Source organism: Cuculus canorus, chromosome 2 (genome assembly GCF_017976375.1).
Source record: "Cuculus canorus isolate bCucCan1 chromosome 2, bCucCan1.pri, whole genome shotgun sequence".
NCBI lineage: Eukaryota > Metazoa > Chordata > Aves > Cuculiformes > Cuculidae > Cuculus > Cuculus canorus.
The window spans coordinates 95422605-95566783 of NC_071402.1; the positions used below are offsets into that span (position 1 = coordinate 95422605).

General features: G+C 40.0%; 3 protein-coding genes across 6 annotated transcripts; 2 read left to right on the forward strand and 1 right to left on the reverse strand.

Annotated features, from left to right (window-relative positions):
• Positions 1 to 9246: 9246 nt before the first annotated feature.
• Positions 9247 to 25145, reverse strand: CD83 (CD83 molecule). Its single transcript, XM_054059090.1, has 5 exons — positions 24904 to 25145; positions 24650 to 24780; positions 14419 to 14632; positions 14202 to 14305; positions 9247 to 12433 (listed from the first exon to the last, which is right to left on the reverse strand). The coding sequence occupies exons 1-5, from the start codon at positions 24944 to 24946 to the stop codon at positions 12275 to 12277; spliced, it is 651 nt and encodes a 216-aa protein (XP_053915065.1). The 5' UTR covers positions 24947 to 25145; the 3' UTR covers positions 9247 to 12274.
• A 24857-nt stretch (positions 25146 to 50002) lies between these two features.
• Positions 50003 to 87380, forward strand: RNF182 (ring finger protein 182). Of its 2 annotated transcripts, XM_054060724.1 has the most exons (5): positions 50003 to 50079; positions 56534 to 56661; positions 62623 to 62748; positions 72953 to 73034; positions 78781 to 87380. In XM_054060724.1, the coding sequence occupies exon 5, from the start codon at positions 78997 to 78999 to the stop codon at positions 79732 to 79734; it is 738 nt and encodes a 245-aa protein (XP_053916699.1). In that variant the 5' UTR covers positions 50003 to 50079; positions 56534 to 56661; positions 62623 to 62748; positions 72953 to 73034; positions 78781 to 78996; the 3' UTR covers positions 79735 to 87380. The 2 variants fall into 2 exon arrangements, with proteins under 2 accessions (XP_053916699.1, XP_053916700.1); XM_054060725.1 differs by lacking the exon at positions 62623 to 62748.
• Positions 87381 to 114176: 26796 nt separating this feature from the next.
• MCUR1 (mitochondrial calcium uniporter regulator 1) lies at positions 114177 to 141427 on the forward strand. Of its 3 annotated transcripts, XM_054059173.1 has the most exons (9): positions 114177 to 114473; positions 116326 to 116439; positions 117959 to 118062; positions 121576 to 121677; positions 122968 to 123009; positions 125731 to 125802; positions 129446 to 129499; positions 130595 to 130709; positions 131950 to 141424. In XM_054059173.1, exons 1-9 carry the CDS (start codon positions 114326 to 114328, stop codon positions 132003 to 132005), a joined length of 807 nt encoding a protein of 268 aa, XP_053915148.1. In that variant the 5' UTR covers positions 114177 to 114325; the 3' UTR covers positions 132006 to 141424. The 3 variants fall into 3 exon arrangements, with proteins under 3 accessions (XP_053915148.1, XP_053915150.1, XP_053915149.1); XM_054059175.1 differs by lacking the exon at positions 117959 to 118062 and having other exon boundaries at positions 116326 to 116417; positions 131950 to 141427; XM_054059174.1 differs by lacking the exon at positions 129446 to 129499 and having other exon boundaries at positions 131950 to 141426.
• The last annotated feature ends 2752 nt before the right edge of the window (positions 141428 to 144179 follow it).

Genomic DNA, 144179 nt, shown 5'->3' on the forward strand with positions numbered 1-144179 from the left:
CTCAGAATGAGCTTGTGTGCCAGCAATAGTAGGTTTTATTTTCAAAACCCAGCAATCAGTGAAATGATGGACTGCTGATGCTCTGCAGGGCACAAAAATGAGCTCCAAGTCATATGACCCACATAGCAAATTATTCTGACTTGACCGTTACCCACAGGTAATGAAGCTAATGAGCTAATGAGGAGCTGCCAACTCAGTGTTGTTCTCAAGTGGAGGATGTCAGGGAGGTTGGAATTAGATGATCTGTAAGGTCTCTTCCAACCCAAAGCATTCTATGATTCTATGTTGGCCTGAACCTGTTACCGTTGCAGCAAATGACGAGTTGCTTGGCTGTCAACACGGGAGCAGCTTCAAACCCTTCATTTGTCTAGTTTGGAAGTAAATTTTGTTGGGGATACGAATAATAGTCAAGAGGAATTATTAAATGCTTTCAAATCTAAGGCATGTTTGCAAGCTGAATTACTGCTGTAGGGACAGGAATCTCACAGGTGATTGTTGTTTCTTCTACATTGCCTTTGTGCTGAATTGCATTGTTAGTGCTACCAATTTAACCCTGACTCCAACCTCCATCCCATTGTTCCTGGCTCTCCTTGGTTTCTACCTAAAGAAAGCTAACTGAAGAAGAAAAGGAAAACCAGAAAAGCTACCACAGCATCAGGATGAGCACACAGCTCACCCAAGTGTGCAGTACTTAGTCACATTTTTCTATCTTTCGTCTTGCAACATCATGTTCACATCTAATTAGGATCTGACAGTGCAAATGCTTGGTGTCAGTTTAATATTTATTTCTGTGAACAACACATCTAGAATGAAATAATTAGTATTTGCATGATCAAAACCACTGTAGACTCTGTGTTCTCTGAGGTGGCAGGTGTGTTTTTGCTCCCTAAGCTGCTTTGAACACTGTGGCCACTGCAAAAATAATGCATAACGATGAGTTTTCAATAACAATACTTCCAGTTCTTCACTGATGAGAAGGGAAGATATCTGATTCAATTGTTATTTTTCATGTGTGGGTTTTTTTATAATGGGTTTTTTAAATAGCATGAATGAGGTACAAAAGTGTGGGCTTTATTGGAGGTATGTTACCATATGTAATCAAAAAAACAAAAGAAAATAATTTCTCTGGGAATTTAACATATATAATTTCTTTTAAATAGCTGAGCGAAGTAGGCAGCATTAATACTATGCATACTGTTTTTAACTTGCATTATTTTTTTATCTTTTCAATAACCACTTTTTTTTTTTTAATTAATTCTTAGAGTCCAGTGTCAGGTGACTTTCTTTACATGTTACTTGGGTACTTAACTTTATTGCTCATTGATTTATGTTATGGTGGGATCCAGCACTATCAATCATTGCACTACATACTCTACAGACTTCTGACAAAGGTGGTGGCCCAATCTACACAATCAGAAATAACAGTTGGACAACAGCACTAAGCAGCAGCTCCCAGGCAGAAGGGATGTAGGAGGGAATGCAAGGCCAAAAGGACAAGTTCAGATGATGTTGTGAAGTTTTGTAGAAACCACCACCCCATTCTCCCAGTGTACCTTCCCTTTGTCTGTCACACGCAACTTCTTAAAAATATAAATCCCTATAAAGTGATAGAGAAGTAGAAGTAATACAGGAAAATGGGTGGTGGACATAGCAGGATCTTGGTGGCAATCGTACGTTATTAAATGGCCTGTCGTAGGAAAACATTTGGAAATTACTCTCAAGGTTTGTCCTCCTTTTCAGTTCTTTTGTTCCTGGGAGAAGTTATCTTTCCTTGCCTTGCCTGATTTTAGTGACTCAAAGGACAACTATGTGTGGAGGTAGATCCTGGTCATGGAGCAATGGCTGGGCATGCAGAGGCTCCAGGAGTGTCATACAAATGTACTGAGAAGATCTTGCCCTTTCTGGTGTCCATAGGAGGTGCCAGTGGCACCTTTCATGACTTGGAGCCCTGAAAGGACAGGAATAGTTCTTTACCCCAGCCACAGAAACAAAGGAAGTTTCTCCTTGCCACCCTCTCGGCATCTGGGGACAGACCAGAGTAGGAGAAGGTGGGAGGAGAGGAAAGATGTTATTGAAGATCACAGGTCAGGTTCTGGGAAACTCTTTAAACTTACCCCAATTTTGTCTACTTAGCATTTCATAAAAATACAGCCATGTTTTAAACAAATATCTGAAGCCTGTCTCTCCAGTGAAGCCCATTACGTTTTGTGCTGCACAACTTTGATCTCACAGAACAGTCTCTTTATATTAAGTAATAAGGCATCATTTGGTTTGCATTTCATCCATTCTTTATCACATTTACATTCAGGTAATTGCTTCCACATGCTCCTTAGTAAAAGAAAAATCCAACTACAGTTCAGGCATGTTTACGTTTATTGATGGATCAAGTATGTCAAGTGTCAATGCTTTATTTTATTTTTTTTTCTCCAAAGTGACCAATCCTCAAAGACAGCTTTGGCGGGGGGAGACTCAGTAATTTGTGTTTCAAAATTTTCCAAAATTGCTCCCAAATGAGATGTTTTTCAAAGCCCCAATTTACCATACATAAAGCTTTAACGCTTACCATGCCATTGTGTTTATGTCAGGGTAGGCCTTCCATCCGTTCAGTCGTGTGTCACTATTTAATACGGCAAAAGCTTTAACTCTTTCTATACTACAAGCTGTAATAAACCAAGCCTGTGAGTATTTCTGAAAAGTAGGACAAAGCTGTTTTTTGTCCTTCCTAGGAATTTGGGGTAAATCCACCTGTCTTCTGTACCGCTAGAAGAAAGATAAGTAGTTTACCAAATAGAGATGAATTATGAAGCCTGTGAGAACAGCAGTGTTAACATATTAATGCTAAAATGTAGTGATTTTTATTGTATTTTTTCTTTTTTTGCATGAAAGTGATTGTTGAGAAAGAGTAGAAGCAAAGTACTATCTGTACTGGAAGCTGTAGAACAGAACCATGTTGTGTGTGCTATATAAAGATTAATCATACACCGACAGTTGTCAGCGGAGTTGACATTTTTTTTCCTTTTGCTAATGTTAATGGAAGTGCACAAGCACAATTTACCAGAGACATTTACAGCTGTTGATATGGAGTGAAGTGGAAAGAAGCTGTGAGAAGATAAACCCAGGAGATTTGACACCTGCTTAGGTGACAGGAAGCATGGACTGAGGAGAGATTCTCTTACTCTAAGGTCATGGCAAACTCTACCAAATTCTGTTGTTTAGGAACTGTAGTAAATGTAGCAGGGCTGCTTGTAATTTTTTGCTGATGCTGGGTGGGCTGGGAAGCGGTGGTAGTGGTGTTTTTATTTCTCCAAGGGGAGGAGCGCTTCAACCAGCCTCTCTTTTAAGCAGAGCGTTTAGAGTCAGTTACAATTGCCTGAATCTTAATCCACTTAACTATATTTGTATAGTAAGTAGGATAGAGGGCCTAGCAACCCGATTTTCATGTAGATACTTCTCTGCGCACTTAACAAAAGTACTACTAGAGTATGCAAATCTCTTATTTCTGCCTGAGCACCAGGCGGTCTCCAAAAATCTCACGCAGATCATCTGTTTATCCTGGGCACTTATCACAACATAGGAGCACTTCGTAGTCCTTGACATAGGCTTCTGGCTACTAGCCTTAGAAAGTAAGACAGCAATAAGAAGGAGTTCCTGAGTAATTCAGGTTCTGCAAAATGCAGGTCTAGAGGGGTTTAGCTGAAGGATATATCTTCCAGACCAGTGTCTCACAGCCTAGAAGAAAGGTCCCAGCATCTGATCTGGGATCGAAATTTATAGCCAGTTAAGGGCACAGCTGCAAGCCCAAGGATGAAGATGAAGAAGGGGGAGCTACCTCCCCCAGCCAGCGGAGTGTATGGCTTCAGCTTCATCAGCAGTGGCCCACTTGCTAAACTGCCCCACAAGTCCTGTTCCAGAGTCCTGTTGTCTGCAAGGACAAAGGCCATGTAGAACATCCCAGTGTGAGAAATGTACCTTTGCCACGTAAAGAGGACGCTGGTTCTTTTGCCACGTTGTGCCACAGGTTAGAGCCTTTTATTTATTTTTTTAACCACATATAAACCCAGCTTGGCCGAGTGCTGCACAGACCAGAAAAGGAAGAGACAGTGTGCTTAGCTGCATGAGCCAGAGCATGTGTGTGCAGTCACTTGCCCATTGCTTCCATATAGTTCTGAGATCCTGGGATGGGATGCAGACAAAAATTGTCTTTATTAAACGTGACTTCCGAAAATCAAATGCAAGGTGTGTTGCAGACTATGAATTTCTGGAAGGCAAACAAGCAGAAGAATTTCATATTGAGAAAAGCCAAAATACAGAGAAGGGTGTCTGATAATGCTCCATGTATCCTCATACGTGTATTCTTAAGTGAAGAGGTAAACTTAAAATGATCAAGTTTGTTGTAAAAAATACTGCATTTTTTACCTCCTTTTTAATTAGATTTTAACTAATGGAAAAGGACTAGTTGTTTATTTTTGAGGCACAAATTGTCCATTGTTTGGTTTTCTTCTATCCCACAGCTATTTTTACTACTGTAGTCTACTAATTTTTTGTGAGATAACTTTGGTCATTATTAGCAGAGGGCAGATATCTTGGAGTGGTCCATTGATACTGCAATGAACATCTTGAAGAATAGTGATAAATAATTGATCTCTGACCATGAAGAGTTTCAATTAATAGGATAATTGAGGTGGGAAGGAACCTCAGGAGTCTCCAGCTCAGACTTCTACTCAAAACAGGGTGGGCTATGGGGTCAGATCAGGTTGTTTAGGGCTTTGCTCAGTTAGATCTTGAAAACATTAAAGGATGGAGACATGATAGGCTCTGTGAACAACCTTTCCACTCATTGGCTGTCCTTGCAGGGAAAACTATATTCCTATCTGTACTACTCTTTTTTCAGCTTATGCTCATTGCCTCTCGTCTTCCCACCATACATTACTGTGAAGAGCCTGGCTCTGTCTTGATAACTTAGAATCATAGCATCATTCAGGTTGGAAAGGACCTTTAAGATCATTGAGTCTAACCATTAATCTAATACTGCCAAGTCCACTGCTAAACCATGTACCTAAGTGCCATATCTACACGTGTTTTAAGTACCTCCAGGGATGGTGACTCAACCGCTTCCCTGGGCAGACTGTTCCAATGCTTTTCAGTCTTTTTGGTCAAGAAAGTTTTCCAAATATCTAGTCTAAACCTCCCCTCATTCAACTTGAGGCCATTTCCCCTTGTCCTGTCACTTCTTACTTGGGAGAAGACAACAACAGCCACTTCACTGCAACCTCCTTTCAGGTAGTTGTAAGGAGTGATAGGAGCTCTCCCCTCAGTCTCCTTTTCTCCAGACTAAACAGCCCCAGTTCCCTCAGCTTCTCCTCATAAAACTTGTTCTCCAGAACCTTGTTCTCCTGAACCAGTTTCATTGCTTTTCTCTGGACACATTCCAGCCGCTTAATGTCTTTCTTGTAGTGAGGGACCCAAAACGGAACACTGTATTCGAGGTGTGGCCTCACCAGCACTGAGTACAGAGGGGTGATCATTCCCCTAGTCCTACTGGCCACACTGTTTCTGATACAAGCAAGGATGCTGTTGGCCTTCTTGGCCCAGTGGGCACACTGCTGGCTCATGTTCAGCTGGCTATCAACCAGCATCCCCCAGATCATTTTCCACCAGGCAGCTTTCCAGCCACGCTTCTCCAAGCCTGTAGCAGTGCACGGGGTTTTTACGACCCAAGTGCAGTACCTGGCACTTGGCTTTGTTGAACCCCATATGATTGGCCTTGGCTCATCAATCCAGCCTGCACAGACCCCTCAACAGAGCCTTCCTGCCCTCAAGTAGATTAACACTCACACACAATCTGGTGTCGTCTGCAAACTTACTGAGGGTGCACTCAATCCTCTCATCCAGATCATTGATAAGATATTAAGTAGAACTTGCCCAACATTGAGCCCTGGAGAACACCCCTTGTGACCAGCGGCCAGTTGAGTTTAAATCCATTCTCCACAACTCTTTGGGCCCACCCATCCAGCCAGGATTTTACCCAGTGAAGAGTACACCTGTGCCATGAGCAGCCAATTTCTGCAGGAGAATGATGCAGGAAATGATGTCAAAGGCTTTGCTAAAGTCTAGGTAGACAGCATCCGCAGCCTTTCCCTCATCCACTAAGCAGGTTACCTTGTCACAGAAGGAAATCATGTTAGTCAAGCAGGATTTGATTTTCATAAACCCATGCTGACTGAGCCTGATTATCTGGTCATCTTGTACGTTCCATGAAATAGTACTCAAGATGATCTGCTTCATAACCTTCCCTGGCACTGAGATCAGGCTGACACACATGTAGTTCCTCAGATCATCTTTCTGGCCTTTCTTGGAGATGGGCATCTCTTTTGCTAACCTCCAGTCAAGTGAGACCTCCCTAGTTAGACAGGACAGTTGACTAATGATGGAAAGAGGCTTGGTGAGTTCTTCCACCAGCTCCATCAGTGGCCAACCCTTGGATGAATCCCATTTGGCCCCACAGACTTGTGTGTGACCGAGCACTGTAGCAGGTCACTGATGATCTCCCCTTGGATTATGGTGGCTTCGTTCTGCTCCTCATCTCTGTCTTCCAGCTCAGGGGACTGGGTACCCAGAGAACAATTAGCTATTTTTATATTAAAGTCTAGCTTCCTCATAGGTACTGGGGGGGGATTTTTTTAAGATTTCTCAAAACCCTTCTCTTCAGGCTGAACAAGCCCCTGTGCATCAGCTTCCTCTCACAGGGCAAGCACCCTAGACCTGAATGCCTTGTGGGCAGTTTTGGGGGGCACAATTAAGTAGAGGGATCTAGCTGATCTGCTAGCTGTGTTCCTGTTCACATAGCCATAGACTCTGCTGGCCATCTACACTTCTTGCGCTCAGTACATACCTGCAAGGTTATTTCAACAGTAAGAATATCAGCACAATCTCCATCCAGGGACCTGATGCAGCCCCATCAGCTCTGCTGCCTACCTGAATGCCAGCAGCCACATCACAAGAGAGGCATGCTAGCTGGTGTTAATGAAGGGAAGGGGTTAATTTCTCCTGGCTTGTATATAACCCTACACTTCCAGCTCAGTAGATGGAAGGAATGTGATTAAATCAGTGTTGATACCAAGTCTGAGAACAGATGTGAGAGTGAATTGGCAGAGCTGGAATTCAGATGGGATGAAAATAGCAAAAGGGAGTGGGTGGAAACTGTCACACATTTGTGTTACAGGTGCTTGGTCTAGACCCTAGCATTTGCAGAGACTCCTTTACTTTTCTTATTACCAGTTCTTATTAGTCCAGTTTCTCTTGTGTGCAGGTCTTTTTTCCCCTAACATTAATGCACAGCAGTTCAAGCCTCCTGTTCTTTCCTTTGAAGGAAAACTAGGTTAAAAGGTTCCTTTCAGCTGCAAGCTGGCAACAAAATGTAAATATTGCCAGTTTCCCCACCTCTTACACAAGACAACACTTGGACTCATTCATTCCCATTTATAGATAGGGAAACTGAGGCACACAGTGCAAATACTTAAAAAAAAAAAACAACCACAAAAAACCCAAACCCAGCCACTATAGGCTGTTCTTACGCCCTACACACAAGCAACTGAAAGACTCTGCAGAGCACAAAGCCCATGTTTGCACTGGCTTGGTGCAATTCATGTTTCCTTTAAGACCTGTTTCTTCTTTCAGTTGTTGCCCCTTGCCTTTGATCCATCCATGGGTTATGTTTTTGGGGCTTGGGGGATTTTTTTGCACTGGCTGTGACATCTGTCTCGCAACAGAAAATACTCTTAAAGTCAGCCCAAGCTGTCCATTTGCAGCATGATGGATGCACTTGTAACTCAGGCACAGGGACACAGCAAGCTGTTCTGTCCAAGGGTGGGAAGACTCATATGGCTTGGATGTGAGATTAAGCCTTCAAAGAGCCTACCGCTCCTTGCAGCGAACCATGTTGATCTTGCCGCCACCCATTCCCTTGGTGGATTTTTCAGGATTTACATCACTGCTCCAGAGAGTTAATAACACTCTTCTTGCAGCTTTATGCAGAAGTAGTATCAGCTGTAGTCAGCAAAAAGCAAGGTACTGCAAACATAGGTCTTGGCAGCACAGTGAAGAGAGAACAGACCATCAACTGAAAAATTTGGTGTTGTGTTTATTTGTAACTCTTTAATCTCCTGAGCAGCTTGTTCTACAAATGACTAAGATTTAGGGTTTCACTGCTATTTACTTAAAAAGGGGGTGTTGGTAGATCACTTCCAATTTGCTTCTAACTATGCAGCTGTAACATAGTGTAGAAGTGTTATCTTTGAGTATAGAGACGAAGAAAATCAATTGCAGTTCCCAAGGGGCAGATGTATTGGTTGAGAAGGTCACTAAATACTTGCAGTTGCTCAATGGACTTGGAACCAGATTCCTGCTGTGCTGCATCACTGCTCAGCTCTGCTCTGAGAGGAGAGAGAAAGGAAGGGAATGCATGCACCAGGGAAATGCTCTTTATGCTCTCCAAAACAGTCTTATCAAGGGCAGAAGGAAGAAGGGAGACGTTTGGGCATTCAACGTGCCCAAAGAGCCAGATCCTGTTTGTATCATTCATAGGCGCATACTGAGGATTACTTTCATCCACATTGTTGAATACAAGCATGCTTGTAACTCCTGCTCAGGAGAAATAGATTGAAAAATGTTCAGCCTTTACAGGACATATTACTATTACAATGCTGTCAAGGTCACTGTCAGCCTGGGCTATCTGCTGTGTAAGTGCCAGCTGTACAAATCAGTCTCAGCTAAGGGCTATAATTCATACACTCAGCGTTTCATAGATTATGTCCTTTAGCTACCCCCTCGTTGCCATTTTGGATATTCATTTAACTCTTGTTTATGACTGTTGCAATTTCTCTTTGGGGTTATTTCCATGTGTGGTGCAGTGTTTGCTTTATATTCCTTAATCATATGTGTACAAACTCACTCTCTATGACTAATTTTATGTATAATGCTTATTGTTATTTCCTAATGCAGGTCATTCACCTGTGGACAAAACTACAGAAAAATGCAGGTTACAGTGAAAAAAAAATCAGTGAAGAAGTTACAAAACCCACAAGAAATATTAACAAGGAAGCTCCGGTGGTTAGAGCACCTAGAAGAGAGGAAACCTTGGATCTCTTCTCCGTTCTGCCCCAGACTTCTTCAGGAGCTTTCTGATTTCCAGGTATCTTAGCTTTTATTTATGAAAAAAAGGATTATGATATTTTCTACATCATGGATTTATTAAGATTAACTGAATTCCCGATTCTAAAGTGTATTGTAAGACAGTAATACAATGAACAGTTCTAGCATACAAATATGCTTTTACATTATCATGCAAAACTAAAGGCATCAATAATAAGAAGGGTGGGGAATAAAGCAGTTTTTCTGTCCAAAAAACCAATTAATCTGTATAATCAGAACAGACTCTTGATTGTGCAATCCACAATACATTCCCTTTAATAACAAAGTAATAAAGTCTAAAGAAGTGTGCGTGTGCTCATCTCCTCTATGCTGGGCTAGCTGAGCCAGTAACTGTGAAACTATGTTAATTGTACAGCTCGTTCTGTAAGGTTTTTGGCCAACACGTGACTGTTTTTTCCTTCCCTGTTAGTGTTGAAGTTGCTGTAATATGCCAGCTTTTATCTTTCAGTTGTCTGGTACTCATACATAATATCTCTAATATCTAATGTTAGTTTTTGTCCTACAATGCCACAATAGTTTTCTACATCCTTTATACCCCAGCCGTGCAGACGCCTTCACCGTTTTAGGACATTGCCTGTTTCTCTTCAGCTCTCTGATTCAGTCAAGCATCTCGGCATAAGACTTTCTCACTGCTTATGCTTTCTAAACTCTTTAACACATTTAAGCGGCCTTGAACATGATCACTTCTACTGCACAGCTGAGTCTACAACAAATCCCCAGAATCAACCAGCCTGAAACTTCTGAGCCTGAAATTCGACTCCCAGTGTTGTTGCCTCAGGCCGCATCTTCTACATTGCAGACAGTTTGGCTCGGGGAAAAAATAATGGGTATTGTTGCTTACACAAAGTCCCTTTTCTCATCCTGTATTATCTGATCTGATTCTATTTATACAGCGAGGAAATATTTTTTAAAGTGTTTCAGACTTTGGTGATGATTAATTATCAACCCCTTTCAAGTGAGTTTTCCCTTTCTTCTTCTTGTCTTCTCTCCTAATGAAAAACATAATAATAGTGAAAAAAATAAACAAAACATGGCTGTCAGATATTAAGCCATTCTGGCCAAATGGAGAAACTTGATGTACCTTATGTCAGTTATTACACAGGCACATTCAGTTCGCATTACGGTCGTCTAAACATACAGGTCACCCATGATTGTGCACCTTGTTTAAAAGTGACTACGGGTAGACTGAAACCCCCTCATGCTTTCCCTAATGACTTGCCTCTCAGTTGGGAACAGGTAGTTTAGAATGCACTTTGGACACAAAGGGAGATTTTGAGAACAATTTAGAATATCTTAGTTCCTTAGAAATGTTTAAAATGATCCATTGTTTAATCAATTAAACACACATACATGCTATCTCCCACAGAAGAGACAGGATCAGGCATCTACATTATTTGATGTAATTACGCTGCTTCTAAAATAAAATGCAATCTATGCAGAGTATTTCTGGGTTTATTTGCTGTATGTGGTACACAAAGACAAATGGTAGATTACCTCTGAATTTTTATTTCAAGTGTGTTACATGCATTTACATGTAAAAAATGATTATAAAAAAAGCAAATGTGGCATTAATTTACCATGCTTTAAGTAAATTGCATATCCCTTGTAATGATTCTTCTGATCAAGAATCCCTTGAACTCCACCAATGAAGACAGCTACACTGCTCACAGAGGCAATACTGAGTGGTGTACTGTGTTTTCCTCCCATCGGCGCTTCAAAAATCAGTCAAAAGATTATAGAAAGACCCTCCTTGTTATAGCCTGTAATTCCAAACTGCATCAAAAATCCTAATGTTGCACTATAACTCTTGAAGGATTTTTTTTTTTTAAGACTGTATTAAGTGCTTCCAAATTCACGTTTTGGCTCAAATTCTCATGTTGTGGCAAAAACACCCACAGTCACTTTATACTCCTCTTGCTTCACCTTCTGCACCAGCAGCCTGATAAGGAAGGTTGCTTGATTTCAGACTCCAGAACCTCTCTTGCTTTCTTTGCTCTGAGAGGACAAGTCTTCTTTCCTTTACATTGTATGCTTAAGTTCAGCTCTTCCCATTTAACTGTTTTGTATACGATACACAGTCAACACCAAAAGCATGTGCTCATATGTCTCATCTCCCATTCCTGTATCTCATAGCTGACTCAGTTCATCCCAAAGGTAAGGATGGATCTTCCAAGCCATGGATATCACTCATGTAACTTGATCGACATAGGTGTCACCTACATTTGTCTCCATGTTTCATAAACCACAAAATAAGTCATCTTTACATGTCCGTAATACCACTGGCTGCTTCATTCTTGGTTTTGCTGCTTTAAAGTTAAGAGTCTCATTGACACTTCCTATGGACTGCTGCATCAAGAGATGCCCCAGGGAAATATGTCCTTACTTCTCCTGCAGAGACAGAAAGATTCTCCTGGTACAGAAAGGCTGCCAGAATGTTTTCTCCCTTCTTACATTTCAGCCTGTCTGTCACTCTGAGATTTAAAAGTGAATGTTGATTTGATCCACCCAGGACAAGAGTATGAAGTCACCTCTTCAGCTTGCTTGAACATCACATGACAAGTTACATCCCTTTCGCAGTAAAGGAACTGCATCCAGAATCAGGCTCAGAACACAGACAGCCCCACACACTTAGCTTTTCAAACAGCAGCACCTGTTGTGCTTGCTTTTGAAAGATGAGAGCTATTAGTTCAGTGAAGAGCTTAATTAACCGGCTTTGCACTGGCACAGCTTCTCCATAACTTGGTCTTCTTATCATAGGAGTGTTCTTGCTCGGAACAAAAGGGCTGCATGGCAGAGTGAAATGAAGTTGCTATCAACTTCATAACAGCATCAAAACACCAGCTGCAATGGTATTTCTTAGCCACCTAATTCCCAAAAAGTTCCTGTAGCACACAGCAGTGCTTTTCAAAGGCTTGTCTAGCACAAGCAGAACACTGACAGGTTACCTACACTTTCAGGCTGTTCTGAAGAGGCCATATATTATCCTTTATTTCCTCTCTGTAGCACTTGGCCATCCAATTTATGTTGTGTTTACTGATCAACACGCAGTGCCGTCAACGTCACATTAGACAGAACTTGAGGTATGCCCAGTTTTGTAAGTGATGTCGCTGTTTAAATCCTGGAAAGTTGTCATTTCCTGTGTATTGATGAGGGTGAGCATGTGTTTCATATCTGGCCTGTTTTTTTGATAACTGGGAGACATACTCTCTTTCCTTAGACACGTCTGAAACAAAAAACAGAAAGGAATGCTTAAAACTGAGGTTTCCTATGAAAGGCAAATCTTTTAAAGTTTGAAAGTGTCACTTTTTCTCCTTGCTAACCATATATCACACCTTTTCCATTTGTTTGCCACCAGAATCACCCACTACAAAGGAAAGCTGCTGTTTCTTGCTCAGTCAGGGAGTTTTATAAGACAAAAGCTCTAGTCACAGAAAGAAATATACATTTAAGTCAAGTTTACATCTGAACAAGCCTTGCATCAAACTCTTGCAAGTGTGTTTCCACCTGTCTTTAGTGGAGGTCACTGCACAAAATATTTTCATCAAGTTGTCAAAGTAAAGCCCGAGTCCTGACACCAGTCTTAAACTTAACGTTGCTGCAGATTTGAGTGGAGATTGGACAGAGTCTCCACCAGAGGATAAGACAAGGCAACCTGTGAGAACTTAACAGGCATTTCAAATAATGAAGTTTGGATGTGAAATCACAGCATAATTAAACTGGTGAAAGCTAGGAAGATATCTAAGACTGGACCTCATCCCAGAACAAGATACACATAATACCACCAGAAAGGTTATGTTCACTACATAGCTCTGCTTGTTTTTAACTGCACCACTAAAACTGGGACTTTTTTTATGCATGGGAAGAAGTTTCTTTAGAAATACAAAGTTCTTTCAGGACACTGAGCAGAACAGGGGCATCTGTCTCTTCTGAGTGATATCCTTGCTTTCATACTTTCATCCTAACAAATTCCTGCAAGATTTATCTTGTCAAACTTTAGTCTGAACAGCACAAATTACTGGCAGGGTTGTCAATCTAAAAAACAGACAAGCATAAATTTAATTGCTTCCTGAAGATACATGAAAAGCTACATTTAGCTGCAGCTAATCAGATAGTCTCCAACCAACAGTTATGATTCATCTGCAGAGGAACAAAACAAGAAGGCAAATATGAAATAGGTAGCAAAAGTTAAATATGACCTCCCAGAATGGTAGGTTTTAATTAGAAATTCAGATGGGGATGCACTGTACAAAGACCCAAGGCTCATGTTGCCTTTATCCAGCAGGGACAAACTTCCTACTTTTTTTCTGCATGAGGCAGTGACTTCACTGTGCATGCAAAGCACAGTTTGTTTCTTTGAACTGAACTTCCCAAATACATCCTCTCACCATCTTTCCCAGAACTGCCTCTGCAATAAGGATAAAACCCTGAGGAGGTTCTTTTCCAAAGACCTTAAAATGCCTGCTTACTAAGAAAGACAGAGAGTGCCCATCTGAAATGGGTTTGTCACCAATTTGCAGGTGTGTGAACTGAGGCAAAAAATACACAGACTTGAACTCGTCCATCATGCCGCCTCACAAAGCAATGCCATAGGTGGGGAAGGGATCCCAGGACTCTATGCCTCCATCTTGAGCAAATGCTCTTCCTAAATACCAAACCATAAGAACTGTTGTTGTGCCCTTACACTGAAGAGTAGCGTGCACTCAGAGTAACTGGAAACAGAGATAGACAGCAGGGTGCAGGAAAATGACTGACTGGTTTGAGTTAGATCAGGGTGCAGTGAAACATTTTATCTCTTTGGGACTCCATCCTGTGTTCCTCATGCACCTGAATGTCGTTTGGCTTTGAAAATATTGTGCAAGTATTTAAAGGATTTGATCATAAATTAAGTATGAACACCAGCTTCTGACCAGCTGTGTTAAAGTGATTCTAGCAGAAGGGGATTTTTTTTGTTTGTATTTGTTGGTTTGTTTATGAGAAAGGAAATTACTTACACAGGTGAAAAAGATGAGCAGCAAGTAAAAAATCGCAAGGCAAGTCAGCATGAAAAGCTCAGTCTTGTATTTTTTCAATTTTTCATCTTCTATTCCAGGACAACCTAAAATGTAAAGTGAGGTGTTATATTGTTCTGGTAATTTTAAAATATTTTTGAACTGTTACCTTCATAAAATGCCACACAGAGCTCAGGACAGCCAAGCATCTTTATTGTACCTGTTACTTTTAGTGTGACTGTACTGCTCAAATTATGTTCTCCATGCTGTTCCATCAAAGCACACTTATACATCCCGCTGTTTTGGGTGGTTGCATTTTTGATCTTCAGTGAGAAGTAGGTGTCATTGGACAGCTCCAGGGACCCCCCAACTTTTGGATAATGAGATTCCACATCAAGGACTTTCCATGCTATTCCTTCGTCATCTCCAGCCATCTGGAAAACACAAATACATTTCTTATCTTGGGCAACAGTGTCATCCTGAGTTTCAGGGGAAAGAGAGTTCTTCTAAAGTCAGCTTATGGCTGAAAATGCAGAGGCTGAAAAGAGGCAGAAGAGAGAGGGAGGAACCTCAAATGCATCTAATGCATTCATGCTCACAACCGAAAGTATTTGCTTTTTGCTTAAATAGAAACTATATTTATAAATACATACTATAGATTTCTTCTGTAATAGCTTCTTAATCTGCCTCACCTGCATTCAGTCCTGGTAGAGATGTAATATGACAAAAGGCAGCAGTAGAGTTTGCTCTCAAAGTGTCTGTGGTGAGGCCCCAAAAGAGTTCAAACAGAGAAAGACAATCCTCTGGGACAGAGCTGAGGCAGCAAGAGGCAGCTCTACCCAGCTGCTTAGCAGTGGCTCTGGGGACAGAAGTACCCAGGAGAACATGACAGCGGGCAGATAGGCTCTACCACTGCCTGTGCTTCTCCTGCCAGCACACTTGCTGCCATGTGGTGATGCGAATTAAACCTACCCAACTGGCAAGCACATTGCAGCACACCAATTCTTCCAGCATGGGCTGGCATCCTCCCAGTCACCTTGCAGCCCAGAGATCCTTATGGGAATGCAGCCCTGGAAACTGTGCTTCCCTGTACTAGTTTATGTACAGATGACCCCTGAAACCACAGTGCCTTTCTAGAGGAATGCGGGTTCCCCCCTATGCCCTTCCCTCCCTTCCACTCTTTATTGGAACCAAAGAACAAAAAATTGCTTCAACTCTTTCAGATTCAATTGCGTGAAGGTCACAAGCAGGTTCTGGTGCACTTGGGGAGCATTTGTATGTTGAATTTCTTAATTGTAACCAGAAGAGCAACATTTCTTGGCATTGCTGAGAGGCTGCTGGAGGAATGAAGTGTATTCCCAGAACAGTTTATACTATAGGGCAATAGGATGCACTGAAAACAACAATTGGCTAAGAATGACAAAGAAGAGAGAAATCGCTAACTTGATTTGAAAGATGGGAGAAGGGTTTGAATTAGCCCATGCCCATTCTTATTCATTGACATTGCTGCCTGGAATTCAAGGTAGTGTGCCCTCCATGAAGGTTTCCTGACTAATGAATTCAGTCTTTCTGTAGACCAACAGAGCCAGAGCCAGCTCATACAGTCCAAACCTCTAACTAATGTAAGCCAAGGCTTTTTTATTGTTAGTATTTTATTTTAATAGACACATTTTAGGGTTGCGTGTTGGTGCCTACTTTCTATCAGTACAGCTACCACATCAGAGTATAACAGTCACACTGTAAGTTATTAAAATTAACACAATTTTCTCATACTAAGGCCATGAGTATCTGGTTTCCTTTTCATGTATTTACGTGAGGAAAGCATGCTCAGGAGCTTGGGGAGAATTATGGGCCTGATGCTGCATAATACTTTGCTACTTTGGAACTCTTAAAATGATGTAAAACAAGCTGCAAGTTGGGGAACTTTTCAAGAACTGGGGAATCAGACTGCAGTACAAGATTTTCATAATCGTGAAGATCCTTCCTCAGAAAGGTTTGGGGTTTTTTTAGTGCATCAACTGAAACACAGCGCAGTAATTCCCTGGGGCTTTCCATGCATTACCCAGCCAGAGGGAAGAAAGTACCTTCTTCCTCTTAATCCCAAAATACATTTACCCCAGCTTCTCTTTCTTATTCACTTAGTCCCAAGTACCTATGAGAAAAGCAGTATCTATCATGATCAGGCTGTAGGGACACTGTGCTACAGAGATTTAGATATTTTCAGGCCCAGTACATTGTCAAAGATGTGGCCAGAGGAATTACAATACCCAGGCTGGGCTCAGCTCTGGTTACAAAGGGGTCAATAGCAGTTAAGTGGATAGAGTTGACCTCCCCCAGATCTAATTTTTGCCACTCTCCCTTCCCTTACTACCTCCTTTCTCAGTGAAATATAAAACTACCTGCAGGGCAACAAAGAGAACCAGCTTGCCTGCCCTTCGCATTGCCCTAAAACGCAGATAGGAGCTCCGAGCTACACACTGAAAATTGGGGGGGGAAGAGTCTTTCACTTTTTCATTCACTGGTAACATAAATAATTGCTGTATTGGGTGGTACATTGTGTTGTGATTCTCGTGCCTGAGACCTGGGCACTGAAAACACTTCAATCTTTCTATATGCAATCGCAACCACCGCTGCTATTATAAGGGAGGAGTAAATTAAGTCCAGGTATCCAATGTCTGACCATGAGCTTATTCCCAGTGAGATTTTTTGTAAGTGATCTAACTTCCCTATTTTATGAGGACACTTAGTGATAGGATTGATTATTGCCCTGAAAGCTTTTCGAGGTGCTCAGCTGCTGTCACAAGTCCAGTGATGGTGACCTTGGGGCCAAGCAAGTAAAAACTTTGCCTTGCACGGACCTGTTCTGTGTAAGGCAAAGCACTGTCCATGAAACCCGTGGAAAAAAAAAAAGGAAGAAAAAGTTACTTTGTGGCTTAATGCTGCTTCCTTGCTTGGGGAGAAACTTGTCTCGATCTGGATGAGGCTCGCAAACCTTTGCATTTGCGAAGGAGGAGGAATGCTTTATGTGTTTGGGGGGGTAAATCGGGGTTTGCACGCCTCTCTTTCTCCATTAAATCTCCAGAGCAAGGGCAGGCAAAGCAGTCAGGCCTGGTGCTTGCGTGCCCAGCAGCTTTCCCTACATTTTTTAGGCTACAGAGACACCTGGTGGCATTTTTTCAGCCTTTTCATGCAGCTCATCCATCCCGTTGCAGAGGTCACAGCAACCCTTTCTCTGATGCCTGAACCAAGGCTTTTTCCACTGCAATCTTACCTCCTATTGTCTTATAAAGAAAACATCAATCCCTCCCTCATTAAAGTCTCTAAGCAGCGAGGAAACTTCTGAGCAAATTTGCAGAATGTGCCCCCACATCCCAGGCGCGTAAAAGGAAGTCCATGGGATGTTCAGTAAGGTCATCATTCTGCCTCTTGCTCTATTCAAGCTAACCTCTTTTCCCTCCAAACCTAATTAAAATTACAAAAATGCCACTTTGTTTGCCACCTCCTGCGAATTACTTGGCAGACTCTCACTAGACAGATCATTTCACAGCTCAAGCTCCTATGATAATCCAGCGCTAATTTATGCCAAGTCTCCTCCAGGTGATACCACAGCCCAAGGTAAATGCTAGGGGTTTTACCTAATTAATTCTACACAAGCTTAAAGGGATCGAAGCAAGCGCTGTCAGTGGCAGCAATCCTCTTGCATAGGGACCATCCTCTTCTTTAATCAGCAACAAAACATTCTCTGCCTGTGTTTCATTTGCATTTCATTTCACTTCCACCTCACTAGCACGCAAGCTGCAGCACGCCAGCTCCCCCTGCTCCCCACCTCCAAAGGGAGGAGAAAAAGAGGTAGCCTTTTTCTGCTCCCGTGTTTGTTGTTAATGGCTTTACCAAAATTCAAAAGGCAAATTAAGACTCACACCGGTAAAAATACTACTGAACCTATTTGCATAAAAAGGGCCTCATTAGTCTGCTGGCTGCTGGGGGTTACTGAAGCAAGAATTTTGCTGGGAAACGGGGACCTGTAGGCTGGCAGCATCATTCCACCTATATGTGTAAAACTACACATTAAGAAAATTGAACGACAAAAGAAATGTGAGTTTATGTTTATTGTCACATAGGCATTGGCCAGCGGTAATGTCTGTGAAAGGCTTTTTCATAAATCAGCTGGAGCACTAAGTCTGTTGTTTTCCATCACCTCCATAGCAATGAGAGAAAATGCCAACCGAAGGGGTTGGTACTGTCCAACACCTTCATTAACAACCTGGACAGTGGGACAGTGCACATGCTCAGCAAGTTTCTAGATGACACGGAACTGCGAGGAATGGCTGATATGACAGAAGGTTATGCTGCCATCCAGGGTTACCTCAATAGGGTGCATACATGGGCTGAGAGGAACTTCATGGAGTCCAGCAACTGGAAATGCCAAGTCCTGCCCCTGAGAAGGAATAACCCTGGGCACTAGAACAGGATGGGACTACCCTGCTGGAAAGGCCCTGATGTCCTAGTGGACACCAACTCGGCCATGAGCCAGCGATGAGGCCTTGTGGCAAAGAAGACCTGAGCTGCACTACGCAAAACATCTCCAGCAGATGGAGGGAGGTGATACTTCTCTGCTCAATGCTGGTGAGACACACCTGGAGTGCTAGGTTCAGTGCTGAGATTCCTAGTACAAGAGAGACATGGACTTATTGGAAAGACTGCAGAGAAGGGCCACAAAGACAACTAAAGATTGGGAGCATCTGACATATGAGGAGAGGCTCAGAGAGTTGCGACAGTTCAGTGTAGAGGAAAACAAGGCTCAGGGTCATCTTATCAATATGTACCTGATTGCCAGAGGGATAAAGAACCTGAAGCCAGATTCTTCTCAGTGGCCTCCAGAGACAAGACAAGAGGCAATGAGCACACACTGAAATTCAGGAGATTACATTTAAATACAAGAAAAACCTTTTTTATTGTGGGATTGGTTGAACACTGTAATGGGCTGTGCAGTACGAGCTGCCCAGAATGAGTGGAGAGTCTCCATCCTTGGAGATATTGAAAACCTAACTGGACACAGTCCTGAGCAATCAGCTCTATTTGCCTTATTTCAGGGCATTTAGTTGAAAGTTATTCTACTTCCCAAAAGCTTGGAAACACTTGATCTAAAGAGGCTGTGATTTTCCCACATGTGTTCTCCAGACAATTGACTAATTCCTGCTAAGTTTCTCTTTTTTGGTAAGAATGTAATGGTGGTGATGCAACAGATATTTAAATGGGGTAGGTTTGATTGAAAATACTGCTGAGCAGAGAACATTTCTGTTCTATGACTGATGAATTATGAGAAATAGGTAGAATAATTAGGCCTCCAAAATTTAAGTGCTCTTCAGCAAATGCTTCTTTTTCAGAGAACTAAAAACAAGGTGGAAGAAGGAGGGGGTACAGTTTTCTCAGTCCTAGCTGGTTGGGATTTAGCTGCAGTTTTGAAAACTGCTATAGCATTACATGACAGCGCCACTAAACAAAGGCAACTCATGCATGCTGTAGGACTTACAACCAACTAATAAATTAAACCCTAATTTTACCATGTACGTGTGAGAGCAAGAAGCTGTTAAGTCAACTCAAGTTCTCTGCTCTCTTTTAGTACTTTTTCTCATTGAACTTTTCCCAGACTAAGGTGGTACATTGGCTCCCAGGTAAATCGAAGTGCCCATATAATCCACTTTTCCCATAAAGGCAAATTTTATTTCAAACAAAATTATTCAAATCCAAAACTGATGTCAGTTGAAAGGTGGAATGTATTAACATTAATTCATTTTCTTCCGAGGGTGGGATGATTGTAGAAATGGTTTTGTTTAAAATTATACCAGAAATAGTGGCCAAGTTGAAATTTCCGACTGCTAAAGAGATCTAAAAGCTATGTACAGCCAGAAGGAATTTATTTTGTGAAGCAAAATATCTAGAAATCTGGCGGTGCCAAACAGCCAACATATAATGAATCACAACTGAGCTGAAACCGCTTAATAGGTGCATTTTTCAGCACAAAAGCACTTTCACATTTGATTAGTACTGAAGGTACATCCATATGGTTCCTATACAGTGTCATGTAGAGATATTGATGTTAAATTTGAAAAAAACAGACATAAATTGTGGGCACATGTGACTCTGACTGTGCTTTAGAGGGGAAACAAAGAAGAAGAAAAGAAAAACCAAAACCCAGACCCAAAATAATAGAAAAGGAACTGCATGTGAGAGACGAGCCAGCTGGAAAAGCCCTCTGACTCAGTCACACAGCCTTTTTTTCTTTTTTTTCAGCTAAGGGCATCCAGCGCTAGTTCATGTCAGCCGAAGGAATTGTTTTGGTCCTAAAGTCATTTCCACTGCTCCATTCCTGTCTGAATCATCAATGTGTTGGAGCTACTTGGAGCTGAATAGGTGTCTGAGGAGCATTTGACTGCATTTATTCAGGTATTTTAGAAATTAGACTGAAGTAATTTAGCGACTATTTACCTATGCTAATAGGTAATAGCTATGCACACTCAGCAAAAGTAATTTCCTTTGAAGGAAGGTGTAATTAATATTAAACATCTTGAAGGTTAATTCTGATTTTGTAATATGATTTCCCCATCTAATTCTGTCACAATTTTATATTTTTGAGGGAAGTGTTATAAAGTTAACAGACTTCTCTCCATTGAAGTACTGACTTCTTTCCTCTTCCTCAAGAATTGTTTTAGATTAAGGCCTTTCTGGCTATCACATGAACAAAATAGCAAAATATCCACTGGGACTTCATTTGCATGTGTTTAAACTTGGTTTTCAAACTGGATATAAAGTGATAATTATGAGGTTTTATGAAGTGGTTCTCATTTTCAATGTACTACACAAAAAGAAACCATTCACTTTTCAATAGTCCTATGAGGCAGAAAGGTAAGTAAAATTTCATTACCCAGGTTCTTGTTACACAGTTGGGCCATAGAGATTCAAACCAGTATTTCCATATACAATTCCCAGAGCCTGGGTGCAAAAAAGACTGAGTTTTAAGTTTCCAGGTGGTAAACTTCCACGCTGCTCATGTACGTTTTTATGGTGTGTAGGTTGCCCAGCAGTCCTAAAAATGAACCACACTTACAGGGTATCATCATTATGAACTCTGTAGCTTTTCAATGGCCGGAGTGAATGTGACAAGAGCTGCACCAGGCTAGAAGAGGACTTGGTGCTCTATCTTCTCCCTAGTGTGCTAGGCCTGCCCACTTCACCTATTTCTAAGTGAAAATAGCTTTGTCTCAGCTGACTATGATCCTGATTCTGTGCAGAACTACTTAAACATGTGGCTTCATGTATTCAAATAATCTAATTAGCTTCAAGAATACTGAGTGCACAACAGGTTAAACCCTAAACCCTTTTGCAGTATAAGACATTAGCAAAAGTGAAGGAACTGTTGAATGCAATCCTTCCCTTTTACACCCAGTTGGACTTTTGACACCAGGATATTAACTCCTTTAAACAATTCTTTATCCATATAAAACTGGAAAAGCAAGTACTTTGAAACAGTATTCTTTTTTTTAAGCAGATCATAACAAGCTATTTAAAAGTACCTCTCAACTGGTCAGAACATAGAGATTTGCCACCGGGAAGATGGGGTTTGTTCACTGAGCATTCACCCTGCAGGAGCAGCTGCATCTGCAGCACCATAACATTGTCACCATCATTTTTTTAAGGCAGCAGAAGCAAAGGTTAATTACTTGCATTTACTACACAGTTCGAAGTGATCTCATACAAAAGATTTAGCTCAACAGGTGCTTGAACTTTACAATCTGAAATTTCATACCATTTGTTGGAATTACCTTCTAATTAGCCCTTTGGGGGTATACGTGTTTATTGACTAATCCTTCAGTAGTTGTTTTTTTAAATAACAGATTAATTTTGTATGTTGGTTAGCCCAGCCATGGTCTGCCATTCCTCCGGCCTCCTTTTTGCAGTGTTGAGTGGAGTCGGCAGCATAGAGCCAAAGCAAGGAAAGGAGAGAGAAGCAATAGAGCAGAGCAGAGAGAAGCGGAGAGGAGAGGGTTTCAAGCTGCTGCCTATTTAGCTAGACCCTCGAGTAGAAGAAATACTGCTTCTTCAGCACTAAACACTGAGCCTAAATTCCTTTTTCCTGCTGATACTCGGACTTTTTTTGCTTTAGTGCTCTGTTCTTCCTAATATGGCTGCGAGCGTGCCTTGATCTAGCATCACCAAGCATTAACTGCCTGTCCTCACTTCCCACCTGTCTCCTGTGATAAGCAATCAGAAGACCACAGCGCCATGGTTGGTGCCATCAGTCCCTGAGGATGGTGGCAAGAGATGAAGATAGCTAGATTTTGACACTTCTGGTAGTTTTGGCAGTGCCAGCAGAGGAAAAAAACCCAAAACGTGAGGACTTGTCAAGCCAGGCAGTGGAAAAACAGTCTCTTCCTGAGCAAAACAGATGAAGTAGAAAGAGCAAGGAGACCATGGAGGGAGAGGAAGTTGGCGGGGCAGGGCATATGCAGTGGAAGTCTGGACTGTAACAACACAAGTGCTGCAAAGGGAAGCAGCACTAGTGAGAGCTACCAAGGAACGAGCACACACAAAAGGCATCATCAAATATCACGCTTCCCTACATGTGGAGTTGTTTTGTGCCCAGGTGCAACTGTAGAGAGCTACGAGACAGCACAAAATTGTGTTTATGGCGTTTTCTTATGCTCTTTCATAAGGCAATGTTTTTTGGCTCTTGTTTGCTCTTGGCCACTGAACCCAGGAGGTCATCAGTATGTTGAAACTGTTTTCATTTTTATTGACTTTCAACACTGCTTTGGTGGAGAATTTTCAGGGATTCAGCCAACCTCTCTGTTTAGTCCTCACTCACCTATTACTACTTCTGCTCAACTCCCCCAGGTCCACCAGACTGCATGGTTTGCAGTCTGCAATGAAGTCCCTGCCCTGCCTAGACTTTGCAGGAAACATGAAGCCTTAAATAATGTATCTGTATGGAAATTATACAGCTTTATCCAGCTTTTGAAGCAGAAAGCTGAAAAGAGTAAGTTGACACCTACCCCCGCTCCCATAATAATGTTCAACAAAATGCATTATTCTCTCCTCTCTGCCTTCCACCCATGCTTAGCTCAGCATTTTGGAGAAAGAAAGGGTCTATAGATGCTGCACTTGGGCTGGTAGCCAGATGTTCAAAACAGCTCTTTCAGAGTTAGGCAGTTTTGGGTTGCAGTTGTCATCTAATCGGTAGGCAGCATGGTTGTACAAGCACTGAAACTCAGACGCATTGCAAGGTTCAACCACAGAAGCCCTATCTAATAACACTGTTGGTTTACTGCAGGGAATAATTTTAAAACTGTATCTGACCAAACTGATGGGGAAGCCAAGGTTGTGGCTTTGTGTTCTGACAGAGATAAATTAACAGGTTTTGCCCACAAAAAGCTTCACCTTCCTTCCCACCACTCTCATATCACATAGGAATGTAATAAACTATGTAACTCACAAAATCTTTGTTCACATGTTAATTTTCCACTATTACAACAGGCAAAAGAGTTGACTTAACAGGCAACCAAAGGAGCACCAGGATTGGCCCACAGCAAAGCAGCAGGAATGCATGGCTGGGAGTGGGGAGAACAAAACCTTCCTTTATTTCCTGTTAATTTGTCTCACATCATAAGCTGAAACTATGCACTGAGATGCAAATACATGGTACCATACAGCAAATCAACAGCCATTTCTTCAACAACCGGGCAACTCTGTTTCTTTTCCTATGAGAAATTCTATCTTGAAGGTGTAGAGCAGGACTTTTCTGCTCATTAGTCAATTGATCCCAGTAGCCCCTCCTGCAAACAGGTGGTCAGCAGGGCTCTCCTGCTTTGGAGCTGGGAATTCTGAATCAGGGCAGTCAAGATGTGACTTTTACTTTGTGACTGCAAAGAGATAACTCAGAATTTCTAGCTCTCCATCTGCCTTCTGCATACCCTGCCCTTATGCCCACCCCACTAGCCAAACCTTCCTAAGGAATTGCAAATGCTTATTTAGTTCTTCTATTTCGAAGGTAAAAAAAAAAAAAGACTCAGTTCATGGTGGGGAGCTGAAATTGCAAAGTTTTAAGTACCATTTTTTGCTCTATAGAAAAATCCTTGAAAGACTCCTCTTTGGAGTAGTATTTGGCAGGCTGTATATAGGCCATCACCTGAATTCTGATCCCTGGAAGCCAGCAATAGTTAGATAGAAAAGCAGGCCAGGGATCACGCTCCAATAGCATCTACAGTCTGACTACAATGACAGGGAAAACGCCTTTTCTGCAGAATTAGCTCAAATGCTTTCACTGCTGCCTTATCTCTGCTGCACTGACAGGAGGAGCCTTCTTCACAAAATAACACATTTTGTACAATACAAGCCAGTATCAGGTAGGAAGGCAAAGCAGAATGCTCAAGTAACTTAGGCTTTTTTCTTACTTTATACCAAGATGCTCTCTGGTAGGTGATTGAGGTGTCCCGGAGAATTTTACAGGGCAGCAGAGCTTCTTCAGCACATCTCACAGCAATGTCTGGGACTGTCATAGAAACGCCATGGATCAAGCACCGAACTGCAAAGCACAGGTACACATCACCTTTAGAAGAAACTGGTAATCCTTCCTGTCTTCCCTAAACATATCCCCACAAAATAAATGTGAAAGACCAGAAAGAAAAATATAAGGATCCCCACTTACCACTACACAGGATGATGAGCAGAGCATAGAATACCAAAGACATGGTTCTTACTGCTTCAAATCACAGAGCAGCAGCAGCAGTGCACGTCTTTGCAGAATGGACTATGACAGCAGAATGAAACTGCTACTGCTTGTAGAGTGATATTTCTGGAGGCAGACTGGGGAATACCCAAAACATCTTATCTTGAAGTCTTGTGGTCACAGGGAAAATCCCCATGTGTAGGGTCCAGTGCTCCTCCCATTAAATCTGTTAGGTCACTCCCATTCCTGCAACCGCCTGCACTGGTAGCACCTTACCTCCCTTTTTAACCTCTCCCACCCCTGCCCACTCTGAGCTGACCTGAACAGAAATAAGGTCAATCGTGGAGCATGGTGGGTCAGCGTGAAGGGCACTAACAGCAGGGAAAAGGTCTGTCAGTCTCCCAAAATGCCTTCTAAACTTTCTCTGTGCAGCTCTAACAGAACAATGTCTGTGAAAAGGCTGGCCATGTGAAGCAACATTTCTGAAATCATATTTAAGCCCACAGATCATAACACCATGAGGACACTGTGACTTGGATCTAAGGGCTAAGTGGGAATTTACAGCATGGCTGAGCAATACCAATTCTATTTCTATAGTGTGACACATGTAAATCCCCATATGGACACTCATAACGTAGAATCAGCATTGTTCTTAATGTATTTTATTATTTTCAAGGCAAGCAGGAGCAGCTGGAGTGACATAATTCTACCAAATTTTATGCTGGAAATTTTTCTCATAAAAAAAAACGAATGCAGCTCCCAGAAGAGGAACCAGTTCGTCACTCCCTTTAGTTATCTGAAAATTAAAAAAAAAAATTTATTTTTTTTTTTTAAAAAAGTCCTTTCCTTGTGATCTGTTTCCTCCTGGAGAATTTTTGAGGAAGTCTGAGGTTGATCACAGAAGCATTTACAAATTATGAAACTCTGAAAGTTGCTGACGTTATTTTTGGAAAGCAGTTCTGACTTCTGTCTTCGGGCTACTGAGATCATCGTGGAGAACCCTCTCCTAATGAGAAGAGTTAAGTTTTGATGGGTGAAGACCATATGGCCAACCTCTTTTGAAAACTGCATTCCTGGAAGCCACATCAGGCTGCGCATACTAAAGCCAAATCACCTCAAGAAAGCTTCATGAGTCAATTTGACAAGTCCTTAACCTGCAAAAGTCCAACTTAGATGAGTAAATGCCGTGGGTGGGTAACACTTGCTGTTGAAATAGTTTACTTAGATTTAAAGATTTTTGTTTCTGTCTTCATTGACCAGAAAAGTAAATGTAACAGGCACTGAGCTTTATTTTTCTTTTTGTGTTTTTCAGTTTCAAGGACATCGTTCCATTATTTAGACAAAACATACAAGTAAAATGTATGTCCCAGTGTTTCTCTACAGGGAGAGAAAATCCTGAACTCTCACATCATTCTCCTGTGTGAAATAATAGGTTCCTTGAGAAGACTAAAGTGAGGGGGTGGAAGTGCTGAAGAAATTAAGGAAATCTTAGAGAGGACTCCAGTGAATAGATTTCACATCTGTTCTTCACTAAAATGATGGCTCTCCCACCCCCATGAGTCAGTCACACATCAAGCCCACCTCCAAGAAGGGCACTCAGCTTTCACCCAAGTGCCTCTTTCTGAGTCCGGCAGAGCTACATATTTACCTTTCATAAACCAATCCAGAGGTTAAAATCTTTTCTACCTCCTCTTTCATTGTGGGGAATCCCCCAGTGAGCAAACCACAGTAAGCTCCTGCCCCTGCTGTGGGTCAGCCCACAGCAGTCTTTCCCAAAACAGCCTGACCAGATGTAGTCTGGAGGGGCTGTGGTGTGCCCAAGGCTGAGGTCACCAGCTGGCCCACACAGAAACGCACTTAAGGTAAGCATAGAGGGTCAGGCTTCAGTTCGATCTGGAAAATGTACATGCCACATAAGCTTGCCAAGATGATGTTAAACAATGTTCTTCCTCGGTTAGTTAAAATACAGGAGGTAGGACTCCCAAAAACACGCATTTTTTTCCCTATAGGACAGGCATAGCTTCAAGCAAAACAGCCCTTTTCCTGCAGAAGTATTTGCAAGCTCAGCTGCTGTTCTGCTGTATGGTATATGAAGCAAGAGAGCAAGGCATGAAAAACAAAAACTGAAACTCCCTTTGCTGAGGGAGGAGAAATCATTTTACTTCTGAACTTTCCCTGGTTGGGATTTTTTCTTTAGGGAAACTTTAAACCGGGCTGTACTTTCCTTCAAAATTTTAATACTCTTAATATGCTTTCAAAGACCAAGCCTATTATCTCCAGAGCCCTGGAAGCTTGAGCAGTAGAAGCAAAGGGAGCTCAATAGGGCGGGTTAACACGTGAGACTGAGGAGGCATTGATTGCCTGTCAGCCTTCTTCATGAGAAACAGATCCACATCTTTGAAGGGCCCTCAGGATCTGCAGGAGCTGCACAGTTATGTGAATAAGTGGTAGTTTATTGTTAGACATACTGTTCTGCAGACCTAATGAGACCTGCTTCCTACAGGTGTCTCCTGTTGCCTCTTTCTCTTCTTCCCTCACCCGTACCAACTGGGTACTTGCTACACCAACCGTATAAGCTCACTGAGAAAGAAACACTAACTGCTCTAGTGAGTCCAGAGCTGCACGCATGATGACTGACATTAGCAAGCAGTGTGTAAAATGTAAATTCTGTCTACCTTTCCCTTAGCAAGGGCACTCATTTGGGTCTCTATCTTTGACCCAGATGCTGATTTTCATGAATTTTGCAGTCACTTAATTCCCTTTAAGCCCCAATCCCTCTATCAGTTTGATAGAAAACAGGTTCAGAACATACTGGCTGATGGACAGCCAGACAGCACAATTACAGAAATTTCTTTCTCTGTGGCAAATGAGGCTGGAAGCAGAAGGGCATTGGGATGGATTCATGGGATAAGGTGAAAATGTCAAGACTGTATATGTTTCAGTGTTGATAGAGCCTCAAGAATGCTGTTCATGGATTTGTATCCCTTCTCCTTGAAGCTGGTAGGTGCTGGCTCCCTGAGATACCTGGATAGGGGATCTTTCTTTTTTATTGCTGTGTGCGGATGCAAAATATATGCTAGATTTCTTTTTATTTCATGTATTTGCCCCTGAGTACCTGTGTTCATCAGGAACCACAGAGTTTAAAAAAAAACAACAAGAACAACTTATGTCTCTACAAGGATTCCAGAGCTCTCCACAACGAAGAATCAAAGTTTGAGACAAAGATGTCAAAACAGCATTTAGCATTTCTGGCAAGGCACACATTCTTCTATACTGAGATATGATTATCAAATATCCATTGTCCCACTGTGTTTTGGTTCCTGCTTTTAGTAAGGTTCATCCATGTTCTTCATATCTATTGTGAAACCATTGGCAAGGGGCAGTTGTCTATTTTTTTTTTTGTTATTATTAATCTGTTGTGCAGCAATAAAAACTTCAATTCAACTGACACAACCAAGAAGGATTTTGTTTCATGCATTAGTAGGCAACTGTTTTTAAATAATATACAGTGTGTAATGTGGACTGTCAGCCAAAGGAACAGTGACAGAAGAATCTAAAGCCACAAATACGGAGTAGAAATGTATTTTGAGGGGCCCAGCAGCGCTGTAGTCACAATATTTACTTCCCTGTCATGCTTGGATTTTGATATTCACCATGCCAACAATTAAAAGCAACTGAAAGTTTCCAGATTGCAGCTAATGAGAGGTACACAGATTACTCACAAACTGAAGTCAGGAAAATTTAAGGACAAGGTTCTCTCATGGGAGATGTTGGGTCAGGGTCTGCCTTCACTGTTTAAACAGTGGCAGTCCAGCAATACTGAGAAACCAAAACACTAGAACTATGACCTGCTAGGCAGCACAGAGATTTGTGCTACAGGCTGTCTCCTGCTGCCAGATCAATAAACTACGGCCAATTTAATATACACAAACGGCCACTCCTCTGAAGTGCCTGGACTTTGCAATGAGCCATTTGAGATGTGCCAAGCCTGTTTGTCGAAGTAGTGATTAAGCATACTCAGGTAGAAACTGATACGTGACCCAAAACAGACACAAAATGGAGGTACTCAAAATCAGAAGCCTCTGTAGAAACTGTTGGCCTAATAGTTCAGGAATCTTCTTGAAGCGAAGGGGAGCAAGAATTTATCCCATGCCTGTACATGCAACTGTAGGAATTGGAATAAGGCTGTACTGAAGCTCCATATAGTCCAGCATTTGTGTCCAACAGCAGGCAGTGAACTATTGAGTAGCCAAGCAGGCCAAGGTGCTACATTCGAACTGCAGTGTCTGCTAGAGGTGCATATTAAAATCTCGTTTTTAAGGGTCTCTGATTCCTCCTTTATCATCAGTGTGCTAGATGATGCGATGATGCTGCCATCACAAGGACCAGGGACATCTTGGACTATGTTTTGTACATTTCGGTAAACTCTCCATTGCTCACCATCCATGTAGGGTTGTCCATGCTGCCTTCTCCAGAAGGTAATGAGCAGCTTATTGCCTGCTGTCTCTACTGAATTCTGCACTAGCAGTCTCCAAGTAGTCCCAGCTCTGCAGAACTCCTTCTGGGACTTTGCATCTCCTTACTACACCTGGCTAGACACTGTTTCAGTAGATATCTAACGTCCAGCTGGTCTGCCCCAAATCATGCTGTGGAAATAGTTACTCCTCCTGGTGCACCTCTCTCTTTTCTCTTGCCTGTACATCCTCCCTAGATGCACATGCTATGGGACTTCTTGCACTGGAAGAGAATGAAAGATCCCAGTGGGTCACTTTATACTCCTAGCTAATCCTAGGGCCCACCAGGAGAAGCCTATGCTAACAGCAGGCGTCACAGGGTGCCCCAATTGTTGTGCACCATCTGGCGACCTGACCATGCACATCAATTAACTGTGCCAGGCTGCAGCCCCTCTCCTGGTGCCTCCAAGACCTTTCGTTGTGGGGTGAATTTTTCATACCTTCCCCATCTAAAGTCCCACTGAGTCATGGGACTTCCTCATCAATTTCCCCCACCATTCTCACTAGCAGAAAGAGGAAGCCTGGTGACAGAGTCCATTCCCTTTTCGCCTCAGGCCTCCCAGCACTGCACCGCTGGGCACTGTCCACTGTCTCCTCAGAGGCCATTAAGGTAGCTTGCCCTGCACCCGCCTCTGGTTCCCTATCTGTACATTTCTGACCCTTTGACCTTGATCATCCTCTCTTCTTTCCTTTGCTGTCCTCTGTGATCGCTTGACTTTCCCCAGGTCTTTCAGGGAGCATAAGATCACTGCAGGCATATACCGACACTTCCAACAGAGTGTTTGTCTAGCCTGAAAAGAGTTAAGGCAACTCGCTCTGCTATGTGTAATAACTTCGTGCCTTCACTAAATTGTCTTCTCACCATATGCCTGGTCCATTTATAAATAGGTTCAACAGCAGGACTCCAGGAACAAACCACCCTCAAACGTCACTAGAGGCCCTCAAATGTGAACAACACTCACCACTTAGCCCCCTTTTTTAATAAGTTATTCACATGACGAGTTTTTCTTCTGTCCCATGGTGCCTTAATTTCTTTCAGAGCTGTTACTGATGGACCCTAATGTCTTTGGAAATTGTTGCTGGGATTCTATACAGCTGACCTTGTTGTGGTTTTCATTTAACTTGCCAGAGTTTATGATCATTTCTATTTTCCACTCTTGGACACAACTTCTATTTTCTGAAGAAAGTCTTCTGCTTTTAATAAATTCCTTTATCCTGCTGTTAGCCATGTCAGCTTTCCTTTCGGTCTTTCCAAAGTCTTTGTCTGTACACAGAGGCTTAGAGCAAAAGTGCTCCTACACGTTATGTTTAAACAGTCACCATGCAAACATTTTAGCCTTCAGGCATCCATTTTAGCTTCCTTTGAACAAAGTTCCTTGTTCCTATGTAATTCCATTGTAGATGGGGTTTTTTTGCTTTCGTTTCCTAGGCAAAAGTTTTGAGCAAGGGCATTTTAAACCAGGTTCTGCACGTTGCTCAGGGCTAATATAAAAGTTTCTTCTTTTTTTGTAGGCTCCTTCATGCAGCAACACTATTTTCTTTTTCTGCAGCATCAATCCCTGATGTGATATTTGTCCAATATGCAGGTGGGAAACTGATATCTCCTGTTACTGCTGCATTTCTTGCCCTGTCAGCAACTCTGATCTCCCTCAGCATGTAACAGACACAGACATTTGATCTAAACATTATATGGCACATCACTGACTTAGGTCAAGAATGTCAGGCTATATACTGTGCTGTTTTTAAATACAATTACCTTTTTACTTTGATTTGGCACAAAGCCTTCTCTGATACATTACCACTGCTGTACTGCTGTTGCCTCCTCTGTCTTGTTTTTTTAATATGTTTTGTTCTCTGATCCATCATCTGTTCCATTACCTTCTTCCCATAAAGTTTCTGATACATATATTATGAGGCTATCCCTTTTCAAAGTCAGGCATTTTTGCTTCTCCGTCCTGTTTGTTACGCTTCTACCATTCATAAAGAAACATCTATTTTTCTTTCATTCTCTATACTATGGGAATCTTTTAGCTTGATTAGTCTTCCTTTGTTTCTATTTAAGTTTCACCAAATTATTATTTGCTGGAAGATACAATTTTCTTGACTTCTTTCTTTTAATATGTGCAATCTTGAATAATGTTTTAGCGTTCTTCAGCTTCTCCCTTTCTTCGAGCTAAAAAATTTCCTAACATCTTGTTAAGTGCCATCACTGGTTTCATTTTAGTTTACCTGAATCTTACTACATATGTTCTGAAAGTTTTCCCATTTTCTAACAAGTTCAAATCCTTTATCTTCAGCCATTTCCTAGCCACTAGTTGACTTCTTTTTTTCATCTCTTTCTCCCAGTTCAGCCTTCCTCACGGTATTGGAGGCATTCCAGCTGAAGCTACTATGGAGCTCCTGGCCTCCAGTTTACCACCTGACTGCATGTGTTTTGCCTCCAGAAGACCTCCCCTCTTTTCCCCAGGGCATCACTCTGTCCACAGTGTCCAAAGGCTCCCTCAAGCTTTCCCTAAGAGCCTGCCCAGATAAACCACACCATCCAGCAAGCAGATACTGCCTCCAGCTCACTATTTACCATGCAGTCCTTTCCGGTATCACAAAACAACATGATGTATTCTTGATCTAGCATCAGTATCCTTCTACCACTCTATTTTCCTGAAAACTGGGATTTGAACAGTAATAGTACAAAAGCATATGTGGGCTCCAGCTTTAAGATCATTTCTGCCCTCCTCATGATAAGACTTTGAGCCTCAAAGCCTTCCTCCATCTCAGAAGCATGGGAGTTATATAAGACTGGAGGTAAGACTGCTCAGTGATAACCCTAAAGTGACTGTCAGTGTATCTGTCTGTTACTCCCAAATCTTCTTGTTCAGGTGTCATGGCCTCAAGAACTAGAATGCTGGGCTAACTGCACCAGTGCTGTAGTTCGAGGTAAAGTAGAGCCAGTTTTGTGATTAACTCAGTTGCTGTAACTTCATTTTCTGAAAACCAACTGCGTGTTCTGGAGACAGCATTCTTCTCTAAAGTGGTAACACAGGGCATTGGCACACAGAAAGGCCAATGCTTATACTTAACCAAGGTCACCTTCAAGCTGGCGGAAAAGGAGCTGTACCTACGAGGAGGGGCGAATGGAGCAGATGACCCTGAACTAACCAACAAAGTATTCCACCCCATATACGTCATACTTGGTATAAACTGGAGAGATCACAAACATCTCGCTCTCTTCTGTGATGGCCAATGTACAGTTAGGACCTCGTCTATCTGGTTATTCCTGGTCCCAGATCTGTGTGTTTCTGAACCCAGTTCCTGAGCCCAGCTCCCACTTAGCCATGGACCCATTCCCTCGTGTCTGTTCTACAGCATTTGTGGTGATGTACAGTGATCGGGTGGTGAGGTGGCAGCACATTATCATATATTTGTATATATTTTATTACTTTTTAATTATTTTAATTATTTTATTGTTATTGCTATCATTTCATTAAAACTGTAGTTTTAGTTTCCAACCCATAAGTCTTTTTCCTGTCATTTCCCTCTCTCCTTTCCCTTCAGGGTTGAGGATGAAAGGATTTTGGAAGCTGAACTGCAGTATTTAGCTGCCAAAATTTAGCTAAATCGTGACAACCAGATGCATGTAGTCATTACCTGTGAACTGAGAAGATAATGATTTATAGTGCTTAGTAGAGCAGACTGAGGACTCTTTGCCCTCTCACCATTTAAACAGCCAGATGTTGCTTTAGTTTACCCATCTCCTTGTATTAGGTATCTGAATGGCTCCTTCTCCAGCAATCCATCAGAGCCCTCCTAATCAGAAGCAAACTCCCCTTCTGGCAGATCTCCTTTACCATTATCCAGCTCAGGGTACTCCTGAGCAGCACCTGTTCTGACCTGCTGTGGTCTCACGCTGACTCTTTGGTCTTTCTTACTTCTTGTCACTCAATTCCAGAGAGGGGGAAGTGAGGAGAAAAAGCACAGTGTAATGGATGCTGAAAGAAATAGCTGTTGCTGACTATATACTGTTACATTGCTTTGCCCTCAGATATGCTTTGGATCTTCCCTTTTTTAAGATTGGAAAGACATTTTACAAATGTTACAGTTCAACAGCCCTAACAGGGACGTTCCTCAGAAGTCAGGAATGTAGACTTTGGAAACGAGATATCTTATACTAGAAGCACTGTTAGGGCTGAAGTATGTTCAGTCTTTTTGCTTGCACTTCTATATATTGATGGTTGGCCCTTCATTCTCCCTTAGCCTTCAAAGCGAAGACCTGAGAACTCCACAGTCATGGAAGACAAAATGACCAGGAGGCAATGACAAAATAGAGAGCAGCAACTCCACGTAAGGACTGTGAAGTACCAGTTGTGTAACCACCACTGGAACAGTGGCTTCATGGGAGGTAGCCTGGGAGGTAGCCTAGGACAGAAAGCACTCTGCCTGGAGATAAGGGACCAGGACAACTAGGCAAGGAAGCACACTCATCTGAGTTCCCATCAAGTCCCTGGGAACCACCTTCTTCAAAATAGTGGGATCCCGATCTCTCCCAGACTTCAGCTTCATGGCCTCCCTCTTTCCTTTAGCCAAGAGATCTGCAAACAAGCTGTTGTCAGCAAAACATTTAGTAACTATGATGATGCACACAAGAGATGGAAAGAGGAACCACTGTTTCTTGAGGGGGAGGCTGAGGAAACAGGTGACACGTGGTGGGAGAGTAAGCAGTGAGAAATGAAGAAATAAAAAAAAAGAAAGTCTTTGCTAGAGCTGTGACAAATATAGCTCTTCTAAGTGTAATGGAACTAGACGTCAGACCGGGCAGAAACAACTTGGTGACCTTTTAAAAGAGGAAGGAGTGACAAATATATGAAGATATTAAATTGACATTTTTCCTAAGGGCCCTGACCCTCAAGCTCTTGGGGTTCAAACTGAGAAACTACTGGTCCAAGTTGCTTACCCATTGTGACCTGATATTGTCCTATCACTGACTTGTCAGAAATAGCAGTGTGCCCATACCACAGGCACCAGATTGACATTAATTGAGGTGACTGTGTTTAACTCAATTCAGCAGGATGTGGACTGCCATAGCCAAGGAATCTCCTATCACATTTAATTGAATAGGGGACCAACTGAGGTCAGAAACCTCCTAAGCTATCACAGTCTAACCTGACAAGCAGCAAGATCTGCCAAGAGAGCACCAGGAGAGCCTTGCTATCATTTCAGCCAATTTGCTTGTCTTTAGACCTCCTTTCCTCTGCTTTTCACAAACTCCTATCTTGCAGAAGGCATTGGAGAAGGTTTACAAAAGCCCCGTAAGCCTATTCTTTCGGTCTCTTGTGTTTCCTGTAAAGAGACTAAACAAAGATTAATCCACTGTAATCAAAATTCATCATTGTTACCTTGGTCATGTCCTCTGATAACCACAGTGCAAATTACCACTACAGAGCCAGAAAGAAGCTGGCTTTGCACTTGGTGCCAGTTTTGCACTTGTCCTGGAGATTTGATTTAGCTCTGCTTACAGCGATGCCTGCATGTCCTAGGAGGAGCTGGTAATAAACGGCAAGTAGTCCCATAAGAATCATGACTAACAGCTCCTGCTCAGTCAGATAATCAACCATTTAATAAAGGATGAGCTTCTACCTCTTCCCTTCCATGAGGAGCATTAATGCATTATTTTTCCCTTTCTTAGCCAATTATTTCCACAAAACTGGGAAGAATTTAATATTTTTGAGACCACTCTTCCTCTGTTAATCTTAGTTGAAATTGCCAAATGGATTAAAAAGTTATTAAGAATGCTGGATGGTCTTGTGTATGTTTACAGAGACAGACGCAAAGTATTATTGTATTAAGAAAACACTCAAGTTTATAGCAACACAATTTTAAATCACATTAACATCCAGCAGATAGCTACTAGTATGAGGATTGTGTTTTGTTTCTACACAACTCTGCCTCACTAACAGCCTGAGAAGCTAATGGAGCTCAGAAAGGAGTGGCTATTACTTAGACTTGATGGTATTCTCTGGGAAGGAGTGATTGCATGGTGAGGATGTAGCAGGAGGGCTTGCATAAATATGGTCCAGATACTGAAGGCTTTGTTTTGCACATTCAGTTCCAGATCTTTCAAAGCTGCACTTATCCTCTTTCTCCCCTCCAACATTTTATAAATTAAATCCCTTCTCACTCTGTCCATTTCCCACATTAGCCCTTCCCGTCCTGTATCTTGAGACTTGAAGGAGCATAGGTTGCTGCTCTTACTGATGCTGAGCTTCTCAATAGCTAAAAAGTCTTATTGCTTTATGCGACTATTTGTTTCTCAGAGACTTTCAAGATTTAAATACAAACATTTGTTAGTAACTTCTCCCTAGGACTATTTAAAATATAACAAGATCTACATTTTATACTGTTTTCAGCTTTGGTTTACTTGTGCATGTGTTTTTGAAAAAGAACAGATGCTGCTTCAATGTTTCCTATGAGGTAGATTAAACACACTCTAGGGAGCACACCTGAGATGAAGGTCAATCTTTCTGAGCAAGCTAGTCAGCAAATAACCGCTCTATGGCTTCCCTGTTTCCGTAATGAAGGCTTATAAAGTAGACTGGAAGAAATTATTTTTGTTTACTTTTATTCAAACTTTTGCAAACTGCTGCAATATATGTTTTGGGGTTTTTTTGCTTTAGCAGCCTGCAAAGGATGGCATCTGGGTTTTCTACCTACAGTATTATTTAATTTGGAAAACTCCAGGTCTTCCAATAGTTTGGTCTGGCAGCTTTCGCTGCAGAATTCAAGTTGAGTGGTTTCCACCACCAGCTATGCCTACAGTTCTGCCCTTCTGAGAAGTACATTTCTCATAAGACTTAAGCTTCTTTCCAATTAAGACTGAAATGGCTTTACCATGTTTGTGGGCCACTGTGCTCTTACTGTAAAGCACCTCATTTAACTAATCTCAGTCTCATTGGTTTCTCTCATGGTGTTCATGCCCAAGACAAGCACTCTGTTTCTTCCATAGGAGTCTTAGTTAGCTCAAAGAATTGTGCCAATTATGTCAGGGAAAAATCATCTCTTCAAAACTCTCCATGCTGGCCTTAAGAAGACTAGTAAAAACAGATTGGTGAAATAAAAGCTGCAATCTGTCACCGTGTATGGCTAGGAGGAATTACTGAAAAGCTCACTGTGTTCCCTCCTCACCCTCTGAATCAGTCCGGGTATTACAGTTTAGTCTTTGTATTCCAAAAGCAGAAGAGAAATCAGTGTTGCATGAGTTTTCAAAATGTCAAAGCCAACCAAACACACAGTGAATGTGTCATTTGTTTGTGTTGATCTCTACCTATGGAGTATTGTGTAAACTGTATCTGAAGATAAAAATCTAGTTTGCTCATTTTCAGAAAGGAACTGGGCAGCTTTGGGAGGAATAAAGGGAGAAAGCAATACTGATTTTTTAGGAAGAGGTTTTTATTCCTATTCATCCAAAGACAGAGCAACTGTTAGCTGGTCAGTATGAGTGATTTTCTTATGTGAAGGTGGGGAATAACAATTCACGGGAAGTCTGCCCACATTTCTAAGACAGAACAGAGCACTTGTCTCCTAGCTATCTAAAGCGGCCAACCAAAATGGCAACTTCCCTCAGCAAAAAAAAAAAAGTAGAATTATATGAATTTTAAAATACCTCACACATTTCAGTGCATAGCTATATATGTCACGGAGACTGAGACATTTCCTACTGACAGTCAAAGCAGAATGTTTATGTTATAAATTATTCTTGATATCTCTGAATGATAAATGTCAGAAACAAGTGCTCCTAGAGGGAAATCTGTTCTAGCAGAATTCTTGATCCACTATGAAAAGCATATTCAGCCAGAAGAAACTGATTGAACTGATATTTTTCGGAAGCCCTTGGTTTTCTCCTTTCATCAACAGTTACTAAATGCAGATCTGAAACATTTTTTCCATGTGTTTGGAAGATCTGTATTTTTCCTGAAATGACTTCCTAACTTTTCCAACCACCACTTCACCCTCATTACTTATATGTCCTTATATTTTGCCTTTTGAAAGTTTTGAATCAAGTAGTTATGTTTGCGAAATGTCTGGTCAAGCAACTATAGGTTACAAAAGCTTGTGTCTGGAGGTCTTTATCTGGTGGAGATGGGAGGTGAGAGGGAGCAGGCAGTCAGTGAAAAGAGTCTCAGCATCTCTTATCTCCTTGACTCTCCTTTATTCTGTGCCTTAGGAATGGTTGCACTTTGACAGATATTTTTTTTTCCTTTCTTTTCAGAAGATTCTGCTAGTTGTAGTTGCTCTAGGTTTCCCCAAGATGATATTTGAGCTTAAATAATTTCTAATTTTTTATTAAAAATTTATGTGAGAGAGAGCAGAGAACAATAGTGGGATCTTAGTCTAAAATCTGTTCAATTTACGGTTTTCAGTTATTCTGGGTATAAAATGTGAAAACAATATAGAAGTGGATAAACTGAATTTTGTTTCAGAAGTAAGTACTTTGTTGACCACTGTAGAAGTGGATACTCCACCTACACAAAAGAAGAATTGTGACTCTGCATCGGCTGTTGAATCTTCAGCAGGATTTCATTTTCCAGAGGTTTTAACAGTTTTCGTTTCCACATTTCACTTTCTTCCTGTCCGTGTGCTGTGTATCCAAATTTCCGTGGAGTGGGGGGGTTCTACATCTAGATTACCCACCAGCAAAGCGCCCCAGCAGCCACATGCTTAGTCTTGGCACGGCACTGCATGCACTTAAACACTCCTGAGTAAGCTGGTCTAGCTGACGAGGCCAGAGCTGTGCTTTCACCATCAAAGGTCAAGATGATTGTTGGGTGCAAGTGGACCCTCTGCAAACCCTAATGAATTCAAGGCTACAGGTTGCCTTGTATTCTCCAGGAATTCACACAGACGTAGCTAACATGTTGGAAACGCACCACTGTTTTTTTCTAGTGGAAAAAAACAACGTTAAATGACAGGATTGGAGATGTCTGGGTATGTTGGAGGATTCCTTTTTTTTTAAGTGGAGGGAAAAAGACAAGCAGAATTTCTGTTGTGATGAACTGACTCTAGGTGGCAATAACACGCTGTGCAGCCTTACCAGAGGCTAGTCAGGCAAAGACTAATGCTGCTTGCGCAAAGGCAAAACAAGGATAGCATTTTCAGTACTGCTTCTACAACATTTTCCAGTTGATTGCACCAGCTGCACATTGCTAGAAACATTTCCAGACTCTGACAGTTTTCACTGTCATAGCAGACCTGTTTTTCAACACATACTTTGAATAGATGCTGCACGTTTCTTTTTGCAGCCATAATACTGCAGGTGTGCAGAGGAAAATTAGCAAACTATTCTCTTTTGGTTATCCTGCTTAGACGGGCAATCTCAGGAAGTGTGTGTATAATCCTGATTTGTAATGATTGCCATAAAACTGCACAGACGGGTATGTACAATTGCATTTCTATAGCATTCACCAGTGATGCTCTTGAAATGCCACTTCATCACCTCATCAAAAAAAAACAGCCACACAGACACCCACAAAACGCTTGCCACATCTTCTGTCTAAAACACTGTATTATCTGTCAAAAAGATTTGTAGTGCCCTATTTCATTGCCTTTTCACTATGCATCAGGCTTCCTGGGCTTAGCAGTAGGTAAGCAAACTGTTGTATGATATAAAAACTTTTAGAAGCATGAGAAAAGGGAGAGTTTTCACATTTTTCTCAAAGGTCAGTTTTACTGTTAAGTGCACTGACCCTTGAAATATTTAAATCTGTTATTAATGTGTTCATAGGCATAGAGAGAAAACAGAGAAAAAATACTAGTTTTGATTACCCATCGCAGCAGAGAACTGTCATTGTAACTATATTATATACTAATAATGACCACAGAAAATCTTTCAAGTGTGATGACTTCATGTTTGTAGCAAGGCCAAAGTGTCTACAGGATACGATGAACTTCTTTATTACTCTGTCAAAGTGATAAAGCTGTGAAAACACTGTGATTAATTGACCCATTCACCTGCATGTTGTCAATTAATCTCCTCTGGGGCTCCAGTATCTCGAATCTCCAAGCTGCTCACAAAGAGAAGAACTGTCCTTTAAAATGTAAAAATGAACAACCTGAAAGCAATTTCTTCCTTTCTTACCACAGTGTGGAAATTCTCTTTAAATGATACTGAATCGGGTTTCCAGATTTACAGTATTCTATATTAATAGCTTATAGCCCTTTATAAGCCTGGTAGACTGATACTTTAAATACATACGTATAAAGGAGTCAGGATTTATTCCTACTTTGTTAAAAAACCTCCTTCATTTAAGTCGAGGCTCACTTTGCTACATCTATCCAGTGACTTGATTGTCTTCAGAAAATTAAGGACATGCAAAAATACATAGCAGATGTGATATTTCATAATTACAAGCATATAAATACTATTTCACCTGTCACAGAGGATAATATGGATGTAATAGAAATTGCATTTCTATTTTTGTTATTTGTGCAAGTACCACACTAATAACAGCATGATATTTAGCATTTGAGCAATAGCTAGGAATACATAAGCCTATCTGGGATGAGAGTGCCTTAAAAGGAAAAATAGAATTCAATAACCCTTTAAGTGTTAAAGTACTTTGTGTAACGCTTGTGTTTTCTTCCTTTCAATTAAGCAGCAGTTTTACTATACATTTTTCAAAAAGTGGAGACTTGGTGGCAAAAGTCATGGAAACACAAGTGGAAAAAAATGGTTGCATCTATGACATATTGCCCAAATACGTATCATAATATATTGGTTTTCAAGTTTTCTTGTGTTAAAAAGGCAAAAATCAAAGCTAATAATGGTGGGTGTTTTCAATTGTGTTCCAGCGTACTCACACTTCATATCAGTGTCCTAGGGTCCTTACTCAGAGACACAGATACCCCTCCAAGAGCTAAAACGTGGGACTTGAGTGCAACTGCACTGAATATTCATTTTGGACAGGCCCTGACATCCTTCTCAACTTGTCTTCCACATAGCTTGAGGAAACTCTTGATAAAGTATCATCAGGTACAGCTATCATAACATCTATCCCGTACTAATCTGTGGTAATCCTCAAACTCAGAAAGTGACATTTTCACTACAACCACTGTGGCTGTTTTCAGGAGCCATTCACCTTGTGGCATCTGAGGTAGACAAGGCTTTTCACATCTGCTTGTCTCCCCACAGGTATCCCTCTGCTTTTAGATGCTAGTAGCCCTCATTCCCCTCATACATCCTGCATGTTTGTAATTTCTTTCTGCTTTCCATACACAGTATCCCATTTTCCCCATTCTAAAATCATCTCACACTCCTTAGAGCTGGTATTTTCATGCCACAAACCACAACTTTTCCCAAAATCTTAGTCCACACTAACATTCTCTGTTTTTTTCACCCAGTCGGGCTTCTCTTATCAGGCTGCTACCCAGTTCTTTTGCTTTTCTCATGTCTTTACACCAATGTCTCTGTTGATCCATTCCCACATTGCTTAAGCTATGTTTTTCTCTCTCTCCTTCATGTTGGATTTCTGTTGCACTGTGAGGCTCCACACTTTTCGTCTGTGCCAGCAGCTTTGTATACTCCTTCTAATTTTTGTCTCTCCTCCCGTTTCTTACTCCTTTCTTTTCTTTCTCTTTCAAGATACCAGTATTTTGAACAGAACTGGGTTATAGGGTCAAAATAAAATGAGTACTGTATTGACCCTAGCATATTTATCTGTCATCGACTAGCTCTTTGATCAACACAAGTTTAGTAAGTGCATTGCAAATGCTACCTCTCCCTGCTTCAAATGTAGGGAAATGTATTGTTTGCTGAGAGCCCAGTGAGTTACCAGATACAGCTGGGTAGGACATATGCTAGCAGCTCACCACAGTCTTTCCCAGTATGGACAAAATCAATGTGACTACAGGCAGAGAGAATTAAAGTTGTAGGCACTTCTAAATCATGTGCTCTTTCACTCCTCAGTGTAAAACTCTGTGGGGGTCTGTATCACCATTCTTTACCCTTCGGGCATCCTTCCACAGAGTTTTCATAAACTTCAATGAAGTTTTTCCCACCAATGACTAAAATATTCCCTGAAACTTCTGAATCAGTCCAGTAATCAAAAGCTAACGCATCACACCTAAGCTTAAAGTGCCATGAAGTTGTATAAAATAGCCTTGTCTGTTCAACCAGTCGCATGAAAACTATGTGACATATCAGATGCCAAGTTATGTTTTAAGATGAGGCATCATGTAATGAAAATGGTTGTATTCTAAATACACCATAATTATTACAGATGAATTGAAAAGTAAAGCTTCTCTGTGGTCTAAACCATACTCTTTCTGTAAGCAGCAGAAGAGTGGAAACCTAAAATAACCTTAATAGACTTCTACTGATTATAAAAGTAAGAAAGATTTTATGTTTTGTGCTTATCAGGTAAATCTTGAAATGATAAATAGTGGAGTAAAGGAAAACTCCAAATTAGTAGTAGAATTCTTTCATAGATAAATAATATTCCAAAACTGTAGTTTGATTTTCTAACCAAAGCCTACATTTCTGAAACTCTTCCCTAGTCCTCAAATTCACTTATATCCCAGAATTACTGCTTCTCTTCAAAAATTTTGTTCCATGTTCACTTTTCTATTTGGGTCTCCAATTGACTTATAGTATGAGACAATTTAAGGATTTTTTAATTTAAAAAATGTTACATTTACTATAACACAAAACTGAGTTTAGGACTGTATACATTAATTAATGACAATTTATTGATTCAGATATTGAAATTACTGCTGTGGCTTATAGATCTTAGCAATGCAGGAACATTTATTCAACATTATTCTGCCTGCACTGGCCTTCTTACTGTATGCATCATTAACTCCTTTGTGTGCAGTGAACCAATGAACAAGAAAATAATAAATTCTAAGTAAAGAGGAAGTTGACGGGAAAAGCTATAGAGTCTTTCTTTGGCTTTTCGGGTTTAGTTTTTTAATCTCAAAGTTTTTGTTTTCTTGTGTTCTTTTTTTTAAACCTTAAGAAGCAGCTTGTGATTAAATAAACTGAAAGCATTAAGGCTTCTGACATTCTTTCACAATGTAATTAACATTACCCTACCACCTCTTTCATATCACAGAGAATATGTATTTCCTCTGGGAACTAGTATACCTAAAGAAAATTAAGATGATAACACATAATATGAATTCTACCAATTTCATGCCTCTGGTAGACACAGAATCACATTCTAGAGAAAGTTGAGTTTCTAATAGACTAGTATTTTTTTTCCTTACTGTTATTGGGAGCAGAGGCTGGAGGTGTAATGGTTCATGAACATTTTAATGGAAATTCAGCTTGGTTAAAAAAATACCAAAAGAAAACAGCAACAAAAAAAAAACAACCCAGAGCAAAACATTGTATAGATAGTGTTGATGGCAAATGAGTACTGAAATGCAATTGTTACTGCACTTGCTTTAGCTCTGCCATCATGTTTCATGATGAGGATGGAAATGCAAAGGGGAACAACCATTCCTAGTACCAAATTGCTGCATGGACTCCAGCTGTGAGCCAGTAATTGGGGTTTTTTTTTATGGGAAGCAAGAAAAGATGGGCACATTTTGAATCTGATAACAAGTAGTACAGCTTAGTCAATCTATTTGAACAATCTCAGGCTGGTTTAATGCACAAATAGCATGGAAAAACTGTGATTCCTGTGCACTGAACAGATAACTTCAGCCTCAAGGCTTGTTTGGATGATGTAGCTAATATGAGAGTAAGAAGGTAATAGTTGTAATAGTGCTCTGCAGTACTGGCATCGTAATTTGCTATCAAATTTAAGTATGATTTGGGTTTATACATAAGTAATAGCTGTGTGAAGTATAAGTGATTTTCAGCTGGCTGAACATCTTGGGATATGTGTGGTCTTGTCACATTATTATCTTTCCCAAGATGTATGAAGTCCCTACTTTTTATGCCAGTCATGTTTCGTATATTGTTGTACTGAATTCCCACTATATGAAAAAAGTAAATATAAAATGGGTTAATTGAATTTATTATGGCTGAATGTAATAATAAAGATTTTAAAAAATATCCTAAGATCTCCTTAAAGATTTTGAAGTTTTGCATGACTAATGACTGGAAGGCTTGAAGTGAAAGTTTCAAAAGTGACTCATTGTGATGTGGGATTGGGATTGTGATGTGTTAAAAGAACAGAAACAGTACTTAAGTCAACCTGTTTTTCACCTAGTACGTTTGCATCTATTTCAAGAAGGATTAACCATCAAATATTCAACCTACCTCTGAGCCGGATTAAGTATGAACCGCACAGCGGGTTACTAGGTTCACTAGTCAAGAAGTTTTCAGACAGGAATCTGCTGGTGTTTGGCAGGACCACTTACAGGACAGAAAATACAAATACAGGACTACACCCATCGTATGGATCTGTCTTTGGATACCTGAGTCCCTGAAGGCCAGATTTGCAGATGAGTTTAGAAAGAAAGGCTTGCAGTTCCCCAGCAACGCAGTCCTTGATGATCTGTGGAAAGAGAAACATCCAGTGCTGTGCAATTGGAAAGGATGTTCACTTAGGCATAAATGGGTGCCAGCAGGAGAGGAGTGGGGGGCTTTTGTCCCTCCTGGAAGAGAAAGGGAACCTACATATCAGTTGAGAACCAGTATCATCTGTTGTCATATCTACTCCTTCTTATCACCAGCAATAGATGCACCAGAAGAAGGTTCAAGAAATTCAATAATTTGTTCAAAGAGGACTTTCTGTTAATGCTCCTTTCCCTCTTGCTCATTTTACCTCTGGCTTAATGACAGGCTTATGCATTGAAATATAAAGGTTTCAATCCGTTTACATGTTCTATACAATCTAATCCTTTCTTTAAATTTTATCTCATGTAACAGTGAATGCTTTCACTCTGATAGCTAATATTTCCTTTCATCACTTTCAAATCTGTATTTTTAAATTCCACTGTATTAACTCTTGTTCTTAAATTATGAAAAAAGGCAAGTAGAAATGCAGGATTTATCTCCTTTGTGCCATTCATTATTTTTTATAAAGCTCTATTATGTCCTTTCTTCAGACCTAAACAGGTCTAATCTTTTCCGTTTCTCCAAGAACAAAATTTTATTTCTCAGCCTTTAATCATTTTCACTGCCATTCTCCAGATGCTCTCTATATCTGCTATATTTGTTTTGCAGTGGAGTTCACAGAACTGAGCAAGGTATTCACTATGTAGCAAATAACCGATCTGTGGGAATTACAGTATTTGTAGTGTTGGGTTTTTTTCCCACTAGCTTTTTGTTCAACATAGCTGTCCACTGAGCTTTCTACGGTAATGCCAGGATTTTTTTTTCTAAGCAGTTACACTCAATTAAGAACCCAGTAGGTTGTGTGAATAACACAAAATACACTATCCAGAGTTATGCTTTTCTAGTGTTAAAGCCTTTGGCCACTGGGGTGTTTATTCAGCTACTTAGGCTAGGCTTCACCACCTCCGAGGCTCTTCTACTGTAAGCAAAAGTAAATTGTGGTATGCATGCTGTATATTGCCACATTTTACCCCTTTCCAGACTAATAATATCTTAAACGTATCCTTTTAATTCAAAAACATATCCTTTTAATTCTTGGCAGGGAGGTTTAGAATAGATATTAGAAAAAGTGTCTTTACCAAAAGAATGGTGAAGCATTGGAACACGCTGCCCAGAGAAGTGGTGGAGCCTCCTTCCCTGGAGGTATTCCAAAACCATGTAGACGTGGCACTTTGGGACATGGTTTAGTAGGCATGGTGGTGTTTGGCTGACAGTTAGAGTGGATCATAGACTCATAGAATCATAGAACCACAGAACCAGAGAATAGTTTGGGTTGGAAGGGACATTAAAGACCATCTAGTTCCAACCCCCCTGCCATAGGCAGGGACACGTCCCACTGGATCAGGCTGCCCAAGGCCCCATCCAACCTGGCCTGGATGATCTTAGAGGTCTCTTCCAACTTTAATGATTCTATGATGTGTTTCCGTGAGATGCCCTGTTGTCACAGGAGGCTTGTAAGTGCATACACTTGGGATGTACCTATGCTGCCTCGCACAGAGAATACAAACACAGTCAAGCATGTCTGTGACAGTATAGCACTACACTTCAACTCATCTATTGCCCGTTTCTCAGTAGGCCACTTCACTGCCTTGTTTTGAGTAGCTGTGGTATCAGTATGGCACACCAATGTGAAGGGCAGGCATGAGCTTGGCCATGTTGAAGGTCAATCAGATAGTTGTAATACTTGTTTCCTGACAGTTTTGAATGGTCAACAGTACTTTGTCTTCCAACATAAGTTTGGTTAGGAGTCTTCATAAACCTCTGATAACCATTTTGTTAAATGATTGGCTGCAAGTCTAAATATATTTATACATACTTGATTTTCCTTATGCTAGTGTCTCCCCAACACTAGTGTTTTTAAAAAGGTATAGAAAAAGAAAGGCCTGGAATCCAAGTAGCCTGGACACCATGGATTTTGTAACTACAGTGCTCCCTTTCAATTCCTCCTTCCTTCAATGAACTTTTTATATTCCTCATCCCTAAAACCCACTTCCAGCCACTGCCACTACTGCGGTGGCTCCACCAACAAGAGGCACCTGTGAGAAGCAGCTGGCAGGGGTGGCGATGGCCTGTGTCCATTTGGCACTTCAGTTCCTTTTCGTACTGATGTAGCTTTGACTCTGCAGGACATCCAGGAATCTCAAGAAAAGGGTTAAAATATACATTTCTGCAAAAAGGGGAAAAAAGAAATAAAAAGGGGAAAAAAAGAAGATATATCTGAGGAAACATAATTGAAAGATAGCCTCAAGGAAATCATATTTTCCTTTTACAAAGCCAGAACCTAGGAGTTCACCCCCTATTTTAGTATATTTAGTATTTTATTGCTTCTTTCAATTATAATTTCAACTCCTTTTCCACATTCTGAAGTCTCTAATCTCCAAAAGAACTGCTAGCCTATAGATGCAGAAAAATGGTTTCGCACTGTCTCCTGACAGAACGATTACTACAATTATTACATTATTCAAAATTTATATTGCACATATCTAAAAGGCTGCAATTAAATTAGGCCCCACTGCGTTCACCACTATCCAAATGTGTAACTAATGGCATTCCAGGCCCTGAAGAAAGACATTTAATTCTAAAGGAAACTCCTCAAGACAGAAATTACCTACAGTTTTCTTTTTTAGGAAAACAGTGCCTGGTGCTGGTGCAGCACCACAATCCTAAAACAATAGTACTAATGATAACTAATATTAGCATTAAATATTTTTACTTCAGTTTTACCACAGCTTACTCCTCTCTTTTGTATTAATATGATGTGGTAAGAATGTATTTCATTCCTTCAGCTGAAGGACTTTTCAGTGCTATGCTAAAGATACTTTGCTCTGCTTGCAAGGAACAAATAGTCCAGCAGAATAAGTGTTTGGCGGGATGAATGGTATTTGGAGTGAGGACAAATGGCAAAAAAGAGGGGACACCATCAAAAGCTGTTCTCCCACTCCATGTGAATGTTAACACTTGTTCAATGTTCCTTCAGTACACCGAGTTACTGGGAAAAAAATCCTTCATGCTGAGAAAGACGCACATGTCACTGCTGAGTCAGAAGCTGGCAATGGTCATATCAGCACAAATTTTTTTAAATGTTCTTTTTTTTTCGTCACTTGCCCCCAAGGATGTTTATGTTCCTTAAGAAACGTTTCCAGAAGGCATTATAGTTGTAGATTTTGAAAGTATTGCCCTTAACCCAAACTGGGAGAAATAGGGACAAAATGTCAAAACATAGAGACAGGATAGCTTAGTGCTAAAATTTTACCAAATGTAATGTTGATGTAATACTAATTTGTTACTTCAACCCAAGAGTTCAATGTCTTTTATGTTGCATTCCTCTCAATATGACTATAGAAATACCGTGCCGGAAAACAGCCCGAGTAACAGCTTGGCACATTTGCCATTAGTGCCCTACTTCTTGAATGCTATAACAAAATTTAGCATCCAGATGACATTAAGCTAGTTAAAATTAAATGCATTTTGAGCATTTCAAGCAAAGTTGTGGGTTTGTTTTTTTTTTTTTTTAAATACAGCAGTAAAACACTTTACAAGCACTAGAATGGTGAACTGCCTAAGGCTCTGTCCTAAAGATACAGGTGATATCCACTGACAAAAATGGCTCATCTCTGTCAGTAAAATATCACAACCTCCACAGGAAAAGTAATCTAGAAGGCACAGATATCTGCACAATACTAAAACACATCTGATTGTGCCTGCCTGGAAGTCTCTTAAGGCATCACCCAATTGTCTCAATCACATTTTCCGAAAATGCTATTCTTTAACTTCAGCCCAGAGAGGGAAACTTGTTTAGAAGTCTATGTGAAACTGCACTGAAGATTAAAAGCCCTGGGAACACACAAAATAATGTCAGTACTCAGGTGTTTTGTATTAGTGAAGACCTGATAGTAAATAAGTCTTTCCTATCATTTTTCTAGCCCTTCCCGTGCTTCCACCTGGGAGAAAGTGCTATGAAATCCTTTGGTAAGAAAAAATGAATTGGCACCATAGCAACAGCATTGTGTTGCTTGCTGTCAAAACAATGACCATTTCTTCTAGCAACATTTGTGTTACTAAACTCTCCCTTTTCTAAGTATATCTTAAGTTAAAAAACATCCTTACTTTTCCAAAAGGTTTTAGAATATTAATTGTACTCCAGCTTTCAGGGTTTTTTTAAGAACTACATATATTATGAATATCGTTACTTCATTTGATTAAAAGGAGGAAAGCATTCTTTTACGTACATGAAAAATGAGCGGAACTTCTGTATTCTAAGATCCAGCATGTGGCAGATCTTCCACTTCTCTAATGTTATACTTTCCACCTCGGAGCAAGCAAATTCACTATAAGTTAAAACAAAAAAAAATTATTTCAGCTCTGTTATGCTCTGACTGGATTTCTGTTTTTTAAATCTAGAATTAGTATTTATCAGGTAAATTAGATAGATAAATATGTGGTGACACCCTGTCTTTCATATTCAACCTTCTATCTCCCTCATTTCTGCTGTCATTGTCATTTAGCTGCGTTAAAGTCTACCAGCGGTTCTGCCATAAGCCGGGTTGTTTTGTGAAGAACTCCTGTGGGGGGGTCTTTCTTGCAAGCTCTTCCTAAGGAGTACTTTCTGCATTGTGCCAGCAACTCTTGGCACAGATTTGTCAGCTCACAGTGACTTGCACTGCTGATACTTAACAGTCATCCCCTGTAGCTTAGCAGTGGCAGTAGCTGAGATGGATAATGCAGCCTCTGAGTTGTGCCCTTCATGTTGGGTTTCTGTTCAGCGAACTTGGAAAGCAAATTTAATCAATATAAACCAGGGAAAGAGAAAAGGAGAGATCCATCTCGGGCTTCGCATCCATCTCGGGCTTCGCAGGATGTTTTATCAAATTTACTACTATCAAGAGAGAGAGAGAATAAGAACGTTTCAGGGAAAGAAATTAGAAGACAATAGATTCAACAAATGAATACCAGTGAGTGGATAAGGAGGAAAAGAAGAAGAAAGGAGAGACTGCCTCAGCTTTTGTCAGTCATACAAGCAGGGAGAAGGACGTGAAGATGGGCATCCATGACATGCCATGTGCTGTTGCTGTAGGAAAACACACCATCCCCTAGACTCAGGATAACACCAGGGAGACCATGAACCTCATAAGCATCAGGATGCAAAGGTATCTCCCACCTATCCGGCTCCTTTCCTCTGATCCATTCTCAGCCTTTTCCTCCTTTTCCTTCCCACCATCCAGGTTTCCCTTTCCATTTGCTGCCTGCACAGCACCCAGGACAACAGCCCCTACTCCTCCTCGTCCCTTAGCGCTGCTGCATCAAACAAAATGCACCGTAGCAGACAAAAACCCCAACCATGCCATTGGATCTCTCTTCAATGACTCTGAGCTGCTGCCCAGAAGGATCCCAGGAGCAAGTTCCCTAATAAAAGCAATTCTTGACCAGAGGATGTGAAGCTAAATCACTTGTACAAAATCAAACGCTGTTGCTGAAAAAAGTTTGGTCTGGGGTCCGGTGGGGTGCGGGGCGGCAACGATTCAGGACCAAACGGGCTGCGAAGGCTGGGGGGCAGGGGCGGGAGTCCAGGTCAACCCCTGCCAGGTTGTGCAGACGCAGACTCCTCTGCCCTGGAGCCCAGCTCTCGGAGTGGGCGAACTACGGAGTGGATGTGAGCATATCCCTGCGTGTGTATTGGGAGAAGGCTCCCCGAGGAGCTGGCAACAATGAGGCGAGGGGTAGCCTGAGCACCTTCCCTGCCCGGGGAGGCAGTGAGAGGTGAGGGCAGGGGCACCCTAAGCATCTTCCCCGCCCGGAGATACAGGAAGAGGTGAGGGCAGCGAACCGCCTTCCCATGGCAGGGCTGGGCTGGGCGGTGCCGGGAGGGCTGGCTGCAAGGCGGAGGAAGAGGCAGAGGCCAGGATATTCCTGAATGAACGGCTGTCTCCCCGGCGCACACCTCCGCCCGGCGCCGCCTCCCTCCCGCCGCTCCGGGGCGCAGCCAGTTTCTATAGCGACGGCGCTGATCCGCGGCTCTTCCGAGTAGTAACAAAGCCGGCTGAGCGGGGACCACGGCTCCGTCTTCCGAACGCATCCCCGAGAAAGGTAGGGAGAGGGGCTGGGGGGTCCCCGGGGGCGAGGAAGGAGCGCGGCGTCTGGGATGCAGGCACGGCGTGCGCCAGGTTCTCCCGAGGCGACTCCCTTTCCGACTTGACCTCGGGGGGATACAGGGGAGGTGCGGAGGTTCGGTTCAGGGTTGGACCGGCAGGTCGGCTCGGCTTCCCGAACATCCCCGCACATCCCCGCACCGCATCTCCCCGCACATCCCTGCACATCCCCGCACCTCCCCACACATCCCTGCACCGCACATCCCTGCACCTGTCCACACATCCCCACACATTCCTGCCCCGCACATCCCTGCATCTCCCAGCACATCGCTCCACTGCCCATCCCCGCATCTCCCCGCACCCTCCTGCCTGGCACCCGGCTCCACTCCGTGGGCTGCAGCCACCCGGCTGGGCTGGGCTTTTCCTCTCCCCCGGTGACAGCACTTCCCCTCCTCAGTTACGATTACCCTTGATAAATAATGGGTTTGTTATTATTGGTGGTGTTATTACAATATGCTTTGCCTGCCCTGGAAATTTGGGCGTTACAAAGTTTAATTTGTTCAGCTTTATAAAGTGATATTGAATAGCTCTAAAGTGTTCTACTTATTTAAAAAAAAAAAAATCTGAAGCATTTGTATTGAAGAGTAACCAATAAATTACTGCTTGGTTTTAGGAGTAAGTGTACCAAAATGTTTTATGTCAAATGAGCTTTCAGAGTCAGCCTAGCTCATCAGGAGACTGAGCTAAGGTAAGATGGTAGAAGTGATAAAACCTTACACCTTTGCTTATCTCAAGGTTAGTCCAGAATTAGGCATCCTTAGATCTTGAGATACTGATGTCAAGAGGGTCGATGGGAAGGTCATTAGCGGGAGAGGTTCCTTAGCGATGTTTGTAGTGGCTGTATGAATAACATCTGAATCGTAGTGGCTGTCTGAATACCCACATGTTTTCAGCAGAAGTTTAAAATTCAGAACAACTTCCTGATGATAATAGAATGGCTGACCTTGCACAATGAGGTCCAAAGGAGCAGCCATCACGGTTCATTGCTGAGTGATTTAGAAAATAAACTAGGTTTGGGGCCAAGGTAAAATTGCACTGTGGCATGGATGCAGCAAGCAGGATGCTCGAGATGGCAATGTTCTTGGATGCGAACAAGAGAAAAAGGGAAGTAGTATGTGAGATGAGACAAGTGTGGCTATCATAGTTACTGAGTGGGTGGACAAGAATTGAAATTTTAAGTAATATGTAATCTAAATACCAGATTATGTGAGATTTAAAAAACTATACACAAAGGTAATGTCAAGGTAAAAGAACCCAAAGGCTAAGTATTGACTAGAAGAAGTTGAGAGGTATATAACAACAGTGACTCTTAAATGAAAAGTGGAACTACTGATACCATTTAAGCAAACAGTGTGAAAATACTTGATACGTTGGAAGGACAAGATACAGCTCTTTCAGCAGTCATGAATACAAGGAGCATATAAAATGAAGACAGGCTTCTCTCGCAAGAGATGCATAACTGAGATTAAGTTTAAAAATGAGAGTCAATCAAGGTTAAATATTTCTCAATATAAAATTTAAATGAGAAATACCATAGCAATAGACACAGTGGAATTCAGATCTAGTTTGTTAAAAACCAACAAACAAAAAAGTTGGATTTCTTACTTATGTTGTTTGCATTGTTTTGCCCAGTGTTTGTGTTTGTCCTTTGCTTCTTTCAGAAGCGTCACAACAGTTGTTTTGTTGAAAAAGTTATAACCTTCTGAATGACCTCTGTTTTTGATGCAACAGTGAAAAGCAAACTCTTGAGTTTATTAAATGTGTAAAAATGGAGACCTCAGATTAGTTTAGCAGGATGGAAAACAGCATTTCAAGACCATACTCCAGGCTATCTGAAATTGAATGCACCTAGCAGCAAGTAAAAGGTCAGCTGTGTATAATAAAGACCTGGGGACTTCTTTTCCCTTAACTGCCTGGCAGAGAATGAGAAACACCAGAACTCAGTGCGATCTTACCCTAAAAGCTAAAAGGATAGGCAAAATATTTATGGTTACTCTGCCAAGTGACATTTCAGTCCTGAAATTGTTCCATGTGGCACAATTGTAAACTCCACTTGATGAAGTTTATCAGAGGAAAAAAAAAATGTAGTGGTTGAAGCAATACCAAGAAAGAACAAGGTGGATTGCTATGGATGATACGTCCCATAATATAACCTGATGTGTATAAAGGTTTCTAATGGTCTAAACTATTCTAGCACTTAGATCACAGTCCCTTAGACTGTCGTTTCACACCTTCCTGATGCTTCTCAGTCCAGACAATGTTTACAGCAAGTCTGTTCTCAAATTGTCACAAAAGCATCCTCTAAAGCTGTGCACTCTGCACAGAGATATAAGGCCACTGCAGGAGTCTGTGCTTGCCAGTGTTCCTCCAGCTTTAATCAGTCTGAGTTTAACGTGTTTGTCTATATTGTGGGTTTAATGACTCTGTTTTTCTGGAGATGCACGTGTGCTTGCTGTAGCCAGTAGCTATTTCAAGTATACAAGGACGTTTATCACCTGCTGTCTAGAGGCTGTGATTTCAGTGCCTTCCAGCAAGGTTGCTAAGGAGTATTAGGCATCCTTGGAGAGCAAACCTTGGGAAAGTCTCCTGTGGCCTTTGCATGCGTTGTGTGCTGAAGTGCTTCCTATCCAATATAAATGACTGTTCTGACAGTAATATAGTATGGGCACCTGTGTACCCTAGAATAGTGTGACATGATGATTGTAACTTTCTTATATAAGGAAAACGTTTGCAAATGTGAGAGTGCCGTGGTAAGCTGCAAAGAGCTCACGCCTCCTGAAAACGCACCTTAGATTTTAAATTCATTAGCAAAGACACATAAGGAAGTGCAAGATGTGTAGCTTTTAACCTACCACAACTCTACAATTTTTTAAACCCAGTCGTCTGTGTTTTTGTTCAGCTTGGTTTTCCTGCAGAGATAATGCAGATCAGCAGTTTAGGCACAACAAATGCCATCTTTCCTGCTCCCATTTTATCTTTTTCACTATAGACAGATGAATCCAATTTTTCAGATCTGGTTGTGGCTTAGAGCTAAATTATTTTGAAATGAGCGGATATTGATGGGAGAACTTAACTTTGGTAAATTTCAAAATGGATGGAAGTCTTTATTAACTCTTCAGACAAGATCTACGCAAACATTCAGTAAAAGTTTAAATTACACAGCAGCAATTTAATTTTAGTACAGGTAGTGTGAAAAGCTGACACTCCAGCATTTACAAAGTGTTGAGCAGAGACTTGAAATTCATCAAGGGTTTGCCTGATGTCGCTTGCCATTTCTAGGAGATTTAGGCAGAGTGTAACAAAGTTTTGGTTCTCTGCAAGTCTGAAGTTAATAATTGTTTAGTAGATATGTATCACATTTTGAAAGTGGCATCTATAAAGATTACTACTGCTGGGGCTGCCATGTTCAGAAATTGAGGAAGGGATGGACTGTCTTATCTCTCAGCTTTCCTGTCTCACTTAGGAGTTGCCCAAGCTAAAAGGAGGAATGTCAGCCTGGCAGACAGAAAGGGGTGTGACAATCTGGGCTTGAGAAAAGCTGTAAGGAAACCTGAAAAAAACCTGAAGGTGTATGGGTATGCAGTGAGGAATAAGATGGGGGTTGGAGTGCAGCCCATGATTGAAATATAGCCCTGGAGCCAAGAGCCATGATGGAAGAGAGTTTCCTGGGACTGGTATGAGTGAGGTTGAGATGGAACTGAGATGAGGACAGGCTGGTAGACATCTGGCCGGGAAAATCTGTAGGTATTACACTGTGTGCTCCAGTTCTTAGCAGTAGATGGCCTAATTAGGCGCTGAAAGCTTCTTTTAGGCTCACTTTTGCAAGCTTCCAAGGCTTCATCAGCATTATCTGTGGAAAATATCCATAGTCTAGTGGCACTCTTAGCAGGGCTGAATCAATGGCTGGACTTGATGATCTTAAAGGTGGTGATCTTCCAACTGAAACAATTCTGTGATTCAGTGATTCTAAAAGGTGTTGGTCAGGAAACCTACACCTTTCCATAATAGTTTCAGGGCAGGTGGTATTCTAGGCAGGCAAACTCATTTTGGCAGGCAGTTCGTGTCAAAGAAAGAAAACTTCCATTTCAGACAATAGATGGTTAGCCAGTCTGTAAATCTCAGGCAGCAGATGTACTCCTGTGAACAGAAAGGAAATATTCCCTCCTTGGTGACTCACAAGCAGTGACCTGATCAGAGTCTGCTTGAAAAAGCGTCTGACCTTGAAGCTGCTACTGTGGAATAGCTTTATGTGAAAGTATGACTTGACCCCTGAGGAGCTACCCTGCAGGTGTTTACCAAGAACCTGCAGAAGCCTCCTTATACATGCCTCCTTATACATGATGGGGGTCCTGGAGTATCTCCACAGTAGTATTCTGTGGTGGAAACAAACCTGCTCAAGCTGATACTGGCCTTAGACTCTTTAAACAATTTCACTCTTTAAAAGTAGTTCTGAAATATGTTTGAAGAGGCCTGCCAGTGCTTTTACCACTGCTGGAAATATTTAGCTTATTTAACTGAATTTTATAAACACCTTAAGCAGAAATTTTGAGAGGCATTTGAATCACTGTCCAGGTGGAGTGTTCTATAGCATGCATGTATGATGAGGGCTTTTAATTTACTGTATCTTTTCCAGTTCACTGAATTACACACATATGTTGTTAAACTGACAGCCAAATGAAACTCTCAGAAAGAAACAGTGCTGTGTTTGGTGTTAGGTTTAAATGGTGTACGGTGGATGAGTCGTGGGGCCACAAATTAAACAATGAGAATAAAACAATCATTCACTAAATAACTGCTGATTATCCCACACAATCAATGAAGCTTCCTGTGGAAGAAAATGATGTGCGATTGTATGACTAAAACTGTATTGTAATACCTATATTCAGTGAAAAGCTGATGTTTTGTAATGCTCTAGTATTTAGCTTTGCTTTCAGTATATTACAGACATTTTACTGTGTCCAGTAAATCAAAGAGTGCTTTTGTACCTGATGCTTTATTCCTGTAATCAAGTTGCCTCTCATCCCCAGATAAGCTAAACAGATTGAGCTATCTAAAGCCTTCACTTGAAGTTTAATTCGGCTCATGAATATTTTTTTGTGACTGACCTCACTGTTTCTGTGATAAACTGTCCAATCATTCAGTATTTTTTATAGCATAGGAACACCAGAGCTGCACAAACTATCTTAGTTTGACTGTCACCAAATGGTAATGGTATCTAGAGGTAGAAACCAGCTGTGTTTCCCTCCTCATCTGTCCCATGGTGCTAAATCCATGTTGCTAGGATCTCATGCACAGTGACTCGTCCTCTGTGATTTCTACACACTCCTGCTCATTGCAGGCAGAGGGGTGGAAGTGGACTACATGACCATTAGAAGTCTCTTCTGACCCAAACTGTTCTGTTCTATGATGCTATATTTTTTCAAATTATTTGTTTCCATTAGATAGTTCCCCACTCTCAAGGACTGGTTTGATAATTACAGACTCTCTATTCGGTTGTATTCAGGTGCGTTTGTTTGAAGGAGCCTGGTTTGCCACATAATCCTGTCCTCTTAATTGTTTACTTTTCTGCCAAATTTTTGTGCAATCCATACAATTTATTAGAAGTTATTTCACATTTTCTTCAAGTCCACAAGCGAAAACACTTATTAGCCCTGTCCTCAGCCCCTGCTATTTGATGATCTCTTCTAGCAGGCATTAGTGGAGAATTGTCCGTCAATTTTCAATCTACATTATTCACAGCGTGAGTTAGGTACCCAGCTTATGTGAATAGTCAATAGTCACTTTTCTCAAGAGCAATCTGATATAATAATAATGCAACTAGAAAGTACATGTTAAAGAGAAATGCTATTTTCTTTTGTTAACTACTCATTTTGTTTGTATACTTGAGGAAGGTTATTAGGTGGAACTGGTCTCTGCATTTTTCTATATCCTAATGTATTTCTCCTTTCTTCTCTGCCATCACCATGGCAGACCTGGAGTTGTCTTATCATGCCTATAGGTCTCTGAGATAAGACCTCGATGTTTGTGCTATTAAGTTCAAAGTCAACACCTTGAATAACACTTGTTAAGTAAATGGAATAAAATGAAATACGATCTTACTCATCAGATCTATCTAAAAAAAAGCAAAAAGGAGAGCACCTTCTGACTGTATAGCTTATGTTATTCTTCATTGTCCGTAAGGTGGCATTTTACACTTGAGAAGATAGACATGGGTACCTGCTCATTTAAAGATCAGCTAACAATGAAAAATTTCATTCTTGTCTCTCTCTGTCTTTTAAAAATTAGGAACAAATTATGTGTCCAGTAAGATAAAAACTGCCCTTTTTATACTGTAAGTTTCTCTTAGCCTGAAAAATATTTCACTTCAACGTAACATACCATGTCTCCCACAGGACAAAGAGAGAACAGAGAACATATGAACCATGAATCATCTGTTTTTGTTATCAGTCATTTGGACATTTTGGTGATGATGGATGGATAGATTGAGACTAGAGCTGTAAGCCAGCTTGGCAGCTGGAAGGTAAGTCCCTGGAAGCTCACCAAGATGCTTTCTCAAGAATTACGCCTCTATTTTACAGGTTATATTTTGCCAAATCATATCCTAGAACATAAAATATCTTCTTGAGACAATAGGACTTGAGCATTATGCACTTAAGCATACATCAGCTTTCAATGGAATTTAAGTGTGTATGTACTTGTACATATGCTCAAGTAGGGATCTGAAGGATGCTTTCTTCAATGGGAAAATAAAGAAACAGCTCTTACAAGAGTTATAAAGAGCACAGCAGAGCTGAGAATTAATGGTGTGCAGGTGATGTAAAAATGAAGTAACAATAGAGTGTATCGATGGATCCCACAAAAATCCCAAATGAACTAAGTTTCTAGTAAATCCTGTGTCATCTGTCTCTTAAGAATAAATGAAACTCTTGCCTGTCTGGTTTTCCCACGTATACCATCTGACAGGCAGGTCAAAGCATTTTGTAACTCTGGAATGGAGAAACATTGAATGCAATGGTGTCTCCCTACCTTTCTTTCATGTATCTCCTAAGATCATAGAATCATAGAATCATTGAATGATTTGGGTTGGAAGGGACCTTAAAGATCATCCAGTTCCACCCCCTGCCATGGCCAGGGACATTTCCCACTAGACCAGGCTGCTCAAGGTCCCATCCAACCTGGCCTTGAACACCTCCAGGGATGGGGCAGCCACAGCTTCCCTGGGCAACCTGTGCCAGTGCCTCACCACTCTCACTGTGAAAAATTTCTTCCATATGCCTAGTCTAAATCTTCCCGTCTCCAATTAATAGCCATTCCCCCTCATCCTATTATGACATGCCTTTGTAAAAAGTCCCTCTGCAGCTTTCCTGTAGTCCCTTCAGTTACTGGAAGGTCGCTATAAGTTCTCCCCAGGGCCTTCTTTTCTCCAGGCTGAATAGCCCACAGTTGTGTGCTGTGCTTATGGGTCTGGCAACATTTGCATTATAAAGCTTCTTTTTCTGAATTTATTATAACCTGGCCAAAATATTTGCTTCATGCTGAAGGGTGGCTTTTAGGGACTGAGGATAGTTTTCAGTGTATTAGTCAGTATAAACCTAAAGTTTCAGTAGCGCATGTTGACGTAGACTTATTAAAATAAGAATTCTCACTGACTTTGGGACAGGGAGGAGGGAGGCATGTCACAATAGCACACAGAAAGGACCTTTCTGGGGCTCTTATTTTTAATGCAATTTTGTTATTCAGATATGGCTGTGAATAAGTTTGAACAGCCTTCTGAACGTAGTTCCCTGTTAAAAATTAATTTGTCTGCCTATTTTTCTTCTTCAGTAAAGTAAAATTATTCATAAAAAGAAATGTCAGTTGTGCCAGACTTGTAATTTATTTTCAGTTTTAATAACATTAATATGATGCTTGACTCACTGTTTGTCATGTATATAGATAGCTCATAGAGCGTGTGTATGTGTGTTTGAAATTCTGTAGGTCTCTTGAGAGGGTAACAGCTTTTCTGTGGTTCTAGTCTGCACACACATGCACATTCATGCACAGATATTTATAAGTACTTCCCCCCCAAGAGAGCTGTAATGTTTTAAATTATGCAAACATGCACACATGTATATTTATATTTGCCAGACAGACCAAGGGTATAAATTGACATCACAGATATACCTATGGAAATTGCCTACATACAGTGCTGTAAATTACCGTACAAACAAGTTCATCCCTGTCACCTTTTGCTTGCCTGTTGTTCAAGGAGGAGAAACGATTTACACAATATGATCACTGAAGAGCAGCTGTGGAAATAATTCTATGCAGGTGTCCAAAAAAGAAGTGACTATCCACTGACTGTAAAATAGTAACTTGTAACAAATGATCCTGCTGCATAATTGATGCTTCCTGCTCTTCACTGCTTCAGTCTGCACCTCTTTCAATAGCTGTGTTGTGTCTTTGTACGTAGTGTTGTCACAATTTTTTTTTCATTTATGGTCTTGTCTATGCGAGTACAGAAAAGCCAACCTTATTGGAACACAGATTTTTTTAAAAAGGTGTTTCAAAGGGCTATCCAAGATGTTTGAGACTAGACATAAGGACAAATTCCTTCACTATGAGGGTGGTGAGGCACTGGCACAGGTTAACCAGGGAAGTTGTATATGCCCCATCCCTGGAGGCGTTCAAGGCCAGGCTGGATCCACTCCCTTGGATTTAGTGGAAAGTGTCCCTGCTCATGGCAGGGGGTTGGAACTGGATGACATTCTTTAAGGTCCCTTCCAACCCAAACTATTCTATGATTCTATGTTTTATTCTGCTGCTCACACACTAGGAGTGTTAACCAAAACACTGATAAAGGGCAGAAAGAAGCATGAAATAGTGCTATGACAAATAATAACTCTTGGGAAACAAAACCAAAAAATCTACAATGATCGGCAGATGACTGTCTGTATTGAAAAGCAAGGTTAATGTCATCCTATTGCCTCTGGCCCAAAGCTCTTTTCATCATGTCTGAACAGTTACATTCATCTTGGGACATTTCGAGAAATGGCAAGAGGCAGCTTCAATCAACAGTTCCTTTGATGTTTGTATACGCATAAAATTAAAATTCAAGTGTGCATGTGTGTGTTATATTAATGCACATAGCTGATGGATTAGATTCATTATTTGTAATTATTATTTGTTCACAATATCTTTGGTGGACAAGACGCAATAAAGCCTTTGCTGTGCAGAATTTAGGTTCTAAACTGACAGAAGTGTAGCAAGTAGGTATCTCAGAAAATTCCAGAGGAAGAGGTTAATATTATTTGGCATCATATTTTAGTGAAAATGGATTGGAATTGTTTCTTGGGTTTTGAGGGGTTTTGTTTGGTTTGAGTTTGGATTTTTTGCAGTAGGAAAGATGGAAGAAATGGGTCTTTGGGGAAGAAGTATGAATTAAGAGTGGGATTTCTGGACTGGCATGTGGTTGAGAATGAATTTCTATCCTGACAGTATGCCTGTTAAAAAAACACGCTTTGCACTACCAGTACAAACTGCAATGTTTAGATCAAATTTTCCAGAGAATACCCTGAAGGAGTGTGGAGTGCTCAGTTAATAAGCAAAGTCTGAAAGACTTGTAGAAAAAAAAAATCAAACTGAACCCATATATTGCTAGTTCATATTATTCTGAGAGAAGGAACAAATCTTGGGAAAGCAATTTAATCAGCATTCCTAACACTAAGCAGTGGCACCGTTCCTGTGAAGCCTGCTCCAGAAATGACGTCATTTGTTCACCACGACATACCGGGCCACTCAGACTGGCACACAAATACGGAGCAGCTGCCCCACACAAATCCAGTTGCATATCTAGCAAAAGAAAGGCTCTAGTCAGAGATATGAATGGTTATTCACCCATCTGCAAAAAGAAATGCAGTGTGCCAGGCAGCAAACAGCAAGCATCATACATTCACTGATGAGCAAAGTTATAGTGGGAAAACCACAGGGAATGATGTTGATAGGAAATGGGTAAAGATTGGGGATCTGTTCCGTTACATTTGCTGGTTCCAGCGAGGACACTGACAAAGCTCACTTCCCGCGTACAGCTCCAGATGTCCATTGAACCTTTTTTCCCCCCAATTTTTCTGAACAAAGAATGGCATTGCCACTGACACACCAGAGATGGTCCCTGGTCTGCTGGAGGTTTGAGAGGAAAAGAACTGAAGTGGTATAGCACTGCTTTGCCTCTCCACAATGCCAGCTGCCCTGGAAAGACTGACGTTAAAAGTTTGTGTTGGCCATTGTGTTCCTGCAGCTGGCTTTTAAGCTCTGGAATACGACAGGCAAGATATGCACAGGTCACACCAGTTTTAGAGTTTCTCTTCATTACATTTGAAAGGAGAAAGGGGCATTGGTATGGAATAGAAGAGTACAAAGACATCTTTGATCCCCTGCCTAGACTGAGTGAATTAGCTAAATGGTGAATATCTCACATTATGCAATCATTATTGTTCATCATTATGACAGGCCGGAAGGAGCAAATATAATAATTAATACGAGGCACTATGATAATGGCATCGTGTCCCAGCTTTAAATTGTTTAAAGTGAGGTTCTGTTTTATTTAAGTAACTCCCTGATAATTCTGTTAAATCTTCAGTCTTGAATCAGCATTTAGAATAGAGACATCTTGTGTCTTCTGTCTGAAAAGGCCTTTGAGGTGGGAATGTCTGTGTTTGTATGCATGTGTTACTCATACTCCATCCGTCAATATCTACTGATTGTAGAGCTCAGCTACGACAGAATATTTTTCTTGAAACATCAGATAAAATTATCTAGCTAAATGTTATTGTACACATGTGCTACTTGTAGATGAATACATTAATTTATCAATGAAATATATTGATATTGTTCAAAGAAATATAATGAGCTACTTTTCTTCATTTTTGGAAATGAAGTGGGTTTTTTTTCAGTTGAACAACTGCTGCTAGCAACAGTATTCTACCTGATGTGGTTTCTTTTATGAGGAGATAGTAGTGCTCATTTTCAGCATGAAAATTGCAATTTCAAGTTTTATCCTGAAGTATCACATATCTCTGTATTTCCCCCAATATATAGTAACGTATTTAGAAGCGTTGAAGTGTAGCGTGTGAGCCAACGCACCCCCTGCTCTATAACCCTTCCTGGAAAAGGCACTGTATTTTAGACCTTCTTTTGAAAATCAGAATCATCAAAAAAGTAATATATTAAGAACAAAATTATCTGAAAATGTGACCATTCATGTAAAAATATATACATATAAAATTTATCTTTATTTAATAGTGCGGTTCATGCATAATTCAGATCAAAGTAATCAACAGTCAGTCTTGTTTATGTTTCTTTTAATATTCGTTCATAGTGCTGGGAATGTATAATGAATGGAAGCCCATGGATGAAGACAGGCATAAGGGAATAGTGTTAAGTGCCTTTGCTAAAACACTCCCTTAATGGCCAGCCTCCTGTTAGAGGCAGAGAGGTGAACGCCACCCTTAGGGGTGCCTAGAACCCAAGCTATGGCCCAGCTGGCAATTCCATATAGCTAAGGGGTAAAATGTCAAAAACACTCAGGGAGAATTTAACAAATCTTACAGCAATTGCCAACATTTCCAAGCAGGTATGCTCCTAGTTAGGGATTGTGGGGGTATTAAGCTAGCTTTGTTTCTCCAGAGCAGCACTGCGATCTGTACTGACCACAGCAGGCAGATGTCAATGCTTGTCAAACCTCTCATGTGCTCTACTCAATTTACTGTCCCTTGTGTTGCTGTGAAGACCTTCCTCATCATCTTGTGTGTGACTCGTGTGTGGAGTTGCAATATGCATGGTATGAGAGGTTGCCTTGGATCTATCCCCTGAACTGTTAAAAAGGCCAAGGGTGATTTGAGTGCTTCACTGTGAGTCAGGCTTCAAAACAGGTACCCCGAGGAGTTGTGGACCCTCCACCATCACTGGAGGGTCCGTTCAAAACTAAAATGGACAAGGCTCTGGGCAACTTCAGGCCTGTCTCTACTTTTGTTAACAATTGCAACAGGAACCTTGTAACAATGGGACAAGGGCTATAAGTACGGCTGTTGATGGCACACAGATTTGGAGATCATCAAGATAATAGCATGTGTCTACATGCAGTTTCTCAGGACACCCACTTCAGGAGACAGGTCAGTGAGTAAATCCTCTTGATGCACAGAGGTAGGACAGGGTGAATAGATTGTTTGCTGTTGGAGACAACAGAAAGGCATATCCAGCAGTAGCACATGGTTGCCAACCTAAAAAGAAACCAGGCTGAGGGCTGTCTAACTGGCATCCCTCTCCACCATGTCATTACAAGGAATGTGTCTCTATTATGAATACTGTACCGATTATTTGGTTACATATGGCTTGGTGCTTGTGAGTACATGGGTTGGAGTGAGATCAGCACCCTCCTGTTCTGTCAGGTCTCAGGCTGAGCTCTGCTGAACTGTTGGCATAGCGTTGCAATATTGTTTTCTAGACTTCTCAGGAAGTGAGGTTTGGACCAGATGACCTCCAGAGATTCCTTCCAACCTAAGTTCTGTGATTCTGTCACTCGAACACAGGAATTAGTGAAGCATGTTCCATGGTCTCCACTGCACAGAAGGTAAGATTAGTGTAGTTTTATGAACTTTTCTTAAATCTTACATTTTTGTCTTCATTTGTTCCAACTACCCATGACCTCACAGGTAAGGATTAAAGATTTTTGTCTTCTTTTTTAAGGGTGGATTTGAGTCACCCAGGTACAAGGGGAAAAAGAATCAAACAAAGACAAAATCTAAAGCTTTTTCAGAGCATAAAAGTTAGTTTCATATTCCCCAGAGGGGTTATTTTGACTATCTGTTAAATAATCTTACACTTCAATGAATTCCATTCGGTAGATCTTTTTGATCAGAAAGCTGTAAACTTCTGAACTTCAGGGAGCTGGGATTGAAATGTCATCTCAGTTGTTGACTGAGACAGGATCAATGAGGATTATGTAGCCACTTTAAAAAAAATACAGTGTCCAGACTGAACTCCTCGGTTTGCAGACCTCGTCTTGTAATGTTCTTCACTGTGCTGAGCTGACTGTATGAGGCTGGACCCACAATTAATCTCTTTTATTCATCTGTACAATAATGTTGGTGTATGTATGGAACAAAGGCATGTTACTCAAAACCATGCATGTCTGTCAGCTCCACAGCAGACCGATAGTTGTGCTTGTTGTTTTCCTTGTTGTCTGAGAAAATACTGTTTCTTTCCAACACTAAAGGATCTGCTCTGAACCTCATCTGCTGGAACTCCTTGTCTAGCCTTTACCCTTAATAGAATTTCCTGTTAAAAGAACCAAACCATTTGTCATGGTGGTGGTCTGACAGCTCAAGAAGTAAATGTTGTGAATGCATCACTCTCTTCCCTCCTCCAATCTCTCCTGTTGTTGTTGGGAGTTTTAATAGCTACTAACACTTGTGACTGCACTTGATAGTGAGAGAATTTGATTATACAACAAAAAAAAAACCATTTTTCTCCTGTATTTTGCTTTGGCTGGTTCTCTAACATTTCGCTGTAGCTATTCTACTGGTATCTCCAGCATCAAAATGAATTCCATGGTTTGTTTTGTTCCTCTTCTGCTTTATCATTCTGTTACCGTTTATCATGTTTATTCTCATCTGCATGGTAAGCAACAGAAGCCATATCTCATTACTCCTTTTCACATTCAAATTAGTACCAAATTTTCTTATCATTTATTGTTGTTATGTAACAAAATATTTTTCCTTACCTTCCACCTCTGCCTATGCCTTAATACTTTCTTACTGTGATTCCTGTAACTTGTAACATACAAAGTGTAACCTACTCTTTCCCAGCTGACTTGACACTTCCATTGCTTCCCTTCTCCTTATCTAAAGCCCTTGTATCTCTTTAGACTGTCTTCCTAAATCATATAATTATGCATCTTTGAAACTCCCCACAAATTCACCTTGTATATCAACTCAAACTTGTTTTTATTTCATTCAAACTTGCTTCCCCTGTGCATGCTTTCTGCTGTGCTTCTTAGCATGCCAATTTAGAAACCATTTTTCTTGGGTTTTCTTCAGTTGCAGTTATCTCCCTCTGTCCGTGCTATACATAAAACTCTTTCAGATTCAACATACCACCGCCCTCTCTTTTCTGTGATTCAAAACTCTCTTCTGTGAGGATCCCAAGAATCTGAGACTGCAATCTTGTAAATTGTATTCTGGGTTCAATTACGCTCATGCAACATTAGTGACTCTGTGGAATACAGCTCAGTGGCTCTGCTCAGGATCAAGCAAGAGTAAGATTTACTGCAGACTGCTTAGAAAGGAGAGTGGCCATTTACTTTGAAAGTCCTTTTTTGTTCCATGTAGATCTAGTGCTAAATGATGTAGTTATTAAGGTGTCAATGCAAGATGTCTTACAGTCTTTAAAGACAATTACAATGTATGGTACTTAGTTTCCTTTTCTGAATAGCTAAGTTCAAATATTACCGAGTGAAATGGTTAAGGATTGCTACTGACAGTGAGTGAGATCTAAAGTTCTTTCAGAACTCTGGGTGTAATAAGCTGGTGGTTCCACGTGCTCTGTTCACAAAATATGAGGCATATCTGAGGCTGTAATGTCTCATTTGGACATGATACCAAGTCTGTGTGAGCGTATCAAATACTTCATTCACATAATGTTCGATCAGTAAGTCCTTCAGACTTGATATCCTGCCAATGGGGCTGCCATAATTTGAGTATTCATAAACATTGCCCTTGAGATCTTGTCTGCTCCTTTCTGCACAACCCAGGGTATTAAAAGAAGTTTATCTTTTTGGGTAGGGAACAGCATCCTGCAGTTTTTATGAATTACTAGATGCCATCATAGCTCTTTGTTGATGATGTTCCCTGGTTAGAGTTGTATGTTATGGAGCACAGTTATTTCCAAGATTTAATAATGTGACAATTAGAAAAAAAATTTTTTCCAATAACAGAGCCAAGGAGAAGTTAATGGTTGGTTGTGTCAGTCTCCCAGTCAATTCAATCCAACTTTCGCCTTAGCAAGGATTACAGATTTAGGAATTGAATAAATGAGGCAGTAACAAATTTTAGAAACATCAAAAAGGTTTTTATTCTATGAAACAGAAACCAAGAAAGGATACAGTACTATTATAGTGCTAAATTCTACCTGCTTTCTCCCTAATACCCTAATAAATAGGAATTTTGTCAAGCAAGGCATGCATGTATGTCCTAAGAAAGTGTTTGGATCCAAGATTTCATTGCTGCTGTGATTTTCCAATCTAATCTCAGTGAGAAGATTTAATGAACTAATTTCAATTCAAGTTTTTCTTAACACATCTTTAGAACAACAGGCTAGCATAAGGAAAGCAACAGGAGAAGATTTTTTTTTTTCCCAGCAAAGGGCTTTTTTTAAGACAGAAACCAATGTGATTTGTTCACATTTTATTTGCAAGTATTGCATCTTGTTTGGCTGAATCACTGTTGATTTATAGAAGAGAGTCTAGTTTACAGTATCTTTGTCTGATGAATTATCAATATGCCTATTGCCATTTTGCTAATCAAAAAGCTTTTAACCATTCTGGCCTAAAAGTAGAGAATGTTTTTATTGCTGTACTATAACATAAATTGCGTCACTGAAAATGCTGTACAGAACTTTTTATTTTATGGAGTTGAGTGGGATAATTGAAAGCTAGAGGTTTGTGCATGGACATGGATATTCTAGTACCTTTTGCTGTAGAAAAAGAATGCTTCATTAAGAAGGCAAAATTGCCACCAGGACTGTCTGAAGTAAGTCAGAAATTTCAGTCTGAATCATTTGGTCAGAAGAATTTCACCAAGGGGTAGGCATGTTCTGGCAGTCTTTGCCCAGATGCTCTCATTCAAACCAGTAAGACTACACAGAATACATGCACTGCACTCAATACAAGAAAGCAGCTTTGTCCTTAGAAATCAGTCTTAGGTGTATATGGAGAACTTTTTGTTTGTTTATTTAAAGCAATAACTGTTAGCCTGCGCAACTAATCTGCAGACTGCAAACTTCTGTTTGCTTTACAGTTTGGTCATTTGACTTGATCTGGTATGCAAAGCTGTCATTGTTGCTGTGTGATGGGCTTTTTGCAGCAGTCATTTGGTCTCGTGAATCCCCTTAACATAAAATTCACTATCTGAGCAGCTGCTTCACCCTCAATCCACCTTTGTCTGATGATCCGTCCATATATATCGTTGTTCTGTGAAGGCCCATCAGAAACAGGGTTCTTTCGGGGGAAAATTCATGGAAGTTACAATTTTTTTCAAACCTTCAGTTGCGGCCTTGTTGCTTCAAACTTGTGAGACATTACTGGGCATGCCACAGCTTTCAAAGGCATCTGTATGGAGGAACACAGCCAGACATGATGGGAATAGCAACATTTACATAAAGTTTTGAATAAGTGGAGATAAAAGTCTCTACTTTCTGTTGTTACTGATCCTCTGAGGTACCCAGTTCAAATGGAGACTATCTAAGTTGGGAAAGTCTCAGAATGAGAGGTAAAACTTTTACTGCCTTCTAGGATATCTCTTATCACATTTCAAAATGCAGTCTTCTGTAGCTTAACACCGTACAGTGACTGGTTACAGATAGGCAAGATTTTGGCACAGGTTGTGGGAAATGGTACATAAGTTTGGCTGAATCTCCCACAAACCAGATTAGTTTAGATAATCCAGAACTACATGTTGTTAGGTTGCTTCCAGTACCAGATCTGGTTCAGTTATATCAACACTGCACTGCTGTTTGAAGTGTGGATGTACTTGCTGTTGCAAAATACATTTACCACGATTAATGGGACTTGCCCTTCAGGGTGCACTTCCTTAGGATGCACTTTTTGAGAGCATCCTCCAGAAGCAGAGAACAGCAAATATGAGCTTATAAGTCCTCAAAGAATACTGTAATCATTTGACTCTGGAGAAGAGACTAGAACTGGATTTTATTCAGTTTCACAGAGAGCTCCTTCTCTCAAGAAGCCAAGCCCAAGGATTTTAACTTGCTACAAGCTATGTGTCCTGTGTTTGCAGAGATGTGGAAAAAGTCGCAGATTCACAGTGGGCGCTATGCTTCCTTTTGCACTGATTATTAGTGCAATACTTATAACATTATAAACTGTGGTCTGGTAGGCTAATAAGCAGTATTCTGTAATGGTACTTCAAACATTGAATTTTTCACGGAAAAGCAATCACAAATAAAAACTAATGCTTCTTAGCTTCCAAATAGATACTACATTTCTATAGTCTCTTTTTTCTAGATCTTCCATTCTTTGCGAATTGTGTGCATTCAGCACACTGGAAATGAAGACATAGTGAAATATGTGTTATCCTCTAGTGTTTAGTAAGTAAGATCATTTATGAATTCATCTTTCTAGTATCCCGTTTTGGAAAATAGTCTTATGTAGTAGGACATCAGAAGTAGAACATTCAGAAGCTGCTCATTCACTTGCCTAAGTAAAAGCAAAGCAGAGGAAATTAATTATTTGAAACATTTTAAAGATAACTGTCATTTAAGACATCTGGTATTTTAAGATGCTCTTGGTTATGTTTCTGTTCTATCAACAAAATCTTTTTTTAGCTAGTAAGAGGCAAGAAATGTTTTTCATTTTGTTTTTCATTCCATAAGCCTCAGCCAGGCTACTCATTTGTGATATTGTACATAAATCCTGATATCCTTGGGAAAACTCACTGAAAAGCTGCTGTGTTGATGTTGGGATTTTATTACATTAAGCAAAATTCAAAACTCGTTTACCATTCTAATTTCTTTTTTTTTTCTAGCCTTGTACTCTACGTTGCAAAGCAAAATAAAATCCTTGTTCATTATTACCAGTTAAGAAAATACCAGTACCTGGTCTCAGTTATTAGTTCACAGTAAACCAGGTAAATAGGCAAGTATAATGACCCTCTATGGGTCTATTGCTGTTTAAATCTTTAGAATTCCGTTTTATGCTTTTTCTATCTGTTTTGTGATGATTGTTTTTTCCTTTCTTTCTTATTAGTTTAATATGCAGTCTGCATTTCTGAATATGTTTTGATTGCTCCCAAAATTTCTGAAGCAATGCTTTCCTCTCTTGGATTTTGTGTTTTAAATATGCTCAACAGGCACACTTCAAACGTTTTGATTTAGTTCAACCTTTGAACTGTTGTAGTTACAAATGACATAAAAATGCTCTAAGTCTGCTCAAAGCAAAGACAATTTCATACCCTCCATTGAGTTTGTGAGACTTAACGAGTTCAACTCTTTTAGATGATGGAAAATCTGGAAAGTCCAGGTTGTCTTGCCCCAAAACAGAATTAGGCAACTCTTGCTGAAACCCATTTTCCAACTGCTTTACAGATTCAGCTTAATCAGATTTAGACTTGCTTGGGTTATCTGCCATTATGGCAGTATATTTCTAGCAGAAACACATGAGGGAGTTACATTGCATTCTTAACTGGATTTAAATACATACTATGGATAAATTATCTGCTTCTTTTTGCACCTCTTTTCCAATCTCAAGGGCACTCCAGGTCTGAGCATGCTCCCAGAAGTAGCAATAGTCTCAAGGCAATTGCTGCTGATCATGGTGCCTTCGGAAATACCCAAAGGTTATCATGTTTCAGCTCATCCTCAACAGATTCCTGTGTACTTTAGGAATGGTGTAGGATAGTATGATGTATACATAGTAAGTAGAGCAAATTTTTTTGATGGCCACTGTGGAAAATTTAAGGACCGGTGAGGGCTAACTCTTCAAAGCTAACTCTCAAGGAGACATTGAGACTATCGGTGAAGAGGATTTCTCTTGAGAAAGTGGTCCTGCAAAAGTGGTTCCTTACAGAATGCAGTCTTTGTGTTATTGCTGTATGTAGAGTCTCAGCCCACGAGGATTCTGTCCTTCACTTGAAATACTCCGTCCAGTATTTAAACTCTTTTGCTGACAGTTCATAATGTGTTAAAAAAACCCACATTTCACTGCTAAATAATGTGTTAAGAGCAGAACAATTCATACCAGTCTCCCTGAAGTTTAAGTACTTCATAAGCATTAATCTGAGTTAAGCAAATCTCACCAGCAGAACAGTCCAGTGATTCTCAGACTGGTGGTGTAGCGTTTTATAGATCTCTGACAGTCCCAGAGCATTCACAATAGTTATCACAAAGATACCTCGAGATGAATACTTAAAACAGCTCTTGTTTGAGAGGATTCCTGTATTCCTTTATGGCATTACATAAAAGCTGTGCATATCATCTGAAGCAAAAGAATTTAACTCTTATCATCTACCTTTTAAATACATGCAATTTTATTTCATGTACCTGTGTCTGGAATGAGAGATGTGCATGCAATAACGGTTCTTTGTAGTTTTGTCACGTGTTTGCATGCAGCAACCATGCAACTGTGAAGTCTTGCTAGACAGACATAAAGTGTCTGTTATATTCTTGTGGAGTTGCTGTAATGCTGCTTCATTTTCTGCAGAAGCACTCAAAAAAAAAATAAATTAGCTACTACCAGATAATTTTCTTTTGTATTTCCCAAGCTATTGGGACTCCCTGCAACATCAGCTAGACTAGATTTTGGTTGCCAGCTTTTCAAAAAGGATATGCTGGTCTAAGACCAGGTATGAAGAAGTTCTTTGTAAGTGGAAATCTGTATTGGATTTGGATTGTTTCAACATATGGTTTTCAAACAATCTGTGACTGAAGTACCTACAGTTGTTTTTCACGGTTTTCCTTTTTACAGAGGATAACATGCAAATTGTGAGCTGTAGCTAAAGCAGAAAACCTTGTTACCAAATGCATGTAAACAATAAGTAAACTTCAGTATGAATACTGCCCTGTATAATCCTCTAGTGTTTTTATTTTCTTTTTGCACTCACTGACCGAGATGAAATAGAAAACATAGTAAAATTTTGATACATGGCCATATCCTCAAAAATGTCTGAAACAGAATGAACACAGTTAAACATACTTACAAATTAGGCAGATTGCTTTTAATGACAATAGAAGAAAGCAAGAAGTACAGCTTCATTTCTACTCTATTCTGGGATTATTTTCAACTCCATTAGGACAAAGCTAATGCAACACTTACATTCTATTGAAATCTTATTTTGAAGGTTAATTGGAACTTATTATAATGCATTAGAATTATTCCCCTGTGCGAAGACAAATTTCTTACTGAATGATGTAATGAAGAGGAATTTTCTGTAATTTTGTCTCACCTGGTGCCTCCGCAATTATATAACACAGAAAAAATGTCCAAAGAAAAATAATTCTGTAATATTTTTGTGTTCTTCCATTCTGTGCATCACAATGTCTTTTAGTACAACAATAATTTATATTAAAAAATAAAGTTATTTGCTTGTATTTCTGGACTTATTTTAATTACTAACATTCAAACATGCAATAGCAAGCAAAACAGGGAGTTAAACTCTATGATGTTATCTTCACATATTCTGAAACCTAATATAAAATCATATTGACTTTTAATACTGCCTCATTTGAAGATAGATGCTAGACATATCTGTAGGTCATATCATTAAATATTTATGCCTATATTAAGACATACTAGGAAGCTTTTTATTTATTTATCATTTTGTATCTTTTCAAGTCATATTCTAGAATCAGTGTCCTACAGTCTGCTCAGTTCTCAGGAGCTTCTAAAGGACACAAACGCTAAAGCAGAGGAACAGAGCTCTGTCTTACTTGAGAAGGCTGCCAAAATCCACCCCTACTACCAAAGAGGAGAATGTCTAACCTTTCCCTTAAATAATAGTAAGGTCTTGAGTTCTATCGTGAAATATATATGTGTATGTTCTTATTGGAGGAGATAATTTCTTGGTTACAGAATCATAGGAAAAACCATAGGCAGCAAGAAAGCAGTACAAGAGAAAATGCTAAAATGGCCCAAGTAAGCAAGTAAACAATTAAAAAGTATTTTTAAAGGAATGAATTAGTTTAAAATTAACAACTAGTGTATTTCCAAAATTAAATGTTACCATTTTCTATATAAATATCAAGCCATCTCTTTTTACTTATGGATTCAGTGCAATTAATAGTCTGTTTATATTGACTGCTATTAAGAGATCAGATCCTTGTCGATTATTACTTTTATTCTTTAAACAGCTACAAAGCAACCCAGAACATTAAATAGTCATTCAGCATATTGCTATGTAAACAGCTCATGAATCATATATGAGGGGAAAAGTCTTCATAAGAAATATTGGAATAGATTTTGCTTCTAGAAGTCCCAACTAGCAAACTGGGTTTTTTTTCTACATCATTGTTTTAAGATTCATGTCAATACTGTGGTAGCCTCTATCTAGAAAGAAAGTCATTGAGGATAGTAGGTTTTCAATAAGGCATTCACTATTTATTCGTACCATTTTCCACTACTAACTGACACATAATGTGAGTTATTGGAATAACAAAAAAGTATTGCAAATGATATTGTTAAGAATAAATGGAGTCTGGGGATCTTCAATATGCACATGCAAAGGATGTGGAAAATACTCTAAGAGCCAGTGTCACAGTACTGAACAAAGTGAACCCTTTCTTAGATGAAAATATCCCTCCTTACACACTGGCAGTAAAATAATAATAATAAAAGAATATTAAGTGTTGGGTTTTGGGGTTTTCTTATTCTAAGATGGCACTTTAATATTGAGTATGACTTCTATATGATCATTTAATATGACTTCTCATGGTAAATGATCAAAGACCCATGAACTCTGATTTGAATATGAAAACCTGTGATTTTCTGTATTTTGTATATTTGTGATATTATTGTAGAGGACTGAGAGAGATCAGGCAAGGGCTCTAAATATTTCTGATAAAAATACTTGTATTTTATAATAGTCACTTGTGAAGCAGTCAATAATACACAAATGTTTGCTGTATATGTTGCAGGATTCCTCTTCTATGTATAGTTATCAGAGAAATAACCTCATTATATATCCCATTGAAAACTATGTTTTCATGAAAATAATTGAGTCATTTTTCATAGCAGTTTACACAGCCAACTGTAAAGCAAGCATGGATCAGTATGTCACATTCTGTAGTCCTTGTGCAAAGTCTCACATTGACTAGAATTGACAGGGAAATGCCCATTGTTAAAACCCATCCAATGTTATCAGAAATGTGGTATGAAACTGGTTGAATATGTGATAGCTGCTGGCACTTTGAACGCAGTCTATTCAAATGTCAGATTAGTGAAGCAGTTTGGGTTTTTTTGTTGCATTGTGCTTAGCACAAGCTGGAAAAATCTAGTGTGATGGTCATTTCCTGCTGAGTCAGAATGCAGCAAAGCTGCTGGAATGGGAATGCAGTGGTCCACAGGAGATGGTTGCTTTCCTGGTCTGTGCTGGAGAAGAGACTGCAGTTTGGAAAAGTAGAAGTGATTAAAGAGTTTTGATGAGATTTGTGAAGGAAAGTATTTTGATATGTTTTTTAAACTCTTCTTTCAAAGCACAGTTTATCTCCTTAACTGCTTTGCTGTTGGGGTTTTTTTGAGTGAAGTGCTAACATCTGTGAATATGTGTTTGCTAGAAGAGATAGCACTTCGGAGTGTTCAGCGCATAATATTGAAAGAGGCTTAAAATCAACAACAGATCCGTAAAGATAATTCTGGATTATTTTACAGGAATATTTTCATTAAATGAGGTTTACCCAATATATTTCTCTGAACAGATATATTAACATATGGGTATTTCTGTCCAAACCAGAGAAGTTGGACTACTTTATCTTGTTCAGAGAAAACAGACTGAAAAGTCTCCCAGCTGTATTGCTGCTCAACTAATTTTGTTTCCCTCATTTCCCACCAGTTTTTTTCCTGTCTGGAGAAGAATAAGAATTTCTTTCATTCCCTGCAAGTGAACCTTTGCAAGAAGTTCTTTTTCTTGAAAAGTAAGTTTATCTGTATTTATTTATCTCTCTATATTTTTTCCTTCTCTTATTCCCTAAATAAACATGGCTTGCATTTGGGGGAGATTCTTTGAAAATACTGTATATTGGGTAGCTCTATGGATGATATCTTACAGAAGTTAGTTATTAATATCATGTATTTGCTTTAGGTCATCTGTGAAATATTAGGAAAGTCCCTTCACAGAAAAAAAAAAAAAAAAGCATGAGAGATGAATGATAAAAAGTGTGAAAAACTGGGCAAGGGTGGTTTTTCAGCTAGGGAGAAAGCACAAATTTCCCATCCACTTGGCCCTGTCAGCATGACATGAGCTCCAATATTGAGAGCTGCATCTACAACTAATTGCTTCTGGCCTCTCATAAGAACGCTTTGTCTATGCAGTGTTTGAGAGATGAGTGGGCCATGACATGTTGCACCAACTCATTCACCTTTCTGACTATTTAATCAGTCTGGTTCTGTGGGTAGCCTCCTCTTGCTCTCAAGGGAGGAGATTCCTCCTGCTTCTTCGACTGCCCTGCAGCAGTCAACTGGAGCACCATGGGGACTGCTGACGATCTTCTGCCATCTGGAAGATGCCTCTTTTGTCTTCAGCTTCTCTCCCTTTCTAGTAAAAGGGTCAGGTAGAGGACATTCGAAGGTATTGTACGGATGGCACCAGGAAGGGGAAAAGAGGGAGTCATAGCTCAAGCAGCAGCAGAAACATGAAGTGAACAGGAGGGATGAATTCAGTACTGCAGTGCTTGCTTAGAATTCTTAGGGAAGATAAATGCTTGTCATAGTATAACAGATGTGCTTGATCTTGGGTAAACTGCAATGGGTGCTTTTATCATCCAATGTGTCTAGTTTGTTTACATTTTGTTTGGAAAGCCGCTATGCGCTACATAATAGCCACAGGAATGAGAAGTTCTGCAATTTCAGTCCCATTAGATAGGTTCTATGGAAGACAGAATAGCAGGTATCTAGGCTTTCCTGTAAAAAGGAATTAATATGTTAAATAAAAGAAGATTATCTAGGAAAGATGTTTAGCTACATAAGCAACTGTCAGTTGACTCCTTATTCATTAAGGAACAAACCTTCTCAAAAATATCACATAAAGTGAGTTCAGGATACCAAAACATAGAATCATAGAATAATTTGAAAGGAGGCTCCAACAAGGGTCCTATACCCTTTGCTCAAAGCAGGGCCTAATTCCAAAGTAGAATGGCTTCAACAGTGTTGTATCCAGTCAAGTTTTCCATGTCTGTAAGGCTGGAGATGTCGTTTTCACCTCTCTCAGCACCTGTTCCAGTGTTTGAACACATTATGAAATATTTTTTCCTCATATCTAATTGAAATTTCCCTAGTTGCAACTTGTGTCTGTTGCTATCAAACAAGCAGGTGAGTCACTTTGATCTAAAAATAAGCCTAAATGGACAATTGGACATAAGGAGTAGTTTAAAGTCATGAAAAATATCAGAATTAACAAAAATAAGCACAATGCTTTAAAAATAGGCACGGGCCCTCACTTCGATCTCAAGTCAATAGCAGTTTTATATGTGAAGTGTCAGAGGTTAGACCCATCATAGGATTTGCACTTGGGAGTTTTTACTTGACTGCCCTCTGGATGTCAAGGTCAGAAAGAACATGCAGATTGCAGCCCAGTACTTAAAAAATCACAAACATTAGCAGAGTATTGGAGCATATAACAGGGATATACTTACTCATGTCATCATAAAAAAGTAGCTCAGAGAGAAGACGAAGACAGGAACACAAAGACACAATCCTTTTTCTTCTACTTAGTATTGTAACTTCTCTTGCTCACAACGCACACAGCAAGAAGGAGTATGTGAATTGCTGCCTTTTTGACAGGGGACCAGGATTCAGAGGGGCAGCAGCTAATATATTCCTTGCTTTGATTCCTTATTTTGCCTGCTTCCAGTAAATATCCACAGAGACATTCAAAAGGCAAGCTGGAAAATCTTTGACATAGAGTAAAAGTTGCTTGACTGAGTAGCTGGACATATTTGTCAAGAAATGTCTCATTTTCTCATGAAATAGGGCTAATTTGAAGTAAAATTTATTTAAAATCCTCAGTTTTCTTATATTTTAATAGGTCTCTGATCAGAGAACTTTTTAATATATGTGATGTGTGTAGCAGGGCAGCATAAATTAAGCTCAAAAAGGTGTCAGTTCTCAGCAGAGAAAAAATCAGCAGGGAAGTGAGTATTGTGAAGGAAATAGAAAAAAATTCCCTAAGAAATCAGGAAAGCAAAGGAGACAGAGGAAGCATCTAAAATCACCATAGCTGAGAAGGTAAAAAATGTATGAATAGCATTAGTAGGAATCAGTGATTAAATTTTAATTTTCAAAGGAAAAGATGTATAAATTAAGAATAGGAGTAAGCAGTTATCACACAAGAACACATAAGGAGAAATTCAGTATCAGACCTTAGCCAAAATAAAAATAATCGATGTTTTATTACTGATGAATGTTTTAAAGAGACACTAAGCTGGGAGGAAATGTAGATCTGCATGAGGGTAGAGAGGCTCTTCAAAGGGATCTGAACAGGCTGGATCAATGGGCTGAAACCAACAAGATAAGACTCAACAAGACCAAATGCACTTGGGACACAACAACCCCGTGCAGTGCTACAAGCGTGGGGAATAGTGGCTGGAAAGCTGGCAGAGAATGGGGAGTGTTGGTTGACAGCCAACTGAACAGGAGCCAGCAGTGTGCCCAAGTGGCCAAGGAGGCCAACAGCGTATTGGCTTGTGTCAAGTCCAGGGAGGTGGTTCTGCCCCTGTACTCAGCATTGGTGAGGCTGCAGCTCAAATCCTGTGTTCAGTTTTGGGTCCATCACTACAAGAAAGACATTGAGGTCCTGGAGTGTGTGCAGAGAATGGCAACAAAGCTGGTGAAGGGGCTGGAGAACAAGTCTTATGAGGAGCAGCTGAGGGAACTGAGGTTGTTTAGCCTGGAGAAAAGGAGCCTGAGGGGAGACTTTATCAGTGTCTACAACTACCTGAAAAGAGGTTGTGGAAAGGTCTCTTCACCCAAGTGATAGGTGATAGGACAAGAGGGAATGGCCTCATGTTGCACCAGGGAAGGTTCAGATTAGACATTAGGAAAAACTTCTTCAGCAAAAGGCTGCCCAGTGATGTGCTTCAGTCACCATCCCATCCGTGGAGGTATTTAAAAGACGGGTAGATGAAGTGCTTAGGGATATGGCTTAGTAGAAGACAGGCATGGTTGGACTTGATGACCTCAAAGGTCTTTTCCAACCTCGCAATTCTATGATTATGCTTAAAAGTCATCTAAAAGATGGTATTTGGAATTAAATAAAAAGAGCAGTAGAAATGGTTAAGGAAACACATAGTCTAATGAAGGGTAAAGGATTGGTTGCAAGATCCCTAAAAGATGTACTTTTTGTGTCTTATAAGATGTTTAGTTTGTACATTCTGAAAGTTGGGCATCAACATTCTCATGTTTGTCTTGCCTAACAAATATAGTCACAGTACAAAAACAAAAACAATAGTAAGGTAGAGAGGAAAACTTTTAAAGCACGAAAGAAAGCAATTGGAAGAGGCAAGAAAAAAACATCAAGAAAAGTGAATGGGAAAGGAGACATGTTTCTTATAAATTCTCTGAGAAATATGGTTTTTTCTTCACTGTGTTGTCATGCTTTTATAATCGCTGCATTTTCTGAAGTAGAACCTCTTTGTTTTAAAATCCAAGAGATGAGTTTTAGAAATTATGTTACTTAGAGAAGCTATATTCTGCAGAAGGTTAAAAGACAATGGAAAAAAAAGCGCAGTAGGAACAAGAGGCCCATGAAAGAGACTTTACTGTGCCTGATAGCTTGTAGGTAAAATGTTTTGACAGAAGGAGCACATTGCTTAAAAGAGAGAACTTCCTGCTTTGTTCTCAAAAAAAAAAAAAAAAAGACAAATACCTGAATGCTAGGAGTGAGTAAAACCTTCCCAAGGAACAGGGAAAGGAATCATAGAATCATAGAATAGTTTGGGTTGGAAGGGACATTAAAGATCATGCAGTTCCATCCCCCTGCCATGGGCAGGGACACCTCCCACCAGATCAGGCTGCTCAAGGCCCCATCCAGCCTGGCCTTGAACACCTCCAGGGATGGGACATCCACAGCTTCCCTGGGCAACCTGTGCCGGTGCCTCACCACTCTCACAGTGAAGAAATTCCTCCTTATGTCTAGTCTACATCTGCCCCTCTCCAGTTTATACCCATTGCACTTAGTCCTATCGCTACAAGCCTTTGTGAACAGCCCCTCCCCAGCTTTCCTGTAGCCCCTTTCAGGTACTGGAAGGAAGCTTTAAGATCTCCTCAGAGCCTTCTCTTCTCCAGGCTGAACAAGCCCAACTCTCTCAGCCTGTCGAATCAAAGGAATCAAACATTTACTAAAACTAATTGTCAGGAAACAAATTTATTGAAATAGACCGCTTTTTTCATATCACATGTGCATTATAGTTACTGATAATGCAAGAGGTAGCTGGACAAAAGTGCTGACCCCCATTGTTTGACTGTGGCAAATTTCTTGCTGCGTGATGGAACGAGTTTGAAAGGCTGCAAAATGCAACGCAACAGCCATCTCTGTGAGCAAGCCTATGCCTGAATCTGGAGGAAGCTTTTCTTTTCTGGCAGAAAGAGCTGCTTTTGTAAATGCTGGTAATTATTGGTCCCCAGAGTACATGGTCCCAGTTAATGTTTTGTTTATTATACATGGACTGTTTCCTGAAGTTGTGAAAATGCACGATTACAAATTACGACAATACATTATTTTAAGTGAGGCTGACAGGTCTGATGGCAGAATGGGAGCACAGCAGCACAAGCGTGCCACGGGCTTTTTCTTAGCTGAGGTGTGAAACAGCTGTTACAGCCATGAAACACTTGAAAGACAGTGCATCTGGCAAATGTCTGTGAGAGGCATGTCAGCCTTCATTCTAGCATCCACATTTTAAAGAAGACATTTGTTGCAAGCTAAAGAACCCTCATTTTTGTAATCTGTTTCCAGCAGCTAGGTGGAGACAGAGAAATGAGCTGTTCCACAAGCAGCAAAATTAGCAGAGCCTTATCTTTTCCAAATTTGACCTAGGTCTCCACATAACTCTTTGAAATAACCCCAGCCCTCTTCCATACCCACTGCACTCCCCAAAGCTCTTTATTTCCCCACAGTATCACCAGCTTCCCCCTGTATTACCCCCCTCTGTGACTGTTAAGAGCAGAGGCTGAGTGAGTGCTGGCTGACTGTTGCCCTCCAGGATAAATGATAGTCATTATAAGTGCCTCTCCTCTACCCAGCTGCAGGTGTTCACTACTTTTTTAGAAACTTTGTCATCTTCAATACTTCTGCCTCTTTGCTGATTTATTTGAAATTGGATAGCAGGTTCTTGCATTACCAGAAAGACAGAAATCTCCAGGGCTCAGGTCTGATTTCCTTAGGAAACCCAGGGTTCAAACAGTCACAGATCAGTGATTGGATTGCAACTTCTGCTGAGAACTTCATGGGCTGAACCAGTCAAAGTTACAAGTCTAAGCAAAATATGTTCAGCATGACAGAAAGTTTTATCAGCACAACTGCTATGTAGGTACATATGTCACAGGAAAAAACTACCTTAGAGGTATTTTTAGCAAAGGAAGCTAAGCTTGTAAAAAGTGAACTTGCATTTTCCACCTGCTACAGGTTTTTCTTTTCTTCCACAAAAAATTCCACATTGTCTTTTTCAGATGGATGCCTGGCTCAGAGTAAAGGACACACAGTGCACAATCCCTAGCAGAAGCTGAAAAAGGATGATGCTTACTGATGTTTTTCAACAATGTCATCTCCTCTTTTCCTGTTTGAGATGGATGATATGATCACCAGGAAAAAGCTCTAAAATAAACCCAAGTGACCTCTTTGTCTGTTGACTCCTCTTTCTGCAATTCTAAAAAACATCAGAAAAAATGACCAGTCAACTACCAGAGGAGTCTGTGGAGACCCAGAGCTCAGATGAGCTTGAGTGCAAGATCTGTTACAACCGCTACAACCTGCGACAAAGAAAACCAAAAGTGCTGGAGTGTTGTCACAGAGTATGTGCCAAATGCCTTTGCAAGATAATAGACTTCGGTGATTCCCCGCAAGGAGTCATAGTATGCCCATTTTGCAGGTTTGAAACGTGCCTGCCAGACGATGAGGTTAGTAGTCTTCCTGATGACAACAACATCCTTCTGAATTTAGCTTGTGGGGGAAAGGGAAAGAAGTGCCTACCAGACAACCCAACAGAACTGTTGCTGACTCCCAAAAGGTTGGCATCTCTGGTTAGCCCTTCTCACACCTCTTCTAATTGCCTGGTTATTACAATCATGGAAGTACAAAGAGAAAGTCCCCAGACTCTGAACTCAACCCCGGTGGTCGAATTTTACAGGCCTACGAGTTTTGACTCTGTTGCAACTGTGTCCCACAACTGGACAGTGTGGAACTGCACATCTTTGCTCTTCCAGACTTCAATTCGGGTGCTAGTGTGGTTGCTAGGGTTGCTGTACTTTAGTTCCTTGCCTTTAGGGATTTATTTACTGGTATCTAAGAAGGTAACCCTTGGGGTTGTCTTTGTAAGCCTTGTTCCTTCGAGCCTTGTTATTCTCATGGTTTATGGCTTTTGTCAGTGTGTTTGCCATGAAGTTCTAGACTGCATGTCATCTTGATAACAAATACAGTAAAATAAGGTGTATTGCCACATGTGTAGCATAGTTGATTTATCCTGTCTTTGTATTCTTATTTATTCTTATTGTTGTACATCCCACTAAATGGAAGCAGTGTCCCTAGTTATATGGTCCTTTTTTTCTACTTAATTTTATTCCCACTCTCTTTTTTTTTAATCTAAATAATGGTAATAAAATTTACATGCTGATTGTAAAAGGCCAAGTTGTAGAAAGAGATAAAGCAAACTTGCCAAACTCGGTGCCTGCTGCTACTGCCACTAGTCAAATGAGTAGACCTTTGGCTTTCTATGTACCTGATCATGTCAGTCAAGGCTGTGGGATCCACCCTCAAAGAAATTAGTATAACAGGCACCTTGCAGGTCGAATTACGACATCTCTTCATCCGAAGCATGAGATGTTTTGGAATATCTGCTGGTTTTCACTCATTTTCATTTATAGCAAATTACATTGCTTTCTTAATATAAGAAGAATAACACAAGCTACTATTGCTTTTTTTCAGTTCTTGTCATAGCAAAAATATTTGTGGGAGGCCAACGGTTATATATTTTTTGCGTTCTGTAATGTGAGGAATCTTTTTCTCACCGTGCTAAAAATGTCTCCAAAACACTTTCCCGAAACAGAAGTCCACCTTACTTGTCATATAGTAGCAGCTTCCTCTAAGATGCTCCTGCTAATGAGTACTTCCAGGAACCCAGCCACACCAGGGTTCAGAGCTCTGCAGATTTCTCTAGCTGTGTTCTGTTATGCTTAACCCTCCCTCCCAGCATTTCCACCAGCATACCACGTTTCCAACCCAATAGTCCTCCAACAAATTTCCTGACTAACTTCATGCACATCTACTTTGTGGTAGCTACAGTGGAGGATTTGGCTTATGTGACTTTACCTATCAAGACAGACTTTTATTCCCAACCATTAGCAATAGGACCTTCAATCACTAAGATGAATTTCAGAAAAAATCTGAAATTGTTAACTGTTGAGGTCTCTTTTTCTTTCTGAGTTCACAGAATGAACATTGAAAGTAGGTGCTATAACTTTGAGAAGGTTTCTGTTTAATGCATAGTCCTTCAAAATGTTTAATACCCTGAACTCCTTCTGTCACTATTGTGAGTTGATAGCACTCTAGATGTGGCAATTACCATGTCTTGATTAGCTGACTTCAGGGGAATTACTGATGATTTGCCATTCCACAAATAGAATCAGGTCCTGTAAGGCCTGTTGGATGGTTTAGGCTAAGTTCTGAACTACTGGAAGAGCACAAAAATAAGAAATATTTAATGTTTATGTGTGTAACTAGGTCTAGTCAACACCACAGCTGCAAAATCCTTTTCCTGTGCACAGCAGGGTAAAAAAAGTGAGCAATGCAAGTATGGGGTTTGGGTCAGGTAAAACAGTAATTTTAAGGCAGTGTAAGAGGGAGAGGGGTTTGTTGCATGAAGACTGAATATATGGCCTAACAATATATTCTTAGAGCAAACTGACTTTGGTAAGAATGAAAAATGCCAATAGGGAAAAGTATGTGGTTGCTGTGTTTGTAAATAGGATTTGAAGTCAAACTGGCCCAGTTTCTGTAGATTGCTCAGGTGATATCTAGTTTCATTCCTATTGCAAGCTTAGGGAGAAATGTTGAAAGGTAAAGGTCCTGCTTTTCTTGACACTCATTTTATGATAGTGCATATATATGTGTGTATATGTACATATAGACACATACATAAGAAGAAAACATAGTGAAATTATAGTTTTCAAGTGTATGGAGTTATGGAGCTACGTACTGAATGATTAAAGGAATGTTTCAGACTTTTCTGTAATGACTTTATAAGAATTATAACTAAAACATTTTCAGAATTCCTAGAAATTACTGTTCCAAAATAATTGTTTTTAATGTTTGTGATAAAGCACATATAGTTAGAAGAGGTATCATCTCCAGTTCTGGTATACTGCAAGGTTTGACGCTTCTATGAACTCATAAATTTTAAGTATCCAACAACAATCATGTCAAAAAGCAAGAAAAATAGAAATGTATGTGGTTTTATAGTATCTCATAACTTTGGGAAAAGATGTATTTGTAGTGTTAGGGATTTATATGTTTTGGGATTTGTTCAAATTGTCTGAATATAGTGTCTCTAATAAAGGGCTACCTAACAGAGGAAGTAGGTTTTGCAAATGTGTGACATATATGTATTGTCTGTGCACAACATGTCTATAGTGCTACTTGCTGTGTTTTCCTTTTGGTTTTCTCGTAATGAAGATTGTCGTAGCTGCAGCACCTGTTATTTTGTACACTGTTTTAAAGCAGTGCCTAATCTTCGCAGGATTACTGCGGCATCAGTCACACATCACAGCACAAATAAATACACCTGTTATTATACTTCACTACTTTTAAGACTGACAGACCATTAAATTTATGCTGCTATTTTAGACTGTGCTGCGATACTAATGCACTCAAAAATGCGAGCATGGAAAAACGTATTGGTTGTATAGCCATTCTGCTGCTCAGCCAGAGCACATTATTACAGCTTTGGTATCATGAAAATCCTATATATCTTATAATATGGCCATTGAGAATTGCTAGGAGGTCTAAATCTCAATTATTTGTGGAGAAGATGTTTGTTGTGTGACTGAGACTAGAAGAACTTCAGATATTACTCTTTCATTATCCTTATTCTCCACCATCCCTAAAACTTAGAACTGAAAACTCGTGCCCTCTGCAGTGGAATAACTCTGCGGAAATCAGTGTAAATGGGGCTAGAATCAAGTCCTGCATACCTTCCTGCCTGAATTTCCTTCCCTTTCTGTGACTTTTTTCTGTCCTTGGAGAGTAATGGCTCTTGCAGTCATAAAATACTGCCTGCAATTCCTTTTCAGTAGAATTTTATTCCTGCTTTGCCTGGAGATGTGCCTCAACTGGGTACAGAGTGTTATAAATTCGTTACTACAAGATTAGTGTAGTCCAAATGAGATTTACTTTTTTTTGTTGCTTTTAACTCCTGCTTATCCTATGGATGTGGACTGTATCCTCACCTTGCACTATAATTCAGTGGTATCCTTTGAGAATCAGAATGATGCAGTAGTAGTTGTTGGGCACAACACAGGAAGGATGTGCTGAGCTGGACCGTACTCTGAGCAGGAGTCAGTCAGGGGTGAAGCTCTCCTACAAGCATGGCCTGAGCCCACAGTCTAAAGGGGAATTAATAGAGGGTGGGTTACGTGGAAAGCAGGGCTTGTGGATTCATAAACAGAATGTGAGAGTGAATTGTGGCTGAGAAGTTGCAGAGAGCAGAGAGGAGGTTCACAGGAAGGTGGATGGTGTTGTGTTTGAGGCAGTTCCTTTTATTAGGGTACAGAACCACTGTTTTTCCTAATTCTAACCATTTCCAGGGTGTGATTCAATTCATTTTCCCCCATTACTTTTGTGCCTCCTCTGCTGGGACAAGGCTTTGTGGAACAGTAAACAGTATTTAGAAATGAAAGAACATTTTCTACTACAGTGAGTTTGCAGCTCAGTCCAGCACAACCAGATTACTACTTGAAAAGATGGCAAATTGCAGTCAAGACGTGAGCGAGAACAGGATGCGGAGGGGAAATGGCAGCAGGTTGTTAAAATAGTTTTTATGTAAAAAAAAGGAAAACACCTGGCTACATCCTGCCTTGTCTTGGGTAGTTCAAAATTAATGAGAGGCTGTCCTAAGCTTGAGGACCCCCGTGACTCGACACCGTCCTCTGTGTAACCTCTGTGACAGTTCACTTTGAGTGTGCATCTCGATTTTATGTGTAGCAATTGTACGTCATGATTTAATCTTCCTGTGTGGATGATGGCTGTAGTGAAAAGTCCACTGTGTTTCACTCTTAAACAGGTTCATTTCAAATGCCCTAAGATTTCTCAGGATTTTTTTCTTCATATTCCTACAAAAGCAAGACAGTGTGCTGTTTTTTAAGTAGAACAGTGCCTTCAAGGGAAGAAAATGGGTAGAAGAACTGAGAATTTTTTAATCACTTTAAGATATTCAAAGCAATGGAAAGAGACTGTTCTGAGAGTCTACTTTTACTTTCATACTAAAAGATTAGATGTTATCCTTTGAGTGACATCAGTAAATATTTAGTCCTGGAGACTCCTGAGGGAGTTTGTAAGTCTGCCAGAGCTTAGGCACAAACCCCATGCTCCACTGCTTTTCTGTAAAGCACCATTCTGCCTTTTGCGTCGGCTCCCGGTGTCAAAAGTTGAACCGCCACAGCTTATAAAGAGTTCTGGCATAGAGAATAAATCCCCAGCCTGGGGATGGTACATCATCTTTTTAGAGACGTGTGTGGCAGCAGCAGAGCTTTCAGTGCTAGATGTTCAACAAAGAGAAGTCATCTTGCAGTCTGAATTGCTAGCATAAATTTAATCTTAAATCAAGTTTCATTGTGTTGAGCAACACTATAACTAGAAGTCCTTTCATTGTATTTCTGCCTCTTTTTTGTGTTACACAAATGTGGTTTGCATTTAAAAAAAATATTAAATCACAGAAACCAGAGATGGGTAGAAAAAAAAGCCTAATAAGTAATTGTATTCATTTCCTCTGCCCCTGTTGAGATGAATGCTTTGTTTGGTCTGGTTTTAAATATCTCGGGTGATGAGGCCTCTACCTTTTCCCACAAGGAACTTTTCAGCTGTTTAATAGGCATCTTTGCTAGGAAACATTTTCTTTGTACTTATCCCATTTTTTTCTTCTGCATAATGTAATCCCTTTATTCTGTGCCTACTGTTCTAACTTTTATGAAATCTAGGAAATGTGTCTTATTTATCCATTTCATACTGTAGCTGAATGATTCATAACCTTTGTTGTTCAAGTAATGCAAGAGATAAGCAACCAGCTAATACTTCACTGAGATGGTGTGCCATGTACCCATAGACATATTTCCTGGCAAGTCTTGGCTGACACTTCTTTCTGCATTAGGGAGTGAAAAATGTCAAGTGAAACTGAAGAGATACATCTTCCTAAGCACATGCGTGGCAATATTACTGAAATTTCAAGAGGTGCCGAGGCAAACAGCGTACTTCTTTAGACAGAGTTTTTCTTTCTGAAAGTCGATGATTTTGATAAAAGTCCGCTTTTTAGAAGTGTTTCAATGTCCTTTTCATAAGCAAACCTCTGTGTAAGAACCACACTGTGTCAAAACTCTTAACTTGTTGAGAGACAAGGCTGGATTGATTGCTACTCACTGCAGAGCAGTTTTTGCTGACAGCTTAGCTCAGAAGAAAAATTTAATCCAGCGTTAAGGAGAAGAGTTTGAAAAGATGCCTTTGCAACTGTGTCACTGAATTCCGATCTGTGCATGAAAAAGTGACTGATGTCTTGACAACTGAAACAGTGCATTGCCAATTTAATTACAACACATTAGATAGTCCTCTGCCTTTCTCAGATGACAAGAAACAGCAGCCTGACCTTAGGTAGGCAGAGGGACTTCACATGATTTTGCATTCAAAAGATGCTTAAAGAAGTGGTACTGCGCTTTGTAAGAGAAAGCTGAGACTGGATCAGGTGGATAATCTGCTGGCTCGAGAAGGGTCTCTCTAACAATGAGCGTGGTGGATGCATGTGAAGAAATGTGTGAACAGCCCACGTGGATGGTGCACTTCCAGTATACCTCTTCATTTATGGCATTCTGCAGTTTGGAGACCTCTTGAAATATGATTTATATCTTTGGGATAAGTAGTGTCTTTGGGTTTGATTCTTGCCTATGGATTTCTTTGAATTCCTTTAAGTGTTGTTTTTAACCCATTTATAGTCTTGGCATCTATAAAATCCTGCAGCAACAAGTTCTATAATTTGATACTTTGTGTAAAAGGTCTCTTTTGTCTTATAAACTGCTAAGATACTAGTTATATGTCCCATACTTTTTCTGATAAGAAAAGCAGTTCCAAGGCATGACTGCACATTGTTTCCTCCACACCCCTGAGAACTTCATCTGCCTCTAGAAATATGAACGTCATGATTTTATCCTTCATACTTCTCCTTGGCTGCCTCTTTTCCAAGCTGAAGATCCTAGTCAATTTGATCTCTCCTTAGACCGCAACCTTTACATGCTTGACACCATCGGTTGCACTTTCTTGAACCTTTTCTACTGTTACTTCTTCTTTTGCTTTGAGGTGCAGCAAAGCATAGGTTCTAATTAGTGTCATTTGTTAATAAGTTGTGTGACCATGTAAGCATCTGTATTCCCATGACTGCTGAAATCAGTTTGTCATCGATATCATTCCTAACAGCGACTCTCAGGTGCTAAACGTGACTATTGTTAGTTTGTGTATCATGCATTATATGGAAGGGGAAAACATGTGCTTGGATAAAGTTGCCAACATGTATTTATCCCATGCATTCTAATCTGTCTGCTTAAATTGTCTAGTTCATGTGGGTGCTGGAGATAGTACATTCCAGAAGAATATGTAATTTGATCTTGGCATAGCCTGTACAGATTTTAGCTCTATCCAGCATATGACTTGACATTGCTGGACTGAGCAGCTACTCATCAGCAAGATGAGTAAGATGCCTTCTCTCTCTGCCATAGTGGTGTGCCTACCTCATCCACTTGCTGCAGCCATCCCAAACTACAGCCTAGAGCTTTTCATTGCAAGAATACTCTTGTTTTTAACCTAATCTTTTATTTCCCAAGGTCTCTGGCCTTCTTCATATTTTCCTTCTTCATTCCAAGAAGAGGAGATGCTAGAAGATAAAGATAATAATGTCTTTTAGAGGATGAGTCCTTTACATTTGGTCCTTCATGTTGACAGTTAGGGCAAAAGTTAGGGGTCTCTGCCTTTGGTTCCCAGAGCTGTAAGCTGGAGACTCAGCATCTTGCTGTCCTGGGTCCCAAGGAAGGCTCCTTGCAGCCTCTGAAGGACTTCTTCACATTGATGTGCTTTGCATCACTGTTCCATCTTTGTTCCTGCTTTTACTTAGAAAAAATGAGTGACTGTAAAAAACATTATTATTGCATTAAAGTTAGATAGGGCTCATTTTCTCTCAGCAAAGAATAAAATTCTGAGGCCGAAACTCAGGAATTTTGTGGTGCTTCCAGGGTCAGCTGCTAATCTCTGACGACTTTTTTTGTTTGTTTTGGTAATGAAACATGCTAAATAAAACCAGATCAGTAAGGCTGTATAAATCATGCAGATAGTTAATGAAACTTGGCAAAAAAAATAAAGAAAGTAAAAGAAAAAAGAGGCTTAATCACATAACAGGGTTTGGGTGGAGAGGGCAAACAGCTGGATGTAACAAGACAAGACAAGGGATTGTAGGAACAATGCATGAAGACAGGTAGAATGTGAAAAATATATGTGCAAGCTCCGGTGAATTATTGGCACATTGTAGGGTGTAATGCTTGATCTAACAAACCGAAAAAAAAAAGAAGGTTTAAGTATATATTGCTTTACTTTATACTTTGTCTCCTAAAATTCACTGGGTTTAAATTCCAGATCAGCTTGAGGCTTACCAAATGTAATGTGAGTTTATGAAAGGAGTTTGACTACTGTAACTTTGCCTTCTATAGTTGTCTTTTAGTTTTATGAAGAAAAGTCTTCTTTTCGTTTGTCTTTATTTCAGGAATGGAATGATGAAATACAACACAGTCTTGCAGACACGGAAAATATAACATGGTAGCAAATGGCAAAAGTATAACTACTCCTGTCTGAAATAATGAAGTACTAATGTAAAAGTAATCATTTCACTCAATAAAAATTTAATTTTTCAGTAAAGATTTGTCATGATAAGCATATTTCTCAATGCCTGGATATGGAGTTCTTTCAGATTTCATTCCTGCTATCCATCAGATCAGTTTGAAAAATAGACTGAAGGTGAGTATGTGATAGCATTTCATAGTATATTAACCAAATAGGACAAAATATTTCTGTTTACAGCATGAGAATGTTAAGTATTTTGCATAAAGGAAGACTGAAAAAAAAAATAAACAAAAGCTAGGCAGATTTCTAGATGATCACTCAACTACATATTTTTAAAATAAAATGGCAGTGTGTATGAGGGAGCGCTCCAGGTAGCAGCCCGCAGGTACCTGGGAGCAAGATTTTGTATTGGAGCCCTACACTGTCTGACCTGGCCCATTGACTGTTATTAAAAATGCAAGGCTAATTCCTCATTTAGAGAAATATAGTCTTGCAAGGAAACCCTTAGTAAATGCATCTCTAAAACCTGAGCCCACTGGTGTTTGTCTCTTCTGAAGGCTGCAGGCTGTAGGTTGTCCCTCACGCTATCAGAGAGGCGGTGGCAGGGTCCAGTTGCAGGGGATGTGGTTGTGATCTGCACACATATGTGCAGGGGACATGGGTGTGATCCACCCATGCACAGGGAAATTCAGCTGCCTGGCAAATGCATGCTCCCCCAGCATGAGATATTCCTTCTTTTCGCAGGGAACTACAAAGACGGAGTGTGCCGTGTAGCTTTGCTGGCTTCAGGCACAGATGGACTGTGTAGGAGCACAACTCACAGGGTGGTGATATGCCATGTTGCAGGTAGGATAGGAAGATTTATTCATGTTAGCCAGAATGTGGCCACTGGTGTAATTTCCGTTTTGAATGGATGAGCATTTGGTGTAGTTATGGTTAGATATAGAACTCATGCAGTGGCTTCTTTATTTTTTAAATTGCAAAACCTCACCTGCCACACTTTGCTTCCTTTTTCTCTATTAAACTGAGAGATTTCCCAGGACAAGCAAGCTTTCCAATTTCCAGATCTTGTGAGCCTCTAGGCTTGTAGACATTTGAACCAGGAGTTGTGAGCTAAAGCCACTCCTAGCTGAGCATCAACCATCCTTGGAAAAAGGTGAAGATGTACTATCTTTCCCTCTATCTAGTGAAGAAATAAAAGCTCAAATTGAAATCTAGGCTTTTGGCTTTTCCACAGGAAATGAAAACATGATTTTTTTTTCAGCTTCATTTTTACCACATCAGAATTTCAGATGTTTCCCTTTTTTTTTCCTGACAGCCTGGTGCATAGGTTTAGGAAATCAAATGCAGCACCTGAAAAAATGAGAGTGAGCATGATCTTTGCTCAGAGATTCTTTGTTTCTTTGTTGAACTATACTGATAAAAGCACAATGAAAACACTTTGGAAGAAGAGGCAGCTTTGTTCGGTATCTAAAGTGATGAGCTTTTAGTACTCAGCCAGCATTGCTGGAACATCCAAAGAGATAAATAAACAAAGCTTAGACTTGGATTCTTGATATGTGCAGAGCTAAAAGTCAGCTCTCCTCCTCCTTAAATACAGACAATATCAAGAGCTTTTTATGCATTGCAAAGGGATGCAAACCTGTTCTTCCTACCATTGACATGTTATTCAAAATACAAATTATTCAGGTGTTAGTTTTGCTAGAGACATTGGTGTTTTGGCCTGGGACTGAGCCTCCAACAGGAGCAGGAAAACACCTGACTGGCTTACCTCAATATCACCTGGTTGTACGTCCATCCCTGCAGCAACCAGGTGGGGTGGACCAGGAAGTCTGCATCTCTCAGGCCTTGAACAACAATGACATTTAGAGATGCTGCTTCTGCCAGCTGTGCCCGCTTGTCTGAAATGTAAATCACAGACGTCTCCTTGACCAAGGAGATGCAAATGAACCATTTGGTGCCAAACACCTCTGGAAAATCCTGCAGAGCAATCTGAGCTGGCTTCAAAGAGAGAATTGGGAAGAAGAGCCTTGTGGGTGGTATGGGTGTGCTTTTTACCTAACAGCAAGGGAAGAAGCCCTGTGTTCCCATTAAGATGAAGAGGAATGGGGAATTTCATTCCCAGCATGTAACATACCATGCATTTATCCAGTATAATTGGATTGTATTGCATGAAGTGTTTCCCTCCTGCTGCTGCACACTGGTTGTGTAGCACTAACCCGCAGTCACAACGTTGGGCTCAGTGGGAGCTTTCTCCTTAACAGGCCACATTGCCCACTGTTTCTTTACTTTATCTTCTGCACTGCAGGACTATTAAAGCTGTAAGGTGGTTGCACTCACACATTGGTGGCCCCAGCAACCACTGATCCTCTCCCACGTGGCCTGCACATACCTGGCACTGAACAAGCAGCTCTTGGCATCCCTCCTTGCTGCCAGACCCTTAGCTCTCCTTTCCCAGTCTCCCTCTACTGCCCTTGCTGGCCTCACTGCTGTTTCTTTTAAGGAAATGTTGCAGCCATGTTCTCCTTCCATTTGACTTCTTGTATCACTTTTATATATTTCCTCCTGTCCCGCACAAGACACAACACCCCAATCACTAGACTACATGCTGTACATAGACCTGATTGACTAATTCAAATTGAATACTTGGCACAATTCATTCAGACTTTTATTTTCCCTGCTTGCAGAGCACTGTCACAGACGTCGTCATTTTCTGCAAATAATTTGCTGCTTGTTTATTTCTTTAACTTGACACCTCTTTGAAAAGTCTCGGTGGAGTGATGACAGATGCTTGCAAATTGAACTGTGTTGTGGACTGCAATTGGGTTGGTGTGTCTTCAGCATTGTGTGGCACAAACGCCTAAACATTTGAGCATGGTTTTAAAATTTGTTTAAAGATGTGTAGGATTAGGGCAATTCAATCTGCATTGTGCATGATTATTCTTAGAGAAAAAAAGAATTACAATTTTGATGCATCCAGAGTGTCTAGGTTTCTGGACATCATAAAGTGAGAAGAGTAAGGTGGGCATCCTATGCCATCTCTGTGGCTGGCTATCTCAGTAGACTGTACCACAAGTACTACTCTTCTTTGTGATCGCTCTTCCAGACTACACAACATCAAACCTCCTCTCATGCTCATCAGTGGTGATTTCTAAAACAGAATAGACCAAACAGGACAACACTGGTGTTGCTCCAGCACTTCGCTACTTGGAAGAATAGGGCAGCACCTGCAGGGAAGCAAAAGGAAGTGGGAAGAGGGTCCCCAGGGCAGACAGCAATGTGTAATAAGCAGAGAAGGTGGGGAGGTGAAGCGGGGTGGCAGAAGCTAATGTAAATTCAATCCCATCTTGAATTAGACAGTCTTCTGGAAAGAGACTTTTTGCATCAGTCTTCCTTAAGGATAGGTCAGCAGTGAGCAGACGTCTTGTGAAGTTAATGCCAGTAACAGGCAAAAGAAGGGAAGAAGTGAGCTGGTCATTAGATAGTTCGGAGGCTTTCCAGTTAGGGACATCAGATGAGCTTTTCCAAGGCTAAAGATCCTGACGCAATTGTCTCAGATATATAAGTGGTCCCCTTCAAAAATTCAGGAAGGATGGGTGAAATACTAGGAAGAAAAAAAAAACATGTATGTGTGCTTATTTTTCAAAGGTGGAGTTGGCAGGAGCAGGGGGATTACTGACTGGTCAGCTCTCTGCAGTTCCCCTGATCAAGCCACTTGTATGCTCAAAAGTTTCAGGGAATAAGAGAATAGCTTTATCAGGAGCAAATCCTGGGAAGCTAATTTTCTTCTACAGGAAGGTGATGGGCCCTGTCATTAAGGGAAAAATAGTAGATGTCCTACATCTGGGATATTAGTATGGCTTTTGATTCCAACTCATATGAAAAAAAATTACATATAATCTCATAAACAAAGAAGACAAATGTGGGAAACTATGCAAGGATAGCAAAGCTGGAAATTTGCAGACAAAATCCTCAAAGGATGACTAACCAAACAGAGATTAGAATGGGTACTGATTATTGTTAATGCATTACCCACAGTAATATCTTGGTCCAGGTCTGGATCTCATATTTGCATTAACCAGACAGGCATTCAGGATGTACATACTGATGGTGGGCATATGGCTACCCAGTGCTCCCACCATGATTTTGTCTCTGGACTGTTGAAAATTTCAATAGTCTTTATGGTAGAAGAAAAAGTCAAGGTAAAGGTAAAACATAAAGGGAAAAATCTACCAGAAAAAATATTCTATAGGAGTTGCATGGTCCTGAAAAATCACCTAAGATTTATTTAATAACCAAGTGTTTCAGCAGTAAAAGAAATTTCCTGTTGACAAGGTTTTTCTTCAACTGCTGCCAAGGACAAATCAAGGGATGTTTACTTTTGTGCCTTTGTCTGACAGAGAAGGATTGTTTCAGGCAAATAGTTTATATTGTATTAAGAAATCAGTGAAAACAAACACGAATGTGAGAATTACATTTTAGAAGTCATTTGAAGCCACCATGCAGAGTCTCAGACATTAAAGGACACAGTGAGGGCAGATGTGGTTGGTCTCAAAAAAGTGTATTCAAAAGGACAGCAGTATATTTGCCTTTTTTAAGTTTCTGATGTAAGTGAAAATCTTCTGGACCCATGCATCTCTTATTTTTTGCATGGGTGATACAGCTCAGTCTTTACAATGGACAATGAGTTTTTCCCTCTGCCCACAGTGCCGACATCCCGACTAGTAATGTGCTTGTGCAAAAAATACTGATAGGCATCTTATCTGCAGGTAAGTCAAAATTAACTCCTCTATTTCCACCATTAAATGCCAGAAGGAATAGAGAAAAGGAAAAAAATTCAGACCAAAGCAGTGGTGTTAGTGTATTTAAAATCCTTTTGAGTAAACAATTTATCTATTGTATATAGCAAACAGTAAGTTAAAAATTCTTCAGATACGTAATTTTTTCTTTCAACTTTATATAGTCCCTTTAAAATATTTGGATATGGCTGTTGAAAGAGACTTTCATGAGTATTTTTTCTTCCAGTTGCTTTGTTGTACAACTTGGCCTTTGAATTCCCCAAGCTGGTAAAAGCTTCAGGAGTTCATTGTGCCAGAAGCTTCTGTTATTAGTCCCACTACAGCACCTTAATTGTAAACCAGAGGTGCTTATGTTCAATGAGCAGAGTTACAGATAGGATCACTGATCTATCTGAACTGTGTTATGCCATAAGCTCTTTCAAGGGATGCAATAGGATAACATAAAGAGAACAAAAATTAAAACTAGCATACCAAGAGAGCAGGCATTGGTGCCAAAACCACTGTGGTCCCCATCACTGCAGGATTTTCAAATGGAGAAATCGTCCCCATACCAGTGACAGGCCATATGGCTTCCTCCAGTGTGGAAAGCCCTCTGCTCTCTGGCACACCAATCATGTTGTGCCTTCCAGCAGTATCTGAACTGCCTGATGTTACTGAGGTCACCGATGGGTTTTTCTCATTTTTCTCTGAGTAGGGGAATGTGACAGGATGAGGGGTAACAGTTTTACACCGAAAAGGGGAAGATTTAGATTAGATATTAGGAAAAAATTTTTTACCATGGGGGTCGTGAGGCTGCCTAAAGAAGTCATGACTGCCCCATCCCTGGAGGTGTTCAAGGCCAGGCTAGATGAGGCTTTGAGCAACCTGATCCAGTGGGAGGTGTCCCTGCACATGGCAGGGAGGTTGGAACTAGATGATTTTTAAAGTCCCTTCAAATCCAAGTCATTCTATGAGCTAACAAGTGAAAATGAAAACCCACCATGCCCTTAAAACATAAAAATAACATATAAGGTTATGGTAACATTAAATATGACAAAGTCAAAGAAATACCACTTGCAGCTGCAGTGGTGAAGAATGAAGGTGGTGGATGGCAAGGTGCCTTCCCAGAGTAGCTTGTTAGACCCCAGAAGGAGGCATGAGGAAGGGTCTGCCTCCCACTCAGTTCTGCTCTGGGAAACTTCCATGGTGCTGGGAAAGGGACCTCAGCAAACTGGTTTGGGTAAGCTTCCAGTTAGCATAAACCGTGGGGTGTATGAATGGTAAACCTGGAAATCAAACACTCCGGAAAGGTTTTTTTAGGGAAGGCAGCAGAGAGTAGCAGGAAGTTTAAATTCAGATTGCTGAAGGGAACTGCTGTATTAGCACAGCCCCATCATGAACTATGGAGGTTTCTCAGGTACTAACAGCAGCCGCACCAACTGCATCAGGCAGCTGCAGCTCAATGGAGAGACAACATGGGTATGAAGAGCTAAAGTCAGGTCATTGCCCACCTGAATGGTGCTACCTGTGAGTGAGCAGTGATGGAAAACAATAAGTATGGAAGCTTCAGCATGATGCAGCAATGCACACATGCAAATGCTGCAATACAAAATGATGTAATTTAATATCAGTGACTTCTACCACACAAGCTGAAGCAGTTAATTGGGCGCTTCCCACTGCCCAGTCTCACAGGTTCTCACAGGTATATGGTAAATAGTTTCTCTTCTACTGCCATTGCTTCAGTCCATGCTGTCCAACCAGCTCAGCCTTAAACTGAAAGAGAAACTGAGAAGACCTAGTGACAGGTTTGAGCCCTGTGGGTCTTCAGGGGTGAATCCTCTAGCAGCAGGGATGCAGTTTCTCATTGCTGAGCATTGCTTTCATTGTTCCAAATTACTCCAGTGAATATGTCTCCATGCCCCACCACCTCTCTCAGGCAAAATTGAAGCGTGCATTGGTCAGCAGTAATGAAAGCCTATAGCAGCATCCAGAAATGGGTTAGAAATAAGTATCTCCCTTGATGAGAAGAATCCCTTAGGATCAGCATCTCCCTCTGGAATATTGGTTTGAATTTGAGTTTCGCACAGTTTACTACATTAGATAAGCCCACAGCTGGCCTCTAGCTGTCTTTGTTTTGACGAGCTCTTCTCTCATTTCAAATGTATTGTCCAGCTTACATAAGTACAGTGCCTCTCTGTTAAGACTGATAGCCCTTGCTCTCTTTTTTAAACACAATTAATTAAAAGTTCCATTAAAGGCAGGAAATTCACAATCTTGTAGACATCAGATCAGACCTGAATCATCATAGTAATCTCACCGTAGGGCCTGACCACATGTGAATAATAATTGTCTTGCTTTCATTGCATCAGTTTTGCAGAGAAGCGTGGTTTACACTATAACGTTCCACTTACCAAGGAGACTCTAAATTCTTATTTACCTTGATAGGGAGGGTTTAAAATGAGGATTATATGCTTCTGGATATAAGTCAGGAAAATATTTATGTGAGTGCTGCTGTACAAAATGCGGTCTTAGGACATGCTGCTGTCAAGCATATGTTTAAGAAATTTATTTTTAAAGAGGTGAATTTAAGCAGCAGCTTAAGAGCCATCTTGAACTGGGACACAGTAGATAACGTTAATCTGGCCAGAATTCCCTACTGGCGTCTAGTTTATCTAAGCCATTTGAACCACTAGTAGAAAGTAAAAAACAGGATATTAAAACCTTGCTAGCAGCGGTGTTTGTATATATTGTAAATGGGTCCTCTTGCCTTTTGATAGTGTTTGTAACACTGAACTGTTAATTACAGTCTTGTGTAATCTTGAACTAGTAATTACAGTCTGGTGTGACCTATCTCCTTAAACTGATTTTTTTATTTTTACTTTACTAAACTCTCTGATGTTGCATAAGCTTTTCATTAGTGCTAGCTGCTGTTGACATCAAAATTAGCAAGTAAATTTAGCACAATACACTAATGTGCAAATAGAATGCTTCTTAATGAGTCTTTGGGGGATTTTTTAGATCATCCTTTTCTCCCTCTTAAGACTACAGGAGCAATATGAAGCATTTTCACCTTCCACAGGTGCTAACAGCCATCGTGCATTCTTACAGCTATCTACTGTGTTTCTGAAGCAGCCCAATACACAGTTCAAGCAATAAGACAACTAAGTAAGCTGTCATAATATTATGATAAGATAAATTTATCCACCTGGCCACAGTTCATTTGCCTTTTACAATTCATCGTTAAATTTTATATGGAACATGTGAAAACAAAATGGTTTTGGAGACGGAGATCTTTTTGGAGTCCCTCATTAATGTGAATGATTATAACAGGAAAAGTTGTAAATCACTGATATACTGCTGCTTATTATGGAGGTCTTTAAAGATAGTAATAGACGTTTACAGCACTTAGCATTCTCTAATTTCCTCAAATAGAAATCAGTTCATAGACTTCTGTGACATTCTGTCTTAGGTGCTTAGGATGAAAATGACAGAGAATAAGGGGCTGAACAAAAGGCACCTCTCTGAATCCTGAAAGCCTGTAGATTGCATGTTATTATCATGCCCAAATGATGGAGATATTTTTGATTAAAACTTTCTTTTACTCCACTGAAGAGTCGCAGGTCAAAAAGCAGGGTCTGGAGCACAGAGGTTAAAAGCTGATTTAGTCTTTATTTGTAGGTCTTTGCTTTTTCAAAGTGGGTTCTTGTTGTTTCTTTAAATCACAGAATCACAGAATCACAAGGTTGGAAAGGACCCATTGGATCATCGAGTCCAACCGTTCCTAACACTCCCTAAACCATGTCCTTAAGTACTTCATCCACCCGTTCCTTAAACACCTCCAGGGAAGGCGACTCGACCACCTCCCTGGGCAGCCTGTTCCAGTACCCAATGACTCTTAAATGCGCCTGCCTTTAGTTCAATACTTCTGTATTCAGTTAATTTTTAAGAATTGAATCTGTTTCTTTCACCAGTAGACACAAGGGATAAAAACTATGCAAAATGCACGATGGCTCTTTATAGCTACATCACACAATCAATACAGTTCTTAGCACAATGAGAAGAATGTATTTTCCTTTCTAATATGAGTCAGAGAATAATAAACAGGAAAAATGCATGAAGCTAAAGGTGAATTTTTCTTACAGTTTGAACTGGGCATTGTTCTGTGTTTACAGCTCCCTCAGGAGTGAAGAACAGATTCACATTGCCAACAGCAGATTCTGGTCCCATTTTAATGCAACATTTAGAACAGTTATCACAAACGTTTATGCTGATTGTGCAGATTGGTTCAATGACAAAATATAGAATTCAAGGGTACAGGTACTGTTGAAACAAATCAGTTTGTCTGAAGTACGTGCAAGATTTCAGTTTGGATGCTTATAAATGTCATTGGGCAAGTTTCTGTGCAGTCTAGCATCTTCGGAGTTGCAGTATTGTAACTAAGATGAGGTTACAGTTTCTTTTCAGCACTAGAGAGAAAGCCACTGCTGCTGCTAACTTAATTTTATTTGATTAGCTCATTTTAATTCGTGGTGCAAATATTCCTCACCTGCTGATCACCGTCTCAGGAGCTAGGTGGATTCTGCCCACTAGCTGAACACATACACAAGTTTTCAGGTCTGTGAATTATTTTATATAAACTGCCAGAAACTTGTACCAATGCATCCTCCAAAAAGAACACTCATGGTAGTGGTTTGAAACATTCCTGGACTCTCTTTCAAGATGGGCTAGGTTGGAGGCAACTTCATCTTGTACTCCAGATTCCCAGTTCTTCTAAGTTTATTTCTGTTTTAATTACTGTCTTTTGAAAATCTTACTGAAATAAATCACCCCACAGAGAACCCAGAGCTAACAGAAGCTTTTGCAGCCACACAGCTCGGACTCACAGGAGCACCTGAACTCTGCAGGGAGAGGCAATGAGTGATCTAAGAGCTGGCACAGAAAAGCTCTTATGCAATGAATCAACTGTTAGGAGAAACCATAGATGTTATCTGGCAGCACTGTGAAAGGAGAGGGAATCAAATTCACATAAACACCCAACAAATTAAAAACAAACAAAGAACAAGCTACTGATAGGCATGAATTTGAGTTGTGGTTATCTGCAGAGCTAACAAAAGCCTTGTATCTCAAATGGAAAAGAGAAAATGTTTCATATAAAAACCACAGAAAATCTGTGCAATTAGCTTCTCTGCACAGATACTACTCAACTGAATTCAAATTAGGGAGTAACAACTTCTGTGCTTGCTAGGATTCAACTAAGTTTGAAATACAAAATCCAAATGCAGACGGTCAAACAATAGCACTATTTATGTTTGATGTATCAAAAGAACTGATCCTGGGGCTTGAATGCACACATGGCTTTAAGACACTTTGTGCAACATCATACTTCTGCTCTTTTTGAACACTTCTTCACATTTTTTTCTTTGAAGATTTCTTTTGGTGTCTTAAGAAATGTATGTTACTCATTCATAAGGAGTATTGCTCAAATCCCAAGTTCTCCTTTTTTCCTAATCTCATTGTGTGAATGGTTTACTTGCCTCCTTCCAATTCTGGATGAAAAGAGGCAACACTCACACTGCTGTTGTCTACTTCAGCTGCTGCTCGAGCACCCCATGAGCCAAGCCTTTAACTCTCCCTTCCTGCTCTGCTCTCAGCTTGCCAGTCTCAGAAATGGCCAAGCATCTTCCATGAGGAGGTGAGCCACTTTGTTTCCCATTGATTTGACAATTCAGCCTCTTCTTGCAAGATTTTGTCTTGAAACAATTCAGGGTACAGAAAGGCATTATGAATATATTTGTGCTGCAAAGTGTTCTTTCTGAGGCATCATCAGAAAGTACTTTTTAAACATTATAAGTCTAAATCTGTACTTACAAAGTATAGAAAAGAATTGTGGTTTCCCCCAAAGTATTTGATTCTCTGTGTAAATAGGGCTGTTTCCTTTTTTTTAATAGTCTTAATGGACAAATACTTTTCCTCCTGATAAAGATTCATTGCAAACAGAACTTCTTAGTGCATTGGAGAAGATGAGAAAACAAGCATGTACCAACTGTTAATCACATTATGTAATGCATTATTGGAAGGTACTCGAATATTGTAGTGGCGACTACAGTATAAAATCCTATGCAGAATAGAAACTAGCAACCAAGAAGCTTTTGAGCCAAAATGAAAATAGGATTAAATTGTCCAGCTCTGCAGCACCAGTATTCTATTTTCTTCTTCGTAATCTGATAGGCTGCACATTATTCTCCAGAACTGGGCCAAATTCATTCTTGATGTAATTCATTGACTTTCCTAGATTTGTACAAGACCTTAGTCCGGCCTATTGTAAGTCAGATGTTTTATGCATGCAGCATCATTCCTAGGAGAAGATTTCTTAAGGATAAAAATATTATCTGCATTTCAAGACATGGTCCATCTTCCAAATAAGACCCAAGAGAGCAAAATAAAAATGTCAACAAGTTATGTCAACAAGTTAAGAATTGGCAATCACACAAGAAAAGAAGTTAAAATGCTTTTTAAAACAGTAATGTTTTTCCATAGTTCCTTGAGAAAAAATTTTTTGATGTTGAAGGGAATAGCTGTTTTGGAGAGGGCGTGGGAGGGTGTCCCGTATTTAATTCATTTCTATCTTCACAATTAAAAGCCTTCAGCCAGCTACAGAGGCTAATTATTCTATGCTATACCAAGGATTATTGAACTGTAATTATTATTTATGCAAATCAGTGGAAGAATTACCAAAAACAATAAAAGCTAGTGGGGGAAGAAGCAAAGGAGGCCAGTAGTGATTTCAACTGCATGTTATCAACCACCTCAGCAGCACAAACGCAGCCATCCTATTGATACCTTGAAATTGGGGCCTGCTGATATTTGCTCATGAATCATTAATTTCAACCATATTTTTAAATACAACCTCTTTTTAAAGACATATCCTTGGAAAAAATTATATGCAGGATATAAACACTAGTATTACTAGCTTGTTTGATGAAAGAAAGTGGCAGGAAAAAAAAAAGCTGGAGAGACATATTTATTTAGTATTTTCTCTGTACTTAAAATGTGGGGGATTTGCTCATTCTCTGAAAGACTCCAAACTGCTGGATTGCGGCTTGCAGATTTTTGTCTGCAGTTTTAACCCACCAGGTCCTTCCAAGCTGCACTTCTAGCATTCAAAAAGCAATTCAAGCTCTGTTTTAATGTCACTAAAAAGTTTCAACACTCCCAAAATGAAAGAGTGCCCACATTAACTGCCATTCTGCCCAAGGGCCTCCGTCCCGTCCATGCTTTTCCCTCCACACATGCTTCAGCTAACAAACTTGTCAGGGCTGGTGCAATCTACAGGCAAACTGTGGTATAGTACCAGGGCTTAATCCAGGCAAAATTCCTGACTTGGTGATAAACTGGCTGAACTGGAACATCAGTATCAACAGCTCAGATTCGTCTTATTCTGATCTAGAATTATATGCTTTTATTTAGTTTAACAAAAAGAGGTTTGATTCTGGTTAATCCAATAATAATTCCATTTTCCCCAACCAGGGGGGGGAAAAAAAAAAAAAAAAAAAAAAAGAGAGGTTTTGTGGAAACTATCTTTGCTTTTAGCTGTGCTTTCTAGAAATGGGGCCTGATACCACTTAGGACTTTAGGTGCTAGCAATGAAAAGAGAAGAGGCTGCACTTGGAAAGAGCAGCCATTTAAACCTGTCATTCCCTTTCTAGTCCTTCCCTATTCTTCAGCCTCCCAGCTACTAGACTTATGTCTTTGCGCCTATATTAAAGTGATTTCCCCAACTCACAGGATATATTTTCCAGTAGGTATGTTCCAACTGGGTGGCTGTGGGAGCCAGTGATAGGTGTGATTTTGTCATTTTAATGATCCATATGTCTTTCCAAGGGATGTAAAATCACCTACAGAGATTTTTATTTCCCTTTTGATAAAGAAAAGTTATGCTCATTTTCCTCCTTTGCAGCCGTAGGTCACATACATTTCTCTAACTTCATGTTATGTGCACCAGGAAGGCCATGTAGCAGGGCACCATCACAGCCTGGAATGATAGCACAAAAGACTGAAGGGCAGATATGGCTCGAGCGTGGATGCCTGAATAAAGGTTCAACATGTAGGGCCCCTGAAGTCTCCTGCACTACAGCAAATGTGAAAAGTGTCACTTGCCACAGGGATCCATGAGCTAAGTCCTTTTCTCTTAATGAAAGCACAGCTGTCACTTTTGGGCTAGTGAAACCCTGGTTCTCCAACAATACTGCTCATCTGTATCACCGCCGCTATGAGATTTGAGAGATGAGTCTATTTGCCTTTACCTCCACAAATGTATGTTTCATATAGTCAGAACTAGCTGAAAAATCCATAATAATGTCCTTGCTCCCACCAGTGTGTCACCTTCAGCTCAAACCTGAAGATAAAGGTGATAAAAGTTAACATCCAGATGGATGATACGTATTGAAAACACAATTTCATATTGTTAGTTTCATAGAATGCATCTGATTTTTTTATGTCTGAGCTCCAAAATGCTGCAACAAAGACACAGTTTTGCCACATAATCTCCTTATTTGTTTTCTAAATCTTTCATTCAGATTTATGCAGATGTTCAGTCTGCAGCTATGCAAAATTTCAGATGGTTGTAGACATAGAAAACATGATCACAAGTGTTTACATAAGCAAACTCCCTCAGCAATGCTGACTCCAAAACCTGAGCTGACTGTCCCTGCTTCATCTCTGCATAGTCAGCTGATTAGCATTTGGGTTTTAACTTACCTCTTCAAAGTACATCAAGTGTACAGCTCGGTTCTTCTGAAGCATTTATGAGTTTATACACAGTAGCTGAAATGGAACTTCAGATGTCATCGCACCGATCTCATCTGTCCTTGAGCCTGCATAAAAAGAAAATGCTGATACACACTTCCACACTTGAAAAAACGCTCTGGGGTCCTACTGGCAGACATTGCTCCAATTTGACCACTGCCATTAAAAAAGACCCTTACAGCAAAGACATCCTTTTTATTTTTGTGTGGTATTTAGCATCATAATGACTCGGTCTGTGACTAGGACCCTGAGATGCAATGAGAATAGAAATAATGTTGTAATAAAGGCACTTGGAAAATTCTGCTCAGCTGGCTTTCTCCTGCAGAAATTTGGCTTTGCTCTAAATAAGGTCATGTGAAAGGAGCATTTATTAATTTATTCATTATTTTTGCACATGTACAAAAGGGTTCTGGAAGTGCACCCTCAGCACCTTTTACACAGCTACAAATTATCTATATAAAAATAACACTAAACCAAAGTGCAGAGCAGCCACTCAAAATAAGTAGTTAAAAATACATTTGGCACATGAGAAGATGGAATCACATTCTATACCAGTGAGATCCCGCCCTTATGACAGCCCTGTTCGGGGAAAAATGAGGGTCTTTATACTGAACTCATAGATTCAACAGATATGAGCTTTATCAGACCGTGAGAACTTGATGAGTTCCAGAGCCTGATGGCTGGTCATAAGCTCAGTGCAAGAACTCAAATCTCAGTGACTTTCTTGGCAAAGCAAACAGAGAGGGTATCCCTGTGTGTGAAATTCCCTGTATTTCTCTTCCATGTTCCTATCAACCAATATATTTTATCTATTCTTTCAGCTATTTGTGTCTCGAATGTTATATCAAAATAAAAGGACAAGACTCACACTAGATATGAAATATTTAGATCCTTTTCCGGTCAACAGCTCTGTACAAAAGCAAAGATATAGCAAAAATTATTGGGTTGTTACTAGGTTAGAGTCTCTTCTATGATAGAAATTATGGCTATCTGCTCCTGTTTCATTTCAAAATATTTCTTTGGATTACAGTTACCTGAAAAACCTAAATACTTTATGGAACTAGTTTTGCTGAAAGTTTCAAAATCATCTTCTGGGTGATGTTATTTCTGAATACAGTATTGTACTTTGGAAAGATGTAATGGCTTAGTCATTCAGGTTGATTAGTTTTGTCAGGCACTGCAAAATAAGTGATCTTACTTAGGAGTTTTTTGTTTAGTTTTAAATACAAAGTACCTTTTCCACTTGTTTTTTCTTTTAAAATGCATCCACATCTGTCTAACTTACCAGTGTGGTTCATCGGTGTTCAAGGTCAGGTTGGATGAGGCCTTGAGCAACCTGTAAGGTGTCCCTGTCCGTGGCAGTGGAGTTGGATCTACATGCTTTTTAAGGTCTCTTCCAACCCAAACCATTTTATGATTCCATAAAGATGAGCTCAGCCTCGATTTCAGTGGAGATGTTCAGAAGGAGAACCCAGGCAGAGCCATTGCTGATGCTGGAGCCATTCCTTCAGGAGAAAAGTATACAATGCAAAAAAAATTCAGACTTTTTCAACTTATTCAGAGTAACCTTGACAAAAGTGAGGTAATTTGAACTTAGAAGTTTCTACTCACTCTACTGAATCATAGGGAGTTGTCCTTATTGACAAAAATATATCCAAAAAACCATCACTGACTATAATTCAGGGGCTTTATATCTGTAATATGGGAATTCTATTAATATTACCATTTCTCACAGATGTGCCAAAAAGAGCATTCATTAATGTTTAGCAGGCAGAGTACATCTCTACATAATACTCTCAATTAAAAGATGTAGCATGAAAGTCTAATAAAAACTAATATGAAACTTTTCCAAAAGCCAGAGAACCTCTCTTCATCTGATGGCCAAGTCACAACTGAAGTAATTTCATCATCTTAAATTCTGTTGTTTCATTTGGGCACGTTGGCAGTATTTTACATCAATTAAGTACTCATTTCAGCAGCCATATCTTAGCAAAATATGAATGTACATACTACTTTTATCAGATTTTTACAAAATTTACTAGCTTGAGCCTTTCAGCAACAACATGGATATTCTGCATGGTTTCTGCCAGTTCTAGAGAAGAAATTTTCTGCTGACAAGCAATTAGCTTTCTGCTATTATTAAAATTATTCAATGGCATTTTTGCCATCTGTTACAATGTGTACTTTTCTTAAATGCAATAAAATTTGACACTTAAAGAACAGGCGGGGGAGAAAGGTTTCTACACAAGTAAGACCAACCTAAAAAAAACCACAAGAAACAAGGCACACAGAATGGCAACCTTTTTTCATATATCACCAAAAAGGCAATGTCTTTCAGAGACAGCCATGTCCTCAAATGACCTTCCTGATGCAAAATCTTTTATTGGACTGCTGTCTTCCATCTGGAAAGCTTACGAAATGCTCTAAGCTAGATCATTGTTCATTAACAAAAGCAAACCTGTTACTTTCTTCTTCCAGCCATGGTGTTCATTTATCATACCTTGTGGGCGAACAGGGGGGCTAGAAGTTGTGTTCTCTGGGAGGTGTGCAACTTGTTTAAAAATGAAAGGCAGTCTAGTGAAATCTTAAGGAAGTGGAGGTTAGCTTTTAGTTGGTAATTTCCTTTCTCCTTCTGAACAGTTAAGCAGTTATCTATCACCATTTAAAGATAATTCCTTCCTTTTGGCTTCGCAATATTTATATTTGGAAAGCTGTAGTTGAGGTTGACATGTTAATGCTTTTCCAATTAAAGAGGCATTGCTTTCATGTCATTTTTATGGTTACAAACTTAATTGTATCTCAGTCTTTCTATGAGTCACTCCAAGTGTACCCCAGCAGGGATCACTCTTCATGTCAGCTGTAGAGGTGAAAGTCTCCTATTTTTAGATGAGTCTACAGAGCTCTGTAGAGCAACCAGACTCAGCCCAGACACTCAGTCAGTTTCTGGCATTTATGTCACCTCCCTGGGGAAGCTATGACCAGGTCTCATATTTAAGTGATGATTAGAAGAAATAAAGCATTAGATAACGTCTAGGATTTTTTAAATTAGCTTATGCTTGTGTCTGTCTTGTCTATGCACCACCTCTTGGAAGGACTGCCTTCTTTGAGCCTTCCTTAGGTTTGTGTGACTTCTTCACAGGTAACTGATGTTTCTGAAAGCACACCACAGACCTCATTAGAGTTTTTCAGAATCTGAAGACTCATTGGTGTATTCCTAGATAAATCACATATTCAGGCTCAGAAGGAATTTGATTGCATGTCCTCAAGGCCATTGAGTTGGCAGTGTCTTTATGGCTCTTTGGTGTCTTACAGGCAGTCACCTGTAAGGTAAAATTTTCTAAACTGAAACATCGCAGTTGTACAGAAGATATCTCCATGAGCAGCTTGGTCAAACAACAGTTCTTATGGAGTATTACACAAAACGGAAATTCTTTGCGCCCAGACTAGAGTTTGCTTTCTTCCACGGAGGGAAGAAGAATAATTTGTATTAAAGAAGAGGTTACATTTATTAATATCCTGAAAGGTACGAACAACTGTCCATCACAGACCCCTGGGTCCAGACCCAGCCTCTAATCTAGCTGTACTAAAAGATGTTTGTAAATAATGGAGGCTGCTAGCAGGCAGGTCAGAGCTAAGCTAAGGCAAGAAATTTCTTGAACTGCAACTACAGCCAAAGATACTGGTTGGTACCAAGACAGGAAAAAAAACCACACAGGAGTTATAGGAAAGGAAATGTGGTTGTTTGTCCTCCCTTGTGTACATTTTTGTAAACAAGATTGTAACACAAAGTTTTGTCCTAATTCATGTTAACAAATTTCCCTCCCTTCCACCACCGCCTTACAAGTCTTCAAACACTGATTGGTGTTGTCACAGAAAAATAGCGTTGTAGACAATGTAAGATGTCCCTTCAACTTAGCCCCTAGTGGCAGATGTTTAGGACTTTTACCTCCCTCTCTTGAAGTATACACATCACTTCCAGTTTTAAGCATCTTAAATCATGGGGATGGGGGGAAACCAAGGAGGTATAACATTAATATTGCATTAAACCAATAACATAAGATTAAATCCAGCCAAATGGACTCCAAAGATCTAATAGAAGATAATTCTAAGAGAAAGATGTCCGGAAAGAAGCAGTAGTGAAAATGTTGAAAACTAATTAGTTGAAAACTAATTAGAAAACTAATAATGTTGAAAGCTTGTTTTGAGAGCAAACAGCCAGTTTGAGCTACTTTGCACACAGGATGTCACAGGTTTGCCCTGCTCCCCAAAACTGAGTTTCTGGATGAAAAGGAAATGTGAATTTTGTTCAGAATAATGAAGACAGCGTGCACTGAAAAAAAAATCTGTCTCTCCATCTCATGAAGAAATCTCAAGTGAGATAGAAAATGGAGCATCTCTGACACTAATTGGGACTCTGAAGTTCAGACAGAATCTGGCAGTCTGCAAGGCTGGAGGTAGGAGACCCTGGCCATCCCAACAGGTCCCAAATGTCCCTCTGCCTTATCTGAGAAAATAAGGACCTCTCTCAACCTCTTTCTCCTTTGCATGCTCATCTGAGGAAGACCACTGCACCAACATGCAACCAGTTCACTGAGGACACCCTCTCAAAACATGTCCTGGGCTAGGGCAGCTGCTTTCTCCTCAGTGGGAAGCAAGTGGGAAAAAAAAGAAACAAAACTTGAAAGGCTGCAAGAACCTTTAAGAAAACCTAGACATGTGATGAAAATTATCTATGTGGGTGCAGTGACCACCGTGAAGTGTTTGTGTGAACCTCTATGTAATATTGTTTCCAGATCCCATACCTTGGAGGGGGAAAAAAAAGAGGAAATGTTTAGTTATGACTGGCAGCTTTGCCTCAGCAGAGTCCAAAATAAAAAAAAAGTACAAGTTGCAGATTAATGCAGCTGAAATTGTATGTCTTGCCTTTATCATTTCTGGATCTACTTCATATGTCTACGTTCTGATATGTATACTGTATCTGCATAATTCCCAGTTGTATGTCTAGGTCCTCATAAAGGCAGCATTAACTTCATCAGCCCTGAAACTCAGCATAAGAATCTTCTTATATTGCCTTTGTGATCATCAGGTGCAATTAATATTAATTGCATGTGCTAGGTTTGATTCTGACATATGGCACTGAAAAAATGACAGAAAGCCACAGACAGGAGCAAATACCAAGAGATGAAGTTAATATTTTCTATTGTCAGATGGGAATAGTAGTTTAGAGCATTTTTACCATGGCTGAATAAAATAGGGTTGCATGGTATCCAACCACATCAACCTGCTTCTGCTCTAGAAGATCCGGTTTTCCTTTAAATTCACTTTATTGTCACATTTTTCTACCTCACATATTACTGTTCCAAGATTTTTAACAATATTGACTAAGGTATTAAGAAATTTCTATCACAAATTTCACAATTACTTTTGCTGAAAACATAGGAATAGCTATTATCATGTTTATATTATTATTATTATTAATCGCTATAACTTAATAATAGCAATATTGCATTGCTATTATTCTAATGTAATTTTGTGTATGTAATGTAATATTTGCACTTTGTTGCAAAGCAAAAACAATCCTGGTAACCCAGACACTCTTAACTTAAGAAGATATCACCATTCCCCTTCCTAACAAATATGACATTAGAACCTTGTCATGTAAGACAATAATCTCTGCCTTTGAACATACATCTCAACTCATTTGTGTGAAACACATGTTTTCAGACCTCAGTATTCTGTGTTTGCATTTCAGTGTTGGCCAATGGAGAGGGTGATGTTTTGTTGAGGAAATAGAGACCTCTTCACAAGTGCTCTTATGACTTGTGGGAAATAGGAGCCCTAACTTTGGCAGAGCAGGAAAACTGGAGCAGCAAGAGTGGTATTTCACCAGCTATCTCAGGAATCCAACTAGTGTACAGACTTGAAACAGGTAGTAGTTGGAACACATCGACTTCAGCCTTTATTCTGTGTTGGATCCAGCAGTGGAGGCATGCTGTCATAGAATTAGAAGGAAGTGTTGTCTAGGTAAGGAGTTTGAGCGTGTGCTATTCTCACAAGGATATTACAGATTCCTTTCACTTTTGTAGGGGTTTTGTTTGGTTTTTTACTGAGTGTGAAAAACACTGAAACAAAAAAATTATACTGCATACTGTGTACTCTGCATAAATCAGTATACTTCATTGATACTGCAGGAATGAAGACTTGGAAATTTGCTTTCCACCACCTTGTGGTCTATATTGCATTTTTATCTGTTTAAAGTAAGATAGCCTTCTCTACAAGCAGAATGCTTACATTTGACACCATCAGAAAGTGTCATGTCAAAAGATTGGTTGGTTTTTGTCCAGCTATAACAGTAGACAGAGATGACAAAATGGAAACATTTATTTGCTCATGTTTGACACCTATTTTGTAGAGGTGGAAACAGATGTAAGACAGGGGAGAATCCAGGTTTCAGGCTCTTAGGTAGAAAGCACAACAAGCTTGACCCTGAGTAATCCTGGGACCATGAAGAAGTACAGGTTAGCTGGCTCCAAAGATCGTAGTTTCTTTCTACATCCCATTTGTCAGAGTCACAAAGTTATCTCTGAACTTCCTTCATCTCGCCTCCATGTCACCAGTGAAGGAATGTACAGAAGAAACAGGCTTCCTCATATCTGCTTCTGCAACAGCTTCAACATCTATTGCAACATGGGTGAGTCTAGCCCAAACAGACATGGAAGAGAATGGAACAGGCAAAGTGACTGCGAACTGGTGCAGGGCTTGTAGCTTCATTAGGTTTGCATCTATTTATATGGATTGTTTTGGATTTTTTTGTCTGCGCATGAAGCTTCCTCAGACATGCCCCTTATCACAAAGGAAGACTCTGCATAATTAATCCTCAACATAATGGTCCCTCTTCATAATTAATTTATTCATTCTCTTGCTGTATAACTGTTTCTCTACTTAACTGACTTACTTTGGTAATAGTTCTCTGCATAATTGATTCATATTGCTGTTGATTCTCTCCATTTTTATTTAATACCAGAAATGATTTGCTCTATAACTGCTTCATTGCTTAACTCATTATCTACACAATTGCTTGGTATCACAACTGATTCACTGCTTAACTGTCTCACAGGATAATGAACAGCAAGTAATGGCCATTCACTTTTCACCTCCATTTCCCTTCCCTACATCAGCCTCTTCCTTTCTTAACCTGACAACTCAAAGCTTTCTTGACATCCATTTTACCTTCTCAGCCCATTTCAAAATATCTCTGCCATCACCAGTTCCCTGACCCTTATTCTGATGCCTCAGCCCCTTTTAGTGTCGTTCCCTATCCCTCTCCCTGCTGTACCACATAAAGCCTGCTGAGCTTCAGCTCCATATCTCTCATATATTCACAACACAGTCTCCATTTTTTAAGACATTATGCTCACCCCTTATGTCCTCCTTTCACCGCTTAGGTCCATGTCTATCCCCTCCGTGAACATTTTTTACTTACATTGATGCCTGAAAGACAACCCTGGACTACACCAGAAAGCCTGTCCTATGCTTCCTCCTTAAAACCTTCCCTCAAACCCAAACCCACACCTCCTGCACCGCATACAACACCTACTATGTCAGAGAGCACTACAGTATTATTATCCCTCATATGACAGTGATAAAACTTTAAAACTGCTGGCAACACACCCAGATGACTTATGCATCCTCACACATACCATCACACTGCTCCTGATCCTAATTCTCTTCACAACATATTACGTCCTTCTTAAAATGCACATGTAGGCTGGTGACTTCATCTTGTATATTTGCCCTGCCTGAGATATGTAGGGGAAAATGTAAACAATGAATACGTTTCCAGAAAGATAAAAAGCCAACATGCAACCAACTTTAGCTTTTTTTCTCCCTGTAAAGATGACCTCACAACTCCAACTTACTCATCTCCTTTTCAGTTGCCTGGAAGTTATATTTCATTCTGAATCTTCCATCATTACGAGCCAGATCTCCAAGGAGCAGTTAAAAAGCAGCAAGGAAAGTCTTCCCTGACAATCCTACTGCAGGACTCCTTAATAAAAGAAGTAAGTCCAAAGCTGTGAGGAAATAAAATCCTTCTTTGCAACTTATATGATTCCCTATGTGTAAAAGCAAAAACAAGTAACTCCTATGGAAATCTCCTCCCTTACTTCTGTCTTGTTGTATAAGGCAATCAGGAGCAGCTGCTGCTGCTTTTCTATGCCATGAGAATGATTCCACCTGCTTTTATTTAGTCAAAGGTGACGAATACATCAATATTTTGTATACAAAATAATTCTTGGGTTGGCAGGAAGGGATATTGGTTCAAACTGTTCTCAATTGTAAGGCACTCAGTATTGATAGCTTTAAACACAGATCAAATTTATCTGTTCATCCCACAGGTAAAACACATCTGATGAGAACACAGCAAGATTTAATATTCTAATATAAATGCCATTTCTTATTGCTGTCAACCATAGCACTTAAATTAATATTATACCTCCTTCCTTCAAGAAATCACAGCTTCCAGGGAGACCCGTTCTGCTAGTGGTTTCTGCAAGAAGCTTGGTGCATGACCTCATTTTAAGATCCCTGAAGTGGCTGTTTAGCAATTTAGGGGATCAGGTCAATTGTTTTAAGCCTTGGCTGGGTCCTGAGACTTTGAATTGGAGCAGCACTGACAGCCAGCACTTTAGCAGCTACTGCCATCTATGGGTAGGATCGTTTTAGCTTTATTCCTCTGTGATCATTTCTTCATTACAATTTATATATCTCTTCTCAAACATAAACAAATATAATGGAAGAAATGGCATAGTCATAGTTTATTTCCCCACTAAAAAGAAAACACAATAGCAGAGGAAGGACTTCACCTACACATCCACTAAAAAGAATGGGAGAACATCTGGTACATGTAAAATTATCTGCTGCAGACAAGGAAAAGAGTGTCATCACTTTATTTTCTGTTTTCAGTATGTTAGGTGCCATCTTTGCTTTAAAACTACTGGGACACACTCATCTCTGATATAACAGCACTGAAATGACTCTAAATGCTCCTTATCATTTGATATTCATTTGAAACTTGTTACAGCCTTTTCTTTTTTAAATCCCTTCAAAGTGGGAGAGCATCCATGCACTGGTGACTCTCATTCTTTTGCAGTCTGGAACAGGTTTTTAGCTTTTCCCATTTAGACTTAAGAGCAGCTCATCACCCCTGACAGCTGTTAATCCTACTCAACTCTATATAGTCTATAAATGCATTAAAACATTTGAAGTAAGTAACAGCACTACTCAATGCTATTTTGGATTGCAGCTGTGCTCCTTTTAGCTCAACAGCCTTTCTCATTAGTCTCTCTGACAGTGGCTAGCCCTAGATGCTTGATGGGAAAACTGAAAAAACTCCACAGTGGAAAATTAATGCAAGGGCACAGGAACTAGTCCCTTGCATTGTAAAATCTCTTTTACAAGCCAGACATATCTATCTTAAAACTGTTTTTCAGGTTTTGATCTCTCCAGATTCCTGCTGGGAAGTTTCTCTTAAGGACTAATCTGTTAAGTAAAAGCCTTTTAATTTCCAATTTACATTTATTTATGGCCACTTTACACCAAATGTTCCTTTATCAGTAATGTTCTTTTGCATCAACAGTAATTTTTCTTTCTCTGCCTACATTTACGCTCCTGTTTTCTTTACAGGTAGAAACAACATCCCCTCTCAAGCTTTGTTTTGCTAAGCTAAAGGAGCCAATCTCTTTAATCACCTGCAATAGAAAATACTTTTCAATGCCCTTAATAATCCTGTTGACAGTAGGTTGCCAGATTGGAGTGACAAGAACTGTAGTTTGTATTTGAAATAACATTATACTCAAGGGTTAATGACACTTCCCATGCAAACCACTGAAAATACCCTACTCTATACATCTCAGGGCTACTTTTGCTTTCTTTGCAGCCATAGCACATCAGTGGGTCAATGATAATTCTCAGAGCTCGTTTTATTTTTCCCTTTACTTTTCACCTAAAAGTACGGCAGATATTGTTATTAGTCCTTATTTTGCACTTTCCATTACTTTGCCATTTCTGTTACCCCAGTTTTTAAGGTCATCCATTTCTTAATCCTTCTCTGCAGATTTCACCATGACAACTAAGGGGACTATAACACAGTAGATTAGTGAACACTATGTGCCTTCAGGGACAAAGTTTTCAGGATACTAACCATGTAACCTCCAGCATGTGTTTCATTTATAGTCTCTAAGTAGGACCTAATGACTTCCATGGGGGAACACATAGATGAAAGCCAAGCATTAAGTAACCTAGAATCATGAGATGCAGAAAGTTGTTCATCCTGTCCTCTCCTGGCTTACACTGCTTATGCCCGTTGTGCAGGAATTATTCCCTGTCACCCAGTTAGCAAAACAGACAGCTCTGAAGCTACTGCAGCCTACTGAAGCAGCCTCCCAAGCTCAGTGAACCTATGCGGGTTAGTACATAAAAATCTTCAACATGGAGAAGGTCAAAGCAGGGGATCTGGAGGATGACAATGGAAAGTCAAAAAATGAAATTAGTTAATCTCTGACACAAAAGATAGTAAGTCAGTTGTACTAGGAGATCTCTGTAGCCAGTGGTAATTATTTTGCTTCCATTAGGTAAGCTGAAAATGGGCACTGATAGCCAGCAAGTGCAGGTGTATTTGACCCCAAATGGGATGACTCCAGTTCCAATCGCAGTCTCCATCTGTACAGCAGTTCTTGCATAGATTGTCTGCCACTATATCCAAGGGCAGAAATCAGCTGCAAAATGCAACCCAGCAGATGATATAAAAGGAGATAGTTCGGTAGTCACAGTTTTGCCTTTCAATTTGTTGTAGCAAGTGCAGGGCTTTCAAATAGATCATTCAAGAAAGAGTAACAAAGAAAATACACTGCACCACTTTCTGAATCACCCGTAGATGAAAAAACAACTGCCTACAGACTCACAAATGTCAAGAATTGCTGCTGTGCTAATGCCAGGCATGTGCGTACAACATCCAAGCAGATGTAATGCACATTAGGGAAGTTTTTGCTTTTGCTTACAATGAAAACACAGCAGTGTGGGTGAGCTCACTGATGTCCCTGAACTCATACAGTGCAAGTGGTTTGAAGAACGGCTATTCATGCAGGTTTAGTCTGCTAGTTCAGCAATACCTTTCCGATATACTGAATTAACATCTATTGTTTATTTTGTAATAACAGCAATGGCTTCTATCATTCTGCTTTATCACCACAGCAGCTGGAGGGAGTTGCTGCTACAGACACTGGCCTTGTGTATGTGCATTGTCTCAGATGCAGTAACAAGCCCTGCTGCTGTGGCACTGCTACGTGCCATTGTGGTTCACCTACCTTTGCATTTTATTTAGATGTATCTGAATGGTTCCATCTTCATGTCAAGGTACAATACTTATTGATTCTGGTAAAAAGAAGGAAAAGTGCCACGTGCTTTTTGTGAACATGTATACAACAGAAAAATAGACTTGCTCTGAAACAAGTGCTGCCTGGAGAAAATGTCAGTGGGCTGAACCAATTTCTTCTGCTATTAATTTCCTCCAGATACTAATCATAGAACGACAGAATTGCTTGGGTTGGAAGAGGCCTTAAAGATCACCCAGTTCCAATCCCCCTGCCATGGGCAGGGACATCTCCCACTAGATCAGGCTGCCCAAGGCCCCATCCAACCTGGCCTTGAATGCTTCCAAGGATAGGGCACCCACAACTTCTCTGGGACGCCTGTTCCAGTGCCTCACCACCCTTACAGTAAAAAATTGTTTTCTGATATCTGATCTAAATCTCCCTTATTTCAGCTTAAAACTGTTACCTCCCACCCTATCATCACACTCCCTGATAAACAGCACCTCCCCAGCTTTCCTTTAAGCACTAGAAGGTTGCTGATTGATGAGAAGCTTGATGTGAGCCGGCAATGTGCGCTCGCAGCCCAGAAGGCCAACCATATCCTGGGCTGCATCAAAAGAAGTGTGGCCAGCAGGGTGAGAGAGGGGATTCTGCCCCTCTGTTGAGACTGCCCCTCTTGTGAGACTCCATCTGGAATGTTGTGCCCGGTTCTGGAAACCTCAACACAAGAAGGATATGGAGCTGTTGGAACAGGTCCAGAGGAGCGCTACAAAGATGGAGGGCTGGAGCACCTTCCATATGAGGACAGGCTGAGAGAGTTGGGGTTGTTCAGCCTGGAGAAGAGAAGGCTCTGAGGAGATCTTATAGAGACCTTCCAGTACCTGAAGGGGCTACAAGAAAGCTGGAGAGGGACTGTTCACAAAGGCTTGTAGTGATAGGCCTAAGTCCAATGGGTAGAAACTGGAGAGGGGCATATTTAGACTACACATAAGGAAGAATTTCTTCACCATGAGGGTGGTGAGGCACTGGCACAGGTTGCCCAGGGAAGTTATGGATGCCCCATCCCTGGAGGTGTTCAAGGCCAGGTTGGATGGGACCTCGGGCAGCCTGATCTATTGTGAGGTGTCCCTGCCCATGGCAGGGGAATTGGAACTGGATGATCTTTAAGGTCCCTTCTAACCAAAACGATTCTATGATTCTATAAGGTCTCCCTGGAGCTTTCCCTTCTCTAGGCTGAACAACCCCAGCTTCCTCAGCCTGACATCTTAAATGCAATTTAGAAATAGGGCAGGTAAGAGAAAGTCCACCCTTATTCTCAGCAGAACTGCAAGCACAGACTTTCCTCACTCTCACGGTTACAGCAGTTATTCAATGATTACTGCTCCAGACTCTTAGATCCACCTGCTTTCTTCATTCTGCAAATTACTTGCTCACAACTTCAAAACCTGAAATCTCACACAACAACAGATTTGTCCCAAATGCACTTTTTTTCCAAAAAAAATGTTATGCAGGAAAGGGTTAAGGTCAGACAGGAGGCACCGGATCGAGACCATTCTACAACGCCAGCACGAGCATCCCTCCCGAAAGACTCTTTTTCCACTTATATAAGGGATGGGAATTAAATAAGGGATTGAGCAGCCTGATGCAGTCCCTGATTGGATCTGAGTGATCATTAAGGTCCCTTCCAACTCAAACCACTCTACGACTCTATGAACAGATCAGCAGAGTCCCCGCCTGCGCCAGGACACGCCCACCCGCCCGCCTGCGCCGCTCTTCTCGCCGCGGCCGCCGCGCGAATCACGAAACCAATCGCGTGCTTTGCCACGTGACCAAGGCGGAAGCGGGACGCCGGGCGGTGCGTGTGCGCTCCGCGGTGGTGTCCCAGTAGCGGCGGGTTTTACCTCTTTTCCTTCTCTGCTGCCCGCCGCCACCGGTTTCTTCCGTTCTCGGGACCGGGTGGTGCGGCCATGGCTAAGGGCCAGGCGGCCGCGAGGGGCGGAAGGCGGGCGGTGCTGATGCTGCTGCGGCCACGCGGCGCCCTCCCGCACGCCCCGAGCTGCGCCCGAGCGACCCCCGGCCCCGCGCGCCGCGGCCTGTGGGGGGGCGGGGAGCGCGGTGAGAGCGGGGGGGGGGCATCTCCCTCCCCATGTCACCTCTTGTCCCATCCTCCTCCAGTCCCTTGTCCTCCCCTCTCCCGTCCCTTGTCCTCCCCTCTCCCGTCCCTTGTCACCTCCTGTCTCCCCCCTCCCGTCCCTTGTCTCCCCCCTCCCGTCCCTTGTCTCCCCCCTCCCGTCCCTTGTCTCCCCCCTCCCTTGTCTCTTTCTTGTCTCCCCTTCCCGTCCCTTGTCTCCCCCCTCCTGTCCCTTGTCTCCTCTTGTCCCCCCCCGTCCCTTGTGTCCCCCCCCGTCCCTTGTGTCCCCCCTCCTGTCCCGTCCCCTCTTTCCCCGTCTTGTCTTTCCCATCCCCCCTCCGCTTTTTTTCCTGTCCCCCGTCCCTTTTCCCATCCCCTCCCCATCACCTCTCCATGAGTGTTATAAAAACTGGAATGTTTTGATTTAAGCTAAAGTAGAGTTAAGATCGTCCAAGTAATTGTCTATTTTCAAAGTTAGACAGAATGTCCCTTTGATAGCACGGGGGTGTTTTTATAGCATTTTTTATACCGTGGTTTTTTAATACTATGGGTTTGCATTTTTTTTTTTGTGTAGCGTGTGGGGGTTATTTTGGTATGGTGTGGGGTTTTTTTGGTGTAACATGGGTTTTTTTGGTTTTGGCGGGGGTTGGTGTAGAGGGAGTAGCATAGCATGGGGTTTTTTGTATAGTGTGTTGGTGGTTCTGTATAGCTTTTTTTTAATAGCATGTTTTTTTTCTGGTTACTGTCACGTCTTGTGTTAAGTGTGATCTGTGCTGAACAGATGTGTCTTTTCCTATAATAGAAATCACCTTTGCAGCCTTTCTCTATCTCAAATGCAGTCAGACAGAGACCTGGCTCCATAACTCCAAATTAGCAAGAGATTTGACTGTTGCGAAGTTCATAGTAACATTAAAATTAGTCCTTGGAAAGTAATAGAATATGAGATACAAGAAGTAGTTGCTATTACAAAAAATGGAAAACTTTTGATTTAAGCTAAAGTAGAGTTAAGTTTCATTTGTAGTTTTTGAAAGTTAGACGGAATGCCCCTCTGATAACATGGGGGTTTTTTTCCAAACTGTTTTTCTAGACACTGTTCATTCTTGGAGATGATAATGACTTTTGTTCGGTGTGATCTGTGCTGAACACATATGTCTTTTTCTATAATCACCTCTATTTGCAGCCTTTCACAGAATCACAGAATCACAAGGTTGGAAAGGACCCATTGGATCATCGAGTCCAACCATTCCTAACACTCCCTAAACCATGTCCCTCAGCACTTCATCCACCCGTTCCTTAAACACCTCCAGGGAAGGCGACTCAACCACCTCCCTGGGCAGTCTGTTCCAGTACCCAATGACTCTTACTGTGAAGAATTTTTTTCTGATATCCAACCTGAACCTCCCCTAACGGAGCTTCAGGCCATTCCCTCTTGTCCTGTCCCCTGTCACTTGGGAGAAGAGGCCAGCTCCCTCCTCTCCACAACCTCCTTTCAGGTAGTTGTAGACAGCAATAAGGTCTCCTCCCTATCTCAGAAGCAAGGTGAGCCAGAGAGCTAGAGCCAGCTCCAAATTAGCAAGAGATTTGACTGTTGTAAAGTTTATAATAACATTAAAACGAGTTCTTGAAAAGTGGTAGAATATGCATAAGATTTCTGGGAAAATGTATACCTTTTCAGTTTCAAGCAAGCTGCAGTAATTTCAACACAAAAGCTAATATTTTGTCATAAATGACAGATATTCAGGGTAGTAAGGGAATTCCTGAAAAGCAAACATGTTGATTAAATATTCTTTTTCAAAAATAACTTATATTCTGTGGTTGTTTGTTTTGTTTTCTCAGATGTAAGCAACTCTGCATCATCATCTTTACAAAGCAAAGGGAATGTGTCCTTACTGGGAAATAGGAAGCTTTTTATCGACACTCATGCGCTGGTATGCCTCTTGGAAGAAAATGGTAATTGGCTAGAAATGGGTAGCTATTGTCAATGTCATTTCATGAGTGGTTTTTTGAGTTTACAAAGTTTTTTAATTTTACGGATTTTTTTTTTCTTTAATATACTGGATACGAACTTGTAAGTTTTTTTCTAATTCCAGAAGGAAACAGTGAGCTTACATAACTTTGATTGGAATAATTTATTATCCTATTGGTAGTTAAAAATTAAATTTTAATAATTGAGAGTGAAAAACAGGATTTTCAACATAGTTGTTTAACTGGGTATGTATTAACTGGGTTCCTACACAGAATCATAGAATCATAGAATAGTTTGGATTGAAAGGAACCTTAAAGATCCTCTAGTTCCAACCTCCCCGCGATGATACATATTTAGTATATAGCACCTTTAGTATGCAGTGATATATTATAATAGGATTTAATGTCAATTATTGTGTAAAATGCAGCTTTTAGGATAGAATATAAAATATGGCTAGCCTTTTCTAAAACATAGATAAGGAAATAGGTTATTTTGGTTCATGCTAACGTTACTGATGTGGGGAAGGTACCTTAAGATGAAGTTCAGTACAGCTGAATTGACTTCTAATAGCTCTCCATCCCTGGAAAGCAGAGGTCCCAGTCCCTTTCCTCTGCCATGTGGTTTCATCTCTCTCCATGTGCCAACCTAATTCTCAGAAACCTCTGAAGCTCTTTTGCTCGACTTGTATTCTGAGGTGCTAATTTGTAGAGCTCACAGAGCAGTTGCCTAAGTACCAGGACATACAAAATGTAAGGAGAAGGGATAAGAAGATAAAAGGGATACCTCTTCGTTTTGGCATTGGCAATCTGTTATATCAGCTCAGCTGTTAAAAGCGACTTCTTCTCAAACCCCATATGTGCTTTCCGGCGCTTAACTGCTAGTTGGTTTGAAACAATTGCGCATTTGCAGTGTTTCTTTATTCATAATGATTATGTCTTGCTCATGACATTTTTACTGCTACATTTTGAAAGTGGAGAAGTTGAGAGTATTTCTAGGAACGGTGTTTCACAATATTTCCAAATATATTCAGTTTAAAAGGTTTCTAATAGGGGCTTGGAGGCTGGCAGGTCTAAAATCAGAGGACTTAGCTCTGGTTTTGATTGTTGAGTTTTGCACATCTTCAGTGGTATTGAAGGTTTATAGTATACTGAAAGTAAGCATCGGCTTTTCAGGGTCAGAATTCTTGCTCATAGAAGTAACCACGTGAGAGATGATGTTCCATAATACTTTTAGAAAATTTTCAGTATTTATCCTGCTGACGTTGTAATAGTGCTGTGCTATAGAAGCAGTTATGCTATGTCACAGACATAATTTTTGGGTGGGGGAACTTGGATGCACTCAGTGGTTGTGTTCTTTTGTTAGTGCTTGATCAAGAGAAGTATGCTTTTTTAATCTTTCATAACTGACACTCGTTTTAACTTGCTGCTGAGTATTAGCAAGTGGCATTTCTGTAAATTGTCCAGATTTAGGTCTTTGAATGTTGTTGCATTTTGTTTTGCCTAGGGTTCACTACTGAGCAGTCGGAGGTCATCGTACCTGCATTAGTGAAAATTATGAACAACAACCTGGATATGATTTACAAGGACATGGTCACCAAAGTACAGCAGGTTAGATCAGAGACAGTGGTTGGGTTAAAGTAAATCAAAACCTAGTATGCCTGCTATCTATTACTGTTAGACACTGTGTTTTAAAAGTTTGAAGGTAGTAAGCAAACATTCCTGTCTTGGCTAGCAAGTTTTGTCTTGAGTTTATCAAATGCTTATCAAAGAGTTATGGTAGACTTTGAGGTCCTGTGAGCTGGGTACAGAAACCACAAGTAGTTTTTGGTTTCAAGTTTTTTGTAGTGTAAAACAGAATTACTGAGAAGGCTTTTAGACAGATACAAGAGATATTCAATACATGGATTTGAATAGTTACAGCTCCTACGTATTATTTTTTTTTAGACTTGTAACAAGGAAGTACAGATTCCCTCAATGATTTACCACCCTGTTATGTGATCCTTTTTTATTTATACATTTCAGCAATGACATTCATATGGTATTAGAGTTGAGCTGAATTTATTTTTTAAATAGGATGTTTGTAAGGCATGATTGATGTAGTTGTATACAGTGGTAACATAGAGGAATATGTGTAGTTTGGATGCTGCTACTGGAATCTACCTCCTTTTCCTTTGATGCATACCTTGTTAGTGGTATCCTCTAAACCCGCGCAGCATATACATCTTGGTGGGAGGAAGAAAACTTGCTTGGAAATGGACTGATAATGGTGAGTGTCTACAGGGATCCTTCCTGGCTACCAGGAAACTGCATACATTTGAACTGAATTGTTAGTTTTGACTTGTGAGGAAATTATTGTTTTAATGAGTAATTGTGTCTGGAAGCAAGGTTTATCTTAATACTGGCTGTAATTTTTTGAGGCCCTTTGTCCAGTCATAAAAAGGTAGATAAGATGTAAGGAATTGCATATGACAGTGTTCAGCATTGCCAGTTTGAGCTATTAGGCATCTGGTTTCAGAAATGAAACTAAAAATTCAGAGTAACACATGATCCACTGCATGTGGAACTCAAGCATCTTTGAATGGGATTCACAATATCTAGTGTGCTGGAATTCCCTGGCACATAAGCTGGTCAAATAGACAATGCTGACAAGAAGCATAGCTTCTTGGGCTGCTCTGTGAGGCTGGGATTCACAGTCCCCAGATTCAGGCTTTAACTTATGACATAGTCATAAGGCTTCTGTCTTAAGACATGAGAAAACAGCAGCTCCTGTCTCTGTAGTTTATTAGTCTTGGCAGTAGGGTGTCTTGTTAAGAAGCAGAATAGCTGGATTTTGGACCATTTTTCATCTAGGGAGGCTTCAGCACATCTTTTCTACCTCATAGATTCCAGGGAAATAAGATAAAGGTGTGCTTCCTCCCCTTGTGTTGAACTTGTTCCGTAGTCAGTCAGAGAATGCAATGTTAAAGGTTAGTTATATTTTACAATAAGTAGTCGTTGCATCTCTGCCTCCTTCTATTCCCATCTTTTTTTTTTTTTTTTTTGAATGAAAGTAGGCAGGTTTTCCTTTGTTGCTCCTGATGATAGATGTTTTCTGAGACAATCTAGTAGATTGGACCCTCAGGAGACTTTCTGTCATTAAAATTGAAATGTACAGGTTTGTATGACTTGCTAAGGAGGTGTGTATACCATGAACTCTGGGCAACACGATAGAGCCTGTAGTTCCTTATAGTCTTTGAAGGCATAAGGACTTATACAAGAAGAGATTGATGCATTGGAAGAGGATTTGGAAAGTTGTGGTTGTAGCTATTATTACAACCGTAGTTTAATATGTAAAAGATAAAATACTACACAGGTTAGATAAAGGCTTGTGGGAAGGGATGGGGGGGGCGCGCAAAAGCGCATGTGTGTACGTATAGAGGTGAAGAAAAGGAAGAATATGGAAGTGTTCTCTGTTTTACTGAGCTCAGTGAAGAGGAAAGAGAAGAGAACGCTGGAGACATCAAAGAGTATGAGAGGAGGTGTCCATGACAGTACTCTTTCTGCAGACTTTTTGTAACTCTCTGGCATACTGAGCCTTTTCTAAGTGTTGTCTTCAGGTGGCCTGGTGAGTCATCTCCAGATGCCACATAAAAGTGTAACACTGTAAATTAGAATAGCATTTCCTGACAAAAATTAAGTTAGAGTGCTAGGTCAGATTTGTAGGGTTCTTAGTCCATATTGCAGTTCAGCCCTCCCCTGGCAAGGCCAGCATGTGCAGTTGTGGTCCTGATCCCCACTTCTCCCCGCCAAGGAATGGGAAATCAGAGACAGACTTGTGGGTTGGAAACTAAAACTGCTTTAATGAAACAATAATATTAATGAAAGGAAAATAATAAGAATATAATAAAAGGTACACGAATATACTAAAATGGCCCCCCCAATAACAATATGTCACTGTTGATGCTTTAGAGCAGGCATAGAGAAAGGTCTTGAAGTGAACTAGGTGGCAGATGGGAGTTGAACTTGGGAACTGAATTCAGGAATGCATGGATCCAGGATCAGGGGCAAAAGGACAGGCGAGGTCTATATTAGATGCCAGCCATCAAAGAAGAGGGCTTGACTCTCGCGATCCCCCAGTTTTATATAGAGTATGATGAATGGAATGGAATGGAATGGAATGGAATGGAATATTCTGTTGGTCAGTTTTAGGTCACTTGTCCAGTCTGCTCCTCCCTGCAGCTGTGACCCTTTTTAACCCCTTTGATTAACGGCTTTCTACCAACTTGATTATGGCCTTGGTATCCATAGTAACAAATATAAGTAATGACCTTTCTGCATACCAGTGCCCCATTACTTTGGTGATAATCATAAATTTTAACTGTTACCACTCCTAAAGACAGACACACTGAAAAAAACATGTTGTTAACTTTCAGAAAATGAAGTTACTTAGATGAGGCTTAGCTGAGAAGTTAGAAAATTAATTGTGCTTTAGCTCAAACCAGAACAATCCAGAATTGAAAACAAGGGATTACATAGTAGGGGAGGATCTTCAGGGAAGAGAAGGGGGTCCCTGTTTCCATGTGCCAATTCTGTAGGATATAGAACAATATCTACAGATGTTTCCATCCTCAAAAGTTGCAGAGGAATATTTTTTCTCCTCTGTCAGCTCAAGATAATAGACCAAGAAGGGCAATTAAAAGTATGAATAAAGTGTGTGATTCTTGAGTAGCAAAACAGTAGCAAAAAGTAGCACTTTGCAGGGGGAGAGGTAATAAATGAGTTAATTACAAAAGAGAATGGTTGCACTAAGGAATTTTGGTCTGAAAGCCAACTTTCCTCATTAATGTCAGAGATGCATCCTCTCTTCCTTTGCTAGCTTAAGAATCTGAAAGAAGATCTTGAAAGAAACTATTTCCTAGGCTATTAATTAAATTATCCTGGTCTGTGTTCACACTGCTAATTTTGTCAGATGTTACCAATGTTTGAGACTAACTTACTTATTCTGTCAATTTATCTTGTTCTCTGAAATTGCCGAATTAAAAATTTCAGTGTGCCAAAATAGCCTATCATCTTTGTAGGCACAGATGAGAAAAAGCATTATAGTTATGATAAGTCATGAGGTTTTTCTTCCTTCTTTTACAGGAAATTGCACTTCAGCAAGTAATGTCCCATATTGGTGGTGTGAAAAAGGACATGATTATTTTGGAAAAAAGTGAATTTTCAGCACTTCTTTCAGAAAATGAGGTAAAAATGGCTATCTTGGAAAGTGCTATTCTAACATGTACTTATTTTTTCTAATGATATAAAAGCTCCTTGTACTCAAGGGATTTACCTAGGACCAGTATGGTTTATTTAATACCTTGTTGATGGGGCAGAATGAACTCTGAGCAAATCTGCAGACGATAGAAAGCTGGAAGCGGCAGCTGATAACACCAGACGGTTCAGAGGGACACCAACAAGCTGGGGAAATAGGATGAAAGGAGTCTCATAAATTTCAGCAAATGGATAGTGGACAAAAGAAGGGTCAGAGGAGATCTCATCAGTTTCACAAATATTTGAAGGGGTGGAATGAAGGATGCAGAGACAAGCTCTTTCCAGTGTTGTCCACTGACAGCACAATAGGTAAATGGCACAGTCTGAAATGTGGGAAATTCTATTTAAACATAACAAAACACTTTTTACTGTAAGGGTGTTAGAACACTGGAATAGGATACCCAGAGAAGCTGTGGAGTCCCTATCCCGGAGATGTTCAAAACCCAGCTGGACATAGCCCTGAGCAACCTGCTGTAGTTACCCTTACTTTGAGCAGTAGGTTGGACTGGATGAGAGGGTTAATATAAGATGCTACAGCTATACCTGTTGCATCTGTCTTTTGAAAGAGATAAAGTAATAGAATAATTCTGGTTAGAAAGGACCTCTAGACCTCTAGAAAACATTACGTAGTTGTAGGCTGCAGCCGAAAAGCCACTTAGCTGTCTCTTCTTAAAGCTGAACAAACCCACCTCTCTCTCTCCCTCACCTCTCACCCCCAACATGGTGTGCTCCAGCCCACATCATCTTCACAGCCCTCCACTGGACTTGCTCCAGTGTGTCAAAATCTGTCTGCCCGAGGAGCCTGAAGCTGGGCACAGCGCTTCCAATGCCAGCTCACAAGTGCTAAATATGAGGAAATAATAACTTCCCTTGGCCTGCTGGGCTTAACTCTTGCTCATATCATCCTGTACATTTGGCCACCTTTATTGCTGTGCAGCATTGCTAGTTTGTCTTGTGCTGTTGCTTGGAAATGCACAGCACTGACTAAACATGTACACCTATATGTGTGTGTGTATGTGTGTGTGTGTATATATATATATATATATACACGCACATGCATCTATCTATATACATACTGAGGACATAGAGTTAAACCATGCTCACTTTGCCTTCCTTTTCATATTATGGTTTAAAGTCATTGTTACTGATTGTGCGAATGCATTAGTATTTCTAGATTATGTGTTTTTATGTACAGTAATAAATTTCTTTCTACTCTCCTAGAAAATAAAACTTGAACTCCAGCAGGTTAAGAAACAAGTCACGGTAAGATACCATTCCAATATAACTTAAGAATTAACACCTGTCTGGTTTGCTGTAAATAAAAACATAATTGATGCTTTTAAGATTTTATTTTAAAAGCTCTGCTTAACTGCTGTGATACCTAGGGTACTGAAGTTGCAATTGATGGTAGACTGTGGATTGCAGCAAAACCAGTTTCATGCATAGTTTATTTATGGTGATGGAGAGCTGTGAATGGTACAAGAGTTGAAGAAATATTTAGCTGAAGATTTTTTTTACTTGCATGTCTTTAATTTAGATTCAGAAAGTGGCTAACTGCCATGTCATGGTTAAGGCTGAGTGAAGTTGTGCATTTAGGGCTGCCTGTTACAAGTAAAGATGCAACTCCACCACAAGGAAGGTCCCCTCACTACAAGAAAGGCATGGAGGTGCTGGAATGTGCCCAAAGAAGGGCAACAAAGTTGGTGAAGGGCCTGGAGCACAAGTCTTACCAGGAGCAGCTGAGGGGGACACCTTATCACTCTCTAAAACTACCTGAAAGGTGGGTTTTGTAAGGTGGGTGTTGGTCTCTTCCCAAGTAACAAACAAAAGGACAAGGGGAAATGGCCTCCAGTTGCTCCAAGGGAGGTTTGGATTGGATATTGGGAAAAATTTCTTCACTGAAAGGCTTGCCAAGCATTACAACAGGCTGCTCAGGGAAGTGGTTGAGGGCGTATTTAAAAGACCTGGAGATGTGGCACTTAGGGACAAGTGGTGGACTTGGCAGTGTTAGGTTAAGGGTTGGACTCAATGATCTCAAAGGTCTTTTCCAACCTAAATGTTTCTATTCTATTTCAAAATTACAACACTTTCTAATTGTTTGGGGTTTTTTTTGTTGGTGGGACAGTTTTGGGTTTTGGTTTTTTTTTGGCTTGGGGTTTGTTTGGGTTTTGGTTTTTTTTTGTCTGAAGACACATCTATTAGCAGTCCAGACTTCAAAATAGGTTTTACTTGGCTTCTTTAGGCGACTAAGTTTAGGAAATTTGTGTGATCCCGTTTGTTTGGAGCAAATGAGCTTTGCAAGGAAACAGGCTCACAGGAGAAAACTTACTCTGTTAATTATCATACAGATTCTTATTCTTATCAGGTTTAAGACATCAGAGCTGTGTTTCTGTTCTTGATGGTTTGCTTATCTTGAACAGCACTCCTAACGCCCTTTTACCATCAAAACCAAGATTGTCTCAAAATCTGTTATTTCAGTGGGTGTGGAGTCATAAGCAGCCTTTACACAGAAACAAACATTCTTGCAAGAGTGATTAAGATTGGAAACTGGGAAATGTTAGCTGGTTTTAGGGAGTATGGTCACCTGACTTGAGAATTACTATTTTCTGCTGTGATGTCCTTCTTAGCTAGAAGGATGGAACACCCTTCCGTAGGCTTTGTCCGTGGAACCATGAGAATATTGGACTTCCTGAGCTAGCTGACAATATGCTCAAGCTCAGCCTAGTACCTCCTTGCCATTTCTTTCTTATTCTCTTCAACATTTTTGCACTGTCATCTCCAAATGGAGAACATAACTTTCTTAAGGCTAATCCTGCATGGTTTATATTGTGTTATGAAGTGCTTAATACATCTGGATTTTCAGAATACCGTTTTAAAATACATTCAGCATCTAATTTTTTAATTGTAGCATTTTATGGTTTTAAGTTGTATAGAAGTGAGAGTAATCCATGGATGGAGCATTCAAGGATCTGAGTCAGCTCTTCTTAAAAGCTAGATGGCTTTACATTTTACTTGTAACTGTAAATGTAATTTTCACAAGGGTGAGTTATTTTGTTTGTTGATACTTGTACCTTTAAGAGACAAAAAAGTACAATGTTGTAAAAGTCTAAGGAAAAATTATTTCTAGTTTTTCAACTAATTAAACTAATGTATCATGTTGTAATGACATCTGATTATAAACCAGTTAAAGATCAAAAATCCGACCATAGAAATTGAGTCTGATTGTGGTTCATACTAAATTAATGAACTCTTGACTAGTTGACATTGGCCTACTTGAGAGATGCTTGCTTGTTTTCAATAGTAGAATCTCCCAGAACATCAGCAATCTTTTGCTTCTCCCACATATTCATCTGATCAGCAGTTTGCCTCATGACAAACTGTCAGCTGTCTGGAATTCCTGCCAGGAGGTTGTGTTAAAATGGCAGCTGTAACCAAGAAAAGCAGGAATCATTTACAGATATTGAAGTAAATGCAAGCGTACAACTTATGGTGGCTTAAAAAAATTAGAATGTTAAAAATACAATAAACATTTCTAAAATCTCTATAGCTGTTTCTAAAAGCCCTAGATATAGTGTTTAGAAACAGATTTTCTTTTACATCGGAAAGTTAGAAACTGCTTTTAAAGTTATTTTGGGCATCAAGATTGCTTCATGGAGGAAGTTGAACTTACATGTGTGCCTGGATTTCTAGATATATGAAACATTCCCAGCGTTTATAGAAGGATGTGCTCTCAATTAACTGCTGTTCTCAGTGTTCTGGCTTTAAAAGCAATTGTTAGGTTTGGATTCACATTATAGAACTTGAATATTTCCTGGGAGAAGGGTAGGAATACTTTTACTTTTTAATATTATATACATTAATTGGAGAGAAGCTTTATTCCTGAAATATGTAAAGAAAGGCACAATATATAATTTTTTTTTCTGCTTATGATGGAATAGAAAAATCTTGCTTGCTGCTTTATCAGGGTTTTTTTTTTCCCATTAGGATGAAGTCACTAAAGTTCGTGCAGATAACAAGTTAAACCTAAACCTAGAGAAGAGCAGAGCAAAAGAATTGGTAAGTTTTGGTTACTTTTTTCTAGAAACATCTAAACACTGAGTAATCTCCAAATTTGGGTAAAACCGTCTTACCCAAAGAGCTTTTTCATATTTATCTGTAATATCATTCAGCTTCAAGATGGTAGTAATCCAAGTTACTCATCTTCATGTTGCTATAGTAGAAGGCTCCATGTTTGGCTTTGTATGTCTATCTATTTTGATGTTGTTTTAATGATGTTTTGATATCAGGATTAACACATTTTTTAATCTAGATATGCTGACTAGCTACCCAGAGTTTTTTTATGTTATTAGTATATCTCTATTTTAACACTTATTTAGGTTTACGCATTTCATTAATTTTATCATCATTGAAGATATTTCATTTCCCTATAGCTAAAGAATTTATAGCATAGCTTATTTGTAAGGTAATACTGTGAAAATAGTTGTAATTTATTTTTATTCTTATAATCGTAACTGATTCTGGTTCAGGTTGTTTTGAACTTGGAGATATCTGTTAGAACTGAATTGATATGATCTTAAATTAGAATAATGTGAGTGAAGAATTAGAAGATTAACAGATTTTTGCATTATATGTAGTACTCTACTATAGATCTACACCCATAGATTTTTTTTTTAATAGCTTATAGGATCTTCATAAAGCTTATAGGATCTGACATTCTAAACTGAAAGATCTTTTAATGTCATTTTTCTCTTAATTTTATTTCTTATTCAGTGTATTTTCACAGATGTATATTGAAGATGGAATATTTATCTCCAGTCTAGGCAATACGAAGCGTTTAAGTAGATGTCATTTATCTTCAGAGTGTTCATTTAAGTGTTTCACAATTATTAGTTTAGGTAACAGCTGTGTTCAGTGATTTAGTATAACCACTAACAGTCCGTTAAACCATGGTAGATACTTGAATTAAATACAATTTGAGCAGGTAGAATTCTTGTTTCAAGGTTAATACTTAATGCAAATGTTTTTAAAAAAGCATTACGTGAAATGTCATACCTGTGTAAATCATAAGCTTTGCAATACTTAGGGTTTACAAAACCTATTTAAAACCACTGCAGCAATGATGAATTAGGCATTAGTGTTTTCTTGTATATTTATGTAGGATCTTAGAATCTGGACTCTGTAGTGCAGAACGCTACTTTATTTTGACTGCCTCCTGGGCAAAGCAAATTGTGTATCAGCTTTCTCTTAAACAGGTTGACCAACTTTTGTCATTTGTTGTGCAACTATAGCTTCATAATTTCTATGAAAACTGCTCTTTTCTTTTTTCTTTCTCTCGCTCCCCAGCTTTGCCAATTCTGCCATGCATGAACAGAAACGTAAAAATGCAGATGAATGGGGAGCAGGTTGTGCCATGGCGAAAGAAATAATACAGTATTTTCTGTAGTAGGTACAGCATCATTAGCATATTTACTTGGATTGGAATGTGACTTGGAGCTGAATATCTAGCTTTCTGAGAATAAAACTCAGCGTAATTGAAGGTTACTGTGCATTCTTACTAAGTTACTATTCAGAAGAGAAATGTCCTAAGCTTAAATTCATTTAACTGGAAGCATTCAGTTAAAAATCTTCTTATCCTTCAGTTTTGCTTGGAATAAGTACAGAAGGAGAATTTAATTTGTCAACACTGATGTGGGCAGCTTTTAATGTTTCAAACTCTAAATGCTTTATCTTTTAATCAGTTCGCTCCACTTTGTTTCTTGGAGAATCCTACATTGCTTAATGCACATCTGGTTTTGGTGCAACTTATATCTGCAGTGATACATACAGCTGTGATTTAAAAACTCAAAGTATGGTGCAAAATTCCATATATATTCATGTGTTCTTGCATCACAGTGAATCTAAGCTTGCTGTTAAAAATCTCAAGATGCATCAAGGAGGGGGCCTTGAGCAGTCTGATCCAGTGGGAGGTGTCCCTGCCCATGGCAGGGGAGTTGGAACAAGATGATCTATAAGGTCCCTTCCAACCCAAACCATTCTGTGATCTGACAATACTGAATTTTCTCTGCACTTTGAAAAACATGGACTTAAGGAAAAATCTCCCTTTTGAATTTCAGGGGGGAAGTATAACCTTGTTTTTCCTCCTCTTTTTATGCAGTGGTGTTATAACAGACGTGTTGTGATGCCTTGCAGTGAAAGGGAGTATTTCATTGCCTAAGACCTAGTCCCTAGGTTTGATCTAGAGAGTTCTAGCCACAAAGCAAAAATGTAACAGACACAAACTTCAGGAAAGGAGGTTGTAGAATAGAAATGGTTTGGAAAATGTGTATTTGGCTAATTATTATTATCTATTAGAAGTAAGACGGATAAACAATTCTATGGATTGCAATGGTTCATTTTAAATGTGATGGTTCTTTTAATAGTGAGGATCAGTTTAGTAATGTGAGATCCGATTCTTACATGAAATTTCACCTCCAGCATAATTTTAATTAGATTATTTTATAAATATTCTGCAATCTTACCACTTTCAAAAAATTATATTTATAGAAAATGACTAAATTTATTTTTTTGTCCCTGTTCATTTTGCAGACTCTAGTGACTTTCATTAATCATAGACATGCTGTTATTTGTGTTTGTTACATCATTTTCCACATCTGTAGCAGCTTGCTATCTCTTAACTTCATCTTTAGATCAGTCCAAAAGCCCAAACAGAGCTCTAGGTCTTTCAGGAGGGTTTTTTAATGCTGAGGCATTTATGTAGATTGGCCTGACCTTAATATTAAAGTGGAATAATCTTCCAGAGTGTAGGAAAAATAAAGTGACTTTCCACATGGGAATGTCAACAGATGAGGCTGTTGCTGTGTAACTGAGGATTCTGAAATGGATGCCTGGTGGCCTTAATACACTGCACAATAGACTGGCGGTTTAGCAGCTGCCTATGAATAATTGAATTGTTCCACTAGTCAGACAAGAACCATTGTAGATGTCAAGGTAAATCATGGTTGTTCATGAGTCAGAAAAGTAACCTGCCTTAAAGGTATGCTGCTTTAATTAGGATTTCATTTTCTTTGAACCCAAATAGCCATAACTGAAAAATAAGCCACAACTTAAAATGTTCCAGAAATGAATGCCTTGACATGTGATACAGATGTTCTGTATTTAACAAATATATCATGAAATGATGGTCAGAACAACAGAAATGGCGAGTACATGCAATGCTGGCTAAACATTTCTTTTATAGTTGAGTTTGATATGATATTTTAAAACTGTACTCCCCTTCCTGAAGAAAGCATATGGTTCGGTCTTAATTGTGTTTCTGTGCTCAATGAATTAGTTAACCCTTCCAGGGTTATTGTTTAGAATCATAGGTCTTACTTTTTCTTTTTTTTTTTTTTTCAGAAACACAAGTCTACCAACTTTTCTTCCACCTACTTATTAATATATACACAGTTTTGCAGAAGCTGGCTGGCTGATTGACTTGTTGTGCTTCATGGTTCGAAAGTGTGTCTGGACACCTGTCTAAGTTGTGCTTTTCCAAAGGACAGCAATTATCCTACAAAACTGTCTCCCAAGTGTTGTCAGATAATAATGTTGTCGAGGTTCAGTTCTGCAGAATTTGGAAACAAAGAAATGTGCTTTTAAGTGTCAGGGGAAAGGTTAATGACAATCACGTTTATCTTTTTTTTTTTCCTCCCCCCCGTAGTACTCAATTAATGAAAGAAAACTACTTGAAATGAGGAAAGAAATAGAGGAATTGGTAAGAACTCAGTAGATTATTTTACTCAGCAAATCTTTTTGTGCGTTTCTTACAGACATAGTGTTCTTTTTGGAGTTGCTTGTGTTGCTCATGTCTTTAAGCACTTTAATGTACAAAATGTCATTGTGCTTTATTATTTCCCTGTGTATTTTCATATTGATACAAATAACTGAAGTGTCTGCAGAATAAAAAGGCTTTGATATGTTACTAGACCCTCTGCATGTGTATATATAAGCAGTTCAGTTGTCACTTCATAGACGTAGTATTTCCTTGAGATGGAATTCTACTCTTAATGTTAGTTTGTGAAATTATTCCCCCCTCCTGTGTTCAGACTGAAACACATTGCTAGACTGATTTGTCTTCATTTTAGAAGAAATTTTACCAAGTGTTTCTTCTTCATTTTGTTTCCTTTCTGTAGCAGAGGGAATTATACCCAGAAAGACATCTAGAAGTAAATCATTAACTGATTTACAATGTTTCAGTAGTGCTGATCTGAAAATACCAGCAACTCAGCAGCTCTTGTTCTCAGTTTACAAGTTTCTTTCATCTTTTCTGAGTAATAATTCTATCCCATTATTTTAGAGAAGTTCTGTCTTCTCTCATAATCAGATTCTGAATTCGCCTGTAGCTGGCTTTGTGGTAGAATTCATTACAAGTTGAAGACATGGGTTGTTTTTTTTTTCATTAGAAGACCAATTCTCCTTTGTTTTAATGATCCTTTAAATGTTTATGCTTTGGCATGTTTTTGTCACAAGGACTACTCAGTAGCCCTAATAACTGAGCAGTGGCTTTAGTATTGGTGAGCCAAACAACAGATTGAGGTTAATGTTTATGCTGCTAGATTGAGATAAGAAGGCATCCAGTTCTGCCACTTTCTAGATTACGTGTTAAGGAATACATAATCGTATAAAGCTCCCAAGTTCACCAAACTATTCAATTGTTTGGATATAATCAGCTAGGAAGAAACTTGTTCTCTTTGAATGCAAAGTAACATACACTTAAGGAGGAACAAAATGTAACTTAAAGGAATAGGTGAAATTCCTAAATAAGTTAGCAACAGTTCAAATCACATCATTTTGTTGCTTTGATTTTTAGCATGCACAACAAGATCGAGCTCTGACCCAAACAGACCGAAAAATAGATACAGAAGTTGCAGATCTGAAAACAATGCTTGAATCACACAAGCTTGACCATATCAAGTACTTGGCAGGTGAGGAATCTGATGGTTGTCTCCGATGGTGAAACTGTTAAACAATGTTGAACTCTGGATTGACTGTATTCATAAAGGCCCTAATTAAGAAAAAACAACTTCAAATAGTCTCAGTCAAAATTAGCAGCCTTATTTGTGCACTTAACCCAGGAAAAGTTTCCTGTGATTCACAACTTTGTTTTCAGTGGGCTATGGGGAATGAGATTTTTTCCCCTGTTTTATACTGTTATAATAAGCTCTATAAGAAATCAAGTATACTCGCTGTTAACAAGGGCCAAAAAGTTCTTCTATGTCTGACTTAATTTTTAAAAGCAGCCTGCTGCATTTCTAGGACTACTTCATCTATGTGATGGACATCCATGTGCAAAATGGACTGTTTCAGCTTTTCTTGTTCTTCAGTGACACATGCTCTTCAAACTTTCATTTTTCAACCACGTGCATTAGAAAAATAATATATTTGTGTGTGTCTGCATTATCGCCCTGGGTAGCTGTAATATTTTGAAATTTATGTCCTGAGGATGCAGTGCTATTAGTGACCAATTTTGCAGTAGAAAATATTCTTCTGATTTAGATTTTCTGATTATTCTTTCGCAATGGATTTTGATAGTACTGTGTTTCAGGCATATCCTTTACGGATAGCCATTACTGGAAAATAAAAGGCAGTTTATTAAAATGAGAGGAAATTCTCCTCCCCACCATCCCTACTGAAAAAAATATATTGAACTCTGCAAGGAAAAAAGTTAACATAATTTGAAAGAAAAAAAGAAAAAATTACATTTATTGTTGCAAAAATGGCAATAATCTTTTGTGCATATCTCTAGAAATGAAAAGTGGATTTCACTTAAACAAATTTTTAAAAATTGCAAACTGATAAGGCTTATTAAAGATAGCTTTCATTTATTTGTTTGCTGAATACTTGACTGTGATTTGATAATACTGTTATTCATTTCCTCACTTTACAACTGTAACTTGCCATATTGATTTTTCATTAAATGATAGACAACTAAGGGTTTCTTTCAGGCCTTTGATAGTTTTCCAGCCCAGTTTTCCTACAGTCTTTTTTTCCTTCCTCCTTATTTATTGGTTTTGTGCCCCTCTGCTTTGAAATTGTGTTGTAAATTAAAACTTTGCTTTCTTATGTGGGGAAGGGATGATGGTTACACTTTTAAGTGTACATAGCTTTCTGAAGAAATGTTCTGAAATCTAAATCATTTTCCTCCCCATTTTTATTTTCTTTCAGGTTCAATATTTACATGCCTTACTGTAGCACTGGGATTTTATCGTTTGTGGATATAATAAAACATCGATTTAAAGGCACTTCTACTGTCTTTGTTTCTGGAAAAAAAAAAAAAAGGAAGTTTTATCTTTGCCTGGAATTTATCCAAGTCTCAATTGTTTTATTTATTTTTTTTTGTAAAGCGGACTGTATTGAGAATGTAACCAAAGATGTGCATAGAAACAAACTGTACACGTCTTGTGCATATTTTGAAACTTTCCTCTGGTGAAAACATGGTATACGCATTTGTGCCTTTACTCTCTGTTCTGAATGGCAGAACTCCTTGCTGCTACAAAGTGTCATATAAGCAAAGACTGGCATTTGTACCAATCGTGGAGCTGCAAGCTGTAGAGAAGAATCTGTGGAATTATGTCCCATTGCCTATTCAGATGTGCTTGCCGGAGTCAGTTGCTTGTATCGGGCTGAAGTTTTGATTATTAATGTAAAACTGAAGCTACATGTTTTGTGGCTTGGAGGCACTCTTGTATAAGTAGAATTTGTGTTAACTGAATCGTGCTTGCTTTCCTCTTTCTGACACTTGTTCAAACAGTTACTATGATCAGATATTTGTTTTGCTATTTTTATAGCATTATAATTATCAGCTTTTTTTCCAGATGGCGGTCCAATCAGTCATGTTTCATGAAAGAGTACTGTGTAATGAGTGATAGCAGCGTCTGCTGCTGGTTTTGTTTGTATTACATTTGTAGAGGTTTTTGTGACTAACTTGCCTTTGGTACATCTAAGTATCCAATACTCATTCTATATGCTAATGATTAGCTTTACCACTGTAACTGGAAGTTTGAAATGCAGTAAAAGACACTAATTGTGTTAATTTACAGTTCAGTGATACAAAGTGTCCCTGGTGCTGCCTTCTTGATGGAAGGGAATTGATGCTTGTAGAAAGGAAAAAGATTTTTAAATGGTGGTTATGAAACAGGTTCTTAGGTGAGGGAACTGCAATACCAAGGGTCTTCTGGGTGTTTTGTTGATTTACTTTAAAAAAAAAAAAAAAAAAAAAAAAAGATAATCCTCTTAGTTCCTGTTGGTTCTTCAAATGTGGAACTTTTATAGTGATTATAATAATGAAAGCAGTAATGGAAACTTGCAAAGAAGTTTAATCTAGTTCTAAGCAAACCTGTGTGATCTAGTAAGTGCAATTGAAAGCAATGACGGAAGGCTTCCAGTGTATCCAGGTATCTGTCATTCTTCCATTGATAAAAAGGCTGCTTTAGTAGTAAAGCTGTCCTGTGTGTTCCTTCAGTTAAAGGGAATTTTCCCTCTCTTGCTTGCCTTTAGGAGAGAACTATCTATGCACTGGTAATAAATGCTGTTAGAGCATGATTGCAGCTTTACTAAATTAAAGTAAAGCTGTTTGGCTACGCTGTGCCTGTGCTGTAATAACCATGTAACTTTTTTGATAGTTGGGAGTACCAATTTTGATCACACGTGAGTACAGAGGAAGAGGTGGATGCCTGTAACAATACCACACTGTCTTGGAATAAATGGATATTTCATAGAATATACTGAGTTTTCATTATAAATTCAACTTTTTAATTTGAATGTAATCTTTTTGTTTGAAGGTAAGTCACTGCTAATAGTAATTATTTTAAGCTAAGAATTAGTCAAGTCCACAGATGCTCTGACACAGAGGAGGAAAGAACAGTAATGTAAGGGAAACTGTTATTGCAGACTGACTTGACAGTCCCTCTAAACTGAATGAATCTATATTCAAGATCTTCTCTTTTTTGTTTAAAGGATATTTTTTGTACTAACTTACAGGACTTGACACTTTCTCAAATTAGACAAGCAGTAATTTAATGTTTGGACTGATTCAGTGTTGGTTCTTATCTTCCTATGATAGATGATTCTATGTACATCTGTAATCAGTACAACTTTGCCTGTATGCCTAAGCATTTGATAAATAGTTGCTAAAGTAATTATTTAGAATGAATTTTAAATATATGGTCTATCCTCCTAAAAATAGATATTATGCAAATACATTTCAGGGCAGATGGAAAGAAGTGAAAGATTATAGAGAAGCATTGTCCTCAAATTAGCAGTGTCAGGCAAACCAGCACTTCTTGGTGAGTGTTCTAAACAAGGAATAAAGTTAATATGTCATTCAGGGAAAGAACATTATAAATAGAACATAATTATTATTCCCTAGCCCAGAAAGTGAATTTCAAGTGAGATGTTAAAGCGTGTTACTCCTATCCTGCATGCATAGATGAAAAATCTCTAATTTCAGTGATCAGTTTAGTAATCCTTCTAGCACAGTCTCATCATGAGTACCCGGTGTACTTATTGGCATTCTAAAAAGGTAGAAAAATCCCTCCATATATTTCCAAGCACAATTTCTTCCAAAGAGGAATTTAAACTCAAAGAATGAGCCTTTTGGTACAGGTGAGAAGCAAATACATCAAGGCATACTACTTAAATATCTCTTAAAAACCAAGAGTTGAATGTCAAATAATCACTAAATTCGTAAATGAGACCTAAGCTGGCGATTCTCCAAACTTGTTTTTCTGTAAGTCTTTCTGTATGATGCCGTACATTGTCTCTAATTTGAATCAGTAGCATTTCTAAACGTACAGAAATAGTTTTTCAGTTCTCTGACTTCATATTTTTATTTTTTATTTGCAGAGCTTTTTCAAAAGATGCAAGTGAATAATAAATAAGACTGCTTTACTATAAAACCATTTCAGCTGTGGAAAAACTGCAGTAGCTCCCCCTTCATTCAGAAGTGTATCTGTTCATTTCCTGCCTGGTAGGAAAAATAAGTTTAAAAAGAAAAACTGTATCTAGAAATGTTAGATCTCTCAGATTTGCTCTTTAAGTTTGCAAGAATAGAGGATGCTGCTAAAGTTGAGCTTCAGCTCTGATGTGCTTTAAAGAAGAACACATCTGTGTTGAGAGTAAGAAAGAGTAGCAGTCTCTACTAGAACTGGTCTTACGTTTTCCATGTGAGCTTCCACGTTCACACAGCAAAGACAGGAGGATCTTTAAGGATTTATTTCCTTTTGGGGAAGGAGATGAAGAATCATTCCATTTGCCAGAAAACCAAAGTTGCTCCTAAAGCTTCTTCATGTTTTGCAGGACGGACTGACATCCATAGTTCTTACTGAACTATTTACTTGCAACACATTTGTGGGAGTATACTGAATTTAACTGCTTGTCTGCTTTGCTTTCACTCTTGTCTTCAGTAAAAATCCATAAGGGAGCTGTATTCTTTTCAGTGGTATGTATTAGTGGAATTAGCATCATAGAACCGTAGAGTAGTTTGGGTTGGAAGGGACCTTAAACAGGATCCAGTTCCAAGCCACCTGCCATGGTCAGGGACATCCCACTAGATCAGGCTGCCCAAGGCCGCGTCCAACCTGGCCTTGAACACCTCCAGGGAAGGGGCAGCCACAACCTGTGCCAGTGCCTCACCACTCTCATGGTGAAGAAAATTCCTTCTTATGTCTAGTCTAAATCTGCCCCTCTCCAGTTTCTACCCATTGCACCTAGTCCTATCACTACAAGCCTTTGTAAAAAGTCCCTCCCCAGTTTTCTTGTAGCCTCCTTCAGGTACTGGAAGATCGCTATAAGGTCTCCTTGGAGCCTTCTCTTCTCCAGACTGAACAACCCCAACTCTCTAAGCCTGCCCTCACAGGGAAGGTGCTCCAGCCCTCTGATCATCTTTGTAGCCCTCCTCTGGACACATTCCAACAGTTCCATATCCTTCTTATGTTGGGAATTCCAGAACTGGGCACAATACTCCAGATGAAGTCTCACCAGAGAGGAATAGAGAGGCAGAATCCCCTCCCTCACCCTGCTGGTCACGCTTCTTTTGATGCAGCCCAGGATATGGTTGGCCGCCTGGGCTGTGAGCGCACGTTGCTGGCTCATGTCGAGTTTCTCATCGACCAACACCCCGAAGTCCTTCTCTGCAGGGCTGCTCTCAATCACACCATCTCCCATCCTGTTCTGAAACCACAGATTGCCCCAACCCAGGTGTAGGACCTTGCACTTTGCCTTGTTGAACTTCACAAGGTTCTCACAGGCCCACTTTTCCAGTCTGTCCAGGTCCCTCTGGATGACATCATGTCCTTCCAGTGTGGCAACTGCACCACTCAGCTTGGTGTCATCTGCAGACTTGCTGAGAGTGCACTCAATCTCGATGTCAATATCATTGATGAAGATATTGAATAGCACCGGTCCTAGTATGGACTGCTGAGGGACAACACTTGTCACAGATCTGCATCTGGACTTCAAGCCATTGACCACTACTCTTTGAATACAACCATGCAAGCAGTTTCTGGTCCACCGTACCATCCACCCATCAAATCCATCTCTCCAATTTAGAGAGAAGGATGTTGTGCAGGACCGTGTCAAAGGCTTTACAGAAGTCCAGATAGATCACATCTGTTGGTTTACCCATGTCCACTGCTGTGGTTACCCCATCATAGAAAGCTGCTAAGTTGGTCATACAGGATTTGCCCGTGGTGAAGCCACAATGGCTGCTATTAATCACCTCCATGCCCTCCATGTGCTTTAGCATAGCTTCTAGGAGGATCTGTTCCATGATCTTCCCAGGCATAGAGGTGAGGCTGACAGGTCGGTAGCTCCCAGGGTTGTCTTTTCTTCCCTTCTTAAAAATGGGCACAATGTTACCCTTCTTCCAGTCACCAGGGACTTCTGATTGCCATGACTTTTCAAATATCATGGAGAGTGGCTTGGCAACCACATCTGCCAATTCCCTCAGGACTCTGGGATGCATTTCATCGGGTCCCAAAGACTTATGTTTAGGTTCCACACGTGGTCACAAACCTGATCCTCCTCTACAGTGGGAGGTGTTTACCTCCCTGGTCACCATCTTGCTGTCCCATGATCCAGGAGGGGGTGAGGAGAGTGGTTATCAGTGAAGACTGAGGCAAAAAAGTTATGTACCTCAGCCTTCTCCTCGGCTGCTGATACGAGGTCACTATTCCCAACCATCAGTGGGTGTACATTCTCTTTAACCTTCCTCTTCTCACTGATGTACCTGTAGAAGCCCTTCTTGTTGGTCATAACTTCCCTTGCCAAGTTCAGCTCCAGCTGTTCCTTGGCTTTCCTGACCTCATCCCTACACAACCGCCCGGGTTCCCTGTTCCTGCTTGCACTGCCTGTGCAGTTCCCTCTGCTTCTTGAACAGCAGGTCTCAACCCAACCACACTGGTCTCTTCCCTTTCCTGAGTGATTTCCTACATACAGGGATGGAGCGCTTTTGCACTTTATGGAAAGTATCCTTAAATATTTGCCAGCTCTGTTCCGCTCGCTTGTCTTGGAGGACCATGTCCCAGGGTGTCCTACTGAGTAACTCCTTGAAGAGCTGGAAGTTTGCTTTCCTGAAATTTAGGGTCCCGACTATACTCCTCGCCTGTCCCATATCCCTCTGGACCTTGAACTCCACCAGTGCATGATCACTGCAGTCCAGGCTGCCTCCAATCCTAATGTCACTGATGAGTTCACTTATATTAGTGACCATAAGGTCCAGTATTGCCTCCCCTTGGGTGGGGGTCTCTATCAGCTGGACGAAGAAATTATCTTCCATGCACTCCAGGAGTCTCCTGGATCGCCTACAGCTTGCCATGCTACTTCTCCAGCAGATGTCAGGGTGGTTGAAGTCCCTGAGTACGATGAGAGCTTGCGAGTGTGAAGCCTCCTGTAGCTGGAGGAAGAAGGCTTAATTGGTTGGCTTTCCTTGATCAGGTGGCCTGTAGTATACACCAGCCACAGGGGTCCCATAGGTTCCTCGGTCTTTTATTCTGACCCATAAGCTTTCAACCTGTTCTTGGCTACCCTTCAACGGTAGTTCTTCACATTCTATCCCTTTCCTGAGATAGAGGGCAACGTCTCCACCCCTCCTTTCCGGTCTGTCCCTTATGAACAGCCTGTAGCCATTGATAGCCACACTCCAGTCATGGGATTCATCCCACCAAGTTTCAGTGATGGCAACTAGATCATAGCTTTCCAGTAGCACAGTAGCTTCCAGCTCCTCCTGCTTGTTACCTAAGCTTTGTACATTTGTATAGAGGCACTTCAGCTGGGCTGCTGGGCACATTGCCTTCTTTCTTTTGGAGAAGTTTCTTTGCTTCAGGTATTTTATTACGTTAGCCCTTTCTCTGTGGGAAGTGTTGCCTGTATCATTCATTTCTCAGAATGATGTAGAGTTGTACTTAAGATCATGAGCTGACAAATGGAAATGTATTTTTAATTTAGGTATGAAATCTACTTTTAATTTTTTTAACCACAAATGTTTTGGTTTACTAGAATAAGCCTTATTCTAGTTGTGAATATTCACTTAATTGACCTTTTCGTAAATGGTGAAATCCTAACTCTATACAGCTATTAACAGTTCCTCTTGACTTTGGAAAAAGCGTGCTTTTACTTTCTAGATATTTTGAGTCATACCGCCTCAGTGGACTTGTCTTACTCTTGCTACTGTCTGTAGACCTCACACTGGAAAACTGGTGGGGGTTTTGTGGGTTTTTCTTTCTCACTCAGCAAAGTTAGCCAAATTCCCCTGACTAGTTCCTTTAAAATACTGGTTGCAAGGCGTGAGCAAGACTAAGTTTTGCATCTCCCATTGAGTTTTCAGGAATCAAATGAACTGCCTTTATTATGATTTCTGAAATAATAACTGCATTAGACAATTCAATATTTAACAAAACTGTGTAAAATCTCTTCTCAAGGAGTAAGTACACTGTAAAATTGATATTTTTTTAAAAAATGTTTTACTATATTTGGAAAAGCTGTATTCAGAAATTAGTTTGACAATAGTATTTTCAATTCTTTATTATAATATTTATTATTTAGCATAATTTATTATTTTTTAATACTTATTATTATATTAGTTATATGTATCTTGCATTTATAGAGGTTTTTTGTTGTTTTTTTGAGGTAAGTCTTTCTGTATAAGCAATTCATTTTCTTCAACCACTAACTAGAAAGTTTATTTACAATCAAATGTGTGCCTGGAATATTGGGGTTTGCTTTAAGCACGCATGTTTCTAATTACACTCTTGGAAACAGAGGGACTGCTGTGTCTCTTAGGAAAGCTTCATTTGGCTTAGAACACGGTTTTTTACCCTGTTGCCAAACATATTAAAGCAGTAGTGTTGAGTCTTTATTTTACACTTAAATTCTATGCCAGAGCAATTGCCTCTTGCACAGTTTTGCAACTAGATAAAGATCGTAGAGGGAAGATACCAGTGTTTGCATAGTGTTCCTTTGAAATCTGTCCATTCCAGGAAGATTCCTGCTTTCTTGGGAGGATGCCCAACGGTATCAAAACAAAAATACTGGAAATGAGTAACAAAGCATTGCGGCAAATATCAGTCTTAAGCCAATCCTTATCCTTGTAGTGAGGCATGTTTAATGTGTTGTAATATTTCAAATACCCTCCCTCCCTTTGCTGTTCCAATACGCACCCTATCAAACTCTCAGAAGTTCATTGTGTTCCTCATTGTATTCTGGAATTATATCAGCTTAATTTGAGTTGTGACTAATACTATTCATGAATAGTTTCTTTTTGTTCCATGAGTAAAAATGTAGTGAGGGGGGGTGAACAAAGGGTGGTGTGGTGTGGTTTTGGTTAGTTTTTATTTAGTCCTGTGGGTAAGTGGTGCACGTTCTGTGAGAACTTGAAACAGAACTGTATGATACATGAATGTAATAATGGCATATTTAGAGCAGGCTATTGAATTTGTTCGAATCAAGCTTGTATCCAGGGCTCCAAGGTTTGCTTCAGAACTGCAAGGGTGTGTAATCGTTATCTTGGCAGGGAGTGGGAAGGGAAGCAGGGCAGGTTTCTCCGTATGAAGGGTAAAACTTGAAACTTTTTACTGTTCATACTTTGATCTCTAGTGTGCTTTGGCCTTTCTCCATAGCCAGAAATCTTGTAGTCCTCTTGTGAACGGCTGTCAGCAATGTCCATTACTCCACAAGTAGGCAGCTATTAAATATGTCACTTTTGATTGTGATTTTGTCCAGAATAATTTGTGTTGCTCCTAGTATTCTTCTGTCTTTACTTAGGATCTATTTTCTTTTTGGAAGGTGTATGAAGCAGTATAGATTTACAAACTTCTCCCAGTCTTGCTAGAAATTCATAAATACAAAGGCCACTTCAGACGCTCCCTCTGAAGACTACTTACCACAACCAGATCCAGATAGTGGCTGAAGGCTTTGATAATCTTTTCTATCTCGGCTTTCAAAGACGTCGATTCTTATGCCTCATGATTTACATGCAGTCTTCCCTTGTGTTCCTTAGAGACACACTAGGCCAAGGCACTAGCCGCTTTCTTGTCTGAGCTACTGAACACTGAGCTTTTAAGACCAAATAAAGCATAACAGGCATGAGCCTATACTGAAAAAATTACCACTGATGATGCATAGATGAGGCTGATCATGTGTAGTGTTGTCGCTGCAAATGGGGTTTAGATATTTAAATTTGATACCTTGTCTCATGTGTTACATCGCTGTGTCATTCAGAAGCACTGGTTCTCGGAAGCTTTTAAGAAGAAGCTGAAATTCTATAGAAGTTGAGGCAGTGTAGGGAGAGTGCAAAATAAGACTCACACTTCCAGAAGTCCATAGGGAAATGCTTCCAGAGATCTTAGTATTTTTGTCTCCTCTAAAAAGGAACCTTGTTTAAAAACATTAGGGGTTTCTAAAAGATTCTGAGTTGATTTTTTTTCTAATACTCTTAGCCATTTTCCAGTCTATGCATTGCAGCATGCTCCTTTATGTGACTTTTTTCAGTATCAGTAATGTGATTTGGAGATATCTGTGAGCACACTTCTCAAAAAAAGCTATGCTATTACTCCCTCTTTTTGCTATTCAGTAAAAATGCATCCAAGACTTCAGAAAAATTTAATAGCATATTGTCCACTAAGCTGTTCAGTAGTTAACTTGTCTTATTTGAAATAGGGTCCCAGTTTGCCCTAAGGTGTCAGACCACACCTGACAGGTTATGAATTTGATGATTCATAAAGTGTGGTTAACTCAGGGGTTGGGAATGTCTAAGAAAGCTAATCCTGTTTGATAGAGAAAACAGTGGTAATCATCAGCCAACACAGCAAAAATATGCTTACTGTGAAAGGTAAATATTTAATTGAAACTTCATCTCCATTTACGTAAATGCTAGTGTTTTGAAAGGTAAATGTTTAGTAGAAATTTCATCTCCATTTACATAAATGCTAGTGTTTTGAAACGTATTCTTTTTCTTCTGTAACTTCTGTACTTGGGTGTTCCTACCTCATTTTCCTTTCCAGTTTCTAACTTCAAATATTCAGTGTGTCATTTAATAAATATATTTTGGATCTTTATATGCCATTTGTAGTTTCAACATTGTTTTCAGGCTTTTTATTTTGTCCCATGAAGTTATAGAGAGATTTGGAGAAGGGAAGGGCTGGGTTTCAGTTTGTTCATACTCAATGATTTAATGTATTTTTTAATGAAACTGTATTTAATGCATTAAAATATGAACAAATGCTCCTTTACAAACTCTTACTTGTTCACTGAAGTTAAAGTTTTATTTATATGAAGGTTTCTTGATCAATGTTCTGATTGACAAGTGTTTGAGTTTTTGTACAAATTGTATTTAAAGTAGCAATTTAAATATTTATATACACTTTTGGTACATCACTACATGCAGCAAAACCACAAGACCTTGGGGTACTGAAGTATCTCTGAATAAACAAGTCACAGAATCACGTATAAACAGATGCAAATATTGGGGGGGGGAATTGCAAGGTGCTAGAAGTCTGTGTATTGCATAAGTATCTAAGATAAAAAAAGATTAGACTGTAGTAACAGTCAAAGAAAACATAAACAAAGCCAGTTACTTTGGTCCATAAATGAAGGTTGAGGCGTGCAGTTCCTCTTTGCTGTTGGACAAAACCCAGCAGTAGAGACAGACGGTTGTTTAACACCTGTCTTTGCTGCATGTGTAGCTGCCTGTTCCTTTAACTGTTGGTAGCATTGTGTTAATTCAGAAAATGAGGGTTTATTTTCTGTGCTTTTCTGTTGTCCTCGAATGAAACACTTCATTGCAAATATATGACGTTTTATACAAGCTGCATTAGGCTTAGTGGGATAATTGTAACTTAATATACTGTGGTTTAGTCCGGTTTGCAAGCTGCCAAAGGACTGTTGTTCCTTGTTAATTACCCTTACTGAAGTAACAGGTAGGCTAGGTGATGTGATGATAAGTTTAAGTCAGAATGAGCTGCAGTGATGCTCGTGAAACAGAATTACTACAGAGAGATTAGAGACATAGCCAAAAATAAGGCAAAAAACCCAAGAAAAGTGAGCTGCTTCTTGAAGCTCTCTGTCAAGGGGAGGGGAGAACTTGAAATACATGTATGTAATGAACAGAAATTGGTAATGTTAAAGAAGGTCTATGAGCGGTAGCAGGTAGCAAGTTAGTTGCTAAGTTACAAGGCAAATTTGGACAGCAGCTATGTAGGCAAGGATGGTTTAACGGGTCTGTGCCGAAGTTCCCATGTTTAGAGATTATATGGAAGCATTATGTCAGCGTTAAATCATCACTCCCAGAGTAGAGAGATTCTGTTGCTGGGAAGGATGTCTGTGCTGCCGGAGAAAGGAGCTGCCTTGCCTTCTGCTCCATGTAGGGCTGGGGGAGGGGGAGATCACCAGCCTTTGTGCCTCACTCTGTCCCACACTCAGACGAGTCCTCCAAATTCCAGCTCCTACTGGGATAATTATACAGGGGAATCCAGCTTTTAAGAGCTGAGAGGTAGTTACTGCCTATTTTTCATAGTAATTCCTACCAGGGCTGCAAGCACTTAAAAATTCTGTCCTCTCGGAAGAGATCCTAGCCTGCACCAAGGATAGGAAACAATAGGCCTTGGCATAATCTTTTCTGCAGTGGGGATGAAATAGAACTGTTGAATGATAAAAAGAGACTCTAATCTTTTGCTAGGATCCTGAGCACTGAAGGGCTTTTCTCCCAGAATGGATTCTAGCCTTTCCAAAGAGAAAGAATAGTGAATTCAGTAATGAGTCCCTAGCTAGCCAGCATAATAGATTCACGCTATTTAAACCTTGTCCCAGGAGACCCGTATGCGGGTTACTTCTTTTTATTTGTGGTCTCTGCTACCATAGAGCTTAGATCGATGAAACTGTGCATCAAATATGTAACTAGCATTTGCGATGGAGATTGATAAATATGGTTAAGTACAGGTAGGTATTACAGACTTTGTTTCTTGCACTGATGCAGTGGACTGACATAGACTGCTGCTAGAATCTTGATTTCATTCTTTTTTGTATGTGATCAATGTTAGTCAACTAGTCAGCCTTAAGAAGCCACATTTGATCTGTCTGACAATCGTGATTCTGAGTTCTTTCCCTAGTACATCCAATTTAATTTACCGTGGATTGCTACCTCCAGTAGTATGGGAAGCTTTTCAGATAATATAAAGGAGAGACTACTGGGGGATGTAGAAGGAAAATGGTGTGAAAAGAAGCATAGTTTTACCAAGGGTAGAATGTGCCAGACTAATTTGGCAGCTTACTTTGTAATAACTGAATAGCAGATTTTGTAGGGAAAAGAAATGCAGTAGATCTAATAGGTCTCAACATCAGGTTCTATGTAACCTAACTTGAAGACACAAAGATAATGCTGTTAAGAAGTAGCCTTATGATGGGAAGACAAAAAGGGAGTGCTGTTCACTGGTGTTCAAAAAAGACCAGTTCAAACTGGAAGTGTTCTGGAGAAGGGCTACTAGAATGTTCAGAAATTTGATTTATTTAGCCTAACAAATGAAAACTGAAGCTAAACTGACTCTGGGTGTAGTCTCAAGGCTACTATGTTAGAAACAAACACAAGATAAAGGAAAGAATCATTTACGGTGAAGAACATGGACTTGCCATAACTAGGTTTAGGAAGGAAATCAGAAAGATGTTCCTGACTGCCAGAGAATTTAGGATTTCAAATAGTGGTCCAGTAGAAGCAGCAAGAAGAAATCTGGTTGGAAGACTAGCATGAACCAACATGGTCACATTATGCTATGCGGTGCTTATGTTAGCAAAGACAGGACTCCATAGGGGACTTACCTCTCTTGTAGGTTTATATAAACACTGGAGAGGAATGCTTTTTATTTTTTGGCTAGCTGGAAAGTTTTACCAGAGTTGTAACTACAACATTA

Bases quoted from the DNA above. Each gene is read 5' to 3' on its own strand.
- CD83 (XM_054059090.1), bottom strand. From the start codon at position 24,946: ATGTCTTTGGTATTCTATGCTCTGCTCATCATCCTGTGTAGTG. The intron at 24,781-24,903 runs GTAAGTGGGGAT...TGTGCTTTGCAG, and splicing joins GCTCATCATCCTGTGTAGTG to TTCGGTGCTTGATCCATGGC. The intron at 14,306-14,418 runs GTACAATAAAGA...TTTACATTTTAG, and splicing joins AGTCACACTAAAAGTAACAG to GTTGTCCTGGAATAGAAGAT.
- RNF182 (XM_054060724.1), top strand. From the start codon at position 78,997: ATGACCAGTCAACTACCAGAGGAGTCTGTGGAGACCCAGAGCTCAGAT.
- MCUR1 (XM_054059173.1), top strand. From the start codon at position 114,326: ATGGCTAAGGGCCAGGCGGCCGCGAGGGGCGGAAGGCGGGCGGTGCTG. The intron at 114,474-116,325 runs GTGAGAGCGGGG...TTGTTTTCTCAG, and splicing joins GTGGGGGGGCGGGGAGCGCG to ATGTAAGCAACTCTGCATCA. The intron at 116,440-117,958 runs GTAATTGGCTAG...TGTTTTGCCTAG, and splicing joins ATGCCTCTTGGAAGAAAATG to GGTTCACTACTGAGCAGTCG.